This window comes from Patella vulgata, chromosome 6 (assembly GCF_932274485.2).
Source record: "Patella vulgata chromosome 6, xgPatVulg1.2, whole genome shotgun sequence".
Lineage (NCBI taxonomy): Eukaryota > Metazoa > Mollusca > Gastropoda > Patellidae > Patella > Patella vulgata.
In genome coordinates, this window is record NC_065884.2 from 61,971,685 (window position 1) to 62,089,647 (window position 117,963).

Below are 117,963 nucleotides of genomic sequence, written 5' to 3' on the forward strand. Positions count from 1 at the left end.
GGCTGTTACCGTTTTCTTTAATTAAGCCACGAGAGTCTATAGACTTTTACCGGGTTCTTTAAGTAAAATCACAGTAATCTTTAGACTGTTACCGTTTTCTTTAACTAAAACCGCAGAATTCTATAGACGTTTACCGAGTTCTTAAAGAAAAACCACAGTAATCTTTAGACTTTTGCCAATTTCTTTTATGTAAAACCATATTAGTCTATAGTCCGTTACCGTTTTCTGTTAAGTAAAACCACGTGAGTTACTGTTACTGTTTCCACCCAGACACGTTAAACTACGTTATATTTCGATAATGTTTCAAGCCTGTTTGATTTAAAAGCGTTGATAGCCATTTGCATTTTACGGATTATACTAAAATTAACTATTCAATCAAGAAAGCAAAACCAAACGGATTAAAAAGAGGCCTATCAAAAGATTTTACTCAACACTTATATGCGGCGCTGGCTTGTTAAATATCACCTGCAGTTGGTACCGATGATCCAAAATTTCCAAATAATCATATTGTTGTAAATGCCGAACAGAACTGAACCATTCAAATTCCTCAACAAAAAAAAAAAAACAAAAACAAAAAAAAAAGACAAGCAGCTTTAATAAGTGAATAAATAATTCATTTTTGCTATAATATTATATATCTAAAGAGTTTTTAAACCATTTGTCTACGTTTGTTTCAGAGACATTTTTGATTAGGCCTACATGATGATTTTTGTTTTGAAAATACGAGGATGCTCATTGGTCCGAATTGAATGCATAAAAGGCGTTCCGAATGAGAAGATCCCTATTGACTTCCATTGAAATGAAATGGGGTTTAACGTCCACTTCCATTCAAAGTCTGTGACATAATATGATATAGTGCAATTTTAGTTACCACAATGTGCAAAAAAAATCTATGTTTTCCCCATCGTTTTAAAGGACTGTGTGGTATCCACTAGATATAATTGGTTATATATCTATATATTGGCTTATCGACCCGTGCAGCTGTTATAGCGCCTTCTATTTCAGTACACAATAACCAATTTTCATTTTTTGCGTCACTTCCGGAATCCCCAAACCACTTCTATGTAAAAAATTATATTTGTCACATCCATTATAAATTGAGTGGATACCAACATTGTTCTTTAATAAATTTCGACATACATGTTCTCTTATTGGAAAATGAAATGGGGTTTAACGTCATACTCGTAGAGTCTTACGGGTAGACTAATCACCGGAACTCACCGGAATTCATTTACAATCACCGGAATTCATATACCATCACCTGAATTCACCGAAATTCACTTTGAAGATATCAGAATTCGCCCGTAAAATCTTCCTATTTACTATGACAAAGATGGTGTTCTATTATGACCATATATTTTATTTATTTGATGTAATATTGAATTCTGTATATTTATACTATAGTTACTACGGTAGATACATGAATTCGGACCGCAGGTTTATAACCGAGAGTTTGTTTTTTTGTATAAATGGCATATAATATTATTTTATATATTAATGGCGTGAAATTTTGTATAAATTGTATAAATTGTATAAATTTTATAAATTGTATAAATTGTATAAATTTTATGAATTGTATAAATTTTATAAATTGTATAAATTTTATAAATTGTTTTCTAATTGAATAAATTGTTTTTAATTGAATAAATTGTTTTTTTAATTGAATAAATTGTTTTTTAATTGAATGATAAAATATTTATTTTAATTCAATAAAAAAATATTTATTTTAATTCAATAAAAATATATTTATTTTAATTGAATAAAAAAATATTTATTTTAATTCAATAAAAAAATATTTATTTTAATTCAATAAAAAAATATTTATTTTAATTCAATAAAAAAATATTTATTTTAATTGAATAATAACACATTTATTTTAACTATATTATATCGACAATGACATTATTTATGAATAGCTCTAAGACGAGCGAAAAGTATTTGAAAAGTGTTAAAATGTTATTAAAACAGTGTTTGTAGCGGAATATCTTTTATCTTTTCATCGTTTACCGTTAAACAAAGTAAAGCAGCTTTACGGTTGTGCTAATATTTTTGGATATATATGCGTATATATGCATGCTAGTGTAAATTGGCACAGAAAGAAGGGGGGGGGGGGTTAAAGCCTACTCTTATGTCGAATTCCAACTGTCAAGGGATCTTTTACGTGCACGCCAATGTGTACACGGGACCTCCGTTTTTCGGCTCATCCGAATGACTAGACAGATGTCCTTGTCAGGCCCTCCGTCCTGCGTCAATGACAAGGGAGAACCACCCCGGGACTAAGATACACTTTTATTGTGTCTATGATCACGTGTACAATGCTAAGAGCGGACTTCCCATGTTTCCTTTATCGTCAGTGACTCCTCAACGTGAAAGACTGGACACACCTTTTCTTGTCAATCTCAAAGACCCCTTCCCTGACAAGTGATAAACAAGTGGTCAACAACACGAAAATAAAATCTAGTTTTAATAAGACTGATGAGCTATGCGGACATCACCAATAAGTGCGAAGTCGTTTCTCATACTTGCGCTGTGGCTCAGTGAGTAAAACGTTGACTCGCTAACCTGAAGGTTCTTTATTCGATCCCGGTGTTGTTTCATCTTGTCAGTGATACAGGACAAGCCGAACAACCAAGGTCACGTGTACATATTGGCGTGCACGTAAAAGATCCCTTGACAGTTGAAATTAGATAAAAAGTAGACCGTAATGCCACTTCCCGGGAAAATTTCCGTCATAGTACACTGTATAGTTTACGCCCGTTTTTATTAGCCCAGTACAGTCGTAGCAGATAGATAGGAAGATAAACCCCATTTCATTTCATTTCATACCCTAGGAAGAGTGAACGTTTTATTCCTGGTGCACAATATATAGTTGCCGTATTTATTAGACGATACTTCGCAAAAAATAAATATAATTTCTTTTTTTTTTCATTTTAATAAAATTGAACCAGAGATTATCTAAGAACGGATTATTATCTTACTGTATTTTACAGCTGCGCTAATCCCGTTAATCTATTTCATCCATCGACTGTCAAAAGATGAGCTCATATTTCAAATATAGGTTCCTGACAACAGCGTGAATGTGGTATTTGAAGATTATGTTAGGTTTTTTTACCTGGCAATATGATTGTTGATACATATTGTACGTATAATATAAAGATATTTATTTATCTGTGGTAAAGTTTGACAGGTGTTAGAAAGCCGTGGATTATCAGCCCAACACCTCAACAGACAACAGGATACAATTTGTTCAATGGCTTTTTTTAACGTCCGCTCCCAATGAAGTGCCCCTTGTCAGTGGTGCAGGGCGGAGAGAAATGAAATGAAATGAAATGAAATGGGGTTTAACGTCCTACTGTTCTGCTCCTATACTGGTCTAATGAACACGGGAATACGCCATACAGTGTGCCATGAGGTAAATTTTGCCCGGGCAGCGGCACTATCGCCTACTCTTATATCGAATTCAAATTGCCAAGGGATCTTTTACGTGCATTCCAATATATACACGGGACCTCGGTTTTTCGTCTCATCCGAAGGACTAGACAGCTGTCCTTTTCAGGCCCTCCGTCCTGCATCCCTAACAAGGGGGAACCACGCCGGAAAATCATGACTGAGAGATTGGCAATGCAATGAAATGAAATGGGGTTTAACGTCCTACTTTTCTGCACCGACTGAACAAACGAAGACGGACATACGCCATGCAGTATGTTACATTTATGAGGGTAATTTTGTCCGGACAGCGGCGCGACGGCCAACCCTTACGCCTATATCGAATTCCAACTGTCGTGGGTTGTTTTACGTGCACACCAATGTGAAAACGGAACCTCGGTATGTCGTCACACCCGAACGACTATAACTTGTCCCTTGTCAGGCCCTCAGTCCTACACCACTGACAAGGCGGAACCGCACCACAGCCAACAGTGGGATCAAATACTCACCGAGTCACTACGGCTCTACGCCTCGACATGAAACAGGATACAATGTATTAAATAGCGTTTTTTTATGCCGGCTTCCAATCAAGTGACCCTTGTCAGAAGTGCAGGATTGGGAGCCTCATAAGGCACAGCGTCTATTCGTTCGGTTGCGGCCAACAAGATCCCATGTAGAATTTAGCTCATAGCGCACTACATAACATAATGCGCGTCTTCGTTGTCCCGATTCGTGATGAGAAATAGGAAGTTAAACCCCATTTCATTTCAGTTTTCACTGAAGTAATATCGCAGACAATGCACGATACATATCATACGACTTGAACTACTCAAAGCATAAAATGGTCATGAAACTAACAGTGCGGTCTAAAAGCAGAAAAAGGGGCAGCTGGCCTAGGGGCTTTAGTTCCCCTCAAAAAAAAAATCACGTTTACAGATGGCGGCGCCTGTAGTCAGCGAGCGCCGAAGGCAGTGTAGGGGCCTCTCCCGATACTTTTAGGAAATAAGATTGCCGCAAAGCGTTTTTCTGCTACCCCGCGCCTAATATAGCCTTATTGATGTCATCCTGGAAGCGAATTCTCGTTTTAAGTCACAGAGTCTCGGCTTGCGATGTCGGTGGCCTGTGAGTGTCGTGGGCGCAAAGAAGAAAATTTTGAAAATTATAGACGCACTCATAGCCTTATTGGGTTCATCTTGCAAGCGAATTCTCGTTTCAAGTCACGGAGGTTCGGCCTGCGAAGTCGGTGGCCTGTGAGCGCCTTAGGCGCAAAGAAGAAAATTTTGAAAATTATAGACGCACTCATAGGCCTACGCGTTTTCCTGCTATTCTAACCCGTTCACTTCAATGCGTTCCAATATAACCTAAACAAACAGTCAATCGTTTAGCCCACGGAGCGTTGAGGGGTTTGGAGGCCATTAACCAGTGCGAATGCGTTTTTTTTCTGCTGTTCTAGCCTATGAGTTAAGCAACTTTAATGGCCCAAAGGTTTTGCATCCGCAATCCCACCCTATGCCGACCTGAATTTTCAATCAACTAATCAGACTGTTACAGCTGCATCCCTCAAATAACTTTAATAATTCTGAATTACAAATTACGATAGAATAGAATAGAATAGAATAGAATAGAATAGAATTGAAATTCGTAAAAATCTAATCCGGTGGAGCTTGTCCCGTCACTATTGGAATTAAAACATAAAGATGTGACTTTTCACAGAATAGTGATTCGCCTTCGGGGCAATTATCACGAACAAAAATATGCCTTGCAATTTTCTTTCATAACCCAGCTTCATAATCCCGGTCGGGGCAGAAAAGTAGGACGTTAAACCAATTCCATTCATTTATTAATTAGTATTTCTTATTACAACTTAACCATGAGTCAACCATCACGAATAGAGATCTGCCTCGCGTAGTTCTTGCTAGAATTTTTAAACCCAGGGTTAACCGTTACGAATATAGATATTAGCCTTGCGTAGTTCTTGCTAGAATTCGACCCTGGGTCACGGTTTTCATAAGCATATTCGCCTTGGGTATTTGTTAGAATTTCACCCCGGTTCATTTGTCACGATTTTCATAAAGAGAGATTTGCCTTGTATATTTGTTGGAGAGATTGTGGTGTGGGAGAGGTCTACATGAAACGAATGCACCTGTCCTCCTGTTAATGATACCCGAGGTGCCAGTTTTTAAGTTATATCCGAATAAATCAAACTTAATATATTACCTATTGCAAGTATAAATCAATGTGACAGGGAGGTGGGATTACACCTATATTATTGATAATATAGATAAATGACCCCCAATATTCTCCCGTAGAGATCACACTAACACAGCGGATAAATCTACTCTAATCTTGACACTAAAATTAAAAGACAACGCGAAGTTAGTTTGCTTTAAGAAACTTACAAATTGTCTTGGAGTTATCATGTACCCAGGATAAACTAACTCTATATTTACTTCGTGTGAATTAACCACCTATTTAAAAGGTGATTAATCATTTAACGAAAGAACAAAAACAGCGAACAACAGACGTCTTATAGAGTAGGTTACGTGGTTAGGTTTAAAGGTGGCTGAGTGGTTTCACGCGTGTGCGTGAGATCACAGCGTCTGTCATTGAGTCAAGTGGTATGGTTTCGACTACCCGCTTATATGTGACAAGGATTAGGGTCTAACCTCGTGGGTTTTCTCCGGTTCCTCCAACTGCTAAAGTACTCTACGTGCACGCGAAATATTGAAATAAACTTGAATCATATGATAGTACCGAAATAACCTATTTTGTATCGCGTGGACGCCGCCCCCCCCCCCTCTCTCCCACCCAAACGAAAAACGAAAACATCTTGTGGGTCGATATTTAAAAATGAAATTTAAAATAAAATTACCAAAAACAAAAAAACAAAAAAAAAAAAAAATCCACCACAAATGCTATTCCTAACATACACATGTCTTGTATATTAAATCCGCCGATCGTCATTTGCATTTTTCAGTAAGTATTAAACAATATCCAATTTTTCACGCTATAATCCACGCTAAAATGTATTTAAATTGATTATGAAAACGAAATCAAATTATTAACCGTAGATACACTCCCGGCTTGGATTAATCGGATTCAAAAAAGGGGTCCATCAAAATATTTTCAGCGAAGATTAAATGCGGCGATGGCTTATTTTGACAATGTCCCTTTTGGTATTCTGTACAAGATTCGAAAAAATAATGTCAACGAATTTTCAATTCATCATGTCTTTGTAAATACTGAACGAAATTGGGCCATTAAGGACCGATATGACACAATATTGTAGTTTGTAGATTAAAAAACGCTTTTATACCAATGCTTTAATAGTAAGTAGAAAAGTGGCAGCACCAAACAAACCCGATATGAGAAACCTGCACACAAGACAAACAACACAGACATTGTAAGAGAAATAAACAATACATATGAAGAGCCCTGGGGAAGAACGATCTAAATCACTTTTTCAACGAACCCCAGTTAATGGCGCCATCTGGTAGCAAATTGTATAGGTTTTCTGTGGAACAATCAATTTCAGATAAAAACGATCGGAGTCACATCTAACCAAGGCCCTTCTGAAATGGCCTCCCAGACAAATACGTCCATCGTACCCTTTATTTTACCTTAATTTGACTGAAAAGTGGAAGTCGGTTGTTGTACTGGTAATTATGATCCGTATTAAACATCATTTTGAAGTTGTAATTAAACGCACTCGTTGTTCTGTTCACGTCAAGCATTCTCGTCCAAAAGTCTGTTTTGCCTTTTATGCGAAAAGACAAAAATGTGAATTAGATCGTTTTCCCCTGGACTCTTCATATCAAATCAAGTGCGTTGTACAGTCTCGGGCCTGTTGTATGCTTAAAGAGGCTAAATCGCTAACTTAATATTTTCCCTGATATTACAAATTAAAAATATGAATTAGAATTTAATATTGGTTCATTTCAATCAAAATTGATGTTGCTATTATCCCGTGAAAATTTGAGATCCTAATATCCAGTATTTAAGACACAGTGAACATTTTAAAATCAGTACACGAGTTGTTACTTTGTAGTTGCGGGTGCCATTTGTAATCAACAAAGAAAAACATATCATATGCTGAAGTAATTAGTAATGGCTGATTCACTCAACAAGATGATAATTTTAAAAAAAAGGTCTAGAATGGCTACACGGGCGTAAACGACTTTCGTTCAAATTGGATAGTTCGTGTATTTCACTGAACATAATTGACTAGAAATTACAATAAATATTTTTAAAATCACTTTATATACATTCATATTACATTAATATGTGCTCTTAGACCCATTTAAGATTCCGACGAATAGAGCCATACGCCCTTTAAATCAAAATGAAAGACAAAACTCTTATTTACAAGAAAGAAGTAATAGAAACAACGCGACCGGTTTAGAAGAACTCGAGAAGAACAGAACTGACATTAAGTTTGGCTTCGGTTTGTATGGGTTACAATAATTATATTTTCATGATCGTAAATGTAATGAAATGGGGTTTAATGTCCACTGAGTTATGAATACGGGCCATGTTCATAATCGGTGATTGGGTAACTTTTAACGATGATAATCTTAACTTATCCGTGGCAGCAATATGGTGGCTTTTCTGAAAGCTGACTTGTTAATTCCCCGCCGCCGTTTCGTATCCACCCTTAAGTCATGTATAAGTACCAGGTACATATTGGACGATAGATAGGGTGTTGTTTGGAGGAAGGCTTGTCTTGATTTGTCTTATCAGCAGTTGTAACAAACCCACCGAGACATCAAAGACGACTTTATTAATATTGTGAAATTTTGACAAAGGCGGGTCGGTTTTCCGTGATGCCGTGGACAAATATATCTAATAGGTTTACCGACTACTGTTTGCGGTAAACGTCAAGTCGTACGATTTTATATGAACTTGAAGATAATGACGATTAAGGCGATATACGTCAGGAATTTTTCCGATATCAAAAATATTAATGGAATTTCTTTGTAGATACCAATTGATAAAATGAACATATACAAACACCATACTCACTATATATTTGTTTTGTTTAAGTCTCGGTTTTTCTATATATAAGGGGTTGTGGAAGAGGGCGGGGTGGGGGTCACGGTGGCTAAGTGGGTGAGACGCTGGCTCGATAGCCTGGACGGTGTTCGATCCCTGCATTGACCGAGAAAGTTCATCAAAATTTTCCGTTGTTCCCCCACCACCCCTTGTCAGTGATGCAGGACGGAGGGCCTGACAAGGACAGCTGTCTAGTCATTCGGATGGGGCGAACAACAGAGGTCTCGTGTACAAATTGACGTGCACGTAAAAGATACCTTGACAGTTGGAATTCGATATAAGAGTGGGCCGTGGTGACGTTGTTCGGGCAAAATTTCCCTCATAGCACACTGTATGGCGTATGCCCGTCTTCATTAGCCAAGTTCGGAGCAGAACTTCATTTGCTAACCTTCATAATTTATTTTCATGGAGTTCGTCAGGACGGGATTAACCATTAAGCAAAATGGAAAGGGGCGAGGGGCACCACAGAATTTCTGCTTTGTTAGATGACGAATTCAAAATATTTGATTTAAAGATTCAGAACTTTTAGTTAGTTTTTCAGTGTTTTTTTGTCATTTTTTACTGTTACCTTCTTTGTCTCAGTATATAATGACGTGCATAAAATCCCCAGAAAAACTTTAACCACGTGCTTGACGGGTTGTTTATGGTTTATTATTGTTTACATTTTGAATTGTATACTATATGGGGCACCAAAATCTTCTAATTGCTTAAGGCCTCCATAGGTCTTATAGGTCTCGGGTGTTGGCCCTCGTCCACCTGTTGGCTGATAACTACAATCATATATGGTTACATATGGTGTCGTAATGAGTAAGACGTTGACTCAATGGCCTGGGGTTTCCGGATTCCATCCAGGTGTTGACCGCGCCACTTGACTCTATGACAGACATTATGAGCTAAATTGCTCTACCAACCCATCCAACCTGAAATGAAATTCAAAATCACAATAAACGAGAGAGAAAACTCAGCTATGAATACAAGAAAGACGTGATAGAAATATGCGGTCGGGCCTGGTGGTGGTCGTCTGTCGGATGACACTCCTTGATGGCGATAGCCTGCCAATTGACGTCATACGCTAGAACTTCATAAAAGTTAAAAACAATAAAGACGATAATCCGGATAGAATTTCGGAAAACGTTAAAATGGTAAAAATTAACAATTTAGGAAACAAAAATGTATACATTAAAAACAATAATGTGTAGTGAGTAAACAGTAGCATAGACAGAGAGAGAGAGAGAGAGAGAGAGAGAGAGAGAGAGAGAGAGAGAAATGGGGTTTAACGTCCATTTCGGGAGTAACAAATGGTTTAATTTTATTTCAATAATTCGCTTGCGCATAGGGGTCTTTAGCAGTGGGAGGAAACCGGAGGAACCGGAGAAAACCCACGCGGTTGGACAGGCGACCCTACTCCTTGTCACGTACAACCGGGAATTCGAAACCACGCCAGTCGACACAATGACAGACTTTATGATACAGCGCGCGCACGCTAACCATTCAGCCATCCAACCCCGCCAGTAGCATAGACCAATGGTACTTGTTTCTTTTGCTTTGGCATAAATACCATTCACGACGACGGGGTTTCGAAATATCTGTGTGGTGCTCTTGTCATCTTTCGTCTTTCGTGAAAATGCCACTTTGTTAGTCTCAGATGAGCGGGAATAGAGAAAGAAATAGGGTTTAACGTCCATTCGACACAAACTAGATCATTTCGGTACTAACACATCGTTCGGAGAAAACCCACGAGGTTGGACGGGCGACCCTACTCCTTGTCACGTACAACCGAGGAATCGAAACCACACCGGTTGACTCAATGACAGACCTTATGATACAGCGCGCACGCGCTAAACATTCGGCCACCCCCCCACCCTCCCCCGGCCACAGTCTCAAAAGAATCAGCACTAGGAATAATAGCTATTATATAGAAGTAGACCAATCTTAACAATAAGTGAGGAAAGTCCAACATTTTCCCAAAATGGAACCAGGTGTTTCGAAACGGGTACACATGCACTGTCATGACAACCAAGTAAAACTTTCTTTTCAATTGCAGACAAAATGGGCCTGGGTCCTTACAAGGAAAAAAATGGCGGTAAAAGTGTGGTGATATATTTGAGTTTAATGCACGGATATGGTGACGGTATTAGCCTTCTAGTTTATTGTCAATACAATCTCTATCATGTCAGTCTGTTTTAATATCTTCCATATAATAAATATACCACACAGTTATTAAAACCCTTATCTTAAACATACAGCCATTAATATCGAACGTCACGTGATCCATTACAACCAATCACATGGCTAGAAATGTGACAGGTACTTGTCGCCGTCATTATTGAGATATTGACCACGTGATAATGTTGACCAATCATTGATTAGTATATTTGACAGGTAATTGTGTCATATTATTGGGGTATAATGCCTACGTTTATTAGTCACCCGTGTTCAGGCTTTGTTCTAACACCTGTTAATTGTTTAAGTATACGGAGCTTTTATTTACCTGTGTGTCTAATTACCTATGATCAGCAGTTAATCAAGGATATACTCAGGTGTAAATTACAGTGATTTCGTGGTACCAGTCTTCCAGATATCAGATATCAGGATGGTCTTTAAAATTGAACAAAATATCAAATGAATATTCAATGTATGTCGTCAGTGTCAGGATTCAAGGCGGAAGTTCAGGAGTTTTTGGTTTTTCTTTATAAACGGACGAAATATTCTGGTTGTCAAAACAAGTAGCATGTGTATGTTAAGATAATTTTTAAAAATCTGACAAGAAAACAAATTTTAATAAATTTAATGTCAGATCTTTTCGTTCCGTAGTGTTGTAGACAGCGTATACACACGCCGTCTTTTCATGTGAAATATGTTGAAAGGGTATAACAAATAACTCCTTTACACCTTTCCAAATTAAGAAATTATTTGACGACGGTCAATGAGACTCAACGTTCTTTGCTGTAACAATTGGAATTTTAAACTGATTTTAAATTCACTAACGGTGTATGAAATCAAACGAACCACAAAAAAACAAACATAAGAAGAATCCGAAAGAAATTCCGCGGTACTCTCAAAATATTTCGGAATTAATAAACAGAAGACGGACATATTGGAGATGAATTAGATTTACATCAATTACTCGGATATAATTCTTCTAGACATTTGCGAATTTATGTTCTAAAATACCTGAATTTAAATAAATGAAATGAACTTGCTATTAATTAGCTTATAGCGAGTGTCATAATGCCTACCCAGGGCAAAAGAATCTGCCGTGAAGGTACTATGGAAACTGAGCACGAGACGTCAGCTGATGCCATATCCGATCTGTTACCGAGAAAACACAAATCAAAATTAAAACCAGGTAATATTTTTATTATTAATTCTAACCCAATTTCCATTATATTGGGCGGGGGCGGCCGCTGCTCATTGGGTAACATGTTGGCTCCCTAACCAACCTGGAGGTCCTGTTTTCGATCCCTTGTCAGTTGTGTAGGACAAAGGGCCAGAACGTATAGTCTTTCGTATGGGACAAAAAACCGAGGTGCCGTTTACATATTGACCTGCACTTTGGTCGTTGGAATTCAATATAAGAGTAGACCGTAGCGCCGCTGTCCGGGCACAATTTCCTTCATAGCACATTGTTTGGTGTATGGCAGTCTTCATTAGCCCAGTCGGAACAGAACAGTAGGACGTTAAACCCCATTCCATTTTTTCCGTTATATTGTCTTCTACTTGTGCTAAAGAATACGTGCATTCACGTAAAAGTCCGGTTGTTGCCGAACAGTCCTATTTCAATCAAATAGTTGACCCCAGATACCACTGGTGCTATCTGGTATGTAATAATGAAAACATATTTTACATGCAGTGAAATATTACTTGTGTCAGAATTTGTATCTGTTTCAACTTCTTACAGGTGTGTTACAAGGTATCTCAGAACTATTTTTTCTGTAGAAAGCATTGTTTTATTGAAAGGGGGTGGGGGCATTATTCTATAAAATATTAGCTCTTAGATAATACCTCTTGAAATTGTACATCAGACTACATCTAGACTATCAGAACAAAAAGGAGTACATATTATCTTCTAAACATAATCTGGGTTATTTTATATCCTACATCCATATACAAATTTACCTCTTGTTGTTTTAGTTTCTATATCAGACGAGTTTCTACTCATTTTCCTAAGTATTTTATGTGAAATTAACTGAAATGGGGTTTAACGTTTTACTTACTAGTGAGAAATGTGATAAATGTTTTTTTAATATCATGTAAAAACTGACGAAATAAAAGTTTTATTCAAAGTCAGTTTGGCAACTGATACAGCAAATTTAACAACGATTATTGGAACACTTTGAATGCCCTCGGGAGATGAATGCTCGAGGCCGTCGCCCCCTCCTCCTCAACTCTGCACACCACTGCCAGACTGTTGTATGTTAAACTGATATTAGGCCGATACATATATATACACTTTGTTATCACTGATAGAATTATTTATTGAATAATGCACTGACTCGCTAATCAAAAGGCCCCTGTGTCGTCCGAGAAATTTCCTCGTTTTTTTCCGTCAGTTGGAATTCAAAATACGATTAGGCAAAATGTCCTCGAAAGCACATTTTATGGTGTATGACCGTCTTCTTTAGTCAGGTTCGAATTTCATGCTTTGAGCTTGAATAATATTCAAATTACACATAGTCCCTTTGTCCATTCTCTGGTTTTATTCGGTCTAACCTGTGTATCGTTTCTGGCAATATATATCTAATTTGAGCTATATTCTTGGATCACTTGTTCTGTTTGGATTTTGTAGCGCAGTCCTCCATCCAATGTCACATTACCACTTTCCATCTTGATGAATTTTCTCATGTAGCGAATCAGTCGATTGGCCTAATTTGTCTAATTCGTCCATTATTAATTACAAATATTACTAACGATTTCGATTGCTTTTGATAACTAGTGGGACCATTTATTTCACGTCGCACCAATATTCACCAGACATTCGTAAATCAAAAATCAAACTGGTCAATAAACATGTTATTATTTCACCAACCTCGTCGGTATTCCTCGGACTCTCTGCCCCCCCCCCCCCCCCCGCCTCTCTCTCGCTCTCTTTCCCTCTCTTTTACAACACATGGCTTCAAACTATTGTCCAGTGCGACAGGTTATGACTACCAATTTTAGAACACCTAGTACCACTTCTTATTTAGGCCTTTACATGGTGTTTGTACTCTTTCTTGAACACCTGGTTTCACTTCTCATTTGATGACTTCACACTTTCTAAAAGACCCCGTTTTACACAGTCTGATATTAATCATTTCAAGTACAAGTAGCACTTTCTAGGGGACTCGATAAGGCACAGACTTCGTTACCAGGAGGTCGGGTGGGGGTCGGGGACACAGTTCCTTATCACTGAGAAATTACGAAAAAATCTCCTAGGGGGGTTGGGTGGCCGAATGGTTAGCACATGCGCGCTGCGCTGTATCACACGGTCTGTCATTGAGTCAACTGGCGAGGTTTCGATTTCCCGGCTGTACGTGACAAGGAGTAGGGTCGCCTGTCCAACCTCGCGGGTTTTCTCCGGGTCCTCCGGTTTCCTCCCACTGCTTAAGACCCCTACGCGCAAGCGAATTATTGAAATAAAAATTGAAGCATGTGTTAGTCCCGAAATGACCTAGTTTGTGTCGAGTAGTCGTTAAATCCCATTTCTCTCTCTCTCTCTCTTACCTTATTTCTAGGTGTATACTATAAACCTTCTATCCCGCTTTACACCAGAAGGTTTTTTGTTTTATTAATTTTTTTTTTTTTGCAGCAAGTAATAAAGTTTTGCAGACTATTATAACCATTTATTTTAGCAATTCCTCCCAGTAATATTGGGCTGTGTGGAACATGCTAGCGTCAATTTGTAGCATATCTGACCCACGGTATATTTTTGACACTGGTCGAGCATTATGATTATGATTATAATGTTGTAAACCGCATTCAAACCGCGTGACTTTTTGCCATTTGCGAGGGGGTACAAAACCTCAAGGTGGCGCAAAAACTCAAAACCATGACGCAAAGCTCGTCATTGCGTCCTTCTCTCCTAGCCCCTGCTACGCTGTTGTGTTTAATGTGTGTCCTTAACCAGACCGGAAGCACATAATGTGCGTAGAAGATCCCGTCGCAGCTCAAATTATAAAAAAAAAACAAAGAGTAAACAGCACACGTAAACATGTAAATGTAATTTCCCTATGTCAGTCTCAAAATAGTCTTAGTGATGTCAACGAGGATTTAAACCCGATCCCAGTCTTCTTCATATATCCTGATTGAGCGTTAAAGTGGTGTTGTCGTTAGATAATATATAATATAGTATAATATCATAGACTATAGAGGTTTATTGAAAGGTAAAGAATAAAAGTCAATATAGGTGAAGAGGGTTTAATATAAATATGTTGACAGCTATATACTCATCTTATACCATATAAATATCTTGTAGGTGGTCTCTATAGGGTGTGGAAGAGGGCGTCAATAAACTTATATTTTATTTAAAGGAGTTAAATCGCTAATATTTGGGATCACGCAACGCATACAATAATGTAATATGAATGTATATAAACTGATTTACATTCAATCGTTTCTATTTTTACTGTAATTTCTAATCAGTTATGTTCGGCGAAATGCGCCAAAGTCTCAATTAAATGACAATCTTTAGCGTCTTGTTATTCCAGTCTACACCGATGGTAATTATTGCGCATGCTCTCCAGATAAGAATATAGCGTCACTATTTGACATGACTTGTGGAATATGTCTAGCCTCGTTCTTTGAGTCCCTTGTTCCAAATGGCGCTGAAACGCATTATGGTACACGGTTCGTGTACCAATGGTAAAATGTTTATTTTGTCTTGAATATTGGATATCAGAAGCCCATCTTGTCCCTGTGAGATCACAAGACCAATGTTGATCTGAATTGACAAATAATTCTTGTTTTCAATATCGAAGATATTTGATGATATTGAGTCACTTTGCTTCGGGAGAACGCATCGCCATTTGATCAGCAAAACACTTCGCCCATTTTGTAACTAACATTATCTGATAGCATATAGCGAAAACGTACGAAAGTGGACGCCTCCCCATTTGATCAAACCCATACTCATCTCATTTTGTAATTAAATTACGATGCATTTTATGTCTATGTTGAGTGTAGGAAATTACCGTCTAAGATGGCGTCAATCATACACTTTTATTTTATTTGTACCTACGGAAAGAAAAGGTGGACACTTTACTTTTTGAGAAGCCCAATACCACGGACACTTTGAGACCACCGCACGATACTTTTTATTCCCTATCGTGATGAGATTTAGGAGGGTGGGGTGGGGGTATTCCTAAACATAAGCGTTCTCATATTCATTTTAATATTTCCATAAGCCCTTATCTTACTGTTTTTGGAAGGCGCGGGAGTCTTGTCCGTGCTTTTCATTTGGAGCTAGCCCCATTTAAGCTAGACCCGTTCAAGCTATAGACCCATTCAAGCTCCAAGAGAACACTTTCCCTCTTTCTGATAAGGAAGCAGGTATTCGTCTTGAATGTTTTCCGAATCGCATATTTCGCAGAGAAGTTAGATATAAATTATAGTTCTTATCCCCACCTGTCTTGAAGTGGGCTTATGCAAAAACAAAATAAATAGATAAATAAATAAAAAAACGATGGAGGACTGTAGATATCATCTTCAAAGTGGGCTTATAAACATAGTGTAGAATACGAACGTCTGACGACTTAGAAAGAAATGATTTTAACCGTCCCAGAAGGAGGTAAATGATATTGACAGCTATGTTTTAAAACTATCTATCACCACCTGAACCAAGACAAATAATTCAGACATTGTTGAAGCGTAAAGTATGTCGAGTTGATGTGAGTACTTCAACTTTAAGTGGTCCCAGTTCGTGCGAGCATGAATTTATAATTCCTAACAACTTGACCTCACTAGGGCCAGCCAAATGATAACTTTTCTCGCGTGTCTGATATATTTTCTCATATGCAGCTAATTTGTGTATTGAAATAGAGTTTAACGTCCTACTTTCTGCACCAGCCGAGCTAATGCATACTAAACCTACGCTGTCTGTTTGCAATCAGTTCCGCTTGAGAACGGACACTAAACTAGTTGTCCGACATTTTAAAGAGAGAATTCCATATTTTCTAAGAAAGTCAAAACATAATTATATCTATGTCTTTTGTTCAATATGTTGTTAACTCACTATTATACGATCATTCTCACACTTAAAACTCATTCACCCCGGAAATAATAACACAATTACCTCCCTTGTTTTTCTATTCCCCCAATGGAATAGCTATGTTCAAACGTTTGAATTTGAAGTTGAAAATGATATTTTTGCCAATTTCTCAACTGGCAATTTGCCAATTTCTCAACTGGCATAGCGGCGTTTCTGTCTATGCTTTATAGAATTCAAACTGGTTTCTTTCACGCGCAGATCAATGTTATTTCATGCCATCTGAATGACTAAACGCAGCATTCTGCACACAGAGATCTATATACTCTACTTCAAGAATAGATCTCGACCCTATATGACCGCCGGTTCACATCTGTTATACAGAGAGAGAGAGAGATAGAGAGAGAGAGGGAGAGAGAGAGAGAGAGAGAGTGAGAGAGAGATGGGGTTTAACATCCACTCGACACAAACTAGGTCATTTCGGGACTAACATATGGTTTAATTTTATTTCAATAATTCGCTTGCGCGTAGGGGTCTTTAGCAGTGAGAGGAAACCGGAAGACCCGGAGAAAACCCATGAGGTTGGACAGGCGACCCTACTCCTTGTCGCGTACAACCGGGGATTCGAAACCACGTCAGTTGACTCAATGACAGGCCTTATGATACAGCGCACACGTGCTAACCATTCGGCCCCCCCCCCCCCCTACACATTTTTAGCTTTAGTAAATAAAAGCAGAATATATACTTCTAAAAATTCCCTGTGTTCACCCGGTTGGTGTAGTTAACGGATTAATACCGCACTAAAACACAGTTGTTGCAACATCATTCACAATTCACCCTGACGTATTTCTAGCCATTTCAAAAAATATGTAAGTCATTAATGAGCGTCAAGTATATATTTACAATCGTAGACTAAACCTCATTGTTTTGGTAGATTGAGGTGAAGGAATATTTCACATTCCAAGCGACCACCAATCACATATTTACCAATCTCTAGCCACTGGATGCCTCTAGACTTTATCTCTTATATAGATAGTAGTCTGGGTGTATAGAGTGGTAGGAAATAAAAACAGGGTTTAACGTCTCCACAACAAAATACAAACAGCTGATAAGTATACAATGTGGGGTAAGAGAATTTCGCCCGGACAGCAGCGTTTCCGCCTATTTCCAACCGTTAAGAGTTCATTTGCTTTGCGCCTGTGTGTACCTGAATGGGACTTGGGTTTTCGTCACATCCGAACGATGAGGGTAAGAGAATTTTGTCCCGACAGCGGCGTTTTCGCCTATTCGTCTTAAAATTCTAACTGTCAAGCGTTCTATTACCCCAATGTGTACATGAAAGGACCTCATATTTTTGTCTCATACTCACGACTAGGCATGCCGTTCTAATCACTCTCGCGGGGCGCTACACGCTATAGCGAAGACCGGACTTGAAAAATCCGATATGAGGTATAATCGTCTACATTGCCCCGGTCGCAACAGAAAAGTTGGTTCCCCGCTTGTACGTGACAAGGACTAGGGTTGCCTGTCCAACCTTGTGGGTTTTCTCCGGGTCCTCCGGTTTCCTCCCACTGCTAAATAAAAGAACCCTACGGACAAGCGAAGTATAGAACCATATGTTAGTCCCGAAATGATATAGTTTGTGCCGAATGGACGTTAGACCCCATTAACTCTCTATTATACACTAAATTACCAAAATAAAATGATGTCCATATTCCATTTCCGCTTCCTATTGGCTATTAATCCTGTAAATCTTTGGTTATTACTGTCGGATCAGGTTTCATGAGTATTGATCGAGTTCTTTGTGTTGTACAATAAATATAACCAAACAAACGAACATCAGACAAAATATTATCATTTTAAAAATCAAAGAATTTTGTAACCTATTAGTTTCCCTTTATCAAGGGTTATAGTCCTTTATTACCAGTAATCTTTTATAGCTCCTCATTAAACATATAATCAATAGGTCTGTTAAATAATCATAACAGTCATAAAATATATTTCTTCAACACAATTATTGTTCGTTCGTTCGTTATAGATAGATAGAGAGAGAAATTGGGTTTAACGTCGACTCGACACAAACTAGGTCATTTCGGGATTAACATATGGTTCAATTTTTTTCAATAATTCGCTACTCCTTGTCACGTACAACAGGGGAATCGAAACCACGCCAGTTGACTCGATGACAGACCTTATGATAGCGCACGCTAATCATTCGGCCATCCTATCCCCTCGTTCGTTATAGTGAATTAATGAATTGTATTACTTTAAATTGTACAAACATAGTATTATTAAAGAGACAAATTTAGCCTTGTCATCATCCTGGCTTATTCTCCTAATGTCCCTCAATTGTACAATATATTCAAAATACTGTTTAAACAATAACGTTAACTCAAATCAACAGAGAGAGAGAGAGAGAGAGAGAGAGAGAGAAAGAGAGAGAGAGAGTTTAACGTCCACTCGACACAAACTAGGCCATTTCGGGATCAACATATGGTTCAATTTTATTTCAATAATTCACTTGCGAGTAGGGATCTTTGGCAGTGGGAGGAAACCGGAGGACCCGGAGAAAACCTACGAGGTTGGACAGTTGACCCCACTTCTTGTCGTAAAGATTTAGATAAAGAGCTAATATAATATAATAGTTCGGAAATGGATAATGTAAAATGAATAATTGGAAAATGTCATTCAAATTACTCAATTGCGAGCGAAGATATTAGCTTTTGAAAGTTGACAAGATGTGTGCAATAATTTCAACCACCGCACTGGTTGTTCGACGATAAGTCTCGCTCCTCCATTTTTTAGCTTAAATCAAAATATAGCTGAACTGTTCTAATCTATTTAATATCGGAGAAATCCGATGCCATCGTGAGTTGATTATGGCCTGGATAAGTTAATTAATGTCCAATTAATAATTTAGAAAACATTTCAGACCCAAAGAAAGACCTTTTATAAAATTTTGAAATGATCTTGTTAAATGTTAACCGTAATGGTACTTCTGATTGGTTCGGATTTTTTTTTACTGAAACTGTCATATCAAGTGAATAACCTGTCCATCTTCTTCTTAGTATTTTATTGCATAAGTAATCGAACTTAAACTACAATAACCTGTTTATTAGTATTTTATTCCACATCTAAATAGTCGCGCATCAACAGTTACCTTGCGAAGTCTAGAACTGCTCCGTTTCTAGTATAATATAAAGTAAGCTGTCAATTTCCATGTGTAATATAATGTCGAGTGTTGTAATATTTGTCTTTATAAGTAGTTTATAAGCTGAAGATAAGGATGTTAATTGGTGCTAATTACCTTGTTAATTACACCTGTGGGGATATACAATATACCATGGTCTGAAATAAACAAACACTCCACTTTAAGATGTGTTGATATTTCGTAACATTTGAATTTATAATATTAATACAATATAATACACATTTGAGTTCATAATACAGTTCAACATACACGTTCAGACCCCTCCACCCACCCCCACATGAGACCAAGTAAGCGCCCTAAGGTTCACAACAAAACCTCAATAAACAAAATCAACAACAATCCTAATAATATGACATGGACGATGACGATCGTCGAACAAGTATATAGGCAATACGATATATTTTCTACCAGGGCGTTCAGTGTTCTTTTATGCATTTCATTACGTATTTTGTTGACATTTGTTATGGGGCAGGATTTTGGATGGTGCCCTAGATTTAGACCCCTTTCTAGATCAGCTACTGTACACATTGACTAGCGCCGTCACTGATTCTCCAATTAATCTTTATCCCGAATCACCTTAATTTTACGAGTGTTGTCCCTTGTTGATTGGCAATTAAATGTTATCCAGACATAGAGATTGATTGGATCGGGTCGTAACAGTAAAATATTGTCTATGTAAACTATTGTATATTTTATTTCAAACAGGAAAGCAAAGTAAATTATGTGATTTTGATAAAAAAAAAAACGAACAAACGAAACAATCAACAACCAACAAACAACAACAACAAAAAGAAACAACAATGGAGATTTAGAAATTATTTCTGAATTTTCGGATTTAGAACTGAAGGATATGTTATGTTTATTTGTTTTATATTCTTAAGGCTTTGTCAATATGTAATTTTAATTTTCCAGATCGCGATGCAGATGATAGTCAAATGTGTAGTGATGAGGAGAGTGGGAAGGAAGAAGAGGGAAAGGAAAGAATAAATGAAAGACAAGAGGATGCGAATCAGCAACAAAGAAAGACGGTGGCTCAGATAATGCGAGACAAGAAAAAACAAACATCTTTAACTTTACAGTGGTCAGTTTATTTTATTATAAACACATTCCAAATACATAATAAAAACTTATTATAGGTCTTTCTTTAGGACTTAAATGTTATATAAATTATCAATTAGTCAATTAGACATTAAGTAAATTACCAAGACCACAATTAACCCTCGATGCCATCGGATGCTCGGGATTTTAAATACGATTGACAGTTTATGATTTAATTTAAAAATGGATAATTGAGAGTTTGTTTATTATCTTAGCAATGACAATCGAGGTTAACTCGGCTTAGAGTGGGGTAATTTTAAACTATTATCGTATTATCGTATTATATAATGTCCCTTTAATTTTAAATTGCTAAGAAATGAAATGGGGTTCAACGTTGTATACTCTTCTGCACTAACGGGGATAATAAAGACTTTGAGGCACATTTTGTCTTGGCAGTGGCATTTCAGGCTACTTGTTTTCTAATTCCGAATTTCAAGGGTTCATTTGTGTGTGCGCTAACGAGTACGCGGGGTCTCGTTTTTTCGGAGCATCGGAACAACTAGCAAGGCCCTCTGTTCTACACCATTGACAAGGGGAAAGAAACTGGAACTCTTTAAACATGCATTATGCAAGAGGTAAATCTGCCTATTGCAGGTCTATTAATTAGACATTTATTAACATGAAAATACCATAATCAATTCTCGATGCCATTTTATCTGTCCGATTTTTATTGGATTTGAACGTCCGTTGCTGATTAAACGCAAAAAAATGGATAATCGAGACTTTGTTAATTATCGTTATAACGCTAACAATGACAATCGAAGGTACAAAAATTTCAAAATAAGTTTTGAAGCAATTTGACTGAAATTTTCAGCATATTCCCTTTACATCATCTAGTTTTTAACTACTATAGTGCGAACTGTCGGGTCTTTATCTAATCTATATAATCTTCCATAATGTATCTTTAAGTAAAACCCCTCAACAAAACTGACTGCTATGTGTAGACACTGCAGTTCTTATTCAATTTGATTCAGTTGATATTTTATTGGAAAACTGGTCTTCTTTATAAATATTTCATTTCGTTCTAATTCCCAATTCTAGGGATAGCTAGCTTTCAATAACAAAAATTTCGTTTCGTTAAAATTTCCCACAGTAAAAGATACATGTAGCTAGTTTTCAATAATAAATATTTCGTTTTAATTTCCTGCTTTAGGACTACACATAATGTATAATAAATATTTCGATTTAATTTCCAACTTTAGAACAGATCAGTAATGTTTATGTATATAAATATTTCTTTTCGTTTAAATTTCCTACTGTAGGTCAATAGCTAGTTTATATATAATAAATATTACGTTTTAAATTCCCGCTTTAGGAATATAGATAGTTTATGTATATACATATTTCGTTTCGTTTTAATTTCCCACACTGTGGATAGCTAGCTAACAATAATACATATTTCGTTTCGTTTCAATTTCCCACATTATCGTCAGAGAGCTTTCAATAATAAATAGTTCGTTTCGTTTTAATTTCTCGCTTTAGGACTATAGATAGTTTATGCATAATAAATATTTGATAATTTATGTAAATTAATATTTCGTTTCGTTAGAAATACGCGATGTAAAGCGATATTATAATCTAACTTAATACGTAATATAGAGGGTATTAACTATTATTAAACTAATCTTAATAAAAGCAAAAATAATTCACGAATCAGATTAAAAGGGATTAAATAAATAAAACTGGGGTCAATTTGAAGTAGATTAAACTACTGTGTAATATTTGCTGCGTTACTAGGAAACGATGTATACTATAGTATGATATAGTACAATATACAATACATAGATACTAGAATTCTCTGATAAATAGGAGAAGCCACATAGGCTCACTATAGATTCCAGATTGGAACCCGGTGGTGGTAGATAAAGTGCCTCCCTTGTCAGTGGTGTGGGGGTGGAGTGGGGAAACCTGACATGGAAGGGTATCAAGTCGTTTGGATGTGACTAAGAAACGCTCAATACTGCAAATCGCGTGCCCATAGCCCAGGTGGTGAAGACATGTAAGAAATTAAACCCCATTTCATTTCATTCCATTACACAGGACACACTTTTATGGAATACAATTTAATGTTTATTACTGAGCTATGTTTTAACTCGGATTCTCTTGTCTTTATCAGACTCGGTAATAAACGGTTGGATTCAACAGAATGGTGTCCAGTTTAATCAATTACTTCAAGCCAATGAAGCAAACTATAAATTTGTGTAGATCACCTATGAACGGGAACCGGTTTCACGTATTGACTCGCTATACGGTTTGGCTAGGTACCCTGCGCACGGGCCGCAAGAGCTCACGAGTCTATTTCGTTCTCTGTTGGAAGCAGTTACATCCTTAATTGCCCATTGACATCATTAATTGCCTCTATTGATATAACGTTTACCCAAATTTCGTGGGATCGAACGCTTTATACCACAGATGGAGCAACATGTGCAACCTTTGCCTCAAAGGCAGGTATAGGGTTAATCATGAGAATCTGATATACACAAAGTGGAAGTAGCATATAAAAAAACATACAACTGTCCGCCCTACATTTTAACGTAACCAATCTCTTAACTCTCTTATCCGTCCGCCTCAAAACCTAGCAGAAAAAATATATTTTAAACACTTTTGTTCGATTCTACACCAAAAAAGTCAACATAAATCGCCATGCAAAATGGGAAAAAAACGGAGAGAAAGACTATAAATAGCTTTTGCACGAGATTTGTAGAAATTAATGATGAGCTGTGTCCTGCTAGAGTGCTGTTCAACAACTGCAGTTGTTTACTAATGGTGAAGATTTTATATTGTCTCAACCGGGACAATGAGTTTATAACACAGTTGTTTACTAATGGTGAAAACATTCTACGTTGCTGCACCAACATTGCAGGGACTATTAGTTTATTATCTTAACAACGTTAGCAATGACAATCCCGGTGGAGACAATATATATTATTGGGTCTACTGCATGTATGCCTGTCATTTTATTATTTTTAAAAATCATGTGACGGTTACGGTTACTAATTTTGCAACTACAAAAATTAGATATTAGGTCCAAACTAAAAAGGGGGCTGTTTATATTTAATACAAGCTTTGGCTTATTAATATGAACGACCAGTGTTGAACTAAAATGCCGCACAAAATGAATGAGATCTAGCATTGTGATGTAAATAAAAATATATTAAAGCGCAATCGGTTGTCTTTAATTGTTGTTGAATTTTAACGGCATTAATAAATAAATTAAATTATTATTAGATGAATTAAATTATTATTAAATGAATTAAATTATTATTAAATGAATTACATTTTTATTAAATCAATTAAATTATTATTAAATCAATTAAATTATTATTAAATCAATTAAATTATAATTAAACCAATTCAATTATAATTAAACCAATTCAATTATTCTCAAATTAATAAAAAAAAATGTGTTAAACATATTAAATTAGTATTAAATACATTGAATTACATGTAGTATTAAATATATTACATTTTGTTTTTAAAATGAATTATTAATTGAATAAACTTACATGTTTTATTAACTGAATTAACTTATTATTAAATAAATTAAATTATTATTAAATCAATAAATTATTATTATTATTATAATATGCATTAAATTATTATTAAATCAATTAAATTATTATTAAATCAATTAAATTATTATTAAATCAATTAAATTAGCATTAAATATATTGAATGATTATTAAATCAATTAAAGTATTATTAAATAACATAACGTATTATTAAATGACTTAACGTATTATTAAATAACATAACGTATTATTAAATAACATAACGTATTATTAAATAACATAACGTATTATTAAATGACTTAACGTATTATTAAATGGATTAAAGTATTATCAAATTAATAATTATTAATAATAAAATTTGAAGGGAGACGAGCAAAGCGAGTAATAGAACACGAGAATGTACCCAATAACATCGACAAGACAAAACTCGTTGACGACACTCATCGTTTCAAGTGTGAAGTATTTTTACTTTATTTATTTTATCCCATGAAAAAAAAATCCCACTATTGAAAGCCGAGGTTTACTTACCGTATTATATTACATTGTCTCATAAAAGATTTAAATAAACGAGATCACATAGTTCAATTCCTAGTGTATTGTATTGTAAAGTAGGGGTTGGTGTCGCTTATATCATTGACAAGCTTGGTAAATAAGCACAGCCTGGCGTTAAATAGTTAGGTAATAGTTTACAGTGATAGAAATCCTATAGTTTAAGCCAGGACCCTTGAAGAAGGACAATAGAGTGTTTATATATAGTAGATATTGATATGTATAATACTAATAAACTATAAAATTAATAGTAATATAATATTTGGTAAATATAAAAGGTGTTTATGGTTAATTTCATGTAATAGACAACTCACAGAAAAAAAGATAATCAAAAGTCTTCTTCTTAAAGATAATTTGGGAAAATCTGTTAAGCAAAATATCCACAAATTAACAGGCCCTATCTTATATCATTAGTATTATTTAACATCATTTACAGTTCGTCGGAGATAAGAATATATTTCTGTAATTATAAGTCAGGAAACCGATTATTTTCATTTTATTTAAAGCCAAAATTACACCCAAAATTAATACATTATCTTAAGTATTTAACCACCGAGGTGGGGGCCGCGACGAACCTTGGGGATTTTATAACCCACGCCACCTCTTGATTATTGTAACACGTGCGACATTAAAAAATCATATCTCACATTGCATGCATAATCACAAAACATATAATTAGCTGAATGTTATTCTCCATTCAAAATAGCGGAAATATTATGTTATTCTGCCGACATATTTAGCGACAGACATCCTTGTTTTGACTGCCACAGTGACATTGTTCTTCCTGGCAACTTAAGATTTTAACCTTCAAATATGACGATTGACTTTAACTTTTTAATAACTCTTCATACAAGAATTAAATCATGGAAACGACCAAATATAAGTCGAACGGCTTAGATTCTTATATAACTATCTCCTAAGAGCCTTAATTTGTTTTCTCCCTGTGAGCTGGATATTTTTTTTCAGCATGTCATATTATACTTTTTATATTCAATGTTAATTTTAATCGAGGCGATTATGTTCCTAAATCTTTTTGAAAAGAAGGACAATCTTTTTACAATTCAAACCCATAGTGACAACAAATCATTTTTTTATCCTCGTCTTGACAAATATCTCGTGAAAGTTTGTTTATTTTAATGCATGTTATTTATTTAAAGGGTTTAAGGAACCTCGGGTAGTCGGATGTGAAAACTACCTCCTAGACTGATAGGCTAGAAATTGACAACTTCAAGTGATTCGCAAAGCTCGTGAATGTCATTAGGTGACGTATTCACGTTCTCCTTTATGCTAATTAGCTGCTCGATTGCAGGTATTAAATAAATTTAAAGTTTAAGTTTGTGTAAATGAAAAGTCAGATTGACAGTTTTGCACGACAGCTCGGGAATGTCTCAAATATTTTGTGATGAGTGGAATCAGAGTGGAAGAAATTGATTATAATATTTGTTTACAGTCAATCAGTGAACCTTTTATTTGTTTTATCGTGACGGTGTACCACAGGGATCCGATCTTGGGCCACTTACATCCCTACTATATATAAAGAGATACTGTTAAGTATATAATTTCAAACAATATTGTTATGAAAATTGTTGTCGAATAGAGGAAACACATAATAGTAAAGTTCATCATCCACTTTCTAACCAATAATATTTTTGAGACTAACACGACAATGTTTAGTTCAATGAATTTGTAGTTTGTTATGGGGTTTATGGGTCGGTGGGAAAATTGGTCGGTAGATAGGTGTGTCCGAACATCTTGGACAAGCTCGCGGTCATCTCCAATCCATTCCCATCAAGCATATCATAATGCAACCACATGGAAACTACAGAGATCAATGCGATGCAATTGAAAATAATTATATATCCAAACCCGCGGGATATTTGCGCCTGTTGTCATTTTCTTCAATTAATTATTGTCCACTGATAGTCGTTCGGCTGGGTCCGGTGTACACATTGGCTTGCACGTAAAAGAACCCTTGCCAGATGAAATTTGATATAAGCGTGGGCCTTAGCGCCACTCTCCGGGCAAAATGTCCTTTATAGCACACTGCATGACGTGCAGAAAAGTCGAAAATTAAACCTCATTTCATTTTAATAAGGATGTCATCCATACGTTTTAACCTTCAAATATTTTAGCCTAATTTTATCAGTGCTGAAGGTGTAATAATAAGACGTAGCTTTACGATACTTAAGCCTCCGAACCTTGATATAAACGAGATATGAAATATAACTGTGGTATCACCAGTGACAGGTTTATAATGTTTGTTAGTTAGTATTAATTGTAATTAAGATATCTAAATATAGATTGTATTTATCTTTAACAAGACAGATTTATTGCTCATATTGCCCTGTCTCGATACACTAGATAATAACTAATTTCAATATTTATCTCACTTGAAGACGATTAGGAAACCAATTCCCTGTTTTGACGATGGAGGGGTGGGGAGATTTTGGAGATTGAATTAAGAGCATGCTGTTGGAGCCGTTGTGTTGCAGATGGCTAGGGTGGGGTGGACTGTGGGCTGTGGGTTGTGATTGAGGTGTTGCTAACCATAGGGAAAGGGGATTTTGGCGATGTGATGGGAGGATACTTGCGATGTTGTAGTCGCGGTGACGGCGGGTGAGATGTGAAGATGCTGGTTTTGACAGGAAACGAGTGGTTGAAATATTGGTGATGGGATTGGGAGTTGTCGCTCGAAAAGTACATGTTGTATTAAAATCGAAAACGCCGACTAGACATTTTCAAATTGTTTCTCTTATTCGTCAAATAAAAATTATTTGAATTAGTTACGCTTGAAGATCTCTTCCTTCTCTTTCCGACAATTCTGCAATGAAAACTGGCGACAAATGGTCATATATATATCAATACATATTCTTTCGAACAATATTGTCCCCAAACGTATCTCAACAGCTATATACTGAGTAGTAGTATCATGTGTTCTAGAAAGGGTAAGCATACCCTGCCTAGTATTGTATTATTCATCCACCATTTCACAAATCCAAGTTGATCCCGTATCCCGCAAACCCAATTAAACGGTCTACGCCAGAAATCTCCCTTCGTTAATCCAATATGAAAATGTGGATTTGAGATATCTTCTTCAACCGTATAATGGTTTTGCTTTGGCTGAATATGCCGGGAAATTTGGAAATGAAATGAAATGGCGTTCAATGTCCTACTGTTCTGCTCCGAACTGGGCCAATGAAGACGGACATACGCCATACAGTGTGCTACGTCCTACCGAATTCCATCAGGCAAATGATCTGTCATGCACGACTGACACGGTGGAACCACGAAAAAATATCCCAATGAACTTTCTCGGCCAACACTGGTATCGAACATTTGGGACCTCCAGGTTAGCCAACCAACGTCTTACTCACTGAGCCACCGGGCAATTTGATGACAGTTGTGGGTTCCCCAACAAAACCACTGCGGCTCGCCACTTTACAATAATTATATTGTTTCAGGTTAGAAGAGAACTACAGTATATGTGAAGGTGTTTGTTTACCTCGATGTATTTTATACGCCCATTACCTGGATTTCTGTCGACGAGAAACATTGGAACCAGCTTGTGCTGCCACCTTTGGAAAGGTAAGCAACTCTAACTATATCCGACTACAAACACGTACCAGTCTATTGTTACTAATATAAGAATTTTGATAAACATCATGCACATGTTGTATGTTTTATTGTTAAATATAAAGGAGTGTACAGTCTCGTCCATACAATGTTTAGGTCATTTTGAGACTAAACGAGAGACGGACACGTCGGAAAATCGGCATTTCAGCCTACTCTAAATCGAATCCCGACTGTCATAGCCGAACCTCTGCTTTTCGTTCCATTCAAACGACTATTGAGAACCTGGCTTTAAAAAAACATCCTAAGGTTCTTCACGGCACACACCGGGGGGGGGGGGGGTCCAACACCCCGGGACATTCTGTTAGAAAGGCCAGTGTCCTACCACTTGATAACCGAGGCCCCCTTTATTGTTAAAAGAAGCCCCAATCTATTTAAGTCGCAAAAGCATTGTCATTAATCAGTCTTTAATAAAAATATTAATTTAGTAATTCTTAGAATTCAACCCCATTTTTGTGGCTCTAATGGGAGTACATGCCTTTTATATTATTAATTATAGACAATACGACAGAAATTTCCTCATCTAACAACAAGACGTTTGGGAACAAGAGGTCATTCCAAGTAAGTTTATTTCTCTATCAAAACTTTGCGAGTGTTTGTTTTGTCCTATAATTGTTCAATTGGTGCCTACTCGTCTTTACGCGTTTCGCTTTCCTCTTCATATTCTTAAAGTTTTAAATCTTATAAAAATAAAATATAGTACCATCGAACCTTACGGGCCACCGGATCAATTATTATCACAACTTGTCTCTGATCAACTACGTTATTATTATTATTATTATTATTATTATTATAGTTGTTTATTGTGTATATATTGTCGTATCATTATTTCACATTTCACATAGCTTAAGCCAGTCGTACACGAGCAAAGAAAATTTGACAAATTTCTTTGACGGTCTCTTCAAATTTTCTTGGTCGGAACTGTGAAGGAACCGCATTCATAGAACAAAAAGAAAGCCAACTTGTGTACAAAAAATTCAGAATAGTGATTTTAATTCCAAAAGAGCGTTTTTTTCTTGTTTCGGTCCTTATACTCCTTGAAGTGTTCCATAAGTACTCGCGACTTTGCAGTCCATCTAGCAGGATTTCTACCGTTCGATCAGTCCAAGTAATAGGCATATTTGCAATTTAATCAACGAGACGATAATCGAAAGTTCACCTACTTTTTCTTTGCACTTATCCGCCCCTGCGTCGAAAAATGAAAGTGAAATCATTAGATGCGTGCGCAGATTTGTGGCAAATTTATTTGACGGCCTATCGGACACGAACATAAGTTCCAAATCTTTGACACATTTATTTGACGAAAAGCTATGCATGCCAGCTTTTGTCAAATCTCATATGGCAAATGAAAATTTGGCAAATTTCCACTCGTACACGAGCAAATGTCTTTGACAAATCTCCATTTGTCAAACAAAATTTGCTCGTGTACGAAGGGCTTTATCTTTATTTCAATTGGAGAACACGTACTATACATGTAGATAGGAGGCAAATTTAGATACTTTTTAGTCTTTTGCATGTAGGGGTCTTTAGCAGTGAGAGGAAACCGCATAACACGGATATCACCCACGAAGTTAGATAGGTGCTCCCACACCTAGTCAAATCCTAGGCATTATGTAAGATTAGATAAAGAGCTGACAGTTCTCGCTATAATAGTTAAACAATAGATAATGACACGGGAATATGTTGAACATTTCAGTCAAATTACTTTACTCTGAACTGAGCTACCGTCGTTGGAAGAACAGTGTAGCCTTGATTGTCGTTGCTACCGTGGTTAAGATAATAAACAAAAACTCGATTATCCTTTTTCAAATTAAATCATTATATGACCCAACCGTTCTAATCTACTAAAAATCGGAGCCCTCGGATGGCATCGAGAGTTGTTAATGATTTATATAACATTTAAGGCCTAAAGAAAGACCTGCAATAGGCAGATTTAGCTCTCGCATAAAGTATGTTTAACTCAATGATAGATTTCAATATCTAAAGCGCACGCGTTACAAAATTCGGCCAACAAATCCTGCTTGTTTAACACGCCGTGTTATATTGTTTCATTGCTTGTTAAATATCCTTCAAGCTATGGACATAAGTTGTTTCGATATATGTTTTTTTACAGTCATTTCCTCTGGTGGACGGGTGACACACACACAAAAAAATCTTTTTATTTTATAACCAAGAAAAGTTTGCTATTTCAATACTTTGAGTAGGGACGCCAATAAATTTTATACTAAGATCTTGTACACTTGTGAAGTGATTGTTAGATACTTGTCGGGAACAGTAAAACACTCCAAACACATGTTGTCTTATTTATGGTACCATTTGGCGCTGTTGTAATGTTTATGGTGCTTCGCGGAATAGGCGGGTGCACGCGAACCTTATTGATTCAGAGATTGCGCAATTTTATTATTTCAACATCTTTCCGTGCTTGAGATATAGATTACAAGTTTTCTTTATTTTAATGAGTTTGAGGGTTTTTTGCGGGAGCTATGCAGGGAGTCAATTTAGTCGGAGATTGGGAAGGGGATCAAATTAAAGATAAATATGTGGCAAATTATTCTTCATTACTATTTTTTAGTGTGTATTTGTGGGTGGGGTGGGGGTGGGTGGAGTGAGCAGTTTCGAAACTACTGTTCAACCGTTTGTCTGTCAGACATGCGTCTTCTTTCTGCCGCCAAAATATTCGCCATTGTTACAAGTGGTTTGATCAGACATGGAAAATTCACGTGTACGTCAATGTGAAAACAGGACGATCGATAGATACAAGTATGTGCTTAAAAAAGAACAGAAAGCCGGAACAATTTAATATACTCGTAACATGGTTTTGTTTGATCGAATCAATTTATGGTAGATTGTCTGTATGCCTCCTCTGTCGAAAGCTTTTGTAAATATATGATTAAAAGCCCTCTTTATCGTATTTTAACCAAAATAAAACATAGTGATATGAAGGAGTTTGCGTTGATATTATCAAACAATTTGTTAAGTCCATACAGAGGCAATCAATGAAACTTTGATTACAGTTGGGTTTGGTTGAATATTCTGGTCTTTACACTACATTAAAATTTTACCTACTTCTATCATCGCCGTGTTCTGCCAATAAGAGTTGGGTTGTTTTTTTGTATCAGGCAATCAATACGACAAAAGTGGTATCGGGTGTTACAGAAAGGTTAAGCATACCATGCGTATTCTATATAATGTCTAATGTGTTATACCCGTTAATACTTATACCTATCTGGAGCTATGGCTTAGACCTGGTCCCGAGTTAACAAAGCATTCTCAGACTTAAGTTAACAATTTACTCGACTTTCAATCATTGTGTAAGAGAAATATCTTTGATCAAGAAACACAAAAATTTGCTCCTAGATTCGTATTGGTGTAATTGATACATTAAAACAACAGCAGTTTTATAAAGGGTTATATTTTAGTTAAAATAAGGCGAACATTTTTCGAGTAAATTCTTAACTTAAGCCTGAGAATGCTTTGTCAACTCGCGGCCAGAAAATTCATAAAAAGCGCAACATAAGTGTCAAGGGAAAGGGGAAAGAGAGATTTGCTATAAATGGACAATCTATAATTTTGGAAAATAATATTTTCAGTTTGACATTCTTTTAGGATTAGTGGTACTATATTTTATCAAAATTTTAAATGAACTGTAATTGACACATGATTTGATTCGTACCGATACAAAAGAAAACAATATATATATGAATAACGAACCAGTAGCTATTTTTTTTTTCTCCGTCGTATTTTCAGGTATCACTATTATGGAATAGGAATACGTGAAACCAGTCAATATTATCATTCTGTTTATTCTGGTAAAGGTTTAACAAGGTAAGTTTAGTTTAGTATAGGTCTGAAACGATGTGTTTTGTATGGTAACGGTTTAGCACGATGATTTTGTTTGGTAAAGGTGATCACTAAGTGTGTGTTCACAAGTTCATTCTGGTAATGGTTTAACACGATGAGTTTATTTTGGTTAAAGGTTAACACGACGAGTTTATTCTGGTAATAGCTTAACGTGATTAGTTGCTTTATTCTGGTTAAAGTGTAACACAACGAGTTTATTCTGGCAATTTTTTAACACGGTAAATTTATTCTGGTAAATGTTAACTCAATGAGTTTATTCTGGTATTTATTTAACACGAAGGGTTTATTCTGGTTAAATTGTAACACGATGAGTTTAGTCTAGTCAAAGTGTAACACGACGAGTTTAGTCTAGTTAAAGTGTAACACGACGAGTTTAGTCTAGTGAAAGTGTCACACGATGAGTTTAGTCTAGTTAAAGTGTAACACGATGAGTTTAGTCTAGCGAAAGTCTAGTCTAGTTCACACGAGGAGGTTAAAGTGAAACACGATGAGTTTAGTATGGTAATTGTTTAACACGACGAGTGTAGTATGGTAATTGTTTAACACGACGAGTGTAGTATGGTAATTGTTAACTCGATGAGTTTAGTTTGGTAATTGTTGAACACGGCGATTCAATATGGTTATTGTTTAACACGATGAATGTAATCTTGTTATTGTTTAGCACGATGAGTTTAGTCTAGTTAAAGTGTAACACGATGAGTTTAGTCTAGTTAAAGTGTAACACGGTGAGTTTAGAGTCTGGTCAAAGTGCAAAAAGATGATTTTAGTAAGGTAATGGTTTAACACAATATTCTATCACGAGTTCGACTAGAAACTTAGGGATATGATTTAAGTAGCTAAGAAATATATATTTAATACACTATAATCAAGTTCAAATAATTGTGACATCTTCATTCGTCCTTTGATCTAAACTTTAGAGTCCTCGCGAAACCAGACTACATGTAGCCTGTCTGTGTAACCCACAAAAGGGATATCAATTAATCATTTATATTTACCAATACATAAGACCTTTTATCTATATTTTAGATTTTCTGGGGCCAAGTTAAAAAACGAGGTAAGGCGGCAAATTTACATATTTATTACATTTTCACTTTTATGGAAACCGTTATACCTTTTGATCAATAGTAATTCCCAGGTGTTTGTTTCGCGGATTTGTATTTTATAACATACCGAAATCTGTGAAGTTAAATGTAAACCATGATTTTATATTTAAATATTAAATAAAAACGATTGAAACCTAAAAAATATATCATGCTATGAATTGTCAATTATGACTTAGATCAAAGAATATTATTAAATACTACGATATCAGATTTCTAAAAATAATTGAAAAGTCTGCAAACTGAACTAAACACGTTTCATTTATTTTAAGCATATAATATGTGTTTCTGATTTCTTTTTATTATTCAAATTATGTGTGAACAATGAAATTAATTGTGTAAATTATATATAAAAGAGTTAATGTCTTTTGATGTTGATATATATATTTTATTTCACATGGACGTGTAGTCGTGCACTTTGATTTTATTTTTTATTATTGGAAAATAATCCGTCTTTCAATATTTTAATGGAATTGTTTAACCTTTTACATATTAAATCAACAACTTTATTTGGTTTCGAATTGTTAATTTTTTAAAAAAGAGATTTTAACTGTGTATGACCATGGTCCGGAACCATAAAACTTGAAATCATACCTTGATACTACATCTTGAATTTATACCTTGATATCACACCTTGATGTTATAATTTGATTTTACACCTTGCTATTACACCCTGATATTACCCCTTGATATTACACCCTGATATCATACCCTGATATTACACCTTGATATCATACTTTGATATTACAACTTGATATTATATCTTGATATCACACCTTGATATCATACCTTGAAATTACACCTTGATATCATACCTTAAAATCGCACCTTGATATTACACTTTGATATAATATCTTGATATCACATATTGATATTATATCCTGATATTACACCTTGATCTTATAGCTTGATATTATACCGTGAAAACTTGCAACAAGCGATTGCTATTTTTTATATAAAACTTGAGTGGATTAATAAAAAGAGTGTGATGACCCAATTTATTTATTGATCACAGTAATATACCTTTAAGATCAACAGACGTCCATTGATATTTTGTTCATTGTTTTATATGCTAATTTTAACAATTTTCTATGTTGCAGGGTGGATTTACGAGGAAATATTCTCTAAGTTCTAAGACAGGAACATTATTACCAGACTTTCCTAATGCTAATTTTCTCATTTTACCATTATCACTACCTCGAGAAAAGGTAAGTTATAATAAATTCTCTTTTCACGTGGTGTGGTAGCGTGGGGTGCAAGTCGTTACTGGTATAAAGTGTGTCGCCATATTTTTGTACGAACATAACCAGTTTCCTTTATAAATACGTAACTGTTCATAGATAAGGATCAGGGTCCCCTTGCACGTGCACCGGGAGCAAACAGAAGGGAGATAAGTCTAAGATTTATGTGATTGATTTAGTTTCGTATAAAATGCTATCAGACAGTGATATTGAATTTGATAGAAATTAATCGTCAACTGTTGATAAGGATGTTGAAGGCTTGCGTTATAAATGGTATTTTAACGTTATCTGTGTTATACGGTAAAATTACTTTTAGTTCGTTATCAGAACCAAGTCAACAAAGTCTGTTGATTCAACTTGATATAAATTCGTGCCCCATGAAAAGCGAAACACATCGTATCTCCATTTATCAAACCTCTATTCCATTACCAGAAAATCTTTCATCAATAGTATCTTAATCTATCACATGACAAACTTTATAAATCAAACAATTGAACTTTGCCCATTTTAAACATGCCAATGACACATACAGTATCCTTGCATATCTTCAAACACAAAAAATAGTCTGTTATTAAATTTGTTGTGTGACTTGTATAGGTGAATTTTTGTATCTGAATAAATACAGATTTGTTAGTTGGTTTTTTTTTTTATTAAACGTAGATAAAACTTCTGATTAAATAAAAGCTAAGGTTATCTTTTTAAGCGCCCTAGCGATCTTCATGATAGGTCAACAAGTAAATTGAATTTAAAATCGTGAGAAAGGACACGCGACAGTTCTTTCTCCGCAGATGTGGCAACTTCCTAACTTGCACGTTCTCGGAGGGTGACAGACATATATGTTATTATGAGCAAAAAAGGTGTACGACTCCTAATTCTCTATTTCATCCACCCTCTCTTTTGTTTGCCAATTATTGTTGACTTTCTGGTCTTGAATTGAAGAAGGATGGTTGATTTCATATTTTCTGTCCTATTTTGGTGAATATTCATGATTGTGTGGGGGATGGGTCAAGGTGCAAACGGCCATTAGATTTCGCTTGACCTCACCCAAAACAATTCGAACCGACCACACCCCTTCAATATTTTTATTATGGGCATATGTGCATGAAAGAAAATTATAGGCAAAGAAATGGCATGGTTTTAACCCCTCGTTCTTTTTTTATATTATCGACTTCTGGGAGATTCTCAGTGTCTGAACCATGCTACAAAATACTTTCCCCTCGATTTGTGATAGAAATTACTTTGCCATTATGACCAAACACTTGACTCTCCAATCTAATTTGGTCTAGTACCTGCTTGACGATAACGCGGACATAGTTTATGGCGGGCGCGTGCAGACAATTTCGTCTCCAGCGACCAAAGAGTTCATATTTTGGGCGCCATGTTTAGGGTTGGTAAAATCAACAGGATTAGTCGATTGATGTATTTGAGAAAGACATTGTGATAAGTTAAACCCCAATCCCCTTGAAATATTGAAACAATTCACCACACAATTTATTGTTTGTCGTCTAGTTGTATACCACGCTTTTCTGGATTACCCTAGATTCTCCTTGCAGAACTCAGTTATTACAACAACTCACTTGGGTATTTAGCAATGGGAGGAAGCCGTAGAACCCGGAAAAAATGTGAAGCACAAAACCCCACTCCTTGTCAATGCGCAAGAAATGAAATGAAATGAAATGAGGTTTAACGTCCTACTGTTCTGCTCCTACTGGGATAATGAACAGGGTGTAGGCCATGTAGTGTGCTATCTATGACGGAAATTTTGCACGGACAGCGGCGCTACGGCATACCCTTATTTCGAATTAAAACTGCCAAAGGTTCTTTTCGGTCCATCCGAACGACTATACGTTGTTTCTTGCCGGGCCCTCCATCCTACACCACTGATCAGGGTCAACCACGCCGGACAATCCCGATGTATTTTCTCGACCAACGCAGGGATGGAACACGGGACCTCCAGGTTAGTGAGCCAACGTCCTGCTCACTAGGTCACAATGATCTAAAACGCAGGTGTTTAACTACTCGGCTACCCAGCCCGATTTCAAATCAAGTGCATAAACTTGACGAAGATTATTTTATAACTTGAACATTTATTAAAGTTAAACATGCATTTTGCTAGAGCTAAATCTGTCAATTGCAGGTCTTTCTTTAGGTCTGAAATGTTATCTAAATTAATAATCAGACATTAATTAACTTATCCAGACCATAATTAACTCTCGATGCCTGAGATTTTTTAGAGGATTTGAATACATTATGTGATGGATAATTTAACATAAAAAATGGATAATTGAGACTTTGTTGATAAAAGAAACAATGTTAGTAATGATGGTCGAGGATAGCCGAAAATTGAATCGTTAATATCTTGGTTCAGAGTGAAGCAATTGGGTTGAAATTTTCAGCATTTTCTGTTTTAATCATCCATATTTTAACTATTATAGCGAGAACTGTCAGCTCTTTATCTAATTTTACCTAATGCCCTTATATTTGTCTTAAAAACAGAAACAACACACTTTAAAATTATTTCCATATTCTTATCAACACTATTTCTTTGAATTGTGACCGAGTAAAAACTGAAGAACCGTCTTGAAAAGATAATCGTTTTATGTTGATTATAAAATCAATATTTGTTCGTTTTCTTAAAAAAAAGTTAAATATGAATTCGAGTTTGTTTATCCTAGTGTAGATAAAGTTGTTATCAATATGCCTTATGTAATGACCGAGTCCTAATGGAGTTAATGGAAGACGTCTAACAAACAACGAATTCAAGCCCATTAAGACAAGACCTGTGTCAGCTAGACTAGTAGGTTGATTATCTATCTGAACACTGATAACAACTAGAGTTAGTTTGTCCTGCTTTAATCTTTCTTGTCCGTGAAAATATACACATAGGCATAGGTTTAAAACGAAATAGGGTTCATTCATTCATTCATTCATTCGTTCACCAAGTTATTCAGTCAATCAAACAATACATACATAAGGTTAAAAATTTTTAAAAAATGTCATGCGAATCCCCCCCCCCCCCAGATATTAAAAATCAGTACCAGTGGTTCTAGCATGAGTAGTGGGGTGGGGGCTGAATGGTTAACGTGTGCGCGTTGCATCATAAGGTCTGTCATTGAGTCAAGTGTCGTGGTCTGTATGTGGCAAGGAGTAAGTTCGCCTATCCAACCTCGTACCGGGAATCCTCGTATTTAAGCCCATGGGCTTAATAACGAGTTTAAATTTCGAATTGAAGCCCATGGGCTTAAATTCAAAATTTATTTTAGAGTGGCACTGATGATTGTAAGATCTGATTTGTTCAAAGAACTTTGAAATTTAAAGTTTATGAACATTTTCTTTTTGTATTTCAGAACATTTATGTGACGGTGTATTACAATTGTGTTTTAAAAACCATTTTTGTTAATGGATTTGATACGTTCCATTTAAAATTATAAAAATAACCCAAATGTTTGTCATTTTTTCCTCTTTTCGAATTTAAGCCCTGGGCTTAATTTCAGAAGAAATGTTTCACTACTAAACATGGTCAAATTTGAAATTAAGCCCAGGGCTTAAATACGAGAATTCCCGGTAGGTTTTCTCCGAGTTCCCCGGTTTCCTCCTACTGCTAAAGACTCCTACGCACAATGAAATAAAATTGAATCATATATGAGTCCCAAAATGACCTAGTTTGTGTCAAGTGGACGTTAAACCTCATTTCTCTCTATATATCATGAGTAATCATTCGGTGACTCTTCAAAAACCGAAACTAAGTTAAATGGATTCCATTTCCAATACTTTTTTGATTATTAAACTGTAAAATATACGTTTCACTTTTTCATCTTGGTGTTGTGCAAAAATATTATCTCTCTTACGCCATTACATCCACATTTAAGTGACTTTACCAAAGCCGTATATAGGGCTTTGGACTTTACAACTAAATGACGTCATCAGGGATAGGACTAATACAGATCCTAATAAATCCATCAGACTCCATAAATCTAGTAAAGTGGACTTCCTGATTGACAATCGGTAGACAAATTCATAACACGAAAATCGCACGTACGATTAGCGAGTGACATAGTTGACGTATTATATGCCGTTCAGATGGCTACATATAAGCTAGTTTAAAAACCCCAGAGTGTGGAGTTCATTGAAAGCGAAACCAGATAACAATTCTGACAGCAGTATATATTTAATTACTCGATCACACATATTATCTTTTTTGAACCGCAAATTTCCACAAAGTGCGCAATCTAGATGATAGTTATAGAGCTGGAGTTAGTAGTTTGTTTTCCCCATATTTTTACATAAAAAAAACACGCACGTGCATATCTAAAATATCGAGAGCAACTAGTTGATAGTCAATTGCTATTGGCTATAAAAAAATCCCAAAGCATAAATCAATTCGTGTTTTGTGGGATATTTTTTTTTTTCTATTATTGGTGAATAAAACCAAAGGCTATCTTCTAAGTTTCAAGAAACTCGGGGGAAAAACAATTTTAAATTGCGAGAAAAAAACATATAACTATTAACTTTACAAATATAATCGCACATTTCCATAATTACACTAATTTTGGGGTGGACACTTTTTGTCAGCACTTTATTATGATGCTTATAATTAGTGAATTTAATGTGAAACGTTTTGGAAATGAAATGAGGTTTAAATTCTTAACCGACTTAGCCAATGACGACGTTGTGGAATTGTATATTTCAGAAATCGAAAATTACTGTGGTTGGTCCATAGGCTAGACTAAGATTTCATTTCCATTTCATTGTTTTTCATTCCTTTTTTTCTCATGTTTATATTAAGATAAATTATGTTATTGTATTTGTATAGGTGGAGACGTTTATTATGATGTATAAAACACACTGTCAATGTATACTAGATACAGCCATTAATGCCAACTTCGAAGAGGTTTGTTTTTCTTTTATATTATTTCATTGTAAATCGTTTGATAGACGGGATATCACAAGCTGTAAATAACATTATAAGATATGGATTAATGACCATTATGAATATCTAATATGACATTCACACCCCTTGTTATACTTGGAGAGATTTTTTTAAAACAAACATTAAAATTTGCGGTTGAATCGAATAAACAGCAAGTTGGCCAAGAAAGTATTTCGGGATTTTCCAGGCTGTTCTTTCTTGGCACCCAAAAACAGATATGAAAAGAAAAACTGTTGCATACCACCGGTAACACAATAAGATCTCCTTTCAGTAGAAAAAAAGAAGAAAATCGAAATATGACTAGCCCGACGCGCCGCTGACAGGACAAAATGGCCACCATAAGTTCGTAGCACACTGCGTGGCGTACGTCTGCCTTTATTAGCCCCGTTGGTGCAACAAAGTAGGACGTTCACCCGCGTTTCATTTCATTCCATTTCTGCCAATTGATTTAATTTCATTTTAAATGAACAACAATTCGCAGTTCACAATCCATAAAGGAAATAGAAGAGACATAGCACAATTGATCTTATTTAGCAACACCCCCGTTCCAATATGATGATAACGATGAATTTTTGATTCAAGTGACTGCATATTTTTTTTTGTAGATTCAGAATTTTTTGCTCCATTTCTGGCAAGGTTTACCGGAACATCTTCTACCGCTGATTGATAATGGTGTTGTTGTTGATATTATCTGTGTCTGTGATTCTATACTATATAAGGTAGTGTATACGTCATTCTACACTATATAACGTAGTGTATACGTCATTCTATTTATAAAAAGTAGTGTCTACGCCATTTTATGCCATGTAAATTAGTGTATACCCCATTTTATGCCATGTAAAGAAGTGTATACGTCATTCGACACTGTAATATAAGGTAGTATATAAGTAATTCTACATAATATGAGATAGTGTATGCGCTATTCTAATGCAAAGTAAGGCATACGTCATTCTACACTATATAAAGAAGTATGTGTATACGTCATTCTATGATTAAAGTAGTTGATACTTCATTCTACACTATATAATGTTGTGTATACGCCATTCTATGCTATACAAGGTAGTGGGTACGCCATTCTACAATGGCACAGACACCACGAGCGGAAGTAAACTTACATTCCCTTTCATCCATCAGTTGAAATCATTTTTAACAGTTTTTTCTAAAACAAACGGTCCAATTATATGTTTCAGGTCTTAACAGAAGTTCTCATTCCGGCTACCATGCAAGAAATGCCTGAAACGTGAGTAGTTTCAATATTTAACACGCACACAAACGTAAACAGTAAACACCATTATCCTTATCTATGAACCTGTTAACGATATCAAAGGTAGATAATCCCACGGCTTTGATTCAACCGGATTAACATTAATCTCGTTAAACACTTATAGGTAGCACTGTCCTGTTATATTGTCTGTAGGGGGTGCCGGATGTTGGAACATTTTTAGTTCATCATATCTATGTAAATACTGAACGGAACCAGAGTTCACGTCATTGTAGTTTGAAAGAAAATCAAAATCCTCCAAATGACGATCGGTGGCTTTAACCTGACGACAATTTAGTTCCCCGGGTGTTTATATCGTCTGCTGAATCTTTGGAATTACTGAACGGAATTGGACCATATTTGGATAGATATCCAGCTTTCACGATATTGTAGTTTTCAGGGGATTCAAAATCCCTCAAATCCTGATCAGTGGCTTTAATATATTTGAACATTTTAACGATTGAACTGAGCTAAATATCATTAGGAGAGGAGCTTTATAAGTGAATTCACTTGTCTCTCATGCCTTTAATGATCTATGATCAATAAAATATGTTTCAATTTAAATTTATTGTTTCAGTTTATTATGTGATATCAGAAATTTTGCTAAACATTGGGAGAGTTGGGTGGCTTCCGCTCTCGAGAACTTACCAGATCACGTGTTAGAAAATAAACTTCCGGTTGCTAGAAGATTTGCTCAGGCGCTGAAACGTCAAACATCATTTTTACACCTAGCTCAGGTAAAGTCACCCAAATTTTTCTGACAAAAGTAATCGATAGTGTTAAAAAAATCCCTGCATTTACCTCATAATGATATACCAGATGTCGTGGTAAAGTTACACCTAAACAAATACACAAAGCACAATAAATATATATCGTATGGCGTGGTAACGTTACACCCAAAACAGTTGCACAAAGCGCAATAACGTTATACCATATGGCGTGGTAACGTTACACCCAAAACAAAGACACAAAACACAGTAAATATATACCATATGACGTGGTAACGTTACACCCAAAACAAATACACAAAGTACAATAAAGTTATACCATATAGCGTGGTAACGTTACACCCAAAACAAAGACAAAAAGCACAATAAAGATATAACACAAGTTAGTCGCAAAATGACCAAATTAAGTTACATGGACGTCAAACACATTTCCCTATTTTCTCCCTTCTCTGCACAAGCATATCTGTGGTTATTTGTAGAGATACCATAAGATACCCACCAGAGAGAGAGAGAGCGAGAGAGAGAGTGTGTGTGTTTAATGTCCACTCGACACAAACTAGGTAATTTCGGGACTAAAAGCGATGTAGAGATTTTAAGGTCTAGTCGATTATTCATTCGTAATTCAAATTTATGGACACACATTACTAGATTTAGTAATCTTTGTTTCATATGTTCGTAGTAACGGGCGTCATGTCTATTTTGTTTCAGACATCAAGACCAGTTTTATACGATGCCCAGTTGGTAAATCAGATGATAGCTGATGTTGATAGAATAGATTTAAACAGTATTACGTCACATGTTGTATGTACACAGAAAGATTGCGATCAAGATATAGAACTAAACGCTGAATGTAAGTTTTTGACATTCATCTTATTATTGTCCTGCGTGGTTTCAGATGTTGTTATTGCTTGTTTATATATACTCTTCAAAAAATGTAGGAGATATTGAAATGCAAATACCTATGCAGGTTGTGATATGATAAATAGTCATGGACATTTGACATGCTTTGAGAGTATATTCACAGATGAAGAACGTATCGCCCCAACAGAACCACTGAGCTGCACATGCGACACGCAATAGCGCCATACACGTGGGAGGGGTTCATTGTCAAATTTGACACTTCAAGGAAGGGTTGATGAAAACTGTTTAGCGTCTCTTTGCTTTAGTTTGTTACGTTTAATTTGATCAGGAGACTGTTCGACGACGTCAACGTCAACCGACAACACTGCAAGAATTGACCGTGGCACTGCAAGAGGAGTGGGTCAGATTGCACCAAATCGTGATTAGGAACATGCCACGACGAATTACTTAATGTCTGAGGATTGGTGGAGGAATTACTCATTATTGAGAAAAAATCAAAAACGTCTATTACACTTTTGACGGTGTATCTCTTTGCGAGTGAAATGGGGCCGTCAGATAAGCCGCCCATATGAACTGTTTATGTTCATGTGTAGGCAATTGGCCTGTTTTTAACATACACTGGTTACCTCTAATAAAAACAGCAGTGCATTTCAACAGTTTTGTATTGTTTCTGAAAATCTCCTACATTTTTTGAAGAGTATATAATGATGGTCCTACACATTTGGTCCTACACATTTACTATACTTGCTTTGATTTAGTAATTGTTCTAACACAGGATTGGGTTATAATTTATTACTCTGTCTAGTTACTGGGAGGTCGCATCAGGGCATTTGACCTATTACGTAAGACATTGATTAATCAAACAGCGTTGACGTTTCTAGGAGTGTACCCCGAGTTGACAAGACAAGTAAACCACAATTTTGAACTATAAAAAAGAAACGAAATAGGATCTGTATTTTAATCAGTTGATATTCTTGTGAAGGTCCGAAAGGTCAGAGCCCTATTTCACTGGTCAAATTATCTGTCAACCATTATGTTAATTATCGGTGTAGTAGTCTGATAGAACACACTAAATCATTCTACTAACTTCCGGTATGGTTGAACACACTAAATCATACTACCAACTTCCGGTAAAGTAGTCTGTTAGCCATCCCTAAAGCGTGCTACTAACTTCCGGAATAGTGATCTGGTAAAACTCCTAAGGCCCATTTTAGATTTCGTCATAGGTCACGAGATGTAAATAGGGTTAGGGCTAAGGCAGCAATCTTTCAGCCTTTACCCACAGAACTCAGTAAACCATTCTGCTGACGTCCGGTGTGATAGTCTGATAGAACACTAAACCGTTCGACTTACTTCTGGTAGGAACGATTTCATATAATGATAAGTGTGGGTTTTTGCCTTCTAGTTTTAAGAGAATTTAAAGAAATTTTAAGAAAACAGGCTACAGTGGAAGCTTTTACAGAATGGCTGGATATGGTGGTTGAACAGAGGGTTGTTAAAGTATGTATGAACTTTACTACTTCTCTCTATATAAAATAACTTTACTACATCTATCTTTCTCTATATAAAAAAAACTTTACTACTCCCTCTATATAAAATAACGTGATCCACAAACAACACCTCTTTCAATAAAATAAGTTTACTACTTCTCCCTCTATATAAAATAACTTTACTACTTCTCCCTCTATATAAAATAACTTTACTACATCTCCCTCTATATAAAATAACATCACTACATCTCCCTCTATATAAAATAACTTTACTACATCCCTCTCTATAAAATAACTTTACTATATCTCCCTCTCAATAAAATAACTTTACTACATCTCCCTCTCAATAAAATAACTTTACTCCTTCTCCCTCTATATAAAATAACTTTACTACATTTCCCTCTATATAAATAACTTTACTACATCCCTCTCTATAAAATAACTTTACTACATCTCTCTATAAAATAACTTTACTACATCTCTCTATAAAATAACTTTACTACATCCCTCTCTATATAAAATAACTTTACTACTTCTCCCTCTATATAAAATAACTTTACTACATCTCTCTCTATATAAAATAACTTTACTACATCTCCCTCTATATAAATAACTTTACTACATCCCTCTCTATAAAATAACTTTACTACATCTCTCTATAAAATAACTTTACTACATCCCTCTATATAAAAAAACTTTACTTCATCTCTCTATAAAATAACTTTACAACGGCTCTCTCTCTCTCTCTCTCTCTCTCTCTCTCTCTCCTCTAAAATAACTTTACTGCATCTCTCTCTATAAATTAACTTTACTACGTCTCTCCATATATAACTTTACTACACACCGCTCTATATAACATAACTTTACTACATCTCTCTATAAAATAACTGCATCTCTCTCTATAAAATAACTTTACTACGTTTCTCCATATATAACTTTACTACATACCCCTCTATATAACATAACCTGATCCTCAAATTTAACTAAATCTGTACAAAAGGGGGGGGGGGGGTATATTTATTCTTTCAAATGGATGATAACACTTTTCTTTTTTACCCTTTATTTCGTTTGGTTTATTGATTCTGCGGTTTAAATGACATGTATATGTACATAATGCAATAGGGATACTTGTTTTTGGATGTCAATCATAAGACTTGAATTCTGTTTTAGTCTATGAAATATTTAAAATAAAATCAGGGCTTAAAATCTTTTTCAATTTAATCTCAACGAAGGTTCAATAAGCACGTGACGTCCATCACAATCTTGCGCTTTTTAACGTTTGAACGAGATTTTGACAGTTTCAATTATCGCGATCAAGTATATCTACAGAGGGAGTTTTTTCTTTCAATAATCCGCCTAACTTCTAAAGATAAACTCGCATACATTCAATTTTTTGGTACAAGGCACAGCAAGGTAAGAGTGGTGACTCATTCGGGTTCATTACATAGACTTCACACAGTAAACATGCGTCATTCGTGTTGATTACATAACTTCACACATTGCGTTTTATCTACTACACAGAGTGTATATGCACACTCGGTAATACAGGGGATAAAAAGGGGTCGAAAAAGTACGAAACTGCCACTACAATATTATAAAGCACTACTGACTTACACTCACTATGGTTATGAGATCAAAGCTACTTTCTTATGACGTATTTACTAAATGCAGATTGTGTTTTGTTCTGCAAATGTTTAATCAATGCGTGGGGTTCTTGAATACCCCCTTCAAGATCAGTGTTCAAACACTCCATCCGGGTGTTGTACAACTATCTAAAACTCTGTGGTATTTTATCATGTACATCTATCTAAAACTATTTATTCTAGTCTTGTACAACTATTTAACACTCTGCGATGTATGTGGTATTTTATCCGAGTCTTGTAAAGCTATCTAAGACTCTGTTTATAGTTTTGTACAACAATCTAAACGCCTGTTGTATTTTATCCAAGTCTTGTAAAACCATCTAAAACTCTGTGGTATTTTATCCGAGTCTCGTGAAACTACTTGTACAACTATCTCAAATGTAACGTCCTACCTGTGTCCACCGACAGTGCTAATAACGAAGACAGGCATATGCCATACATTCTGCCATGAGGAAAAGTATGCCTGGTCAACGGCACTACGACCTACTCTTATTTCGAATTCTGCCAAGGTTTCTTTTACGTGAACGCCAGTGTGTACGCGGAAAATCGGTTTCAGACACTGGCCTTGCCCTCCGCCCTACACCACTGACAAGGGGAAGCATATCGGAAATTCCCAAGGAACTTTCTTGGCCAACACCGAGAGCGAACCCGGCTTTAGCGAGCTTCTTACTAACTGAACCGTCTCCGACCACTTTAATTAAATTATAAGAACCGTCGTTACTATAACATGAATATATTAGATTATAGTAACCGTCTGTTAATTAATGAATATATGGTTAATTTGATTATAACGACGGTCTTTACTCTGGAGGAACATATTTGTTATTTGTAAAATATTCATGAACAACCTATCGTCATTTATGTCTTCTTTTTTAGCCGAGTAAACAAAATGGCCGATCGTTTAAAAAACGAGCACAGGAGTATTTATTGAAATGGTCGTTTTTTGGAGCCAGAGTCATGCATAATTTAACCCTTAATAATGCCACAGGATTTGGTAAGTATTAACAAAGCTTGTTTTAAAAACTGTACAATTTTGTGTAAATTTCGTTTCGTTAATTCCATACTTCGACATATACAAATTGTTTCATTGTCATCGCGTGCATTTTGCATACCGATAGTTCATTGGCTTATCTCCCTGATAATATCTACTACATCGTTTACACAGTTCATCGCGTGCATTTTGCATACCGATAGTTCATTGGCCAATCACGCTATTTTACCGACATTTCGCCTAATAGTTTGGATGCAGCTATGGCGGGTGTGGCGCCAGGCAGGGTAGGCTTACTCTTCCGGCACCTGTTACCACTGTTTGTCGTGTAATTTGTACACGAGGAGCAGTTCATTTGCTGATTACACTATTTTGCTTGAATACACTCTTTTGCCTATAACGTTTTTTAGGACTTCGAATTCTGTCTTATGGTTTGGATTGTTCGTACTTGGTTTTATTTTATTAGTAATCGAACTAGAAATAAACAAGGTGTAATTCTATAGAATACAATTACTTACCATATGATATTGCTGGATGTTATTGCAAAAGATACAATTCAAATAATCTTTGAAACCTAGTCGAAATGCCGTTCAGTAATAAACAGTAATTATTAGATGTATTTTGTATTTTTTTTTTTGAGGATCGTTTTATCCAGTAAGAATGTTGTTGTATTTTGTATTATTTTCAGGATCGCTCGATATGATAAGAATCTTGTTCTATTATTTCAGAGTCAATGTATCTAGTAAGAATGCTATAAGATGTATTTTGTATTATTTTCAGGATCGTTCTATATATCGTGTTGTATTTTGTATTATTTCAGAGTCAGTTTATCTTGTAAGAATGTTATAAGGTGTATTTTGTATTATTTAAGGATCTGTCTAGTAAGAATGTTGTTGTATTTTGTATTAATTTCAGGAGAAATTTGTTAGATGTATTATGTATTATTTTCAGGGTTGTTCTGTCTATCAAGAATGTTGTTAGATGTATTATGTATTATTTTCAGGATCATTCCATCTAGTAAGAATGTTATTAGACGAGTATGTTCTATTGGCTATTGAATCACAGTTACATAACGAGAAGGAACAGGAATTACAATCTCTATTAGATAAACATATGAAACCAGGTAAATAGAAACACTGATTTTTGTTTTACAACTTCTAGAACACCTGATACCACTTCCCATTTGAGGCAATCGGATAATATGCTTACTCAAGAACATCTGATACCACTTCTCTTTTGATGAGTTCACACAGTATGCTTACTACTTCTAGTACACCTGATACGACTTCTCTTTTGAAGAGTTAACAAGGTAATTTACCCTTTCGCGAACACTGATAGTGATACCACATCTCCTTAGGGACTTTAAATTACTCACATGCCGCTATAGCTTAGTTTAAGAATTTCAACTTTTGCACAAGAACACGGGAGATAACTCTCATAATAACTATTAGGGTTAATACTAGTAATAATCTTCTCCCCATTGACTTTAATGTGAAATCCATGCAACTCCTATAACCACCATCATTTATTTCTGTAGACTTCTTATTTATTGTAATATTTCCCTTGGCATTTGGAATTCGATATAAGAGTAATCCGTAGTGCCACTGTCCGGGCAAAATTTCACTCATAGCACACTGTTTGGCGTATGCCCATCTACATTCGCCCGGTCGGAGTAGAACAGTGGGTCCTTAAACCCTTATTTCATTTTATTTCCTTTATTGTACTATTGTATTTCAGACGATACAGGATCGAAACCTAACTTATCACAAGCCCCTAGTACGTGTTTTGTGGCGAGTTCTGGAAGAAATAATCTAGCCAGAGGGATGGTAGGCAACCCGGTGAAACGAGAACAATATCTAGATCCTAGTTTCCCTCCAACTTACAATCCTCTACAACCCGGTCGTGATCCATATCCTATATCACCACATCTCTCATCACTTACATCAATCACGCAGGTAAGTCCAACCCCACGCGAAGTCAAGGAAGATAAGTGAGTAAGACGCTGACTCGCTAGTGTGGAGGTCACGGGTTCGCTCTCGGTGTTGGCCGAGAAAGTTCATCGGGAGTTTCCGGCGAAGTTTCCTCTTGTCATTGATGCAGGACGAATGTCCTGACAAGGACAGCTGTCTAGTCGTTCGGATGGGACGTGTACACATTGGCGTCCAAGTAAAAGATCCCTTGACAGTTTGAATTCGATGTAAGAGTAGGCCGTAGCCTTTGATCCTCTGTGATTGCATTTTTTTTATTATTCTCTTACAATACATTTAGGGGAGTCGTTGAACATAATTGGAGAGTAGAAAGTGTTAAAACACATTTAGGGAGAGGATTTAAAAGTTGTGGAACACATTTGGGAGAGGCGTTGGCGTTTAAACACATTTAGGGGAGGATTTAAAAGTTGTTGAACACATTTGGTAGAGGAGTTGAAAGTGTTAAAGTCCATTTGGGAGAGGCGTTGAAGTGCTTAAACAGGGGAGGAGTAAAAAGTGTTGAGCACATTTAGGAAGGAATTTGAAATTTTGTTGATCACATTTAAGGGAGTCAAAAGAGGTATTGGTCACATTTTGGAGAGGAGTTGCAAGTGCTGTGTTTCATCTGCATATGGGTGTGATGTAGACCATCTGTGTTATTATTTCTGTGTTTTATATTTCAGTCTGTACCTGGAAGTAATTCCATGTTAACACCACCTGTATCACCTATAGTTCCCAATCCAATCAGAAAACAGGTTATAAATCAACCACCATTATCTTATAATGGCGGTCATCAGTCATCCATCTTGTCACCGTCATCCTATCAGTATCTTGGTAAGTGGATATCATTAGACATCAAATTGAATAGACTGCTTATTCTCTGTTTCATGTTTCTATCTCCCGTATATCTTGATTAAAACACATTTCTTTATAGTGCGCTTTTAAGCTGTGATAGAGCGCCTAAGATCAACCTACAAATAAAAATCGTGATACAGAAAACTTGAAACCTTTTAAAGGTATGTTAGAGATTGGTGTTCACAAAAGGACGTAAGGTTAAACCAGTCAGCTTTCAGCACCAACAGAGCTAAGCTAATGAAGACGAACATACTCCATGCAGTGTACTATGACGGACACTTTGCCCGGAGTTCGGCTCTACGGCCTACTCCCCATTGTCCAGTGTTCTTTTACTTGCACGCCATCGTCTATACGCAACCTCGGTTTTCGTCCTTGCCAGGCCTTCCCTCATGCATCATTGAATTTCCTCGGTCGATACCGGATTATACCCGGATGGCCTGATTAGTAAACCAGTGCCATACTCACATAGGCACCGCGTTTTCATGCATGTTTTTATACTTTCTTATACGATGTGTTTTCAGGTCAACCGAGTGGAGGGTATGGTGGCAGTCAGAATTATCTGAATAGTTACAACACGAGTGCTTACGATGTCCCATACAGGAATCATTCTTACAATAATACATCACCATTTAATACCAAAGATCTTGATGCCTATACTTTCCCCGATCAACAGTTTCCTACGGAGCCTTTTTACCCACCCACTTTTGGGAGTTATCCTTCCACGGGACAAATAAACTATCCGTCAGGTAGCGCCCACAATCAGGGTAATAACGGAAGTGCTTTTGATGTTGTGTCCAGTTCATCGTATTTCAATTTGCCAAATTATAGCAATACAGGTAAATATGGTGTTTATAATTATCTGGGTACAAATTATCGAAACCTTGACAGTGGGGAAAAAGAAAGTCTGAGGTACCCCTGTCCAAATTCCAGGATGAATTCTGTCGTATTCAGCCTTTATGATTGCATATTTGGTTTTAAACGCATGATTGTTGTCTTGGGTAGTTGATATCGAACAAGAAAGTTGGAAAACTATTGTATGAGTTTTGGTTTAGTATTTCGATCCTCGAATGATACATGGCGCAAATGGCTGAGTTGACTTTTTTGAGCTTTGTAATCATGCACAACATGTTCCAATTAGCAAAGTAAGCGTATACAAATAAAACGTGATTTCTGGTTTAGTGGTGCCCTAGAACAGCCTTCCGCGTATACGACACTCTTGTACTTTTGCTCCTGAATTCTGATCTTTGAGTTTGTTGTACTTTTGCTCTTCAACCATTGGAGTCTGAACAACCAGGTCGGAAGCATCACTCCTTCGAGTTAAATACATTGACGCATTGCACTAGACAAGGTATACTTATTCTCTCTAGAGTACATGATCCTACTTCTTGACATTCGGCGTGTCCACATTCATATAGTAAGAATAGCCTTTTCTGTCTGATTCTTTAAAGAATTTGAATAGTTTATTTTTTTTTTTATCTATTTTCAGATATTTATTCCAACGTTTACTTGCCACCGAAACCATTAGCGGAGCACGTGTCAGTTATACAACAGAGAAACCCCCTTCCGTCCCAGTACCATAGTGAATTAACGGATCCTCTGAATCTCCTGGATAAACCCATGTTAAGACATAGAGATAGTGTATTAGTATATGGTGGTAATAGTCCAGCTAATTGTAATAGTCCACATCCAGGTATGTAATGAATACTCAGTATACTCGGGACCAGAGTGGTTTATTGGGTATGGCGCTTGCTCGCTAACCAGGTCCTCCAGGTTTTGATTCAGGTGTTGGCGGAGAAAGTTCTTCGGGAAATTCCAGCCTGGTTTCCCTTGCTAACGTCACAAGACGTCATCTAGTCGTTTGGATGGGACGAAAAACCGAGGACCTTGTAGTCGTTGACGTAAAAGAATATGCAAAATTTCCCTCATGGCACCCTGTATGGTGTGTATCTGTCATCGGTATCACGGCTAGAGCAGAAAACCGCATTTCATTTCACGTCATTTCATAGTACACTCATATTTACTTTATACCAAAGCAGATTTATTGATTTATTATTAAGGTGGTCACAGCTCAGTTGGTAGGAACCATCATCGAATTGCTCTATTCAAAAACATCTGTCTTTGCAATTTTAACCGTTCTTATTGGAGTTATCGCTCCTTTGACTTACGCCATGCAATGCAGTGACGATCTTCATCTACCTTCATAATGCTGCTGGTGGGCGTATATTCGTTGCCAGCCATTACGTTGACATATTGTTAACGTCTTTAAGTTAAAATGGAACATAGACGTCAAAATCGAAGAAGATATAAGAGCAATCCTCCTTTGGCAACCCCCAATTGGAGATTTTGTTTACATTAAGAGTGACTTCTAATGGATCGCACAACGGTAACTGTTGGAACAAAAAAGAAATGAAATGGGGTTTAACGTTCTACTTTTCTGCACCGACTGACCCATTTAAGGCATGGCAATCAAAGCAAAAACACAAACAGTACTGACAATCTAGAATATCCAAGTGACTGGTCAAGCCATATAAAAAGGAAGTATTTATATATTTTTTTCTGATGACGAGTTTATTTATATTTAGGTCACCAGCATCTGTCCAGTAGCCTAGGCGAGGATTTATTAACTATGGGAATAATGACCGGCGACCATGATATGACGTATACTGACCCAGAGCGACCTCTACCCTCAATCAATACTGTATTCATGCCGGAAGGCCACAAGGCGTGCTATTAACTTTTAAACACGGGAACAGAAACCCACAAAAGTAAAAGTTTGTATTTATTAATTTCACAAAAATGTGCGACATTCCAAAATCAATATGGTCTCATTAACAGACATTTAAGTATTCGTTAATGCGTGTAGCGTACGACACGCATAAACACGTTCGCCATTTGTAAATGGATTTCGGAGAAAGGAACTACTAGATGGAACGAGGTAACATGTAACCGAAGTTGCTAGTGATAAACACATCGTGGTAATACAACGACAGGGGTCTTGTCAAGGTATTAAAGGGAGGTAATTAGAATAAAGATTCCTGTACAAGGTCCAGTCGCCGCTCGCGTTCTCATCGTGTGGACAGTTCTGTTGTAACGGCCATTACCGGAACTCGACGAAGCTTGCTGGAAACTCAGCGGTTGTTATAAACAGAGTCTAGCTTGACGAAGCTCGCAGGAATCCACGGGATTGTTCGACACAGAGATGAACTTGTTATTATTATTATATTCAACGTAATTGTTATAAGGGTAATAGCGTCACATTAAATAATAGGGTAGATTGTTTGTGTCTCAGTTAAAACTAGGGTAATAAATTTTGATACTTCTATACGTATCTTTACAAATAATATACAATGTATGTGTAATATTTAATTGATGATGTGTTAATATATTAGTGTGTTTATTTTATCATGTATTTCATTTGAACATTAAAATCGCCATTCTCGTATTCTGAGGAAGTCACAGTGGTTTTCTCGCCTGGAGGCCAAGAAAGTTCATCAGGATTTCCCGGCGTGGTTTCCCCTTGTCAGTGGTGCAGGACGGAGGTGTATGGTGTAGGCCGTCTTCATTAGCCAAGTCAGAGCAGAACTGTGGGACGTTAAACCCCCATTTCATCTCATCTCATTTCGTATTCTGGACAATAGAGACGTTCAGATGCACTCCGAGAAGGGGCACTAGGTGATCCCCATTTTTGCATGCTACGCCATCACTTCTCGAGGACGACAGACGAACTCGTTTATGAAAACATCTCGGACCCTCCGATATCGTAAGTGAATTCCATGGTGGTTTAGTTCTATTTAAAACAATCTATTTCATAATTATACCGAACAACATCCCTTTAGAATATATGATAGAACGAATCGACACTTTCAAACCATGAATTTTTTGCTCTATTCACAATGAACTGAAAATCGCGTTTTGTCAAGAATGCGAATTTTTCTGAACCGCGAAAGTGCGTCACATATTCCGTGAAAGACGACGACTTCGCTTCCTTCTCGCTGTCGTTCTTGGAACGCATCTGAACCTTTCTAATAACTAATTTTTCACGATTAAATCCGCGTTATTGATTGATTATTTAACATCTAATTAAGATTTCAAAACCAAAATACCAACGACAGATAATCTCCCGGTTGGGATTCAACCGGTTTATAAAGGCGTTCATCAAAAGATTTAACATAATACTTATAGGCGTCGCTGGCTTGATTATATGGTCTGCAGGGGATGCCGAATGTTGGAACATTTTTAATTCATGATATCTGTGTAAATACTGAACGGATCCAAGATTCACAATTTTGTAGTTGGAAAGGAATTTAAAATGCTTCAAGTTATGGCCAGTGGCTTTAATCTGGCGATAATTTCGTTCTCCACTTCGACCTTCATACACATTTGTAACATAGTGTTTATTAGCATGTAATAAGGGCTGGGTCACACTAGTCGATTATCTTGAAGTTTTATGTGTATAGGACAAACCATTTCATGTGATTCTTTTTTGACCTACAGATAAAGCCTAAATGATAGAACCAGTCTTTTACACGTAGGATTGTTCCAACAAACTGACCGGTGCTTCTTCAAATTCAACCGAGAATAATAAGTTACAGGGTGTGCCCTTTAAAACTCGGACGTGTCTTCAATTGATCAACCAACTGGTGTGACTCTGCCTTAAATGTTTTTGTTCTCCTGTATTCGGAGCTGGATATAGATCTGAATTTTATTAACTCACAATTATCTTAGTTTTATGTCATTGGTCAAATCTTTATTTCTGTTTTGTATTTAACATATTTTAGCTAGGAATCTGTGTAATCGGTTCTGCGTGTGTACCAGTATGTACTGAAATGGTAAAAGCGGGACTTCCTGTATATGTAATAAATATTGCATATCAACCTCTACGTATATGGTAATATATTTGGGAGTCAAAAAAGACACACGGGTTCGCATAGTGTCCCCGTTAGGAATGGCTACCCGTGACAAAATAGTTAGCTAATTATAATATGGCGTCCATCTTGATTTCATTTGATGCTTTGATTTAGTTTCTGCAAACGGTCGCCAGTTTTAAGCCAAAATTTAACAAACATTATGCAAGAGCTAAATCTGCCTATTGCTGTCTTCTTTGGGCCTGAAATATAAATGTTATATAAACTATTAATTAGACATTTATTAACAGAACAAGACCATAATCAACTCTCGATAGCATCGGATACTCGAGATTTTAACTAGATTAGAACGGTTCGCTATTTAAAAATTTAATTTAAAGATGGGAAAGCGAGGCTAAATCTCGAATATACCAGTACCCTGGTTACCACTATGTATATATCTTGGCTCAGAATGAAGTAATTTGAACGAAATTTTCAATATTTTCATTTCACATTATCTATTTTTGAGCTATTATAGCAAGAATGGTCTGCTCTTTATCTAAATAAAACATAATGTGTCTTTAATAAACAAACATGTTTCATGTTAATATTGCCATATAAAAATATCTAATCGTTCAAATATTGGCCGATCTATAATATAAATATCACATCAGACCGCTCTAGTAATTCAACACTGTATTTTGATAAGCAAAGATATTTAACGGTAAGGGTGTAGCTAAAGTTTGTGTCGCCTAGGACGATCCTTCAAAATTACCAAAATGACTCAACCCCCCCACGAAACACATAGCCTTAAAATATTTTAGAAATTTCTGACAGTAAACGAGGTTTTCATGACCTGTGTACCTCTACTGTCCCGAAAGAAATGAAAAAAAGAATAGCTTATCCAGTGTAGTAGACTGAAAGTGCCGTTCCCCAAATATGTTCGGCCCTATACACCCTACCCGAACAACTAGGCAAGGTGTTCTTAGTTATTTAGTTCCCATTAAGGTTATTATGATAAATGTTTTAGTTGTAAATAATTTAAATAATGTAGTTTTGTAGAAAACTTTGTATTCAACTTGTAAACATTTTATTTATTATTGTGTAAATAATGATCATCTCATGCGTGTTATATCATAAATAGATTAAACAAGATGGCGGATATCAAGATGGTGGTGTGTGTTATTTATGGATTTTATTTCTAAAGTCAGGGGCCTGTTTCACGAAATTTTAACTAAGATAAAATCCAAATTTTAGTAATTTGATTGGATAATATTAGATTGATTTTAGTGCTTAGCCGATCAAAATTGAAGTATCTACTAAAATTTGGATTTTATCTTTAGTTAAGATTTCGAAAAACAGGGCCCTGGATTGGGTGACCGTGTTGACTAAGCATTATACGCCTTATGTTTTAAGGATCCAGGATTTTCAGATGGATGGAGGTGGGTCCAGAATTTCCTGATCCACCAAACTGAAGTGGTGTGATGTTATAGTGCCCCGGATAAGTTTGAAAAAGGGAACGTTGTAGATGCCATTTTCAAGTTGTTCGGACCCTGGACCAGACTGAGCCTTAGGAAGTGGGTTCTGGACCCTTGACCCGCTTTTACTGGCATCTATGCATGTGGTTTTAATTTTACGTTTTTGTGTGATAAGGAATAGGATCACCTGCCGACGAAATTTGTTTTTCTTCCTGGGTTCTAAAAGAAGACGTGTACAGTTGTGATGTGGTGTGTGAGTGGGTGTGTGTGTGGGGAGGGGGGAATGGTTAGCGCGAGCGCGCGGTTTCATAAGGTCTGTCATTGAGTCAGCTGGCGTGGTTTTGATTCCACGGTTGTACGTGACAAGGAGTAGGGTCGCCTGTCCAACCTCGTGGGTTTTCTCCGGGTCCTCCGGTTTCCTCCCACTGCTAAAGGCCCCTACGCACAAGCGAATTATTGAAACAAAATTAAACCCATATGTTAGTCCTGAAATGACCTGGTTTGTGTCGAGTGGACGTAAAACCCCATTTCTCTCTGCCTCTCTCCAAAAAGAAGACGTGCCCATTAAGACAGATATCCAAATTGAACGATATGCAAAAGGCTGGACAGTTTATGAAAAATTGTAAGATAAACAGTGTGTCAATTAATGGCAGAGCCATGTGAGCCATATTATAGATTTATTTTCCAAACAAACTTCTGCTGTGGCATAAAATTGCATAGGACAATTTGACTTTAACGTTAATAATCGGGGATGCTTTACGTCATGGGTTTGATTTTTGTGCTCACGTGACGTTTTGTGGCTCTTCTGAAATCGAATGAAATGATCACATGATTTCAACACTGCAATCATAATGCTCAACCAGTTTCAAACGTACACCGTGGCAATGAAGCGCTACAAATCGATTCTAATATATTCCACACAGTCCAAAATTTCACTGTGCCTCGAGGTGAGCACACCTCTGACCCCACCTCCTCCACACACCCACGATATAAATATTTGGATTTTATGTCCCCATGATTCTTGTATCTAATACAAAATCAACAATCATCAGGTCCTTGCAACGATGACAATATTGCTTTGTATTATTCTTTTATTTCAATTTAGAGAGTATTTACAATATACATAATAAATTTAACCTTTAACAGAGAAGAGTGAAAACAGAGAAAGACAACTCCTTCCAGGGACAGTGCTAGTACTTAAAAACATAAACAACCAAAACAAGCGATATATTATGCAAATGTGAAATAGGTCAGTGTAACAATAGATACAGGGTATATACATATACATACACATATATACTATATTATGTATGATAACAGTGAACTATGGACGGATAAACATGATGAAATGCATGAATATGATTCAAATAAAAATTCCCACTTGCCTAGTCGTTAGGATGGTACGAAAACCGAGAACATATTGGAGTACATATAAAAGAACCACGACATTTGGACATCAAATAAAAGTAGGTAGAAACTAGGTTGTCTCGACACATGTTTTTATATCTTTCATTGCACAGGTGATCATAGAAAAAAATCGTGTTTTAGTTTCAAAATGATCCATTTACGAGACGAGACGTTAGAACCCATTCCTATCAAAATTAAAGTCGAATACACATTAGTAGTTCAAATATAAAGTTTAAAGGATAAATTCGGAAAACTCGGCATAATAGAAAGTGGTAATAGGTGTTGTTCTCGAAGGGGTAAATACCCTGCCACGCACACAACAGCCATTAATATCATAGTACTTAATAGAAGTCCGGTAAGTATAGTATATACGAAATAAATTTGTTTTTTGTAGATAATATTTGATTGATTTTTTTTTCTTTAAATCTGTAAAACTCACAATTTACTTTTTTCTGAAACGAAACGTGAGTTTTTCGAAAGCTAAACCAAGCACCGAATTCAGGTGTCCGCCAATTTTACAATTTTGATACAAATACTATATTTAAACGTCTCAAATATAAATCCTTGATATATTTGCGATGATACCATCTGCAATAGAGGGTTGTGATACCTTCAAGGATGATTTCGCGATCGTTGATCCGTAAAAACGATATTAAGATTCTAAAATTCCTTACCATCAAGAAATATGACATTTGGGTCATTAACGATTATTTAATCATATAAAGCTAGAACATGATGGAATATACAATATACAATAATTATAAAGGATGATATACAAAAACTAAAATGTTTACAAACATACATATTGCACTTTATGTAAAAATTAACAAAGATAGGATTTCACAAGCAGAATATGGTGCTATTTAAACTCTTTACCAACTGAAGCAATGGTGCGATATGATGAGAACGTAGGCATTGTTCACTATTCCTTAAACAAAAACATTTCAAGAATGCAGCCTTTTCATCATCCTCGGTATCCATAGTGGTCTCATTCCGGTACTCTAGACCACTAGGCCATCCCAACCCCTAACCACTAGGGATACCGAGGATGCCTTTTCATTTGAAAAGACCTAGAATTTAAAAGTCAGCATCCGTATAATATTTTATTTTAAGTTTTCATGAATAATGCCCAAGGGTGATTGGGACTTTGTCGAGATACACTCGAATAAGTATGTCAAACTTAAAAGCGGTTTCAAGGTAATTAAATCCCATTAAAGGGGAAACCCTTTAACTTAAAATAACATGGTGCAGTAGTAAATCTAAAATAGGCCCTGCGCAATAAATAATGTTCGTCGCTAGATAGCTGTGTCTACTACCGGTATTAATTTATTTTTTTCCAGTTACTAACGTATTATGGCTATCATGACTCAACACAAGTGCTTATTTGGTTTTCAGAATTAAACAACATAAATTAATAATGTAACATGGTGCTGGTCATGACTTGATAATGACATGTGATGAACACTGTAATACTGGGACTGATAAATAACTAGTACCAAAACCTTTTTCCAGAACCATTATAGCAAGGAAAACTTATCATTCCCGTAACACCCAGTGTCACATTTTATTTGTTTGGAGCCTTAACACGGCTAGCAAGGCACTGTTATATCTGTGGATGATAATACAGACATTTTCCTTTTTTTATACAAACTTAAAATATACAACCCTAATCACAATGCGCAGACATAATGATATGTCTGCCAAATATCAATCAGATTCATTAATAAAGCAAGTGATACTGGATTTATTGATCCCGTTCAATATTCAGGAACTCATACACACTCAATGAAAGCTCCAATGGTAAAGTTGGACCAAAAAGACATGTTAATCACAATTCTATAGAAAACTAAATAAATTGTATCTCGTCGAAAACCAGCAACACAAGTACAAAAGTTAACTAATATAATTGAAGTAGTAAGCTATGAAAAAATAATACAGTTAAATATAATATCATCTGTTTTCAACCCATGTCCGCATAACAATTAAGATATAACCACAAACAAAATGTTTTATTAATACTATATACATACTATGTACGTTTATCTAACAAATAACAAATGTTTGAACTATGTGTTTTGTAAACCGTAATACATAAATTTAAAACAAGAAAATGTCTATCGTAAACAATACCTGTTGTACTGTAAATAATGGTATGTGTATTGTTAACGATAACTTATTGTACTATCTGTACATTGTAAACAATAACTATATGTACATTGTAAACAATAACTATATGTACATTGTAAACAATAACTATTGTACTATGTGTACATTGTAAACAATGTTTTGTCAATACCTGTTTAAGTTGGTGCTGACTGGGATGCAGTCTGGGTCCCAAATTAGTTTTAACAATTTCGATCTATCTACTATCCTGACATACAAATTGTATAGGTGTGAGTGTGATGGACAATGACACGAAAATGTTCCCTTTTAATGTCGTCCAAGGGTTCCCAGTGACACTTTCAGCCAGGGGTCCCATGAGAGTTTAACCCTGCCCTGTGTTTTGCGCTATGTTTGTTGTAAACAATGACTCTTGCACCGTGTATAGTGTAAACAATAACATGTGTACCATGTGTATTGTAAACAATAGCATTTGTACTATGTCAACAATAACTCTTGTACTATATGCACTGTAAACAATAATGTGATTATTTGGTATTGTCTAATTATAATACAAATTATTACATATATACATTCTAAAAATTACCCTGCTCAATCAATTATTATAGTTTCAAAATCACTAATTGGGTAGGTTGTTAATAGATCGAGTTATCAATCTTTGTCTTAAAGTCACTAATTGGGCCACATCTGACTCGGGGCCCGATCGTTTCGGTTCATTCTCTCTCCGACATTTAGTCTCCAAGTATGACTAGATGTTGATTGACCCCTTCGGTCCTGGCTCGGGAGTCGATACGTGGTCTTTATTTTATTTATGCTTTAGTGAACTGTGTTCCGCGTGGAAGAGGTTGGATGGCCGAACGGTTAGCGCATGCGCGTTGCACCATAAGGTCGTCTGTCCAACCTCGTGGGTTTTCTCCGGGTCCTCCGTTTTCTCCCACTGCTAAAGACACCTACGCGCAAGTGTATTATTGAAATAAAATTGAACCATTTTATGTAAGTCCCGAAATGACCTATCTCTGTTCCGTGTGGAAAACATATGGTATATGTGCTTTAACCACACATGTATTCCCTGTACAACATCACAAACCGTGAACACTACGTCGTTCATAAGTAACTTAACAAAAACATAAACTTTACAATAACAATAAATAACCATGGATAACAAAGTTTCTTTAACAAGATTATTAACTTAACAACAGTAACGATAAAACAAAGTCGTTACAATAATTGTATGCTATTACATTATCGCTAATGTTGAAACTACATGCTCTTATAACGTTAAAATAAGGGCACCCCACAATAGCGTAAACAACGTAATTTTTCGAAATCGTCATTCTAAAATAGCTATTTAGAACGTCATCTCATCCCATTTTAAGAACGCATGCTAACATAACGTTGAAGGAACGACGTTTTACAATAACGTCATCTCCGCATGACGTTAAAATAACTCTCAAACGTCAAGTGCAAATAACATTCAAATAACGCAATGACATTATGATGACGTTATATTATTATAGCGATATAATTTTCGAATGTAAAATGCTGTAAACATTGGAACAAAATAGCACATAAAATGTACCCTGCATGTTTTGGAAGACATCGAAGTATTACATATTATTTATGTTAAATATATGTGATATATTAATAATGCATAATGTCAAATATAAAATTAAAATAACATACATTTGTTTTGCGATAACATTGATTAAAATGATTTAATGTCCATTCCAAATGAAATTATGATAAAATGGGACTTTTCTGGAAGACTGTTTCTACTTCTAAATGTTCAAACCAGTAGCATTTCCGATCAATTATTCAATGTACCCATTGTAATATTGATAAACATATACAATATTAAATGCAGCAGTTTTGAACGTTCAACTCACACGCCTGCGTGGTTTCTTCAAAAGCCGCCATTATGTTTTAACGCCTACAGCATGTACTACTTTTCTTATCCATATTCATCTCGTGAAGTTGCATTCCAACTGTTTTAACTTCCAGATCTTCGTTAGTACGTAACAATCTACAATTAATATATGAAATTGTGTTATTCGGCTTTGTTTCGTGTGCAGCATCATTCACGGCGAATTTCCCCAAGGCAGCATTAGCTTTGTTATCAATTATATTTGTTTCAGATTCATTAATTGTGCCATTTCCGACACGGGGCACAAGTGCTTCGATTCATTCTCTCCCGGACATTGAGTCACTAATAGAGCCATTTCTGACTCGGTGTAAGATATTTAGTCGACTCCCCACCCTCTCCTTCGTGTTACTCTGTTCAATGCAAATCAGACCATACAGTTTACCCTGTCTATAATTACAGCCTCTGTGACCCAGGTTCCGATTCCGGTCTCCCACAAGTCAGTTTATAAACGAGCACTTGACAGTTGGCATTCAATCAAAAGTCGACGGAATTGCCGCTGCCCAGGCAAAATAACCAATGAATTTGAGTATTGACTAGCTAATGGATGATTTAAACCAATCACAGTGGATTTAAAATATAACCGATAAGTACTTAGAGTAGATCAACAAAAATCAAAACCGAAATTTTAAAAAAATCAAACTCCCATTGTCAATCTTACTCCTTGTACTCGATACATGTATTTTTGTATAATCAAACGGAAGCTTACCTTGTCAGTTCCATAACTGCTTCGGCCACGTGAGATCCATCTTTAGCACTTGCTTCAATAAATAATCCATTGAATTCCTGTAATAAAAAGACACACCACACTGTTAAATAAAACAATATACCACACTATACAATAGTACAATATTCCACGCTATATAATAATACAGTATACCGTAAAAGAAGACATAGACGTGTCATATGCGACCCACCAGTGCCCATTTATGTTCATAACCATGTGAAGTCCATGGGTAGTCCAGTAAGTGAAACATATCTCCCCACAAAATGAAGTATCGGTAGTCAAGTAAGTCAACCATATCACCCCTCAAAATGAAGTATGGGTAGTCCAGTAAGTCAAACATAACACCCCTCAAAATGAAGTATGGGTAGTCAAGTAAGTCAAACATATCACCTCTCAAAATGAAGTATGGGTAGTCCAGTAAGTCAAACATAACACCCCTCAAAATGAAGTATCGGTAGTCAAGTAAGTCAAACATAACACCCCTCAAAATGAAGTATCGGTAGTCAAGTAAGTCAAACATATCACCCCTCAAAATGAAGTATGGGTAGTCCAGTAAGTTAAATATAACACCGCTCAAAATGGAGTATGGGTAGTCCAGTAAGTTAAATTTAACACCTCTCCAAATGAAGTATGGGTAGTCCAGCAAGTTAAACATAACACCCCTCAAAATAAAGTATGGGTAGTCGAGTAAGTCAAACATAACACTTCTCAAAACGATTTAGTAGTGGGTACGCAATATTAATAACATAACAAAAGAGACGAATTGAATGAGATGGAGTTAATGGTCTCAACAACACAATAATTCTGTCATTTTGTTTTCTTCAGTGGCCACGTGTGGAAAGCTAGGGAGGAGAATAATGCCCGAACATCGAAGATTCCGCTAACACTTATCGAATTTCAACTACCAATGGCTTTTACACGTGTACGCCAATGTGTTCACCAGTTGACAAATAATTTGTTATAATTTGTTGATATTCATTTGTAAAGACTAATTTGTAATGAAATATGTCTCGATACAAATCGCAAAATAATCCAACTAGTGTTCTACTTCCATTTTTAAACATCTCTACAGTTACAACCATTATCATTCGCCAAGAGCTAAAAGAAATGTTAAGGATTTAACTTTCAGCAAATGCCTCCCCCCTCTCTCTCTCTCTCTCTCTCTCTCTCTCGCTCCCCCTCCCCTCCCCTCCCTCCCTTACTCCCCACCCCCTCCCTTACCCCCCACCCCTCTCTCATTAACAGCAGGGCTTAAGTCCTGATTGTCTTTTATCAAAATGTAGCTCACAAACCTTAGCCAGTCTTTGACCGTCTTCAGATCGGACAGTTCGCCGGCCCTGTTGTTCCATTTCAACACGCATGTCTGTCTTGTTACCGCATAGCATTATGGGTATTTTCTTTTGGGCTCCGTCCTGTGTAACAGACTGCAAGAGTTAATACTAATCATGGGCACAAAGGTTAAAGAAAAGGCATAAAACCCAGCGTAGAACCAGGTACCAGGTTAATAGAATGTGATATGGGGTTAGAATTGAAAAGGGATCAAGAAAACTGCCATACACTGTTAAAATAGCAAACATAAATATGTTTTATACGTTTGCAATCTGTTTAATATATGTATAAATATTTAAACCAGATAAAATTCCCTTTGGCAATTGAGTGTTAAAAAAAAGGAAATTTAGATCTGTGTCTTATTCATGACGTTAATACGAGAAAAGAGTTGTGTCATGAAAGCAGGGAAAAGATTGTGTCGGGAAAGTGGCGAAAAGAGTTGTGTTGAGAAAGCGGGGAAAGGCATAAATTGTTGATTTTAATCTTTGTTACACGCTTGATGATTTTAAAATTTGTTACAAAACTGGGCGTTTTAAAATCTGTTACAGAAGTGTTATAAAATTGGGGATTTTAGTGTTATAAAATTATATCTTTAATGTTATAAAATCTGTCTTTTAATTTTAAAAAATTGTGTCTTGTAATATTGTAAAATTGTGTCTTGTAATATTGTAAAATTGTGCCTTCTAATGTTATAAAATTGTTGTGGATTTTAAATGTCATAAACTTGTGGATTTTAAATGCCATAAATTTGTGGATTTTAAATGCCATAAACTTGTGAAATATATTAGAAAATTGTGAAAATGGGGAAATCAAAATGTCTACACACCTCAACGGCCTCTACCCAATCTCGAACATTGATAAAAGATCTTTCATATGTGACGTCATACAGTAGTAGGACACCATCTGCCCGTCTAAAGTAAGATTTAGCGATACTGCGGAATCTCTCTTGACCAGCCGTATCCCACAACTGTAGCGCTATCGTGCGGCCATCAACTTCTATTACTTTGGTTTGGAAATCAACACCTGTAACAAAGACATCGAATTACACACGGCGGAAACTTGAAAGTACATATAATTCTGCAATCTATAAATATGGCGTCGTGAAAGATATAGGATTTTCTTAACCCCTTAAAGACATCTAGTACCACTTTTTTTAAAATTGACTGTATTAACTGTTGTTGTTGTTTTGTCAAATCATCCATAAGATTTTAATGGCTGTTTCTTTGACTTCCGGTTACAACCGATTATATGGAAAATCTCGTATTATTTCGTTTTAAAGTAATAATAATTTTGAAGTCCTTACCTAAAGTTGAGCTGAGATTGTTGACAAATTTTCCCTTGCATAATCTCATAATAAAACTGGATTTACCCACAGCAGCGTCACCAGCTAAAACTATCTTATACATCCTCTCTGGTTCTTTGGTTATCTTTGTCTCAACAGCCTGGGAAAAAACATAAACATCAGCATTAGAATACTTCTATAAACATTTAGAATAAGTTTAATCACTGAATAAAACTTTACTAATATCCACCTTAGTAGTACATACAAAAGAGAAGAATTTTGCCCAGGCAGCTACTTTTACAATGTAATATAATGGTTAGTGTAAGACCAATAGCGAGCATGTTGCACAGGCAGCTACTTTTACAAAATAATATAATTAATATAAATTCAATATTAATATAATCATTACGGGAAATGAAATAAATTATTTAAAAAATTGCTTCATATATACAAAAAATCCTTTTAAATTCTAAAAAATACAATGATTACCTCCTGTGTGGCGGATAAATTCCGTCTGGACCCTCGTCCTACTTTGGATGTCAAATTGTTCCCCTCATCCTTGGGTATCGATCGAACACTCTTGGTAGATCCGCGGCTTCCGGTTGATGACGGTCGCTTGGCCTTTGACCCCAGTACTTTGTACACCTCTGCTTCTGTTGGTTCGATGAAGGATTCGGCTTCCGTTTCCATTTCATCGTGAGAATCGTAATCCTAGAATTATAGATACGATATCCATACTCAATGTTGTTATACTAGGTTATCAAGTCGTCCCACTATACCATCACAAAAGCAATATACAAAATTGAAAGTTGAGGCCGAGTCGTTCGGTCCAGTGGTATAGGGTTCAATCAATTTTTATTTGGACACCAATGAATTCCTACATTTGGTTACCCATCGTTTTCGGCCTTATTACATTGCGATATTTGTTTACCTTTGGTGTAGACGCGACGAAAAGGGTTAGGCTTTACATTTTCTGATAAATATTATTGATTTTGATGTGGAAGGATAACCGGAGGTTGGTTATGTTAAAATGTAAGGCAGATAGGTATATGTTTACTAGAATGCTACATGCTTTTTGTGTATCTAAAGATTTCCATGTTGAGCCTTTGAGCTAGATGTTGCTACATGTTGCTCCATCTGTACTATTCAACCTAACGAAAATGTGTGAAACTTTAGAGTCGGTCAAAAAATTGAGATTAAGATTACAGTTATTGGTAATTACCTCCCCTTCTGCTTCATACCCGGCTGCTGCTCGGAGTCGAGTATTCCTCCTGCTTTCACGTGCTTCCAAACTGCGTGCATCAGTAAAGGTTGACTCTTCATCTGAGTCAAGGTCATTGATATCTCTCAAGGTCGAACGACCGCTATCTGTAACGACAAGATAAAATTGAAAAAGCCGATCGTCGAACAAATTTTACACAATCTAAAATTCGTGTAGAAATTTAAATATCACCAGCAAAATTACTAATTAATAGGAATTATAGCCTTTGTCAAGAAGGACATTTGCTTCATGTCACACGTGTTTCTGACCCAGTCCCCACAATTTGTACCTACCCATGTCTTCCGGTACACTTTCACCACAACTTCCTCTTCTATGATGCCTTGATTCTCCAGAAGCTTCGGGGTTAACCATTTCCTCGGCCAGCGAGGATGTGGGACTAAATGCTCGCGCAAAACGGTTGCTGTAATACAAAGATTTAAAACAATTATTTAAACTCCCAATCATACGGGTTTCATTGTCGTCTTCAACTTTCAAGACGTGGATTGTCCGGCAACGAAACATACGACTGTCAGCAGATAAGACGTCCAAATAATTATGAGCTAAACAACAATGGGGGTTGCTATCGAACATCAATAGGTTTCTGAGAACAGATAGCCAAGCAACATCAATTTGAGAAAGATGAATTAATAATTTCAGCCTAACAAGACGTAGTAATAAAGCCCCAGAACAGCCCATTATACCCATAATAATAAACCTACCCGGGAGTATTGTCGAAATAGTCACTCATGATGGAACCTTTTCTAGAACTATGACGAGGAGAAACACTACGAACACTTCCTGCAGACTAAAATAGAAGAAAAAAAACCAGACATATTATTAAAGTCCAAATATTAGAGAATAATCGATAGATATATACAATACATAATGGGTGCAAAATTGCATACTGGTTCAAACATTTTCAAAATGGATGAATTCGCATGTGAGTTATGTCCATCTAAAGGTACCCGTCTTCAATGACTTGTAATTGTCTGCTGATATCTAAACGATAAATCGCGGCACCAATATGATGTCTGTCCAGGGTTGTTTTTTTATTTTAATCGTCCAAAGAACGATTTACAGACCATATTACTTTATTTCATTGAAGGTAGTAAATGTATATTGACTTTTTTCGTGATATCATATATGATGTTGCTCCCGCGAAAAGTTTATTTTGTACCAACCCCATGGAGGATTTACGATACAGGTTGCGGATGGAATATGGGTCAGATTTATAATCTACTTACGCCATTCGAAAGATTTCGTTTATGACTTGTTTTAACTGTTTCAAGACAATTCCTCAAATCATCATTGGTATCATGTAACTTCTTATTAGCATCACTGAAAACAAAATAAAAGACGGCAATGAAATGACGTTTAAAGTTCTAATTATCTACAACACTATACGCCATACAGTGTACTATATGTGACAAAATTTTGCCAGCTCTTATTTCTGTTTCCATATGTCATAGGATCTTTACAAGGCATTCTGAACACAGAGAACAATCTACTTCTAGAACAGATCTCTGCCCTGAATGACCGCCATATACAAAATTTAGTATACTATTTTATTATGATGTTCTACCCCGTTTCACGCCTGTCATACACATAACGATTAAATAAACATTTTCAGTTTATTAAATGGAAGCGGAATAAATGTTTCTCAAAATTATCGACGTAATGTTTTCGAATAATTAAAATCCGCACATTCAATAACCGATTATATGTTTGGTATATTTTCTTCCCAGCCTGAGGGTAAATGCAATTGTCTAGGTTAGTGAGTGATATCAGATGTTCGTGAGAAAGTTTAACTTACTGTAATAGATGAAGTTGTCTGGTTAGATTATCCTGTTCCTTAATATAATCCATCACCGTTTCTTTCTCACTACAAACAAACAAATTAATAGTTATTATCATCTTCGTGAGACAGGGGTTTCTGATAAAACCCAATTATTTGACTCTAAATTGTGACGAGGCGGCCAGCAAATCGTAACACTACACGTAGGCAGTGGTCGACTGTCAAAATGGCTAGTACATAAAATATGGCGCCATGCTTTACTGAACGATATATCATGACATTAACTTACTCTTATCCGATGCCTCCCATGCAAAACATTCCATCACTTCTACTTCAGGATTTGGTGTCAGTACAAAGCTAGTATGTCATAGAATGTAGGTCAAAGCCCAATGAAGTTAGCGCTCGGTGGTGGTCTTATAAGACTATGTTGGTGTCCACTATATAACACCAAGCTTCGTCTCAATAGCAATTATCTCTCTTTATTGCAGTCGGTAACAATAAGTTAATGTCCTTTAATTGCGTCACTTCCAGAATCTTCAAATCATTGTTACTGATCGACCTTGGATAACCATGTTACAATTATACTTGGAATGTGATAAACCAATTCTAATAGTCCCTAAATACCAGACACGGACACTTGTGTAAATTGTAAATTTGTTATCATTACTTACTTGTCATATTCGTGACACTTCTCTTTAAATTGTTGTCGAATAGAAGCTAATTCTGATCTAACTAGAGCTAGATTGGTCTGAGCATCCGTTAACTCACTTTTATAATTTCTATTTTCATAATTTAACTCGTCTAGTTTCGCTTTCAACTGCGTTACTTGTTCTTCGGCTTTATTTCCGGCATCAGTTAGCCCTTGCTAAAATAAGACAGAGGGTGGGTATTTAAAACGCCATTAAGATTTATATACTGCAGTAATTCGTAAAACGTCTATATCTCGGCAATGTATGAGTGCTATGTTTATGTCTAGTATTACCACCCTCTAATAATGAGTCGTATGCAGATCGGAAAAATATTTTAACAGATCAGTACCTAGGTACCCCCCCCCCCCCCTACAAATGAGAACCAAGACATCAATTAGATCAATGAATTAGGAGTAAAATTTGGCCTTGGGATTTAGTTAAGAAAGCTGAATCAATCTTAGTAGGGGAGTGGCGTTTTCCACCCACTCCATAAACAATCTACATGGTGCTTATGTGAATGGGGTTCGGCATCTTGCTTAGCTCTTGTAAAACACCCCTCCATGGAAACTTATATATAAAATGGGGTTATGAATTATACATTCTGCAGGCGAATTATTTCCAAATCACAAAATAATATAGACACTTACGCTTTGGAACCTTTTTAAGTTTTGTTGTAACATTGTTATTTCTGAATCCATTTGATTTCTTAAGTCTTCTTTGTCTGCTTCAAACTTGTCTTGTAGCTTGAAAAAAACAAACATTTTTATTAAATCTCTGTGTTAAATATCATTGAATTAATGCATACATGAAAAGGTTGGATGGGTGGGGTGGGGCATACGTCTGACTGCTAATTGTTTGAAAAGCAGTCACAGGATAGGTATTCACAGAGGGAAACCATTAAACGGCATTAAACCAAATAAAAGTATCTGGATTAAAATGTGATTCTTGTTTCTAAAATATCTATTTCGAATGTAAACGAACTTGGAGTAAATTAACTCGAGTGAAAACTGAACTCGGGGTCGTTTATACTATTGTGAAAGTCCCACGAATCTCAATTATTTCTATTACATATTTTCGTTAACCATTATGCGTGTGCCGAATATTAATCAATAGTTCGATAAAACCAATGATGTTGAGGTGTTTGTTAAACCCAAATTTTTACGGGTGTTTGCTAAAAAGAATAATGTACGGGTGTTCGCTAAAACCAATATTTTACGGGTGTTGAATAAAACAATAATGTACGGGTGTTCTGAAAAAACATTAATGTACGGGTGTTCTGTAAAAAAAACAACCGATATTAGACGGATGTTCGCTAAAACTAATATTTTACGAGTGTTAAGTCAAACCGTATATGCACCTTTGATGCATATAGAAAGATATGTGTTCATGATAAGTTTTATCAAGTCTTTTAGGAGGTGTAAGCTTTGACTTCAATAATCGAGGCGAAATTCGTGATAATGGCCGCCACTTTAGTCACCTGCCAAATGCCATTGAACTATTTTTTTTTATTGAAAACATAGAAGTAACTGTAAATAAGGGTGTAACTATTGGTTATATTTACCTTTTAAATATTAATATCTATAATCTATAATAACTAGTCTGCTACTTAAATAATACATAAATATATACACTAGAGCCTAACCCTTGACCCTAATCTTGTCACGTTTCTATGACAGCTGGTTAAATTCTCATTATGAATCATCCAATTTGTTGAATTGTAAACACTTTACTTACGTCATTTTGAGACTAACATATGTTCATTAAGTTGCGTTAGAAGTATCGATGAGGGATTTTACCAGAACAATTATTAACAAAATAAATTGAACACTACTAAATAATTACATATTCAAGGGAGATAATCGTCGATTACAGAAGAAATGTTATAACAATGACACGTATTATATTCTTTTTCATTATGATAATACATCAAATAATGCTTTTACGTATAATAAAACATATTTATATACAATACAGGATGTGCATAATACAACAAAGACAGAAGAAACAATTATAGTTAAGCTTTGTTTTACAAATTAGGATTTTTCACGGGATGCTAAATATACTTCAATACAAGAGAAGAAAATAAAAAATTGGGTCCCTTATTCACCAAATCTTAAAATAAATTATTTAAAGGCTGTGTTCTTTTCATTGGTCGAGGGTTATAATCCTTGTACACAGTCTTTGTTCCTGGCCAATGGAAAGGCCAAATTCTTATAACAGTTTAGGTTTATGTAAATAAGGCCACGGAATTCCGGATTCGAGATTAAATATTTACCTGTTTGCGAACTCGTTCTTCTATCTTCTGTGTTTGGGCTTCCATCTCCTCTTCCAAATGTTGAAGATGTTTTTCATGACTTTCCTTCTCCCTGAAATACATAAATATATTCAATACCTTGGTACCACTTGCCAATCGGTTAGTGCTAAATGATAAGGCCAGCTCAATTTTTCGTCATAGGTCACGAGATTCAAACAGGACTAGCGCAAATCCCAACCCTACCCTAACCCTGAACCTAGCCCCAATGCTTACCCTAACCCTAACCTACAATCTCGCCAACAATCAAGTGCCCTAACCTTATTTACATATCTGCGACCTTGACAAAAATAGATTTAGCCCTTGTCCATCAGCTCATCAATTGTCAACTGAAATCATTTGGTCGCTATAACAACACTCCAAATTGGTATGGTGTGTTCACGACTCCTGTCCCTATCAGTATTATTATTTACGGGTTTTATATAGCGCACAATTTCAGGAGCGTTTAATAATAAATAGACTATATATAAACGAAAACATTAAATAAAAGACAGACATATATATAAAATAAAACAGGGTTGGAATCTTTAAAATAATTTAACAAAACTGCTTTAGTTGTGATTTAAAGGTTTCTTTAAAATAATAGGTTTCAAGACCTGAATTTTTTATAAACAAAAAACAAAACAATACTAGTATGACATTACTAACTATATATAAGCTGTGAACACATAATATAGAACAGGCTTAAAATCTTTCAGATAAGTTAAAAAAAACTGATTTAGTTATGATTTAAAGGATTCTTCAAAATAATAGGTTTTATGATTTGATTTAAAAAAAAAAAAATACTAGTATAACATTACTAAGCATATATAAACTGATTATATTTAGTTTATTAAAAGCGTTTCTCACCTTCGGAATGATTTTTCCAATCGTTCGTTTTCTGTTTGGTAAGTTCTGACATCTTTAATAACCCCAAGGATGATATTTTCAAATGATTCTAAGAGATCGGTATTATTACTGTCATGTAGACGTTGATATAATTCACACACCTGTTCTTGACTGAAAAATACAACGACAAAAAAGATGGATGAAATATAAAAACATTATATATCTTTGTACAGCACCTGATCCAACACAATGTGCTGATGCACTATTCGTGAAAACTTAAACTAAATAATAGTTAAAAATATAGATAATGCAACTAGAATATGCCGAAAATTTCAGTCAAATTACTTCACACTGGGCTGAGAGGTGCTCATTTTATTAACACTGTAACCTCGATTGTCATTGTTACCGTTGTTACGATAATAAACAAAGTCTTGATTATCCATTTTACGGTTAATCACCAACGGTCATTAAACGGCAGATCGGATTCAAATCTAATGAAAATCGGACAAATCAGATGACATCGAGAGTTGATTATGGTCTTGTCATGTTCATAAATATCTAATTAACAGAAAGGCCTACAATAGGGAGATTTAGCTCTAGCATGATGTATGTTTAAACTACACTTAAAGTTGATGGGGTGCTTATACAGACCTTAAAACGTATTACAGATAGATAAACAACAATTAAAGTATAAATAACACTAAACCACATTCCACTTGTTATTTCCAATTTCGTTTTCCATGTAAATGTAAACAATTTTTAGAAACAAATACACGAAGGGTTCCAATTGTTATTCCATTGGTTTTTTTTGGTTTTTTTTCAGGAATAAAAAATGAATAAATAAATAAATAAATGACCACGAAATTCAAAAATTGAAATTCAATTAGGGATATTTACTCTTTAATCTCAATCAAAAACATCCATACCAAAGCAAAAGGTAACAATCTTTCAACTTCTGACGAAGTTGTCCTAATGTCGCTGGAGAATTATATTCTTCGTTTAAATCGGCGAACATATTCATTCTGAATATCACAAATCAAAACTACGTCTTCAGCGGATATAATACAAAATTTATTTGTGTTAGTTTATCACATAACCGAGTCATTCTTCCATATTATTTGCAAAAGTTTGTAAATAATTCAAAACAATTATTTTTCCACAACGTTTTTTTGTATAGTTCGTGTAATCTTTCTTTATTGATTTTTTAACTTTGATACGCTTCAATCATTTGTTGAACTTAAATCGTCACCACAATAACCACAACAATTATTTCGCGAAAATATTGCTTTTACAGTTATTTTCGCCTTTAAACGCTTTGGTCAGTTGAATAATTTAGAGAGCTACCGTATTAACCATGACTGTAGATACTGAAGCACGACAATTATTATTGGGTATAGAGCTTTTCACACATCACATTGTTTTCTTCATTTTGGTAATTCTCATCCGTTTACTTTTTGAACAAGTTTGTTATTCATTTACCCCAAAAAACACACCTCTAAGCACTTTCACACATGAAATGGCTAATTGCCGCTCTCGTGCTTGTTTTTGGGTTGTAAATTTAGTGTATGGGCGGATAAACGCGTCAAAAATCGATTATCTTTATTAATACTAGATTAGCTATGTTTAAGAACGTGTTAAAATGCAACATTCCTTGTACAATGTAGTGTTGATTTAGAAATAACTAGTCGAGCTTGAAACAGCTGTTTTTAACACAAAACATTGATGTTGTAATGAAGCAGGTTTTGATGTAAGGATCGTCACCTTACAGCGATTTTTAAAAAAGAGTAGGTGGAATAATGATTTTAACCGGGTTAATGAATATGGCCATAATTTATATCTTATACAAGAATATATAACAAACGAATGACATAACGGTGATATGCATAACTTAAAGAAATAAAGACACTTTATACTTTATCTGATCACCAGTAATTGATATCATTTTGGCCTATATTATATTCTTAAAATTTAGTCAAAGTTGGTCTTTCTATGTTGAGAGGGCCTCTCATGCCTCAGGTGCCCCGTGTTTGTCAAGCTCTAAATCCGGTACTGTGAACGGACAGTCGTGGATTAACCAAATATAAAGAAGGTGTTCAGGACCTCCGGGAAAGAAGGGCCCCACTGTGTCCAATTTACAACGAATCAAATGTTTCAGCTGAACCAGGGCCCACAATAAATTACATGCTAAAGATACATTAGTTAAGAGTTTAAGAAAGAGTTGTCCATTCTTGCCATAATAATTCAAAAATAGGTGATGAAAAATAAATAAAATATTGAAGATTTCGGTCAAATTACTTTAGTCTGAACGGAGTTGTTAATGTTGGATGTTTTGACTAGAAACAGACATCAACTGTGTTCGCGCCGTCTACGGGATTTGCCGATCGTTTGATTGAAAAACGATAACTCCACCCACATGTTCTCGGTTATCAAGTAACATTCTCAATGGCTATGGTACCGTCGCTTGGTAGGCCTTTCATCGGCAGTGTCCGGTAGTGACGTCAGTGGCGAACAGTAAACGTTAGCTTGGTCGGCCACATATTGATTTAAATCCAAGCTGTATCCAAGACATCGGGGGGTCTACAGAGTTCATTTTGAGCTTGTCATGTAAATAAAGTTCTAATTAATAATTTCTATAACATCTGTAGCCTACATAAAGACTTGCAATATACAGATTTTGCATAGTGTATGTTTAAACAAAGCTATTGTAATGTTTTAAAAAATACTATTATCAATTTTTTTTATTTTACGGTTTAGAATTGTTTTAATTTTGAATTTCATATATTTGAGAGGTACCATGATATTTTCAATACTTAAGTCAAGATGATCTCGTGGGTTAAGGATAGAGCAATGTTTCCCTTACACATGTCATTGTCTAATGACAATACAGCTATTAAAGTAGCTAAGTCTTCGATATCGAAAACACGAATTATTTGTCAATTTAAATCAACATTGAAGTTGTGATCTTACCGGGGAATGGTGGGCTTCTGATATCCAATATGTAAAACAAAATAAACATTTTACCATTGGTACACGAATCGTGTACCATGTATTTCAGCGCCATTTGTAACAAGGGACTCGAAGAGCATAGCTAAACTCATTCCACGAGTCATGTCAAACGGTGACGCCAAATTCTTATCCGGAGAGTATGCTTTATAAATACTATCGGTGTAGACTGGAATAACCAGACGCTAGAGATTGCCATTCGATTGAGACCTCTGGCGTATTTCGCCGAACATAGCTGATTTGAAATTAGGAGTAAAAACGAAAACGATTGAATGCAAATCAGTTGATATACATTAATATTACATTATTATATTGGGTGCGACCCATTTGTGTTAATTTCTAGGTCCTAAATATTAGCGATTTAGCTCCTTTAATATAATATAAATATCTCGAAATATTTAATTAAATGCCATTGTATGTGATTTGTTTAATACTGCAATAAGAAAAAATACTTAGGTGGTTATTTTTTTTTAAATTTTGTTTTAATGATTACCAGTCACGTATGATGTGTGATGTGCGGTTGGCTAATCTCTGAATTGAAAATAATGTAGAACGGAGACACAGGTGTCTGGGAAATTTTAATTTATAATACAATACAATACCAGAAATATAATACACAAAGTTTATTTTCAATGCGAATTTCCACGATAACTATATTTTTTTAAATTGTGGGGTTGGATGAACGAATGGTTAGCGCGTGCGCACTGTTTCATAAGGTCTGTCATTGAGTCAACTTGCATGGTTTCAATTCCCTGGTTGTACGTGGCAAGGAGTAGGATCGCCTGTCCAACTTCGTGAATTTTCTCCGGGTCCTCCGGTTTTCTCCCACAGCTGAAGTCTCCGACGCGCAAGCAAATTTTTAAAATAAAATTGAACCATGTGTTAATCCCGAAATGACCTTATTTGTGTCGAGTGGACGTTAAACCCCATTTCTCTCTCTCGGTCTTGTTTTGAATTATATCTATCGTTACAAATGTATAGTGTTTAAATAATAACCCCAATGCAACTGTTTAGTTTTAAAAGTTGAAGATGCTAATGAACCCCACAAATGATATGGTAATCCCCTTTCCATGTCCGTGTATCCACCCAACCCCCAATATTATTGCACAAAATAATTCTGAGGTCATTAAACGATTCCCAAGGTAAAACATACAATACTTCTGTTTTGTTCACAAACATGGTGTACCAATTAACCCATTTACCAATCCAACTAATAAACGCGACTATTTATAGTCAATTATGTATTCATCAATTTCATTTGAAAGGGCACTGTGATGACTTAATTAAAATTCCTATGTCACATTATATTTTATGCATGATTAAAGTTGTGAAATGAAAACACCCTGAAATAATTGACAGGGTTTTTGATTATTTTATTTTTGTAATTCGTGGAGTACAAACAGAAGGTAAAAATGATCAAAAAGTAATGGAAATAAATCGCAAAATTGATTTTGGAACATTTCCCACTTCTTGACTCAAAGAGGAAGTTGATCCCAAATGTTTTGAAATGATCTCCTGGCATTTGTACATATGTTTGCATTATTATTATTAATATAAACTAATCACTTTATTAATTATCAACTATAATACACATGTTGTGTATGCGATATCACTTGGAATATTTCTCACTTCTCAACCCAAAGGGAAAGTTTATCCTAAATGTTTGAAATGATCTCCCGGTATTGTAAATATGGATGCATTAATATGAAGGATAGAAATTAATTACTTTATTAATTATCAACTAGCGACGAATGTTGTGACTACGATATCACTCCACTGAATACGGTATATTTAATACCTGGATAATGTAAAATGACGACGCAAGTGTCTGCGAAATTTTCATTTCTAAAACAGTAAAAACGGTAGTTTAGAACCTGATATAATGTAAAATGGCGACACAGTTTACCGTGCTTTTAATATTTATTTATAATATGTTGTATAATTCATCAAATAGAAGGTAAAATATAAAAGATCCAAATTTACTGGAAATGAATCGCGAAATTGATTTTGGAACATTTCCTACTGAAAATACATAGGAGAATTTCTCACCCCAAAGGGTAAGCTGGTACTACATGGCTGAAATGAACTCCTCGCATTGTACATATGGGTGAATTATTTCCATTCTGTAGAAACTAATTACTTTTTAAATTATAATGCCGCCTCCGAAAAAAATGTATGCGATATTACCCCGGTGAAATCGGTATGTTTAAAAAACTTGATAACATTTCGTAAGCATAATCGTAGAAAACACCAATCACTACACAAACATAGATGTGGGGGTAAATTGAACCTGGACTTCAGAAGGCGAAATACTGTTCATGGGGAAACTATCTTTTAAAAAAAGTTGGACAAAAAATCCATTTTATATTTTTAAAAAATCAAACTTAAATGTCACGTAGATTGTGTTTGGGCATTCTGAATGAGTCATCGGGTATAAATGAGAAAACACCGGCTGTTGCGACTGGTTTACATGATATATCAATAAATATATATATAAAACTTGACTACAAAATTTATATATACCGTATATATAACTGCTGGATTGCCAGTTTAATGCGTTAAAGGAGCTAAATCTGTAACTTAATGTTTTCCATAAAATTCGAAATTAAAAGCACGAATTAGAGTTGTATATTGGTCAGTTTAAATCAAAATTAATGTCGTTATGTCGTGAAAATATAGGATTCTGATATCTAATATTTAAGGGGGGGATGGCCGAATGGTTAGCACGTGCGCGCTGTATCATAAAGCCTGTCATTGAGTCAACTGGCGTGGTTTCGAATCCCCGGTTGTACGTGACAAGGAATAGGGTCGCCTGTCCAACCTCGTGGTTTTTCTCCGGGTCCTCCGGTTTCCTCCCACTGCTAAAGACCCCTACGCGCAAGCGAATTGTTGAAATAAAATTAAACCATATGTTAGTCCCGAAATGACCTAGTTTGTGTCGAGTGGACGTTAAACCTCATTTCTCTCTCTCTCTCTCTCTCTCTCTCTCTCTCTCTCTCTCTCATATTTAAGACACAATTAACATTTTATAATAAGTACACGGGCCGTGCATTCTATAGTTTCGGGCGCCATTTCTAATGAAAAAATGAAAACAAGCAAGTAATTAGTAATGGCTGATTCACAAATAACAAAAAATTAATAAAAAAAACGTATAGAATAGACTAAGCAGGCGTAAATGATTGTCGTTTAATTTGGACTTTCACATATTTTACCGAACATAATTTATTGAAAATTACAATACTGAATATAAATCACTTTACGTTAAGGTTCTAAACAATATCACCGTTCAACGTCACAGACAAATTCCGAGGAACATTCTGGACCAACACGTGATTAATCCCTAGCGATTAGTGAGCCAACCTGTTACTGAGAGCAAGAAATTATTTATTAAATCCGACCTATACACACTGTTAACCAGTTGCAAATGCGTTTCGTTTAATTCCAGGAGGGGGCCAGGGTGGCTAAGTCGGTAAGACGCTTGCTGGCTAGCCTGGAGGTCGGGTGTTCGATCTCTGCAGATCATCCAGATTTTCCGGCGTGGTTCCACCTTGTCAGTGATGCAGACCGGAGGGTCTGATAAGGACAACTGTCTAGTCGTTCGGGAGGGTTGAAAAACCGAGCTCCCATGTTCACATTGGCGTCCACGTAAACGATCCCCTGACAGTTGGAATTCGGTAAAAGAGTAGGCCGTAGTGCCGCTGTCCGGGCACGATTTCCCCCATAGTACACTGTATGGCGTATGACCGTCTTCATTAGCCCAATTCATTTCATTTCATTTAATTGCGACCCATACATCCCCTGTTAGATAGTGAAAGAATGGAACGGAATGAAGTTTAAGGTCATTTTGAGACTAACATACGTATTTTCATATAACAACGTATGCAATGCTAGGGGTTTAACGTCCTACTGCTCCAACAAAGCTAACAAAGAAGTGTTAGGGAAATATTGTCCAAAATGTTACAAAGAATAATTTCGTTTGCCACCGCGCACTGTAGACGACTTCTTCGAAATTTGTTTCAAAGTAAATATAAACATTGCTAACTCAGAGAACTGTGCAAATTATAGGTTGTGGTTATGTACAAAACATCATAAAGATATCGTCAACAGTTTTCGAAGATGTTCAACAAACAAAGCCCGGACAGAAGGACAGAGGAACGAATTCCATTTCAATACCCCTCCCCCATATTCACCAGGCTTCGGGATAATAAAGTAGAATTCCTTTTTACACATATTAATACTAACCGTTTAACTGGCAAGAGAAAGAAATGTGGAAGATCTAACAGTGACCGGGCTGGCTTGTTATTTTGATAACCATCTAAACTAAAATATCTTTTAACGCTGCGTCTACACCGCTTAAGTCTTGTTTTACTATGATATGTTCCTTGTGGAGACACCGGAAGTGACTTACAATGTCTATCGAAACCCGGCGGTCCGAATTGAAGCTTGACGTCAGTAGCTGTGATGACGTCATCTTTATCAGTGTCCAGCACATCAAATATTATATCGGCCTCCTTTTCGGTGAAACTTAAATCTCTGACGATTTGTTCAACCTTATCCTTGGTTGCTGTGGCTTCACCGTTTAATTCGAATAAATCGATCACTCTTTCTACGTCTGGGTCCGTTCCATTTTCCGCCATTTAAAAAAGTTTTTACACTATATAAAACTAAGTATTTCTACACACGTATAAAAAAAAACGAAACAAAAACTTTTAGGGCGGGTCCTGTTAATATTTATAAATTCAAATAATATTATTTCAAATTCAAATCTTCGAAACTGCCGAAACTCTGAATGCAACGCTATGTTATATTTTAGTAATTCCCGTCTTCATTGTCTCTTAAATAAGTACATGTTGTGTATGTTTCTCTTTAAAATACTTCTGGAGTTGCCTTTGTTTCAAATCTTCTTAAAACGTGATGAGCATAGGTGGTATGTTATTGTTATAAAACCTCGCTCTTCAACAGTCCTATGATGAGATTATTGATTGCACCACATAATCCAAAAGATATTTTACTAAACGGTCTTTAAAACTTTTAAATAAAAACAAATCATGTGTTTGAAATTAGTCACCAGAGTATCAGACCGCCATATTCGTCTGTTCGCCGCCATAATTTTTTCTTATCTTATCTTTAATGTGTTGCTATGTATGTAAAGGAATGTCACATATCTAATATGTTCTAGCAGTTTTCAATACCATAACTTCCAATTAAACAATTCTTCGATGCATTATCAAATTTAAAGACCTCTGTCACCTAGTGCTGTAAAACTATATAATATAACTAATATATTCTATTAGTTTTCAATACCATAACATTCTAATTAAACTATTTACAGCCTTTCGCTGTGGATATTATTCAGTTTATAAACTGTTTGTTTAACAAACGCTTTAGCAATCGAATCAATAAAATTGACGAACTGCTTACAAGTTTATCTCAATAATAGACTGTTACATTCCTTTCATGCTATGACTACCTTTTAAACTACTTTTAAATTAAACACATTCATAAGCGTTCTTCGGAACAATTAACGAAAGCAAAATGATGTGTTAACACAAGAACGTTGGTTGATCACGTGAATCTATTGAATAGACGCAATATGTACTCTACTGTACTCTATTTTTATACAATCCACGTTGAACTGATTAAGGTTATAAACTTTTCACAGACGTCGCCGATTGTTATTTAACAGAGAGAAGTATTATCTTTTCTGGTTATTGCACTGGATGTTCTGTCCAACCTAAAGCTAGACTCTGATATAAAGGCCGTTTTAAGTGCAAATGTTTACTTTATATAGATGTACTCGAAAAGCTTTAAAACACTTCAACATTATCAACATAATGTGATGTTCACGTTATTTAAACAAAAGTGGGGTACTATATTATCTCGTCACCCAAGGACATGTGCGACCACCTGGTCTTGTTGCTAAACAAATGCGTGGGCGTCACAGTACTAGATACGTGCAGACTATTTCTCCGAATAAAAAGTCTCTGTGTTCTCAAATTCTGCCCCGTAGTACATCCAGCTCAGTTCCAAACTTCTGAAATTATCTTTGCTCCGTATCCCCGTTCACGCAAACTCTTTAGACAATTCTCCGTTGAACACACTAACCGTTGCTTAGCAAACACATGGTCATGATGCCGGCGATCATCCAAAACACCCCCGTCAGCTTTGATCACTGTAACATTATGGCAGCCATTTTGAAACATAACTTAAACTTCATTTGATATCATCGTTAGTTAAACTGTGGCAACAGCTGTGGGTAGTTGTTTGAAAATTAACAAAGTTTTTAAAAGCCTACACAATTTGCTTGTTGGTTAAACTTTCCGATATAGAGGAAGTCTGACGTTAAAGGCTACGCACGGGTTGTTGCTAACCTAATTCTGAGCCAAATGGCATTGCAACATTTTATTACTAAAATCAATAACAACGCTTTTGTTAATAAACTTAAGATTAAATTTTGAAATCGATTTTATGCTAATGCGAATGCGTATATATATATATAATATAATATAAACTACTGTTTAATATTCTGAATTCTGGACCATTAGAGACATTTCACAATAATTACAAAGTTGGCAATAATAAATACAATACCGAAATGATTTAAACAATATTCAACCCAATTGCATTTGTAATAAAAAGTCATAAAGTCAAAGACGCCTGGTAAGTGTCATTGTGTAAATAGCCAACTGTTGCAGGTAAATCAGATGGACGTAACATGTTTTACGATCGTCTCTGGAAGGTACAATGGAACTTGCGTGGTTCAACCCACTGACATGAAAAAAATAGGTCATGATAGCAACATGTCATTAAAATGCCCATACAATATGTAGGATAATTACACGTAGCGTGGGGTGCGGGTGGACGGCCGAATGGTTAGCGCGTGCGCGTTGTATCATAAGGTCTGTCATTGTACGTGACAAGGAGTAGGGTCGCCTGTCAAACCTCACGGGTTTTCTCCGCGTCCGCCAGTTTCCCCCCCCCCTGCTAAAGACCTCTGCGTGCAAGCGAATTATTGAATTATTGAAATAAAATTTAACCACATGTTAGTCCCGAATTGACCTAGTTTGCATTGGGTGGACGTTAGACCCCATCTCTCCATCTCTCAAGTTTATCAAAAACGTAAAATGATTGGACAGCAGTTATGAATCCGAGCATAGCGCCATTGCCTCTTCGTGCTCTACCTCTTGTTTTTGTAAGACAAATACAAAAATAGCGCTTCCAATAACTATACTTGTTTTGTTTGCAATGACCTACAATGATTCACTTAATGATCGCCAGGTGTTCAACTGTCCGTTAATAATCCATACATTATCATACTGATTATCGTAATCAATACCCAGATCGATCAATATATCATAATAATCAACGAAATTGTTCAAAACAAAAACAAATAAAAATTGATTTCGTTAAAAAAAAAAGAGAATAAATTAACACTGTATATTCTACGCTGATGTTATAACATTGCTGTGCGTTGCCAGGTTCTCCATCCTGCACCATGGAATCTTATGCCAAATTTTCCCCAGATGCTAAATTTTGCAATAGATTTCAATTTTGGTAGGCACCGCTTCCTCCAAATACATTATGACGACCATCTTGGATCTTCAAGATTTCAGCTATGCAAACAAAATATATTTACCAAAATCTCTGCTTCTAAAACACTTAGGGTCGCAATTTTGTTGTCTAAGCTTACATTTAGGTTAAAAGAATACTAGTATGCCATCTAGAAAAGGCAACATTTCCATCAAATATATTGTAGTCGTTATCATGGTTTTCAAGATGTCCGCTGTGTAATAATCCACATTTACCAATAATTCAGCTTCTAAACCACTTAGGGTAGCCGTTTTTTTGGTGTCTAAGTTTACATTCAATGTCAAGGAGTACCATTATACTATCTAGAAGAGACACCATTACCCCCAAACATATTTTTGCGGCCATATTGAATCTTCAAAATTCCCACAAAATAAAAACCTATATCTTTCTGTCTAAAGCTACATTTCCAGGGCCAAGGAAGACAATTATAACACCCAGAAAGGGATCAGCTTGATTTTATTAACATACAAATTAAAGTCGGCATACGTATATCTACCAATATCTCAACAATACAATATATCGCTACCAAAAGGACCAAGTCCGAGTTTACTAAGCATTCTCAGACTTAAGTTAAGAAATTACTCAAAATTGTTAACCATATTTTAACTAAAATATAGCGCTTTATAAAACTATTGTTGTGTTAATGAATCAAATACATAAAGAAGAAACAATGTACAAAGTTTTGTGTTTCTGGATCAAAGATATATTTCTCATAAACAGTAATTGAATGTTGAGTAAATCCTTAACTTAAGTCTGAGAATGCTATGTGAACTCGGGTCCAAAATGTCGATTAGAAAGAAAGGTCATTCATGTAAGCTGACAAAAAACAAATCAGACTTTTGCATGGAAAGCTGTTGAAAATCGATCAGACGGAAATACGTTAAAACCCATTTCATTTCATTCCCTTCACCAAGATAACTTAAATTGATATGATTTGTCTTTTTAAATATATATAACTTGATAAGAACTGACATGGGAATAAATGTTATAAGTCAGAGGTTCTGAATAGTAATGGTATTGATTATAAAGAGATACATTTACAACGTCACCCACCAAAACCATCACATAGCTGACTAACTTTTGTTCTACTGTTGTATTTCGTGATTGCCAGGTTGGTGTCAAGAATAATTTAAAGTATTTCATTATTTGTAAAAGCAAATGTTACTTTAATCGATATTGGATCGACATTATTTATATTTTAGTCTTACGTGATGTAATGAATTCCTGCAATGATGTATTTATTTTTTATGTATCTTGTCGAAAGAGACTACTCACGACTCTTTTAAAGTGAACAATAAAATCTAAATCTGAGTTTGGAAAAACTATGGCGTATCAGTCAGATATGTTTGTTGTTTTCGTGTGTGTGTGTGGTTTTTTTTTGGGGGGTGGGGGGTGGTGGACAAGTGGTGTATTTGTATTTATTCAAACTGTTTATTTTTAAAGACGGGGGGTGGGGTGGGTTTCTAGGTAGTTGTGCAGCCTTAAATTAAATTTCATGTACATCATGTCCTGTATGCTGTTTTTTTTCGCATCGGCAAATTATTTTGTGACAACTTCTCAATATCAAGGATAGTTCAATGTCTCCATTTTACTTGTAACATATAGAAATGAAATGAAATGGCTGTGTTTAACACCCTACTGTTCTGCTCCAACTGGGATAATGAAGACAACATAATAAGGACTACATCTAATAGTATACTTACGCTGGAACTTCCTTACAATAAATAAAACCGGCTTCTGAATTGTGATTGGTGGACATCCTTAGATTTGTATATCCTTAGTTCGGGCTCTCTGAGGTTTGGTTTGTTTTTTTAAAATATAAGCGAATATTTAAGGAGCTATATAAATGAAGACTCTTGTTTTACTTTTGTCCGTTCACGCGGATGCTTCAATAGCTTCAGCAAGTTACTTCTTTTGTTCCGATTTTCAAATGTTTGGGTTGTTCTTAACTGACCAACAGTCCATAATTCTGTTTCACTTGTGTCCTTCACGAGAACTTCTCAAGAATTTTCAACTACTTTTATCCTTGTTGTATTCCTTCCAATTAGAAGTGTCAACAAGATCGCAATTACAACCAACATTCAACGCATATATCTTTAACGAATTGTGTCTAGTATAATCATGATATTCATTCGCGTTAATTGCATAACTAGCAGACTTCCTTCCGATCAGATGTTTCAACTAGTTCTCAAGTACAATTAACCTTCCACTGCATGCATATGCTTATATTTTGAACGAATTGTGCCCAACATGGAGACGACATCGATTTTGCAGAACTAGCAGTCTTATTAAAGCGAATTTAAGAATCATTAAAGTTATATTAACACCAATACATAGACCTGGTTTTTTTTCTATTTCGATAAATAACTTATAGCTCTACTTTAGGGTAGACAATCCGAACTCCATTACACTCCTAATGTGCTCGACTGTAAAATCATTAAATAGAAATTGCAAAGGTTGTGTTATTAAAACCATATAATTTCTCCGAACAAGTTGTCAAACTACAACCATGTGCAAATCGGACAAACCAAGTCAGCATATTGCCAATTTGACACCCGTTACAGCGATCGTCTTCATCGATATATAAACTGAAATTATATAAGCCTTCTCCTTATCAAGCCACATCTAAATATGTTTCATCTAACACACAGCACTATTTAGGTTGAATATGAAAAATATGCAAATATTACGACATGTGCCAAAATCCAGACGTACAAAGCGACATGTTTAAGCAATGAGTCATTCGTGAATTCAAAAAAAACCTAAGTGGTCGGGGATATAGCAATATATTGATGTTACTTGAATACAAAACCATAAAATTCGTGAACTTCTTAAATCTTGATTTTCAGACAAGTCTTTGTGTGTGTGCGGGTGTGTGTGTGTGTGGGGGGGGGGGGGGGGCTATTGTGCATTTTACTATAGGATCGAGTATTCCTTTTTAAATAAACTGTTCGTAATTTAAAAACTTTAAAATGACACATATTACACTATAATAGATGGCACTACATATTTCATTATATGAACTATCCGTATATAAATCTTTAAAAAAAACTTTAGTATATGTCAAATTGTACGTGGAAAAAATTATTTATTTCCCAGCTGTACTTTATAATCAGGTAATAAAAATCTAATTGGATACAAATTCTAACCACTCGGCTTTCGAATGTACAAAAATCGATTTTTCAAACAAGAAAAATGGTAATATGGTAATGCTTGACTGGTAATGAGTTATATAATAATAACGAAATGGTATTTTTATGAGCAATTATATAAATAAGATCTATATTACCCTGTTTTTTTATTACAAATATATGATTTAATATGATATGGTCAAGTATCTACATTAAGAGTATCTAAATATGAAGGAGTAGTTACCCCGGTGCCCCATTACGAATAAGTAATTTTAGGTCGTAATTCTGTTTTTTAAGGAAGCACGGTGGTATTATCAGGCAATTACTGGATGCATTTGTGCAATCCTTTCTGTTTTGTATCTGCGTCTTTTTTTTTTGTTTCATCCAAACAACTAAACAGGTTTTATTATCCAGGACATAGCGTCCAAAAATAATACATCACTAGGGGACATGGCTTATCAAGGACATGGCTTCAATAAAATAATAAATCTGTCTAGCTTAACCCATTAATCATAAAATATATTTGTATGTTTTTACCTACGACATTAATTTTTTTTTAAAAAAAAAACTTTCAATAGCCCAATTCATCATAATATATATACCTATATATTTAGTTGGCAACAGGTGCCCGCGGAATAATATATACATACATTATTCTCTACCTGTATAAATAACAGTAAATCGATATCCCTACACAATTAAGTTTATATATATGTAGCTAGATCGACAGATATTTTGTAGGTAAAAAATTTCACACACTCCGCTGCGATGTTGTTGGTTTTTTCCCTAAATGTATTACATATATGTTTGTTAAAAAAAAATAATTAAAATCAGGCATTATCGGTGGTAATTTTATTGAATTTGGCAAATTAAACAATGGTACATGGATATTCCAAATGGGAAAATATCGTAGTCTGCCGGGTGCCTCACTGATATGTACGGATCATTTGCTACAATATTAATACAAGTTTGTTTCAATAAGCAGATTGTAATATCATTGCCTAACTCTAGATAACCTCATTTTTTATGTAAGCAACCGATTTAAGAACAGGTGTTACCAAATGATGTAGACGCGCTTGCTCAGTGGGTTAACGTCCACTCGCCACAGAAAAGGTCATTTCGTGACTAACATAGGACCCGGAGAAAACCCACGAGGCGACCATATTGCTTTAACATACACGTGGAGAATCGTAGCCACGCCAATCAATGACAGACATTATGACCTAAAGCGCACGCGTTCAACCATTTTGCCACCAATCCCCCGATGGCGCACACAAATAAATCCAAGTTGTAGGTTATCTAGCGTTGATATTTCGATTTTGTTTTATTAGGTAAATCTTAAATAGTCAAATTTAGTATATTTTAGAGTGAGTTAAAGGAGTTAGCTAAATCTCTAACTCCATATTTTCCATCAAATTAAAAATACGAATTAAAATTCAATATGGCCCAATTCAATCAACACTGATGTTATTATCTTGCCGTGAAAATATGGGATCCTAATATCTAATATTTAAGACAAAATGCACATTTAAAAATAAGTACACGAGTCGTGTATTCTATGGTTTCGGGGGCCATTTGTAATGAACAAAGAAAATAACATCCAACAAGACAATCCAGAAGTAATTAGTAATGACTAATTCTCAAACGACTACATAATAATAAAGAAAACGTGTAGAATGGGTGTTCACGTATGTCACTGAACATATCTGTTATAAACTTATAATAAAAAATATCAAATTTGTAAATTTATATACATTCATATTACATTAATATTTGCTTTTACAACACTTTTCGTCTTTTTTCAATCTGATTAAAACACAGATCCTATTTCGTTTCGTTTGTATAGTTCAAAATTTCATTTTACTTGTCTTTACTACATTTGGATTTGGAAGAGTTGTTATTTAACTCGTGTTCTGAATGGTGTCAGGGATAAGCCAATGAAACGGTCTGTTACGGCGAGCTTTAGGCGTGTTTTTCACGGAACTGTGGGTAATCCACTTGTAACATCAATACTGATTGGTTAATCAAATGTCTGACGTCATAGGGTCATAAGTCGGTCTTTTGACTCCTGACGTGACCTATCTTCATGTAGTGTAGGCCATTGAAAGTATAAAAAAAGCGAAACGAAATATAGATCTGTATTTGAATCAGATTGCGTCTTGTTTAAGGTTCCAAAGAATAGAGCTATACGACCTTTCGTTAAATCTTGAAAAAATAGATAATTTCCGAGAAAAATGAAATTTATAAGTATATACATCTAATATAATATAATATATAGAAATTCGTTCCTTTATTAATCTGAAAGTTGAGTGAACGTTGGAAAAGATCGATTAATATTTTACCAATGTCGTCGTGCGTTTGACCGAGTTTTTACAGGTCAGTTTTAATTAACTTCAGATGTGATGAATAACGAACTCTACGCCTAACTGACTTTCAAAAGTTACTTTCAATGAGCACTCGATATGGCGAACAACGGAATCAGCGCGTGAATTGTGTCTTGATAAAAGTATGTTTTAATTAATGACATTTGAATTTCAAATTAACTAGTTTAAATTTCAATAACCTATGCTATGACATCTCAAAGAATATCTGAAGTTTAACTTTCAACAATTCAGTAGTCTTAAAACAGATGATCACATGTTTGAGTAACGTTTTTGTCACGTGATAGTCTGTGCGTAATTGCAACATACGCGCACAATTGATCATCTTGTTAGCTGGGTTGTAAAACGCACAATGCCTCCTACATCGGTTAATGATGCCTTTGTCGTAATTACGCGTCAGGGTACAATTAATATATCATTTTCTAATTATAAACTCGTAATCACCATGGATACAACATGTACCTGGTTAAGTTATCCGAGCGCTCTGTTGTAGTGTGACACTGGTAATCACCATGGATACGAAATGTATCTGGATACGACATCCGAGTGCTATATTGAAGTGTGACATTGGTGATCACCATAGATACCATATGTATCTGGTTAAGTTACCCGACCGATATATTGAAGTGTGACACTGGTAATCACCATGGATACCACATGTATCTGGTTAAGTCACCCGAGCACTATATTGAAGTGTGAGACTCGTAATTACCATGAATACGACATGTAACTAGTTATGCCGTTGCGTCAACCGAGCGAGATATATAAAATACCCTGGATACGACATCCGAGTGCTATATTGAATTGGGACACTCGTAAATTATCATGGATACGACAAGTATAAGCAAAATCGAATTTCGACATTCGTAGTAACCAAGGATATGCCCCATCGCGTTTGTTTTAAGAGTCACTGTGTGTAACAATCTTATGATATGCAAATGATATGTTAACATTATTATGCGCACAAAATAGATATACAAATGTTGGCTATGGATAACCATATAGGCAAACCCTTTGTACATAGTGCGGAGGTAGCTGAGAACCACAATAATCTTGTGCACAAGAACACTTTGGCACCTCCTATCTCTCTTGCATAATAAAATCATATCACCAAACCATTTTTATGCGATGCGGAGATAGCCCAGAATCAGAACTGATAGATAGATTTATTCGGCACGAACATAATATAAAACATAACAAACGACAATTATAATTAATTTGGGGTACCCTTTAAATATTAGCGACGTGAAGTTAGATTGTGGTCCGTTGTTCGTTATTGGTTTATAACACTTAAAAGTCTTAGGGAAATAGATTCTAACAAGCTGTCTATCTACGTCGCATTTAATATTTTTAATATTGGGGCCTCTGGTTGCACCCCATTCAGTCCCATCCCCTTCTCCTAGCCCCAACCCATTAAATCTGACCCTGACTGTGACGTTTCAACATGATGTCTTAAATAATTTTTTGGTGTGTGTGTGTGGGGCGGGGGAGGGGGGTGAAAACGACATGGGGATACTTGAATCCTTACCAAATGCTAACGGCTTCTCAAGGATCAAATATATGTTATATATATGATGACATATCTAGTGTATATATTTGTTTTGTCTGTATTGATTTTCATATTGAACCACATTCCAGTCATATTAGTCATAAAATAAAACCTACAGCTGAGAACAACACGACGTGTAGAACGTGGGCTGGAAGATGTAAATATACTACTCATAAAGCTTATTTTCACATTTATTAATATTTTATGACATATGGAGTTTTTATCGATATTTGCTGATTTTATAACGTCATTGGCTGATATAATCATATTGCTTATGTTTACAATCTCTCAAATTACATCACGCATAGAAAAAGAAAACAAAACAAAATTTCAAGAGAATTTGTTGTGAATCGATATCGGGCATGCTAGACAGAATAAGCCTAGTATGCCTTGTGTAGTACATCCGTGGCGTATCAGATTGTCCATGGCGTATGTGGTGCGCCTGCGCCAGGGCCTCCAAGGTTAAGAAAGTTAAAATACCGAAAAAACAATTAACAATTACATATTTCATTCCCAAATGAGTTTATAATTCTGCGGTTGTTTTTAATCACCTAAGTCTCTAAAATACACGAATTATATAAACTCTGGGATCCACTATGGCGTATGGGGGACTAAATGATATGGCAATGTAGACCATTGAAAGTGACTTTACTCAAAATATGATTTTTTTTTAATATCATTGATTCTTTTAGTGCTGCAAAGGCACGTAAACAATTAATGTGATTGAAGTTTGTTGAACTTTGTTTTTTTAATATACATTATTAGCCACTGAGCATTCAGTAGGCTAATTTTGTATTTTATTAATATTTCATATTTAAATCAATAAGATGATTGTGTATAATCCAATTGAAGAATCAACGTAAGCTAATTTGACGGGTGGGGGTGGGGTCTATGCAAAGGCCCGTTCACTTAAGTGTGCCAGGGTCCCCATGTCTTTTAATCCTGCACTCCTAACCACTTAGAGTATTATGTGTGTTTCAAAAGTTGTGGTCTAAAACAAAGTCGAGAACATGTTTTCTGACTTTTCCGCGTTCACTGCAGCGAATCCCGACTACAGGATTAATGTCAGAGGTTAAGATCAAGGATTAAGGTCAGAGGTTAAGATCTGGTGCTAAGGTCAGAGGTTAGAGTCACGGGGTTTTAGTGGGTGATAACTTGTCGCGTTAATAGAACACATTCAAAATCCGTGACTTGAATCTAATTTCGGGACAACTACAGAAGAATCGCCTATTTTTTTAAAATAAAGTTTCAAAAACAAACTTACCAACTTAGTGTTTTGAGACCATCGTCAAGCCCACCAACAGCATACACCTCGTTTCCGCTTCCTGTCAGATCCTCCCTGGAGCTATAGCTTTTCAATTTTTCTCGCATTTTCTCACGTGATATACCTTGTATAGCCTCGTTAATATCCCGGAAACCACGCGCGAATTCTTCTGCACTGATCCTGCCGTCGCCATCTTTGTCTAACTGTAAGAAAACGTCTTTAAGTTGATCATTGTTCAATTCACTGCAGACGGAGGCTAGTTCTGTTTGATCTATGAATCCAGACCCATCCAAATCACAAGCTTGGAACAATTGTCCTAACCGTTCTTGATCTCCCATAGTAACTGGTCGATGTACGTCTTTAAATGATAATCTATGTATAAGTCTTTAGAATTAAATACGGTGCTTCGTCGTTTCTGAAATGCACAAAAGTGGAAGATTTAACTTGGTGAATATGGTTTTAACAGATAATACATAGATAATAGTTCCCTTCCTATATACGCAATGGGGTTTAGCGTCCTACATTTCTGGAAACGCTATGCAGTGTGCTAAGGGAGAAATACATTGTGTCCACCTATTCTTAGTCGAATTCCAACTACCAAGGATTCTTTTACGTGCACGCCTATGTATGCACGGTGGGCCTCGGATTTCCGTTACATTCGAACGGTTAGGCACCCCTGATAAGTTAAGGTTCGTTTCTGTCTACATCGGGTGGACATTGGTTTTCCGTTACATTCGCCCGAATTTAAACCAACCGTTTAAAATATGTGTAACCTGAAACTAGAATAATTAATTTAACTATTCTTATGTAGGCTAGATGAAAGTTTGTGCGATTTTAAATTCAGAGATTGATATGTCCTCGCTTTATTGCTACATAACACTGCCATTGCAGTGGAAACATGGATTCTAGGATTGCATGTAACTAACAGTTCGTGTGTAAATAAGGGTGTCTGGGGGCGAATGGTTAGCGCGTGCGCGTTGTACAAACGGTCTGTCATTTAGTCAACTAGCGTGGTTTCGATTCCCATGTTGTACGGTTTCCTCCCACTGCTAAAGACCTCTACGAGCAGGCGAATTATTAAAATAAAATTGAACCATATGTTAGTCCCGAAATTACCTAATTTGTGTCGAGTGGGCGTTAAACCCCAATTCTCAATGCTGATTGGTTAATCAAATGTCTGACGTCATAGGGTCAAAAGCCGCTCGTATGACTTCTGACGCGACCATTCGCCATCGAAAGTATAAAAAAAACGAAACGAAATATAGATCTGTATTTTAATCAGACTGACTCTGTTTTACTGTTACATCATACCGCCACTATCGTGGACACGGATTCTGGGATTGTACTTAGCAACCCACTGTTGACTGTTGTAGTAGGTTTGTAAACAAGTGATTATTTTTACATCAGATATTCAAAGTCAATTTATTCATGTTTTAAGAGAATATAAAGTTGCCAATATGTAGAATATATATTGGAAATAATACCTATGTGCGATAATTTTTATATCAATGAATTTAAACGATATTTGATAATGAATAAATGTAAATGAATCATACAAGATTCTAGTCTAATAATTAGGATGTAGATTCATGCGTGTAATGATGTGAATTATTAATGTGCGTATTCTGATAAATATGAATATATTGGAATCTGCGGATGATGATAGATATTAATCTATATACAAACTCTACACGCATTAATTTACTCCCTAACCGTTGGGGGGCAATACCTGGCGTGGTACCATGCCTCTTGGTGTAGGAAACATTTGGATGGATATTGTCTTATCTGTGCCCTTGTGTATAGTTAGTAATTATGCGTATTTCAAATGATGACAAAAAGAAACAAATCGGTATCAAATTTAACAGGTTTTTAGTTTGGCAGTATAAATGTTTGTGATGGGTTAATCTGGCGCCCGTTGTAATTTGCAGTAACATTTCTAAATCATATTATATTCTGACCGTGGTGGGCATATCTGACGTCATATATATATGCCATTCGGTCTAATAGATGCCCCAAACTTCACTCAAATGATCATACAATATTCGAATAGGTATCAGATACAATGGTTCTACGCGCATGGATATTGTGTTTCTATTCTAGTCTAGTCTAGTCTAGTCTAGTCTAGTCTAGTCTAGACTATTTTAAAATGGTTTATACTCTGTAATAGTTTTGATCCACATTTCATTAAATTATAAACACGTCACTAGCCTACGGAGTAAAGACATCAGATAAACTATTTTATTAACCATCTCGGTGAAAATTAATTTAATATTATAATTTTCCATTACATTTCATATATTGAAATCTCCACCCACGTCATTCCATTCAGAGCCGGCGTAATTACATTGTAACAAAAGACAATATGTGCCAAACATCGATAAATATTGTGCGCAATAGAGTCATATTATAATCATTTATCAATCTCCATGGTCTATATTGATATAGATATCAAAATTAGATTTCAATATTTTATTTGACATTAGGTATTTACATTTCACTCTGATTTGCATAATACCGCGTTAGTTCTTGGGCAACTAATTTAGTTATTACCTTACGATTATATCTGGTGGAGAGTTCATGGGTGGGGAATGGGTTTACCTTCGAATCTGAATTTAATATACCTTTCTTCCGATTTTTCTTTTTTTTATTTCAGGGTGGTCACCTTTTCTTTCACCGACCTAGGGCATAAGTCGGACATTGTTTTCGAATTTATAAAGTTCTGTAATAAATACTAATCTTTTTTCACATTTGGCGTTTGATTGCATACTTAACTTCTTTGTTCGTCATTGGACTTGAAATCCCATGCAAACTTCACAACTGTGCAAGTTGAAAGAAATATCAGTTCAAATCTAATTTCAAAGATATGATGACATGGAAAGGGCGTCTTGTCATTCAGATAGGACGAAATACTCAGATTCACCCATGCATGTAACATTCCAAGTTGATGCAGAAAATTATGAAATGAAATGAAATGAAATGGGGTTTAACGTCCTACTGTTCTGCTCCTATACTGGGCTAATGAAGACGGTCATACGCCATACAGTGTGCTATGAGGGAAATTTTGCCCGGGCAGCGGCACCATCGCCTACTCTTATATCGAATTCCAACTGCCAGGGGATCTTTTACGTGCATTCCAATGTATACACCGGACCTCGGTTTTTCGTCTCATCCGAAGGACTAGACAGCTGTCCTTGTCAGGCCCTCTGTCCTGCATCAAGAAAATTATGACGTTAAACTCTATTTCATTTCATTGTACAGTATTGTGAATGACTTTAGTGCGTAATCAGTCTTCAAAACAGGATATTTTCTCTAGAAAGAATTTATTTGTTTTGGGGGTTAATGGGTCTAGAAATCTGAATTATTAACGTAAGTCATTCAGGAGCCCCTGGGCTATAGACTGGTGATTATAGAGATTGATGTATTTATTATAATAAAATTGGCGTGAATCGTATAATTACGCGGCCCACTTAACCCGCTGTGAATATAGGAGTAAATTATATTAGGTGCAGTTTAAATAAATTAATGAATGAAATAAAACATTTAATCATTACATATGTTTGATTAATTACAACTAAATATAGAAGGGGGGGGGGGTGATGAGCATGTTTCTGTTGATAAATACTCCATTTCCCACTCTTTCTTCGTCGAATTCGAAATGGTGACAAGTCTAGCTATCAACCCACCGTATGTGTTTTGACACGCACTGGATTGTAGGGTTTGCGAGCTACCAAACCCTTCGACCTGTGCCTGTCAAAACACATACGGCGGGTCGTGAGCTAGACTTGTCACCATTTAAGCATTCTTTAAAAAAAATGTCAATATTCTTAAAGATACATTATGGGAGATTAGATAAAGAGATGACAGTTCTAACTATAATAGTTAAAGAATAGATAAAGTAAAGGGAATTTTCTAAATATTTCTGTCAAATTGATCCACTCTGAACCAAGAATTTAGCGATTGAATTTAGGTCTAGCCTCGATAATCATTACTAAAGTCGATACGATAAAAAGCATAGTCTCGATTATCCACTTTTTAATTTAAAAATCAATGAGCGTTGAGCAGCAGATCGGATTCTAATCCAGTAAATATCGCAGGATAGCGATGACATCTAGAGTTGATTATGGTCTGTTTAAGTTAATTAATATCTAATTAGTAATTTAGGTAACATGTCAGGCCTAAAGAAAGACCTGCAATTGGCAGATTAAGCTCTTGCATAATGTATGTTTGAAATAGGCTTCACTGAGCTCACTTAAAAGGGTTGGGGTTATGAAATCTGAGAAGCCATCCCTGTGATATAGACAATTTAACCTACGCAGTATTATAGTGATTTTCAAGGAGTGTAACAATTACTGCAGAGAATTACTCAACTCCATTATACCAGTGCTTGTATTTAGACGCGTCTACAACGTGACATTGACAATGACATTACCTCAAATTAACTACATTTTATTTTCTTGCTGAGAGATAGAATGCTTCAAATTGTTTTACATTACTTAGAAATAAGGTCTGTGCCCAATTACTCAAGAGTGAAGTATATGTCCAATTACTTACAAATTAAGAGAAACCTTTGCAAGCCTTAATCACAAATAAAGTGAAACATATTTCGAATTACTTGAAATAGCGGCGAAACGTACGCCCAAATTACTCACAAATTAGGTGAAGCCTTTGTCGAATTATCCACAAATTAAGTGAAGTATGTGTCCAATTAATTACAAATTAAGTTAAGCATATGTCCATTAAGTGAAGTGTGTGTCCAATTACTCATAAATTAAGTGAAGTATGTGTCCAATTAATCACAGATTGTGTGATTCTGTACCCAAAGTACTTGCACATTAAGTGAAGTCTGTGTCAAATTAAGTAATTGCAAATTAGGCAAAGTCCAATTCAGTCCAATTCATAACACATCAAGTTAAGTCTGTTTGCAGTTGCTCACAAATTAATTAAAGCTTCTGTCCAATTACTTAAAAATTAAATAAATCCTTTGTCTAATTACTTGCAAATTAAGTGAAGTCCAACTTTGTCCAATTACTTACAAATTAAGTGAAGTCCAACTTTGTCCAGTTACTAGCAATTAAGTGAAGCCCTTTTTCCAATGACTTGCAAATTAAGTGCAGTCCATTGAAGTCCAATTACTCACAAACTAAGCGACTGGAGGTTTATAACGTGCCTTTGTGACTCACGTGTTATTTTCCTTCTGGTCAGTGATATCTTGCTATTAAAGGAACCGTTCTAGATATATTAAACGTTGAAAACGCGTGGGGGATACCGGATTGAACGCCCCGGAAAAGAAATTTCTTATTTCTTAATCGTTCGAACGGTGTCAGTTGAGTGTATACGAGGATTTTAGGCGACAGAGCATGTGTCAACAGTATTCAATACAAACACGACAAATTACCATAGTCAAAACGTGTCATTACGTCATGATTCTGCTCACACCACATTATTTAGCAGATCTGCGACGGGATTCAGTTCCATGTCATTAGATTGCAATTCCGTCATCTCGGAAATTCGGAATATTCTGGACTGACAACCAAGCATTCCAATAATGGCCTCTCTATTGTACCTTTTCCAAGAAATACAAACTCTCAGTTTGCATACATTTTTGGCTATAAACCCGGAAATTCCCTCCTATTATCAGATATGCCTGGATAGCCATATCTACATATTTGCATTCGATATTGGTATGAGAACGTCGCTATTACCAAGTCACTCGTACACATTAGAAGTGAAATCCCTTAAATGCGTTACGTAACCCCGATAACCAAATCAAGCGATCATTTATCAACGACTCAATATATTCAGCCGACACTTTCAGGCAAGTGTGTTGGACTATTTCATCACATTTTAGCGTTTAATTTGTATACTTAAAGTGACTTTTATTAACGGTTACCCTGTGGTATATGGATATGACCCTTTAAAAGAAGTATATATATATAAACCCTGCATACCGTCCATGTCAACAGACGCCCCCAAGTCTTGAGTTATTTATATAACTATATGCAATAAATTATTAGCTAATATTCTATTTTGGGTTAATTTAAAGTTCAATAAGTTTGATTTTGATTGATCAGGCTACTAACTGTACTAACACATATAGGGTACAAAATTACCATGAACTCGTTTATTAGTGCTAATAATGACAAAAAGTATCGGGTTAAAATAATCCTACCTAATGCACGATATCCACTTTGATTATGAAAGATACACACCTATTTTGCAAAATTCACTAACTTTATTCATTTTTGGGGGTTTATGAGAAAACGAATGTTCGGATATCATTTTATTGAGCTTCAATTATATATAAATATCAAAGTACAAGTTAGCTATTTGAACTCCTGGAATGAGAAGTGGTATCAGATATTCTAGAAACTAGTCATACCTTATGAACTCCTCAAATGATAAGTGGTGTCGGGTGTTCTAGAAAGAGTAAGCATACTATATGAAACCCTCAAATGAGAAATCATATCAGATGTTCTAGAAAGGGTAAGCATACTATATAAATCCCTAAAATGAGACCTGATATCAGTTGTTTATATAGAGGTTAGGGACACCCTGCCCCGTACCTGACACCCGTCGCTTATTATAAAGTTAATCGACAATACATTTGACAAGTTGGTTTTCAAATTCAAGGCCTACATTACGTGCAGATTTAAATTTTAGAGGACTGTTATTGTTCATTTCAAAGTTATTAAATATTTAGCTCGCATAGAACTATTCAGAACATTTACACCATTTGAAGTCAATGAAATTTCCATTTTGGGTTACAGATTTGTTCAACTTAAATAATTAAACATTTTAATGTCCTGTTATGGTGTACGTTCAATGTTTACCTTGGATTTATCTCAGTTAGTTTTAAATCTCAGTGCGAAGATAACATGTATATAAGGGAATGAAAATGTCTATTTATAGTTTATGGGTTAATAGATAATAATGCAGATTTCATTTAGTTTATTATTGGAATCAGAATGACAAATTAAACAGCGATAAGTAGTCCAAAATTACCTTTAATTCAGATCAAATTATTCTGTGTCCAAATTTACGTATAAAGGCGTAAAGAAATGGGGGCTGATTTTCAGCAGATAAATATCAAGGATAAAAGTAGGCGCCTGCGGTTCTACTTCTACTGGGCTAATGAAGACGGACATACGCCATACAGTGTGCTATAAGGGAAATTTTGCCCGGATAGCGGCACTACGACCTACTCTTATATCGAATTCCAACTGTCAAGGGATCTTTTAAGTGCACGCCAATGTGTACACAGGACTTCGGTTTATCGTGGGGAAGAGGGGCACACTTTGGATTTTGTGTTACGAAGTTGCGCGCAATATAAAAAATTTTCCTTAAGGAAATGCAATTTAGAAAAGAAAATGTATACTGCACCAAAAATGAAATGAAATGAAATGAAATGGGGTTTAACGTCCTACTGTTCTGCTCCTAACCTGGGCTAATGAAGACGGGCATACGCCATGCAGTGTGCTATGAGGGAAATTTTGCCCGGGCAGCGGCGCTCCGGCCTACTCTTATATCGAATTCCAACTGCCAAAAGATCTTTTACGTGCACGCCACTGACAAGGCGAAACCACGCCGGAAAGTCTGGATGAACTTTCTCGGCCAATGCAGGGATCGAACACCCGACCTCCAGGCTAGCAAGCTAGCGTCTTACCCACTTAGCCACGTGACCCCCCCCCCCCAAAAAAAAAAATTAAAAAAAAAAAAATAAGGAAAAAGGTAAGATCACACTGTTTACTGTGATGTTATTTTAAAATAATATATACGTTCAACTGTTCGATTTGCAATAGCTAATTCTTAAACACCCAAACTTTGTTGTTTAAAAATATGGGTTTATGATAACGTCTCCGATAGAAATGAAATGGGGTTTAACGTCCTACTCTTCTGCACCTAACCTGGGCTAATTGAAGACGGCGTCTCCGATAGAGTATACATGGTACCAGGTCCCAAGTTCACCAAGAATTCTCAGATTTAAGTTAAGAATTTACACAACTTTCAATCACTGTTTATGAGAAATATCTTTGATCAAGAAGTACAAAACTGTGTACATGATTTGTTATTGATGTATTTGATACATTAAAACAAATGTCTTATAAAGGGCTATATTTTAGTTAAAATAAGGTGAACAATTTTGAATAATAATTCTTCAATAATTATTAAATAATAATTAACTTAAGCCTGAGAATGCTTTTTGAATTTGGGGCCAGTCAGATGTTCTTTAAAATTCAAGCATTGGCGTCATTCGTTAGATCATAGTGTGTTGGATGGACCTTCTAAAATATTACTTATTCCATGATAGCTTTTCAAATAAATTAAATGTGTGTTCCAGAAACTGTATGATTCAGTTCATACCGGTCAATGCTTTACCATTCAATTTACATACAAATGAAGTTGGTTTTGCAAAGAAATCAATCAATACAAATATCATACGAGACACGTAAATATCACACATCTATATACAGGAAGTAATATATTTAATCAATTTATATATTAGGTTTTTTATATATATATATTCCTACTGAATTACGCTGATATTAGCATTGCGTATACTATAATTCTTACAATACTATACTATAGACTATATATCTGTATAGAAATCCCAAAAAAATGAAATAGGGTTTAACGTTTGCCTTTTCTGAATCTATCGGGATAATAGCTAGAGATGAGTACACGCCATACAGTGTGCTACGAGGGCAATGGTGTCCGGGCATTGAAAGAAATATGTCTTTAGAGACCAACGTATAAGTGTACATCCTAAGTAAGTGAGAAGTGATATCAAGTGTTCCAGGAAGATTAAATAAACACCATTCAATACTCGTAGACTTGAGCTGCATTAAACCTGCTTTCTGCTGAGGTTTCAACAAAGGCGACTCTATGATCCAATCTGAACGAAAAAATATCATCATTCTCGTAAATTTGAGAGATGGTTTAATCTTGGATTTCAGAAGCCTGGGTTCCTTTAAAACACTTCTTTACCAAGCTGTGAAACCAGCGACTCCCGCTATTAATTTGATAAAAAGAAATAAAACCACAACCAACCTAAATATAAACTATTTTATTGGCCCACAACCTGTAGATAAGAAGAAGATAAGAAATAAAAATAAAAATATAAACAGTCATCCACCACCGTATGGTAGCTTAAATAAAACTTACAAACAAAAATCCTCTTAAGGAATTCCAAACGTTGGCACCGCACTACATAATAACGAATCGATAAACGATAACAAAATGGTGGACCTTTCCAAGTTAATTCCAAAATAACTGTGGAAAAGTGGTACACGAGCGATGGATGTCGACTGAATGTTGTTGAGTCGATCTACCTGTTGGTATACTGTATAACACACCTCTCGAGGGCAAGCCGAGTTGTTCAATCGATGTGATCATATCACGTGATCTCGAAATGTCGGCCAACATCTGTTTCAAGCTAGCCGTTCACCTGGGAAAATATTTGACGTACATTTTATTGGCGTGTACACTTAATATGGGTGCTTTTTATCAAAACATATCTCTGTTGGTTACGATTTTGATCCAAACAAATCTGATGGCTACGCACTTTATTACAATGTATTAAATGTATTAGATTCTCTGATCGGCATGTGGCACCTTGCATATCTTGCAAACTTCAATATTGTTAAAGTTGAATCGCTAAAGGAATGTATGTCTACATATACATGTAGTTCAGTTTTTTTTAATTACGCTTAGTATCGCTGAAACCTATTTGGGAGATGATAATTGTAGGCCGGTTGGGAAGGTTCGGAAATTCTTCACACAGAAACTTATAATTGCATATTCTAAAAATAAAAATCTGAACGACATCTTAGTGCACAGTAAATTAGATTAAATAAGACCAGTCTTCACCCTAACCCAAAACAAACCATATATCAAAGCCTAGGCCTAACCGTTATTAAAATCAACTAGATATAAGAATCCCTAGCCCTAACCCGGTGACAGTGAAACAAACATATTTTTAGAACATCCAATTCTTAGTAGGAAACACAATAATGTGGCTAAAAAAACATTTATTATTTTTTCTTCAGAAACAAAAATACCAGAATACGAAGCACAATCCAAGGAAGACCATCAGCGCCACCAACACCAAAAAACAGTGAAATCACCTTTGTATATAAATATAATGTATTATATGTATTTTTAATAAAACATGGAAATATCACGAACTAATTTTTCATCATCCTAGGTCAGTGCTTATGTGGAGACTTAACCTCTCCCCCAAATCCTTAAACCTAACAAGAAAAACAAAACCTAACCCCAATCCTCTTAAGAGGGATAAAAGTTAAATAGGATCCAAGTTCAGTCTTCTAAAAAAAGTTTAGGTATAGTGTTAGGGTTAAGTATTCCCCAAAGTTCTTATTTATATAAAACAGCCATTGTGGACTCCGGAAATTTCCGAACCTCCCAAACCGCTTACCGGCCTACAATTAGCATGTTCATGGGCCCTGGTTACGCCGATTGAATCCAAGATGGGAGATTGTCTACCGTTGACACTTTGATTAACTAATCAATTCGGGCATATCTTTGCGTGTGTGAAGTCGTGTACAATTAAACATTGTTCGAAATATGGGTCTGGCGATGAATGAATGAATGAAAGGATGGAAATATTTATGTCAGTTATCTTTTGATACGCGTGAATAGTTTTAAAGCAAACTCCAAAATAGTATAAACGATACTTTTGTTAATTTATCAAACTGGTTTCAAAATTTGTGTAACATTAGACTATAGACAGTTAACAAATTTTAACACGTCAACGGCTGATAACAAAATGATAATAATAGAAGCAAAACCCTCACACAAAAAATACAAAAATCAATGTTGATTATTATTTCAATGCAAAAAAAGACAGATAGGCGAATATTTAATGAATTAGATAAACAAATAATAGTAGATAACGTACGTTCATTTCCCTTCGCTGTGAAAAGGTTGGTAGTTTGTATTGAGGTTAATACAAAACCAATGGATCGTCACTTCAACGAAACAGAAATTGTCATTTAGGAGATAAACACTTCCTGTTTCGCAATTATATGGGTGTTATTGACCAATAGACATGTCCTGAGATCATTAGGACCCAAGACGCGTTATTGACATTGTAACATGCTATTTTGGCATTTTAAAAGAAATTACTAAAACAGAGGGGTGTTATTGTCCAATTGACAGTGTCTTATTGACCAATCAAAACGCAAGATTCACCCTTAAGCATGTTACAATCCAGAATATACAGCATCTGAAGTAAGTGATATTTTAATAAGTTTGGACATTAATAAAAACTTTTTGCGATAGATTGAATAAACCGCTTCATTTGCTATTCAATTACTTGAAATCTAAGGGCGCATTATAGACCCATTTCAATAAACCGGTTCGAAAATGCATTTATAAATATATTTATAATTTCTTACATAAATATAAACTTTTAACACCTTTCTAGTCAGGATTTACGCCACAAGATTCATCCATATTTGAATTGTTCGATATTAACGATTATATTGAGAAAGCATTAAACGATGGCAAAGAAGTTAAATCTGTTTTCTGCGATATCAGCAAAGCGTTTGATCGTAGCGTTTAATACTTAAACTAAACGCAATTGGTATACGAGGTCAGCTTCTATTCTTGATTAAAGATTATTTAACCAATAGAAAACAGCCGGTTCTAATTAAAGACGCAAGATCGGAAGAGCAAATAATGAAATCTGGCGTGCCCCAAGAATCAATCCTGGGTCCCTTGCTGTTACTCGTATATATAAACGATGTCGTTAATCGTATTGCATCTAACATTCACCCAATCGCGGGCGCTACGTCCATGTACGTGATAATTGAAGATATAACTTCATGTCAGCAAATTCTTAATAATGACTTGGGGATTATTAAGGCCTGGTCCCACAATTGGAATGTCTTGTTTAACTCCAAACCAACAATATTCAAGATATAACTTCATGTCAGCAAATTCTTAATAATGACTTGGGGATTATTAAGGCCTGGTCCCACAATTGGAATGTCTTGTTTAACTCCAAACCAACAATATTCAATTTACTTTTTGGAGATGTAACGGTATGCGACGGGCCGTTGTCAATATTTGACTAAAATTCCATTGCCCATGCGTAATCGGGAGTATGGGTTTTAATGTGGTTGATTATCCAATATCTTCTGACCAAGTCAAGTAAGTGTTGCACCCCTTCCCGCAATAAATCCCATAATTCTTGCATTAATATAAACAAACATGAATCGTGACGACGAATTAGTATTAATTTAAAAACATATACATGGTTCACGAAGAGAGAAATTTTACAATAAAAAAATAAGAGTGTTGGATATTGAACTGGCAATGCAATCAAATGGATTTTTTATTTGAAATGGCATTCTTAAATTAATTTCATTGTCGTCAACATCTTGTTTTAGAACTAGTTACCTCCTTTAGACTTTGTCGATGATAATGTAAATGACCGGATAATCTAGCCGATGACCTATTATTCTCAAATGTTGACAACGCATCCAGACTAATATTCGTAGAATATTTTTCTGGATGATAGAGACTACCTGTCGACTAGTTTCTTATGGATGTTACACAGTCGTATTGGAGTCCTTAGTGCACGATTTTGAGGTAACGAACTTAAAGTCAGCAGTCGAGTATGAACCCCTCCTTGGCCCTGATGCTAGCTAAAACTTGTCTATATTCTTGCTGTAATCTTATTATATATGTACTTTAATACTTTATACATGTATATTGATAATTATAATATATGTTTATATCATTTATATATCTTGCTTTTGAGAAGCCGTTTTATATAAGCCTTTGGCTTGTTTCGGTATCCTGTGAATAAACTATTGTTTAATAAAAGAAAACAAACACGTGTGAATCCGGATCAACAAGTTCACATCGAGTCGCAGTTTTCGTTTATTTCATCATTCGCCACTGGCACTGCTGAAGATCCCAATGGTTTTTAAATCTATTGTATTCCAAATTATTTTGTGTAGAGCCACGCCAACTACAATATTGCGAAAGCCGATTCTCTAAAATAAATGAGCCAAGAATGGTTCAAGTTCGTTCGTTGTTATATTCAAGATATTCTTAACATGCGGTAACATTCGCAGACGGCATAAACAAGCTAGCGCCACCTATCCGTATTGTATAGGATAAAAACTCTTGATGGGGCCAGGAGAAGTTTTTCATATTTGTGTTTTTGTGTTCCTAATCAAATGTTGAATAATGAATTTGAATACATTATAGCTGGATATATGAAATGAAATTGGGTTTAACTTCCTACGGCTCTGCTCCGACTGGGCTATATCGAATTCCAACTGTGAAGGGATTTTTTACGTGCACGCTAATATGTATACGGTGCCTCGGTTTTCGTCCCATCCGAACGACTATACATTGTTCCTTGCCTGGTCCTCTGTCACTGACAAGGGGGAACCATGCCGGAAAATCCTGATGAACATTCTGGGCCCACGAAAGGATCGAACACAGAAACTTCAGGTAAAGCCAGCCAACGTCTTACTCACTGAACCACCGCGGCTCCACACGATAGCAGAGATTAAGCCGGGGGAAATTAGATAATGAAAATGACAACCAGGGGCTTTGACATTTATTAAACACGATTTCGATCGAATAAAGTTTGTTTTCAGTAAATCGGCGTCGTAGTTGTAAATACTTATTATAATATCCCCAGGCTTGAACGAGCAACCACGGTTGGTTGGACGACTTGAACGAACTTTATGATGTTTACTGCTACTGTTTAATGTGTTGTAAGAGAGTCGCGATCCACGTATTGTATATAGTTTAGACAAGGGCGTGATCATTTAACAGAGTTCACTGAATTAAAACGACAAAAATAATAGCCAAGTAGGTTGACATCTATATTTATGTAAGACAGATGCATTTTTTTTAACAAACCAGCGGCTGCCAGGCAGGATACGCCCACATTTTCGAGAGATGGATAGAAAACAAGCTAAAACGAAAGTGATTTTTCCTACAATCAAGGGCCATAATTCAGGAAATTACAATTCGATATGCGCAAATATTGAAAGGAACCAAGATCTTTGAGTTATAAACTTACATTTAAAGTTTCAACAAAATCGGATAAAGATTATGACCTCTATAGGGTCCACGACCTTGATATACCATATTTTTACGCTATTTGAGAACGAGGGGCGGCCATTTTGTCTGTCACTTTTGGGCCGATTTTCACGAAATTCGAACTCAGCCATCCTTAGGGTGTAACGGTGATATAATAATACGTTTTTTTACATCGGATAAAAATTATGACCTCTATAGGGCCCACAAGCTAAAAACGCGATTTTTCGTACAATCAGGGGCCATAATTCAGGAAGTTACGGTCCAATATGTTCGAATATCAAAAGGAACTGAGATCTTTGGGTTATAAACTTACATTTCAAGTTTCAACAAAATCGGATAGAAATTATGACCTCTATAAGGTCCACAAGCTAAATACGCGATTTTTCGTACAATCAGGGGCCATAATTCAGAAAGTTACATTCCGATATGCGCGAATTTCAACAGGAACTGAGATCTTTGGGTTATAAACTTACATTTCAAGTTTCAACAAAATCGGATAAAAATTATGACCTCTATAGGGTCCACAACCTTGATATACCATATTTTTACGCTATCTGAGAACGAAGGGCGGCCATTTTGTCTGTCAGTTTTGGGCCGATTTTCACGAAATTCGAACTCAACCATCCTTAGGGTGTAACGGTGATATAATAATAAGTTTTTGTTTTAAATCGGATAAAAAATATGACCTCTATAGGGCCCACAAGCTTAAAATGCCATTTTTCGTACAATCAGGGGCCATAATTCAGGAAGTTACGGTCCGATATGCGCAAATATCGAAAGGAACCGAGATCTTTGGGTTATAAACTTACATTTCAAGTTTCAACAAAATCGGATAAAAATTGTGACCTCTATAGGGTCCACAACATTGATATACCATATTTTTACGCTATTTGAGAATGAACGGCAGCCATTTTGTCTGTCAGTTTTGGGCCGATTTTCACGAAATTCGAACTCAACCGTCCTTAGGGTTTAACGGTGATATAATAATACGGTTTTTTAAATTGGATAAAAATTATGACCTCTATAGGGTCCACAGGCCAAAAAACGCGTTTTTACGTACAATCAGGGGCCATAATTCAGTAAGTTACGGTCCGATATGCGCGAATATCGAAAAGAACCAAGATCTTTGGGTTATAAACTTACATTTTAAGTTTCAACAAAATCGGATAAAAATTGTGACCTTTACAGTGTTCACAAGCCAAAAACGTGATTTTTCGTACAATCAGGGGCCATAATCCATGAAGTTACGGTCCGATAGATTCCAATATGGAAAGGAACCGAGATCTTAGGGTGATAAACCTATATTGCAAGTTTCATTGAAATCGTATAAAAATTGTGACCTGTAGACTGTTCACAAACAATTGTGGACGGACGGACAGGGGCGACGACAATATACGTCCACATGAAAATGTGGGCGTATAAAAAGAGCAAGTACGAGCATAACGTCATCGCCGCCATCTTGGAATTGCTCAAAGAACAACCATGTCGATCGTAATTGAATTTGTGGAGAATAGTGGTTTTCGTGAAGAGAGTTCCCTCAGGAAAAACCCATCAAAATGAGAAGTTTTTGGTGCGCAGTTTCTGGACCAAATAAAAATACATGCAATTTCAGTTCACAAAAATGAAATGAAAGAGGGTTTAACGTCCTACTGTTCAGCTCCTACTAGGCTAATGAAAACGGGTATATGCCATACAGTTTGCTATGAGGGACATTTTACCGGGGCAGCGGCATTATATATTGGCCTACTCTTATATCGAATTCCAGCTGCCATGGGATCTTTCACGTGCACGCCAATATATACGCGGAACCTCGGTTTTTCGTCCCGTCTGAACGACTAGACAGTTGTCCTTGTCAGACTACTGACAAGGGGAAAGCACGTCGGAAAATCTTTCTCTATCAATGTAGGGATCAAACACGTGACCTCCAGGCTAGTGAGTCAGCGTCTCACCCACTTAGCAACCGTGGCTCCTTCAGTTCACAAACGTAGAATAATAGATTACTAGTACAATAGTAATAATAAGTGCAGGTAGACTTGAACTCCCATAAACAAAACCCACAAGAAAAAACTGCGGACAAGGCGCACAATATATACACATACATTGCAAGTAATAATCATCAAACACATATGGACACAACTCACCAAATATTTCTACGCCACGAATGTAGGACGAGAGTTATTTTTAGTCTTCCCCCCCCCCCCCTTTCACTTTTCTCCCCTTTTGCATGTAGACTTTTGTTGAGTTTTTTTGTGTAGAATCGAAGAACAGGGTTTGAAAATACATTTTCTGTCAGTTTTTGGTGAATATTCATAATTTTGAGGCGGAAGGATACAAGAGTTGAGAGGTTGGTTAGGTTGAAATTTAGGACGGCAAATTGCATATTTAGACTACTTGTCTTTACTTCCAGCTTGTGGATCTCAAGAGTTTCATTAAGAACCTCATACGTGCTTTTGGGCAAGAGGTTGCCATATTTTTGCTCCATCTATGTTAGAAAGCGTTTTACCCAACGAAAATTTTGGAAAAAGCTAGAGCATTAACATTAAAGTCAATGGGGAAATCATTAGTGATCTGTGGCCATATATCAACTTAAGAGAATGGATCCGGTGGCTAGCCGCGAGCATTCACGACGCTGTACAATCTTGGGTCTGTAATGCCAACGCATATTAAGGGAGACAACCCATGAAAAATAAATATTTATAAATATTTCCGAAACGCTTTGTCATTGTGCTTTGAGTCATGACCGGTCATATGTTACAATGTAGTTATTCATTTACGAGAAATAAGATAAAAGAAACAAGTATATCGTATATTGACCAAGTCAGTAATCGAGAAGATTCAAACATTATGAGCGTGAAAAAAAAAACATGTTCGTGTAGGGTACAATTCCTTATTTCTATAAAACAGAGAAAACCAAATACGGAATACAAGACAGAAGCAACGGACAGGGTGCAATAGGTCTCCAGAACGGCGTTTTCTTGATAGCAATAGTCTGCAAATTACAAAGTAAAAATACAACCAAATACCCTGCATATTATAACTAAAACGCCTTTAAAGTTTTACAACTGGTAGAAAATTAGACGATAAATACCACCGGTTATATAGACACCTTTGACCTTTCGGTATGTAAATCACCTGACATGTTTAAATTCTGTCGACGAAATTATAATATATTTTTCCGTCTGGTTGGCGTCTTAGTTTTTGTCAGCAAAATAAAGGGTATTCCTGGAGGAAATAGGTCAGATGATAACAAACGAGCATAACAATATATAGCTTCAATAGTAAGTGCAAGATGACCGCAATACACGCAAAACAAAAAAACTACAAGATAAACCTGCGGATAAGACAGAAAATAGACATTGCAAAAATTAAACAAATATCAAATCAAGTGAATTGCTCCAGGGGCCAGCCGTAAGCGTCCACTGCGCTGTACAGTCCCGAATTTGAAAACAATCAGTAGTCGTCTCTTCAATGGCGAAAGTCTGCTAGTTGACGTCATGAGTTAGAACGTCAAACAATAATTTTAACAATAAAGGGCCGTTATTATAGGTCGAATTGGCTTTCCCTAAAGCTAAATATGGGCAATTATAGTCTAAACAATTTACTGAAAATAACATTTTTATAAATAAAAGGGTATTCAAAAATAGTTTTTCCCTTGCAACAAATATAAGCATTTAAAGCGTCATTATAAAAGAACTACCTGTAACATTACAGATCTTTATTAATGAAAATTATTATCTAGATGTGTATTCACATTATAAGCATATACTCAACACTCTAGAACAGGGGTGTCAAACATGCGGCCCGTGGGCCAGATCCAGCCGTGGAACAAATTTCAACAAACTGACGTGTCGAAAATTCTTAGAAACTAGCGGTGGAAATCATTTATTATTGTTTTCCGGTTTCTGTATATCTAAGTTGTCTAATTTGGTCGATTTCAAAGTATTGTATTGCATTATAATATGTTACGATTTTAGTCAAATAAATTAATAAAATTGTGTTTCTCTTGATGTAAAATTTTAGTTCACGTGGCACCTGAATCGAAATGAGTTTGACACCCCTGCTCTAGACTATCAGGTGGCTTCAATTCAAAAAGTGAATTCCCCTATCGAAACCAGAATTGCCGAACTGTTTATCGTTTAACAGACAAAAGTGGTTTAATTCAGAGTTCGTCTTAGATTGTTGTTTATTGGATCGCAAATCTTAGCAGAGTTACCTCCCTGCTCAAGTTCTATTATAATTGAACGAGAGAGAGAGAGAGAGAGAGAGAGAGAGAGAGAGATGGGGTTTAACGTCCTCTCAACACAAACTAGGTCATTTCGGGACTAACACACGGTTCAATTTTATTTCAATAATTCGCTTGAGCGTAGGGGATTTAGCAGTGGGAGGAAACCGGAGGACCCAGAGAAAACACACGAGATTGGACAGGCGACGATACTCCTTGTCACGTACAACCGGGGACTAACACACGGTTCAATTTTATTTCAATAATTCGCTTGCGCGTAGGGGCTTTAGCAGTGGGAGGAAAACGGAGGACCCAGAGAAAACCCACGAGATTGGACCGGGGAATAGAAACCACGCAAGTTGACTTAATGGGGATATTCGATTGAACGTTCCGGAATTATTTTCTCTCAATGTCAATCGAGTGAAAAGGAAAATCTCGGAGTACAACGCATGTGGCGACTGCATAAAAAATATCTAAACCAATCATTATAGCTGAAACATATTTGTTACTTAAAATACGTCACGATTCTACTCACACCACCTCAGCTCTTGGGATTAACAGAACGGTGACATGGCTGAATTCCGTATCACTTGATTGCGGTTCTGTCAATTAAGGACGTTCCAGACAGAAAATTGAGCACCCCCAATGACAGACTTTATGATACAGCGCGCACGCGCTAACCATTCGGCCATCCAATCCGCCTATTATAATTGAGCTATTGGGCAAGATATATATAACCTAGAAGTTTCCAATGTCAATTTGAAGTGTAAAATACGATACAGGAGAGAGTTGTTCATGGGGCCTTTTAAAATTAGGCATATACATGTATTTCCGTGAGCTTTATTAGTGGCGCGGACGACTTAGCCTCATGGCACCCTTTTTATTTTATTTTGATATAATACATCTAATAAAACAAAATACAGTATGTGAATATTTATAAAAAAAAACCCATCATATACATAATCTTTGACTGACATATTTTAGCTTAGACATCATACTCTAATTACATTAGTATACATGTAATCTAATTCAGAAAACTTAGTTTATCTTAAAGAGGCAGTATGTAAGACTTAGATTAAGAGCTGGTAGTTCTCGTTATAATAGTTTAAATTCGTCCGTGTGTGACGAAAAACCGATGTCCCGTGTACAGATCAGCGTAGACGTAAAAGATCCCTTGCCATTAGGAATTCGATATAAGGTTAGGGCATAGTGTCGCTGCCGGACATATTTCCCTCATAGCACACTGTATGGCGTATGCCTGTCTTCATTAGCCCAGTCGGAACAGAACAATAGGACGTTAAAACCCATTTCATTTCATTTATAATAGTTTTAAAAAATAAAATAAAAAAAGGAATATATTGAAAATTTCAGTCACATCGCTTTATTCTGAGCGATATAATGAATGTCTGGAGTTTTGATAAGAATAGCGTAGTCATTTATCATTATATATTTTTGAACTATTATAGCAAGAGAGAGAGAGAGAGAGAGAGAGAGAGGTTAACGTTCACTTGACACAAACTAGGTCATTTCGGGACTAACATATGGTTTAATTTTATTTCAATAATTCGCTTGCGCGTAGGGGTCTTTAGCAGTGGGAGGAAACCGGAGGACCCGGAGAAAACCCACGAGGTTGGACAGGCGACGCTATACCTTATCACGTACAACCGGAGAAAAACCCATGAGGTTGAACAGGAGCGAGAAAGGCAGGTTCTTTATCTAATTCTTTCATAATGCACCTTTAATGGAATTTCATTTAGAAAATTCGCTAAGCGACGTCGTAACTCGGCGATACAATTGTGTTAAGCTTCGATTCGTATAAGAAACCCCAAGAAACTATTGTGTAATATTCAGAAAATATAAAACCCCAAATTCCTGTAATAGAAAATAAGGAGACAAAACTAGTGATCATGTCGGCGAGAATGAACTTCGATGGGAATGGGGAATAAAAAATACAACAACACGTAAATGGCATATTTCAAGGCACTTGCCTGGTCTTATGTTAATATGCTTCTCAACTGGGTGACCATATTGATAGGCAATATTTATTTTCTTGGTGTTGTCCCTTTAAGCTTTATAAGGTCATGTTAAAACCTACAAAAAACCCAAGTGAGTTACAAATATTATCTCTGTAATTTTTTATTTGACCTTATTTCTAATCGGATATATTTATACCATGTAATGGACTCTATATATGAGTGAAGTTAGTAGAGACTTGGCAAACGGAATATTCCCATCCGTATCGTATACGTGATACGTTGCCTCAATGTAGTTTTAGAGTTTAGGCAGATTTTCGCGTCGCGTACTTATGCGTCTCTGGGCTGAGCTTAGTTCTATTACGGCATCACCACCAGAACTAGTCAAGTGCCTAGCCTACAAGTCGCTGGGCTATTAAAAAAGAAAATGTAATGTCGAATCTTATTAAAAAATCTCCGACTTCGATTCGACAGCAATTTCTGAAAGTTTGTATCCCTTTACCATAGAACAAAATCATTTACAGATTTGAAAGGTCCCACCTCCCTAAATTTAACAGCATGCAGACAGACAGGAAAAGTATAAAAATTCCGAGAAAAACCCATCAAAAATAATGATGAAATTCCAGTCGCTATCATGGTTAAAATCACATCAAATATACACCTTCGTGATCTGGGACAACCTGCACACAGATTCATAAAAACGCTATGGCACAACATTTTAGCGTCTATAAGTAGCAAAAAGACGGTAAAAAAGACAACGATGTTATACGAACCTTTCCCGTATGAAAGATGTTCTATACGTGCTGTCGTATTCGTATGGCGTATCACGTATGAGAGATACACACACATTGATGACGTCACACGCGAAATCCATACGGATACGCGATACGGACCAGGAATTTACGCTTGCCAAAAGTCTCTATTAAAGACTCGGTGTGTACGTGTGTTTCAATCTGCAGTCTGCAGGTGCACAATTACCTTCGGTAATGTAATCAACAATCACAGATAATTAGAGGCTTGGTGGGAGTGATACCTACTGTGTCTTCATGTAATACATTTTATACAACCAGGATACATGTATATATAATTTGATTTTAGGAAGTGGGGTAAGTTGAATAGTAGTGACAGAGAATTGCGGTTTAACGTTCACTCGACACAAACCAGGTTATTTCGGAACTAACATATGGTTCTATTTTATTTCAATAATTCGCTTGCGCGTAGGGGTCTTTAGCAGTGGGGGAAAACCGGAGGGCCCGGAGAAACCCCTACTCCTTGTTACGTACAACCGGGGAATAGAAAACACGCCAGTTGACTCAATGACAGACCTTATGACAAAGCGTGTACATGCTAACCATTTGGCCATCCAACCCCCGTGTATAATAGTAATATACATATTATATACCGAAAACTTTCGTTCATGTTAAGAGTAATGGCGGCCCATAAAGTCTGGGTTTTTTTTTTTATTCAGTGCATAAGTATGTGGTTATACATTAGTATCTGGCATTGTGCCAAAAAATGCTATCTTGCAAAATGTGCACACGCTGTGGTAAAAAATAAATCGTGATTAGTATTTATTTAAAGTGGGCCAGACCGGCTCAATAATAAAACGCTGATGCACCAGTTTAGTCTAGTCGTTCGGATTGAAAACCCGAGATCCATGTAAACGTAAAGGACCCTCGGATGTTGGAATTCGATGACGGGATGACGGAAACGCGATTCTATACATCTCCGTTGTACACCACTGGCAAGGAGGAACCACGCCGAAAAATCGCGATCAACTTTCTCGGCCAACGCAGGGATCAAAGGTTAGCGAGCCAACGCTCTACCCACTGAGACGCCATGGCTCCCAGCTTTTCGTCCCATCTGAACTAATGACAGGGAAAAACACTGGCCAATCAAGAGGAACTACCTCGTGCAACCCCGAGATCGAATCCAGGGTCTTCTGGGTTCTCTTTACTGAGCCACCGTGCCCCCCCCCCCCGTCTAGTGAGCAGACCTAAGAGACGTACAGTATTGCTCTTTGAGGGTCACAATATGAAACAGTATCAAAGATGTATATGTTATTCTTGCACTGTGAAATACATCTAGCAGTTTCACGTTTACTGCTTTTCATTCTATCCACATATTTTGATTGGCATTACAATCGGGAATCGTCCAAGATGACTGGTGATTGGAAAACGCAGTGCAGGTGAATCTATCAAGAAAACGTTTGTTTAGGGCTACGCAAGCTCGAATTTCTTTCAAAATTATTTGCAAAGCTATACCCTCGCTTTATATTGCATTTGTTAGATAACAGTTTTTTTTTATATACATCTACGTATTGTGATTTTACAAAAACATGACAGAAGGTCGAGGACACAGTTTATGCAACATTAAGCGTTGAAAATAAACTCATTTACGGAATATTACACCAACACAGTACGAAAGACTGTGATATTGCGAGGTTTTGATACAAAAATTGATAGTATTCATCGCTTGAATAATACTCGCATCCTGCATATAAAAAATATGAAATGTAACCGTTACACCACCGATAATCGCCGTCCCATTTCTCACCCAATGTCACATAGTATATGTCTTTATTTTTAAGCAAACGTTAGGAACAGCACGTAGGGAACCCTATCGACAGTCTACAACGGAAAGTAAATAGGGAACTCTAACTACAGTCTACAAAAGAAAACAGGGAACCCTAACTACAATCTACAACAGAAAACAGGGAACCCTAACTACAGTCTACAACAGAAAACAGGGAACCCTAACTACAGTCTATAACAGAAAACAAGGAACCCTAACTACTGTCTACAACAGAAAGTAGGGAACCTTATCTACAGTCTACAGCATAAAGTAAATAGGAAACTCTAACTACAGTCTACAACAGAAAGTAGGGAACTCTAACCCCTAACTACAATCTACTACAAAAGGAAATAGGGAACTAACTATAGTTTACAACAGAATGTAGGGAACCCTAACTACAGTTTACAACCTCATTTTTGGGGATCTTTAATTGTGCACTTCTTGTGTTAAATGTATCGGTTTATTTAACGACGTAGTATAAGGTAAGTTTAAACATCCAAAGTGAAATAGGTTTATATGTTGTCGTGGTCTGTTGATCTGGGGCCCTGTTTCACGAAATTTTAACTAAAGATAAAATCTAAATTTAGTAGATACTTCAATTTTGATTGGCTAAGCACTAAAATCAATCTAATATTATCCAATCAAATTACTAAACTTTGGATTTTATCTTAGTTAAAATTTCATGAAACAGGACCCCGATCTCATTGTTAACTGTCACAATACAATGTTACGAGTTCTATGTATTTATATCATCTATATATATTACCTGTATAAAGTTGTTTAGATAAAGGCCAGTGTGCTCAGAATGAAACCTCTATCACCACATTATGTTAAATGAAATGAAATGGTGTTTAATGTCCTTCTTTTCTGCGTCAATCGGGTTATTGCAGACGGACCAAATTTTAAAACAAACGCCCAATAATGTATGTATCAATTTCTAGTGTAGATGAGTTGTGTAAACTTGGTAGTATTTCTTGTTCTCGAGTAGACAGTAAACTTGGCATACCTTTACTTTTGACAATAGAGCATCGATTGAAATGAAATGAAATGAAATGAAATGGAGTTTAGCGTCCTACTGTTCTGCTCCTAACCTGGGCTAATGAAGACGGGCATACGCCATACAGTGTGCTATGAGGGAAATTTTGCCCGGACAGCGGCAGTACGGCCTACTCTTATATCGAATTCCAACTGCCAAGGGATCTTTTACGTGCACGCCAATGTGGAGCATCGATTGAAATGACGCCATAGACTATAATGCTCGGTTGCTGGGTCATTCATCGTACATTCAAGACTGTATTTATCTCTCACGCAATTGCTGTATGTGGTATTTATATAATTTACGCCTTGATTGAGTGCAAACATCTCAAGTATATTAGATCTAAATACTACCGTTGCCAGTCATTACGTCAGCTATTTGCTCAACCGGAGCTATATGATACAGTACTAACATTTTTAAAAGAGACAAACTTTTATTTTCAATTTTAATTGTATATATTTAATCATGTATATCGTTTTAAATATTTATATATGTAAAAGATTTGTTATATTTATTTTTAATTAATATATTTTCTGTGATATTTGTTTTTATTTACATATATAAATTCAATTATGTGATACTGTTTTAATTTGTCTCGATAGATTCACTCTCTCTCTCTCTCTCTCTCTCTCTCTCTCTCTCTTTATGTGATGTTAACACCTACAAAATAAACCCAAGTGAATTAAAATATTATCTCTGTAATTTGATATTTGACCTTATTTCTAACCGAGTATATTATACCATGTAATAGACCCTATATGTGAGTGAAGTTATTTAAGACTCGACGTGTTTCAATCTGCAGTCATCCATCATCATACACAATAATACCATTGTGTTATCATGTAATACATTGTATACAACCAGGATATATATATAATTTGATTTTATAACGTGTGGTAAGTAAAAATATACATACTATGTACCGAAAACTTTTGTTCATGTTAACAGAAATGGTGGCCCATAAAGTCTGTTTTTTTTTATTCAGAGCATAAGTACGTGGTTATATACTATTCAAAAAAAGTAGGGGATATTTGATTTTTAAGTGTTATTAAAGTCACCTAATGAAACTGACGAAGAAAGAAATGACAAAATGAAATGAAGTTCACATTCATCGATTTATTCCAAATGATCGTTAGACTAAGTAAGGCACAGACTGACCATTATAAGGGTAAAATGATACCCGGGGTCAAACAGCAAAGTTACCACAGCATCACAACCAAGTCAGTAACGGGTAAATCCTCCTCTGTTTGCCAAACAAGCATTGATCCGACGTGGCATACTCCTAATGAGACGTCTAAGGTCATTTTGGTCCAGATTGTCCCATTCCTGTTGCAACGCAGCAGCAAGTTCTTGGACATTGGCAGGACGTTGTTGACGTTGACGTAACCTCTGTCCAAGCATGTCCCAGACATGCTCGATGGGGGAGAGGTCGGGACTCAGTGCTGGCCAAGGTAATGTGGTGATGTTCTGTTGTTGGAGGTAACCTGTAACGATCCTGGCCCTGTGACATCTTGCGTTGTCATCCTGGAAGATGAAACGGCGGCCATGACGTCGTGCGAACGGCACAACATGGACTGCCAAGATGTTGTCCCGGTAGTACTGGCCTGTAACACGCCCTGCAGCAACATGTAAAGCCGTTCTTCCAGCAAAAGTGATGCCTCCCCACACCATAACAGAACCACCCCCAAATCGATCATGTCTGATGACGTTAACGTCTTGGAAGCGCTCGTTTCGACGACGCCACACCCTCCTACGTCTGTCCAAAAAATCAACAGTGAACCTTGACTCATCTGAAAACATCACATTGCTCCAGCGTCGATTATCCCAGTGTTGACGATCCCTACACCAACGACGTCTTGCCTGAATGTGATGATCTCTCAAACAAGGGATCACGCGAGGACGTCGGGCGCGAAGGTGACCCCTATGCAGTCGATTCCGAATCGTCTGGCCACTCACTCTCACACCAGTGTCTGTTTGAAGACGAGCGCTGATCTGATTTGCTGTGATGACACGATTTCTCAAGGCCAAGGTACGGATAAATCGATCCTGGGCTTGAGTTGTCGCCCTTGGTCGACCTGAGCGTGGTCTGTCCTGTACAGATTGTGTATCACGGTATCTGGACTATAGCCTCCTTATGACAGACTGAGAAACATTCATCGTCCGCGCCACAACCGCCTGTGTTGTGCCGATCTGTAGCATGCCAAGGGCACGTAACCTTTCATTTTGGGTAAGCCGACGCATATCAAAATTAGTTTTCTGGTCACTAAAACAATTAAACTGATGTTTCCACCCTGGAATTCAATTCAAAGTCAGAGTCGTGCAAATCTTGGGTTGGACCCCCATGATGATCCCAAGCATCACCTGCATTCCATGCGGTAGCTATTGGTGCGTTTGGGCGTCACATGTAACTGGAAATGTTTCTTCTGTTAGGTTCTATAGTGACTTTTTTCGTAGTCATTTGCATATTTTAGTATTATGCCCCCAAAATCAAATATCCCCTACTTTTTTTGAATAGTATATATTAGTATTTGATATTGTGCCAAAACATGCTATCTCGAAAAATATGCACACGCTGTGGTAAAATAAAATTCGTGATCAGTATTCATTTAAAGTGGGCTAGACCGACTCAGTAAGTAAAACGCTGACTCACCAGTTTAGTCTAGTCGTTCGGAACGAAAACCAGAGATCCGTGTAAACGTAAGGGACCCTTGGAAGTTTGAATTCGAAGCCGGAATGACGGAAACGCGATTCCATACATTTCCTTTCTACACCACTGGCAAGGAGAAACCACGCCGGAAAATCGCGATCAACTTTCTCGACCAACGCAGGGATCGAATTCCGGACCTTACGGTTAGCGGGCCAATGTCCTACCCACTGAGACGCCATGGCTCCCAGTTTTTCGTCCCATCCAAAATAAAGACATAAAAACACTGGCCAATCACGAGGAACTGCCTCGTGCAACCCCGAGATCGAATCCGGAGTCTTCTGGGTACTGATTCAGTGCCTCTTCACTGAGCCACCGTGGCTCCCCCGCCGTCGATGGAGCAGACCTAAGAGACGTACAGTATTGCTCTTTGAAGGTCACAATGTTAAACAGTATCAAAGATACGTATATGTGTTATACTTGCAATGTGAAATATATTTAGCAGTTTCACGTAGTTAAAGATGGGCATTACAATCAGGCATCGTCCAAGATGACTGCTGATTGGAAAATGCAGTAGAGGTGAATCTACCAAGAAAAGTCTTCTTTAGGCATACGCTTTAAAGCTCTAATTTCTTTTAATTATTTGCAAAGCTATACCCTCGCTTTATATTGTATTTGGTAAGATAACAGGGGTGTTTATATAAATCTACGCTTCGTGATTTTTAATAAAACATGACAGAAGATCGAGGACATCGAGTTAAAAATAAACTCATTTATGGAATATTACACCAATACAGTACGAAAGACCGTGATATTGCGAGGTTTTGAAACAAAAATTGTTAGTATTTGAATTGTTTTTTCCGATCTCAATGATGCAGGGCGGAGGGCCTGACAAGGACAGGTGTCTAGTCGTTCGAATGGGACGAA

The 117,963-nt window shown here is 36.0% G+C and overlaps 3 protein-coding genes across 9 annotated transcripts in view; 2 read left to right on the plus strand and 1 right to left on the minus strand.

The window, feature by feature from the left end:
- The window catches only part of LOC126825634 (scavenger receptor class F member 2), a 17,832-nt gene extending 16,197 nt beyond the window's left edge, over positions 1-1,635 (plus strand). For all 3 annotated transcript variants that reach the window (XM_050555361.2, XM_056101893.1, XM_050555362.2), the window contains one exon: positions 1-1,635. This exon is cut by the window's left edge and continues 4,172 nt beyond it. The gene's annotated coding sequence lies outside the window, so the exon portion shown is untranslated.
- A 10,074-nt stretch (positions 1,636-11,709) lies between these two features.
- Positions 11,710-52,832, plus strand: LOC126824435 (DNA-binding protein RFX6-like). The gene is made up of 18 exons (XM_056101768.1): positions 11,710-11,827; positions 20,784-20,952; positions 28,492-28,615; positions 29,160-29,221; positions 32,408-32,485; positions 33,548-33,575; positions 34,722-34,829; positions 39,676-39,753; positions 40,398-40,511; positions 40,983-41,032; positions 41,631-41,790; positions 42,490-42,631; positions 44,048-44,142; positions 46,652-46,769; positions 47,767-47,886; positions 48,501-48,718; positions 49,414-49,564; positions 52,828-52,832. The coding sequence occupies exons 1-18, from the start codon at positions 11,710-11,712 to the stop codon at positions 52,830-52,832; spliced, it is 1,938 nt and encodes a 645-aa protein (XP_055957743.1).
- A 4,152-nt stretch (positions 52,833-56,984) lies between these two features.
- Positions 56,985-99,813, minus strand: LOC126825625 (ras and EF-hand domain-containing protein homolog). 5 transcript variants are annotated; one of them, XM_050555335.2, is made up of 17 exons: positions 99,659-99,813; positions 90,497-90,911; positions 71,600-71,749; positions 70,715-70,805; positions 69,087-69,182; positions 68,422-68,615; positions 67,769-67,837; positions 67,200-67,293; positions 66,675-66,760; positions 66,249-66,376; positions 65,917-66,062; positions 65,184-65,405; positions 64,716-64,854; positions 64,239-64,435; positions 63,376-63,495; positions 62,066-62,142; positions 56,985-61,458 (listed from the first exon to the last, which is right to left on the minus strand). In XM_050555335.2, exons 2-17 carry the CDS (start codon positions 90,832-90,834, stop codon positions 61,359-61,361), a joined length of 2,247 nt encoding a protein of 748 aa, XP_050411292.1. In that variant the 5' UTR covers positions 90,835-90,911; positions 99,659-99,813; the 3' UTR covers positions 56,985-61,358. The 5 variants fall into 5 exon arrangements, with proteins under 5 accessions (XP_050411292.1, XP_050411290.1, XP_050411291.1 ...); XM_050555333.2 differs by having other exon boundaries at positions 63,376-63,507; XM_050555334.2 differs by lacking the exons at positions 90,497-90,911; positions 99,659-99,813 and adding an exon at positions 83,875-84,336 and having other exon boundaries at positions 63,376-63,507.
- Between the last annotated feature and the right edge of the window lie 18,150 nt (positions 99,814-117,963).

Excerpts from the sequence above, each read along its gene's own strand:
- LOC126824435 (XM_056101768.1), top strand. The coding sequence starts at position 11,710 with ATGCCTACCCAGGGCAAAAGAATCTGCCGTGAAGGTACTATGGAAACT. Across the intron at positions 42,632-44,047 it reads TATAGAACTAAACGCTGAAT|TTTTAAGAGAATTTAAAGAA; the intron begins GTAAGTTTTTGA and ends TTTGCCTTCTAG. Across the intron at positions 48,719-49,413 it reads CACTTACATCAATCACGCAG|TCTGTACCTGGAAGTAATTC; the intron begins GTAAGTCCAACC and ends TTTATATTTCAG.
- LOC126825625 (XM_050555331.2), bottom strand. The coding sequence starts at position 79,218 with ATGGCGGAAAATGGAACGGACCCAGACGTAGAAAGAGTGATCGATTTA. Across the intron at positions 71,750-78,823 it reads TTTCTCTTGCCAGTTAAACG|TCAAGAACAGGTGTGTGAAT; the intron begins GTTAGTATTAAT and ends TGTATTTTTCAG. Across the intron at positions 69,183-70,714 it reads AAGAACGAGTTCGCAAACAG|CTACAAGACAAGTTTGAAGC; the intron begins GTAAATATTTAA and ends GTTTTTTTCAAG.